We start from the raw sequence: 140,498 nt of genomic DNA, 5'->3' as shown, positions 1-140,498 counted from the left end.
TAAGAATACAGGTGGTCCCCAACATTTTAAATTACATAAATTGCACGGATTATCTCTTTTGAAATTTCACAAATGTCAACAAATTCGTGTGAGAATTTGGTTTAGAGGTAGAAAATATAATAATAATATCATTAGTTATTTTATATAATATTATTGCTCTTAAGGTCTATAAAAGGTGTTAAACTATTGCGAGTGAGTGAGTCCGCAGTGTCTCACCGGTGTCGGTGTCGCTCGGTTCGGTTCTCTGCGCGCACAGACACCGCAGCATGTGCGCTCCTTTCTGCCGGAGCAGCCGCGCAATCCTCATTGCAAAATCCCGTCACACACAGTACTGCTCACAGAGTCTCCTTCATCATCATCTCACGCGCTCCGGTCCCGAATCCGCGCGCCGCAGACAAAAGACTCGAGCACTAGATGGGCACATTATCACGATCTGCACGGGGATAACCGTAAATCCAGCCAGTTGATCATCGCAATGAGCTAACGGCAGTTAATTCAACTCTTATTTCGCGTGGGGCGTGAGGGAAGACGTTGAGCCTCGCGGTTATGCGTGGGTGGTGACGTAGCGGGGGTTCGCTGACGTCAGGCACAGGGACTTGTTTAAAACGAATTAAGAGCACACTGAACCCTCTTTTTATTTTTTCATATTATATGTACATATTATATTATATTAAATTGTTATAGCATATTTTTACATGTAGGCCTAACTGATTATTGTTTTGTTTATTGATTATAATGAGCATCAGATTAAACATACACTGATGTATTTATATTAATTGGAAATTTGTCTGCAGAGGTGATGAAGGTTTTTAGACACTTGGGGGCACCACAAAACCACTCGAAACTTCTGGCACCCCGTCGGTGACGTCATAGCACCGGGGCTCCCGTGACGCGCGTGGGTGACTCTGGACGTGCCCGGAATTCGTTTATTTCATTCTGCTGCAATCATGTTTCATGAATATCCATTATAATGTAGTTAACTTCAATACACGTTCAACATGTGTGTCAGGTTATTGATACTTATATTTATGATTTATTTTTTTCTTTATATTGTTCCTAAATTTAGCATTTACGTTTATTTAAATACGTTTATTTAGTTTTAACATTAACATTTAATAGACTGTATTAACTAAAATTATATTTAAATATTATTTTAATATTTAATAATACAACAAAATGTTACCATAATATATATTATTTGATAATATAACTACTAATATAATATATGAACATATTAATACAATAATTGTAATATTAATAACATTTAGATGATTGATTAATCAATATGTAATCAACAGCATCAATTGCAATGTAATAGGATTTTTGTCCAACATCAGGTTACATCCTACAGCAGACTCCCTATTATGTTGCTCTATTTACATGCTTCTGTCAAAATGTTGGTTGAAACATGGAGCCTGAGTTACTTTGTAAAAGAAGTTTTCTCTCTAACAGAGCAATTACGAGGTGATAACTGCTAAAATGAGAAAACACAGCTGTACACACAGACACACACATAATCAGTTAATAACACGTTGAGTGATAATAACATGAATGAAAACATGTCCTGCCAGCACACATAGAACGGCTTCACCACCACCACAACAACAATAACAAATACTGACGTAACACATCAGAGCATAAGAGCTCAGTGTCCTTCAGCATTATGACGTCATTAAGACCACACAAACGAACACAGAGTAAATTAAGGGCCGACGTCAAAAGGTCAAACACGGGGGGTCATGACATTTCAGAGGAAAGAATGGTGTGAGAAACAGGAGAGTGGAATTGATACGCTTATCTGTGTATTTATATACGGGTTGAGCGTTCAGAACACACACACACACACACACACACACACACACACACACACACACACACACACACACACAGTAATCTCCTCTTCATCATCATCATGAACTCTAATCTGTTGTGTTCATGTTAAAGGGATACTTCCCCCAAAAATCAAATTATACAGATTTTCACAGAAATCTGTATAAATTTCTTTGTTTTGATGAACACACAGAAATATATTTGGAAGAATGCTTATAACCAGACAGATTTTGACCCCCATTGACTACCATAGTAGAAAAAAATTACTTTTTGTTAATTACTTTTTTTTGTTCTGCTGAAAGAATACAGCAAACTGTCCTGGGGCACTTTTGACTGCCATTGTATTTTTTCCTACTATGGGAGTCGATGAGGGGCAAAATCTGAATGGTTAAGCATCCTTCCAAATGTATTTCTCTGTGTTTATCAGAACAAAGAAATTCATACAGATTTGAAACAACTCGAAGGTGAGTAAATGATGACAGAATTTTCATTTTTGGGTGAACTATTCCTTTAAATGGCATCACGATACAAACGCACAGCTAGATCTAAAATCAATCAATTCAGTCTGTCTCAGTAAGCGACCTGCTGCACATGAGGAGCATGTCTGCTGAATTTCTCTAAAGTTAAAAACAAAGCTCATATTCGACCCCAAATTTAAAAACCAAAAACGATTGAGTTCATGGATTCACCCAGACTACAATCAAAACCTCTAATGATTCAACTTACTTACAGCTCCATACAACACAAAGATGTCATGCAACAGTATTTTTAAATAAGTGCTTAAATAACCATTTAAGCACAGCTGGAAATCTGAAATAAGCAACATTCACAAAACACCATCTTGAATTCATTCACATCTGATTTCGTCCTTAATGTGACATGATTCTGATAGAAAAACAATATTCAGACAGAAATAACATGTGGTCGGACTTGATCTTAAAATAACACTCAATAATAAACATTTATTGCATTTAAAAGTGTGATCGGGTTGTTTTTTTAACTTCATATTGACTTTAAGACTGCCGCTGAAACTCACTGTGACCCGACACCATCATTGCTAATCAAACATAAGTATATTTGATCTCAGTGAAACTGACCGGGTTCAGTTTTGATGATCTTTGCCGGTCCTTCAGCCTCCTCTTCATCTTCACCTTTACTGTTAGACAGCAGACGACGGAACAGACTACAGTAACGTGTCATCACCGCGCGCGCACACACACGCTACACGTCTGACTGGCCCTTTAGAGTGTGTGTGTTTATCTGATCTGTATTATGAGTGTATTAGTCGGAAGTCTCTAGACTCCATATGTAAAACATCTAAATGTCCAACGAATGAGTGCGTCTGTGTGCCTCTGATATTTGCCTGTGCAAATGTGTGTGTGTTAGTGGGGGTGTGTCTGTAACAGAGACGTGTGTGTTGGCCACAGTTAATGTATGGGTATATGTGTGTGTGGGGGGGGGGGGGGGGCAGGGGGTGCACACTTTGCTGTATATTCTACTACCTATGAAAGTTTTAATATTAGTCTGAGTCTGTTTATGCTTAAAACAAAAAAATTTTTTTTACTAGTTTATTAAATTAAGTTTTTTACTAGTTTATTAAATTAAGTTGAAATTTGAATAAATTTTATTTTTCTTACCCAAATGGCATGAACATTTGTTCTTGTTTTAAGCATGAAAAAAGACTTCATACTTAGGACTAGGTCATTTGGCTTCTCATGTAAATTAATTTTAGATTTTTTTATTTAATTAAAAATATCTAGAGTAATTGAAAGAAATTGATTTTGTGCAGTGTGGTGCATTTAACTGCTTCCAACACACATGCACATATGAACACACAGACTGTTTAACCATAATCCATTAAGTTTGTCTGTAATTGACACAGCCGTGAGAAATTGTTTCTGTGGTTCCAGGGTGTGTAATAGAGATGAAGAGCGTCTATTCTGAGAGTGTAAATTAGTGTTACTGAGAGCAATGGCTATTTATAATGCTGTTTACAGACAGAAAGTGCTGTGCTTAAACATTCTTCTATAACACACACACACGTACATGCACGCAGCTTTAGTTTAGAGGGTGAATGTTAGAAGAATGCATCGGTAAACATGAATGTCGATATGTGTTTGTGGGAGAAGGTGTGTCGTCATGGAGAGCGTGTGAATGTATTTATGTGTGTGTGTGTATGTAAGGCTGCTGATGGATGTTGTTCTACAATCGGGCAGCAGAGGTCTCTGCAGTCTCACTGCACCAGGATCATTTCAGGCCACTGTGACTGTTTTACCAGTCTCAGCCTCAGACGTCACGCCCACGATCCGTTGGCTGAACGTCTGCACACTTTTCTGGAAACACTTCAGCATGTTCGAAGTCGTCATCTGATTGGTTGAATTCATAGGATTTCCGGGAGATATGCGTGTCGCGTTCTTTAACGGTCCGCCTGGAAACAACAAAGCCTTCTGATCTAAGAAGTAAGCTGTCGTGTTTACAACGGTTGCTATAAGAATTCATCACGATCGACTAAACGCTCAATTCTTAAGAGTATGCTAAGTTCATGGCATAAACTTATAATCATTGTTGTTCTGTTAACATTTGACAGGTTCGTGAATGTACATCGGTCTGTCACAAGGCCTCACGCCTGACCTGAAAAAAATAATTTGTGTTTTTTTTTCGTTTCACACCTAGCAAAATACAATTTTCTGATGTGTCTTCCTCTATCTATAATTTCATAACACATGAAAAAAATGATAACATTGTACTATTAATTTCGATATGTCCATATGTACGTGCTGCGTGCTCGTTCCATGGCGTGCTGCTCGTTCTTCGTACGTAGCTGCTCACTTTGAGGAAGAATAGGCTCGTTCGAGATGGCCAAATTCTGCGCAGAATCAATCACCGGTGATCAGCGCGAGATGATGTGAGAAATGTGTCCGAGTTTTCGGTACACGATCCGGGATGCCTGCACGATCCGTCCGCGCATGCGCATAATGCCGTAGTAGAAAACGCACATGCGCATAATGCCGTAGTAGAAAACGCACATGCGCAAATGATAATTCTGTTTTGCGACGATTTACGACACTGCACGATGTGTTCCACGCTTGCGCTCCTTTGTACCACGACTTTCACTACTGTCCCCCTCTGGTCTTATGTCACTTGTGTGTGCAAACTATGCGTTCTTTCAAGTCATTTCCATTGTCAGTTTGAAATAGTCTGTAACGTTTCCCCAGACTTGTTTGTAGTTCTTTCTTCATGTGCAGATAGTCTAGGCAGAAATGCATATTATGTTCCTTATTGTCTTCTGTAAACACCATTGAAGGGATTATTTTCCTCATTTGGATTATATAGATAGATATATTAGCCTATATAGACCCATACTAATACAAAATTACTAAAGTTAACTAATATTAGCAGCTTTTAATAAAAAAATGGCACAAACCGGCTTTGACAATACTACGGACCTCAGAACGAAACACAGCAAGTTAAGTAGGCCTAATGCCATACAGCAATGAATCGCAAAGGGGAGTATATGGAGGAAACTGAAGGTTTGCAGTGACAGAAAGACTCAGACTTTATTCCACATGTAACCAAAATCGTGTATGTTCATGTAACAGCTCCTTTATTATTTTGGATTAGCAACCACGTAAACACATCGTAATGCATATAGCGTAAACTACATTTAAAAACATCAAAATAGACCCGCTGTGAACTGTTAAATGAAAAACACAATGTAGCCTACAAAAATATGCCGCCAGTTGTGCCGCCTGGCCGTCAAGTGTTTCATCGCATGCATGCGTGATCCCAAACATTGTAGGGAAACCGTGTACGTGATCTACTACGTAATTACGCGCATGCGCAGAACGGATCGTGCAGGCATCCCGGATCGTGTACCGACACGAGTTACGTCCGCCTTGCTCTGATGTCATGCTGACGTGGGTCAAAAAACTCTCGCGACGGCCAGGCGGCTGTATCGGATTCTTCAGTCTGGCGCAGTTGCTCTCCAACCACTGCGCTGATGAAAAGCACGATGGGAAACAACTTGCTGACGACACAGTTTAAATGCTCATTGGGCGAGAATGTCAGCTGATATCTTTTTTCTTAAGTGTTACATTAATAAGTCCATTAACTGAAGTAGGTTTTGAGATTTATATGTGGAAAAAACACACCTGTGTGAAATATATAGTGCGACTCCTCATAACCACCTGTAAAAGCAGTGGCAATTCAATTGCATAGATTTCATCTGAGATAAGAACGCGCTTTTTTATTAAAGTATAACAAAAACATTACAAAATAAGATGGTATACAGTTTACATTCAAAAACAGACGATAAAAAATAATAAAAGATAATACAAACCAAACAACAAACAAAAAAGAGAAAAAAATCTAAATGTTCAATCCATCCATATTAATAAATTCAAAACAAGAAATATAATTTATATTATCGAATAAGTCTAACAAAATTCCAGCTTTTTATTATTTGCTTTTCACAGCATTTTTAAATATTGTCCCAAATAATTCTTAAATATTTAAAAAAATACATTTGGGAATTAAATTCTTAGCTAACAAAAGTAAGTTATTAATATAAAAAAAAGTTTGACCTCCTTTTTCACAGTTTCCATATTACATCTTTTATAAAGGACATGTTAAATTCACAACATTTTACTCATCACTTTGTCCAGGAAAAATATGCTATGAAAAAATTTAGTTTTCTGGAAATGAGTTACAGAATTTACACAATATAGGAACCCCCCAGAAGGATAAATATCACATACAATTTTGAAATGTATTTTTTCTGGGTATAAACTGGAAACTTGCAATAGGAGGTTCTAAGTTTAAGCATTCGTTTGTCAAAGAACATATCTAAATTCTTTCGTACAGCCTTGACATGGTTGAGAGTTTGTCTAATATAAGATTTAGAACATTTCTCACTTTTAAACTCACTTGGCCCAAGAAAAATGCGATAAAAAACGTGAACGCGATCTATTCCATTGCTGACGTTTCCAGTGGACTCGATAGCGCGATTTGGTAAGAGTCCGTCTTGCCTGCACTGTTTTCACTCCTCCCCTTACTGCAGCCGCCTACTCTCGTCTTCTTTTCAGGCGAGGCAAGGTGCATCTCAAACAAGCCTAATAAAAGATGTCGGCTGCAGCACGAGAGCGTGATCGATTTCGTCGACACGAGTCAGGGGACGAAAAAAGAAAAAGAAAGAAGAGTTTCAGAAAAAACTAAGAGGATCATTCGATAAATTTGTGAAAGCTAACGTTAGCCACCATGAAGATGCTACGAACAACACTTTTACTGTTGCTACCCTTGAGCCGCGAGAAGACATTTAAGTGTGAGTAATAAGTGTTCGTTGAATACATTTATAAAAAGGTCTGAAATTTTTCGTTAAGTTGAACCACGCAATTTTTTTCTTAAAACTTATTAGGAACTGCCGCGTTACAAAGTTTGTTGTCTAAAAAGGTTTTAAAGTAAAAAAAAAAACGTCAACAAATGTCATTTTGTCACTGTCAAATGTTTGAACACTGAATAATATATGAATATAGCCTAAATATCGAATTGTTCAGTGAGTTGTAAGGAATTGAATCTCACTTCAACATGTCAAAATAAAGTGACAGCTGACTTGAGCCAGGAGACAATGATTTACTGTTACTGTGTTAATCCATCTGATTGTACATTTCAGTGTACAGTTCATTTGAATGATTGAATGATAAAGTTTCCATTTTTAATAGTGCTGTTAAACTGAGTGAACGAAGAGACGCGAAGGAATTACTGATCAAATAAGAGCCCGTGGTTATCTGCACATGATTATCTCTCCCCCATTTGGATACATCAAATGGATGTGTACAGTAAAGGTTTACCCTCTTTAATCTAATGCTGTTAAATTGATGCAAACTTTATGCTGAAATATCCACAGCATTAACAACAAAGAGCGCAGATTATCTGTCCATCAGATGCGTGTGAAAGTTGCGATCGTAGCAATAAACTCACTGCAAGTTTTTTTTTAGAAAATCATCATAAAACTTCTGCAAAAAACATGTCCAGAGGGCCTCGCACCCCCCTTGCGACGGCCCTGTCTCAGTGTCCCAAACATCGAATGGATCTATATTGCATCCAGAATAGGTCATCGTCTCAACATGCTCATTAACAGCGATACATTACATTAACGGCGCAACATACCGGCCGCCATGCGCAATGAGCCCCAGTTTCTGGGATTAAAATTAAAACCAAATGGAAAACTGGACATTAAAGCAACAGGATTTGGCGTACGCTCTGATTGGCTGGATTTAAATGTTCTCTGCCAACGTACAGGACTGCAGCTCTCTTGGCAGGGACCTGATGTGGCCCTGATGTGGCCCTCTAGTGGTATTCAACACTGAAAGTGAACCTTGTCAACTACTGACCAACAATGTAAGAGCTTCACTTCTTCACCTCAAAAGAACCCAAAATGTCCAGCACTGGATGGGCTTGAAATGAGCATTTCTCCAATCAGCTGACTATTCAGTATCTCATTCTGCCCTGACAAATTCTTCAATTTCAGAGGATATTCATGATCCAAGCTGCAATGTCTTCCAACTATGTAAAATCCCTATTGCCTGTTACATCAAAATCAACAGGAAATATGTTTGGAATGTATTTGGAGACCTGTTATCTTTCCAAACTACTGAAATATCAGCCATTGGTGGAAGCTATTCATCAACTTGACTATCATTGTAAGTTAATCACCTTACGCTGGATTCACACAGAGCGTCAACGCTTCTCATTTACTTTGAATGGGTAACGTCATGCAGTGCCGAACTGAATTGTGGGTCTGTCAGCATCGCTTCACTGGCGTTGCTTGCGGCAAGAAGTTGAACATTTCTCAACTTTTCAAGCGCCAACGCAGGCGTCAGCCAATCAGATCACCTTATGCAAATAACCTAGTGCAGGCACTAGCCAATTGCGTTCATGCAAGACCGGAGAACAATATAACTGGCTGTTGTCACTATGACGATCGCGTCGGCCATGCTTCAGACATGCCCTCCTTCAAGCATTAAAGCTGACGCCCCGTGTGATCGGAGCGTTAGTGTTTGGAAGTTTAGGTCATGTGCATAAGAATGTGATCAAAGGACTGCAGTTGAGTGGATTGCAAAAAGGAAAGCAAAAAACGGAACTTTTGTTCAGTCTCAGCCACTATAGGGAGTATGCAAATATGGAAACGAAGATGTTTTGTCTATCCTTGATTGTAAAATGTTACGAAACTAAGCAATTGTGAAAGTGTTGTGTTAGCCATGAGTACCTGTCATCTTGCAAACTGACTTCCCAAGGTATATGGATTTTGTTTTTGTAGCTTGTCTTGTAGATCCAAATAAAAGAAAATAGTGTGTGTGTGTGTGTGTGTGTGTGTGTGTGTGTGTGTGTGTGTGTGTGTGTGTGTGTGTGTGTGTGTGTGTGTGTGCGTGTGTGCGTGTGTGCGTGTGTGTGCGTATATGTGTGTGTCAAAGATGACAACTGTCTAAATAGCACATTTTGCCATCTAGCCAAGGCCAAGAGGCCTCCATACACACACGCACAAACATCAATAGTTTTATTGATTGTCAATCATAGAGAGAGAGAGAGGGAGAGTCGGGATGTGAAGAGAGATTCTAAGACTCATTCTGTCTGTGAAACGACTTCATTTTATGTGTGTGTTAATAATTCATAGAGCTGATGTGTTTTGCATGCACACGCACACACACATTAGTCTGTTGAAAAATTAAATGACCATTTCACACAGAACATGTGAGCAAGACTGCTGAAAAAATATTGTTTTAGCTGTGACTGTATACAAACAATAGAAGTCTATGGAACATCCTCTTTTAGATGGATGAGCAAACATCAGAACATTGCGTGCGTGCGTGTGTGTGTGCGTGCATGTGTGTGTTCTTCACATCAATCTAAGAGTCAAGATATAAATTCAAGGATTTGAGAGGTTAGCAAAAAGTAGTTCACACCAATAAAACACAACAAAGTAATTTTCTCTTCTGCTCCACCCTATAAATCGGTTTCACATAAATGATGCTCTTTAATACACGTTTCATTTTTATGATGTCATTTTATCATCACCATATCCATCTCTTTCTCAACTGTAAATAATTCTGCTGCAGGTTTGTGTTGCTCTATTGTGCCACCTGCTGTTCAAGTCTCACAAAGAACCGCTTCCGCCCAAACATCTTTGTAATAACACTAAAAACACTACTACCTCAGAAATGAAACATCCTTAAAAAATGATTTGCATTGATTCACCCACCATGCAGATACACTGATACAGAAGAAGGTGTGTGTGAGACAGTGTTTAGCTTTGTTGTCTGGTCGTTTGATAGTCAGAGCCAAAATCAATTGCAACGTCAACCGCCGAGATCTCAGTTTACCCACACACACACTGCCTGCCGTCCAACATAACCGCCTCTATAATACAACTGCACTCGCCATTGAAGCTCTCCATGAACAGAAAACAGAGCAGAAGACCAACATTACACCAATGTGTTTTTTAGTGACAAAAAAGTAATGCTCTACACTCTTATTTAAACCACAATACTGTCACGCACACACTTTTGACAGCTACATACATTTAGAACTGATGTCAGCACTCGCATAATTTCGTCACTAATAAAATTGTGAATGTTTGTTGTCTAGCTGCAAATGATTCCCAGTGGCTCAAAGCATCAAGAATACAGCTGCGTGTTAGACATAAACCTCAGTAAACACAGTCACTACATTCAGAAAATACAGACATATTCGCATATTGGTCTTATAAAACAGACAAACAAATCAAAGACATTTAAACACTATAAAGCTATTGATTTAGATTTTTTCTGACAAATTGTCTTTTTTTGTGCTTTACTGCTTTTCTATCAAATCTTTTATCATCATGTAAAGAACATTCTGCGAAAATATAACCGTGATATGTCTAATATTCACTAGTAAGGATTGATATCAGTGTTTTTGTGCAAAATAATAAAATGTGGTGCCTATAAGATTATTATTTCAGTACTATAATGACAATTTGAATACAGGATCTAAAAATGTTCAAAGTCTAATCTCTATTGGCTAAATACACTCATCAATCGTTTTTACTCAAAAACGTATAAGACATTTATTTCCCTCCGAAGTCGTATGGATTAGTATTCTGACAGACAGATGCACTTTTTGGAGCTTGAAAAACGGGGCATTATCCAATGCCATCACCAAGCTGGGAACAGCCAAAACATCTTACGAAATGACTTGAATTGTGTCTAGCTGAAGAAGAAAGTCATGAGGATGGCATGAGGGTGAGTAAATTAGAAATGAAAATTAATTTTGGGTGATCTATTCCTTTAGACATGTGGAGAGTTAGGCAACCAAACTTGCTACGAAAAAGAACCGCAAAAGAAAAGTTTATACAAGTTAATGTGATATTATCCACAATTGCATATGAATTGTATTCTGATACATTTGAAAATATTCAATAAATCTTGTTTGCATAGATAGAGGTATTCAAGTGTTTGTGTCGGGTAAGGTTTGGACCTTACCAATTTCACATATCCACAGATCGCTTAATTGACACCAGTTGATTAAAAAACACTAAGAAAAACTCTAGCTTAGTTTAAATTGTTGTTATGTAAAGCAATGACATTTAAAGACTTTTCAGTGTCACCCAAGTATCCACTTGGGCCACTGTATTCACAGCACACACAAACAGCGACATATATAGGTTTAAGAACGTCTCGGATGACCCAAATCCATTTATTAGTGCTGAATACTGGGCCATATGACAGACCAACATCACCCACACACACAAACACAACCTCGGGTGCAGTGACTACACAAAATGCGTTTGATGCTACTAGGTCTTATCACATCTTAAACAATCTTACAAACATACTCGGTTTCTCTTCCAACATTTGACTGCAGTTGAGTTAGAAAGTGCTACACACCCTGAATACTGATGACTGAAACGCAGAAACATTTGACATCCAACACACACAGACACAATATACGATCCACCTTACCCTCAAATCAATAAGCATTGATAGCTAAGGGACACATGAACAAAAACAAACAGGCGCAAACACACAAAAGGATGCGGACAGGTTGTGTTAAGGGGTTTTAACAGCTGCCGCGTGTGAGAAGCCCCATCACACACACATCCTGAAGGCAATACATGGAGGATGACCACCCCTTCCCCTGCCCCAGAGGCTTTTCTGCTGCATCAGGACGTTTTAAAGCCACTGAAGACCTCCGCAAAGATGAGAGCACTTCATCTGAGGAGGATGACACATGTGCATATGGACATACATCAGCACCCCACCCCAGACTCCCAACAGGACAGCAGCCCTGAGTACCGCAGTACGCGCACACACACAATCATATACACACACACTCGATACTCACACGAATGCATACATATATATTCACGTATATACACACATGTACACTTGCATACACACACTCTGACACGAGATGATGAAAGAGAACACACATGCATACGCGCGCGCACGAGCATGATGTAAATGTTAAATGAGGTAAAGTCGCTCAAGCTCACCTGCGCTCTTGTCTTTGCTCTCCATCTTCCGTTGCGCTGGTGTCGGTCACGGAGCAGAAGGATGACGGTGACGCGGTGTTCGCTGCTGCGCACGGGCGTGAGAGCAGCAATCAATTCACGCGCTAACCGGTGATGAACCCGCGGCTCGCACGCGCTGGGGAACTGTCACGGGTGTGGCGTGTGGGTGGTGGTGTTGTTGTAGCTTTTTTCTCCCGTCGGGCGAGGCGGAGGCTGGAGCGAGCGTCGGACCGGGCTCGTGCATCACCTGCGTCGTTCCGCGCGCCGTTAACGGGAGCTGCCGCAGCTCCGCCGCTATCAGACACTCGGCCGTGACGTCACCCCCCCCCCCCCGTGTCATTGAGACCTCCTAAAAACTTCTCCGGCGGAGAGATCCTACTTGATGGATTGGACAACAGCCAGAGGTCAACGTGACCCTTTATTGCTGTAATAAATGATGCCGTGGTATCAGGTGGAAATACAATGATATTTTGATAAAGGCCTTTGACTGAATACCATATAAAACACCACGGTATTTACTATTTTAATGTGTTTAATAAACATTGTAGTACAGGGAATTAGAGAATCTCTGAAAATGAATAAAAAATTGTAAAAATGTTCAGTGGACCCTTGCAAAAGTTAACCATGGTTTTACTACAGTAACCACAGTTTAACAATGATATTTGTAATTAAAACGTGCAGGTTACTATACTTTCATTATAATAAAACAATGGTACATTATACGGGGAAGGATATTTTATTTCATTAAACTATAGAGTTTTCTACTGTTGTAGAATCATGATTTTTGATCCAAAGTTACCATGGCAAACATAGTTACTAAAATACCAGTTTCTCTTATGGAAATTAACCATGGATTAACTGAAGCAATCATAGTATTTTGTTTTTAATTGTAGTAAAATCATTGCAACCAAATGTTCAAATTCTTACAAAAATAACCATCATTTATCTGTGGTACTTGCAGTAAAAATATGGTAATGAAAATGGTAATCTGGCGAAAAAAAAGAAAAAAATACGCTTTTGCTATAATAAAACCATGGTTTATTTTCCAAAGGGTTTTACCGTTTAAGAGAAGGTTGGAGTCATTTATAACAAGTAAATAAAAAATAAAAAGTATAGCCTATTATTACGTATATCATATGCTCTCTCTAAAAAACAAAGTGGTATTAAAAAAGATGGACCCTTGTTATTTTAAATCGAATACTAACGTTTTGACTGTTTTTGTCTTTCTTCCTGCAAAGCTGCTTTGAAACAATGCAACATAAATGAAATAAAATCGAATTGAATTGAATATTAATGTTATAAAGCTCTACATTTTCTAGATTAAGTCAAAGGCGTGATGGTCAGCAGAACGTTTCCTGTCTATAATGACCTTCTGCTCATTAAAACAATGCCGTTACTGCTGACGTTCATCTGAGGTTGACATGTTCAAACCACTACCAAACAACCTTTCTCTTTCTTATGCACACACAAACACAATGGTGGACCAGTCGCAGGTGTGCAGAAAGGCGCTTAGATGACAGGAAGCAAAAATAACCTGGCACGGACTACAAAAGCTCACACACACACATATAAACTCATGCTGGATTATTTTGGTATTCGGCTGTTTAAGCAAAATTCACTCACAATGGTGAGCAAGATGAAGAAAAGAGACTACACCCTTACCTCAGGTCAGCATTTAACAACATGCAGGCCTCAGCATTTACACATAGAAAGCATTCTTTTGTATTGTTACACACATCTCAGCATTTACCTTAAACACACACGCACACCTGCAGACTCTTTCTGCACATTTGCTGATTAGAGCAGCTGTCCTGAAACTAATATTAGAAGCAGCGCAAAGCTCCTGACCATAAAACATCATCCATCTCACTGTCTTACAGCTTCTGTTTTCATACAGCAGGGAAAGTGACGTTTAGCACGTTTAGCTGACAGGATTATAAGACCTGATGATGCTCGGTAACTGCAAAAGTTCCTTTAGAAACAAAAGGAAAATAAGTTTATGAAGTAAACTTGAATTAAAGGGACAGTTCACCCCAAAATTGCAAATTCTGTCATCATTTACTGACCCTCAGATTGTTCCAAACCTGTATCAATTTCTTTGTTCTGCTGAACACAAGATATTTGGAAGAAGGTGGTCTGGCAGTGAAAGATAATTTATTAGAGCTGAGTAATAACGAAATAACGAAAGGTTTAATGTGAACCTTATCCGAACATCTCCAGATCTATATCACCTCTGACATCACACCATCCGAAATTCAATAGCAGGAGAACTTAGTCACGACAGAAATCTCTAGAGCTCACTGTCATGAGAACCGGACACTTGCAGTTTGCTTATAAATCAGCCATTGAAATCTCTCTTTTTCAGCCAATCACAGCTCACCAAGTTGCATGTTTAATGTGTTTGTCCCACACCTGCAGTGGCATCCAACTAAATCATTGCAAAACCAATAAATGTGTTCCAAGTACCCTTTTCCATTACTTATACTACTTTACCTGAACCAAAACCAGACCATGGATTAAACCAGCATTGTTGTCTGGCCTGGCTGGGTCATTAAAAAAAACACAAAATTTCAAGTTTCACACTTCACCTTTAATGCAGCGGTGTCCACGTATTATCTCAAGTTATTTTTCATGCTTAATTTAATTTTGTGTAACAAAATGTCTTTCAGGCCATTAAAGGTGATTGGGTTCACCCAAAAAAGAAAATTACTTTATCAATTATTCTCATGTCATTTCAAACCTGTATGACTGCACAACACAAAAGAAGATATTTTGAAGAATGTCGGTAACCAAACAACACTGAACCCCATTGACTTCTATGAACACAAAACCACTAAGACATTCCTCAAAATATCTTCTTCCACAGAAGAAAGAGTCACATACAGGTTTTGAATAACATGATGGTAAATAAATGACCACAATAATTAGATTTTTGGGTGAACCGTGCCTTTAAGAAAGAGAAGAAACTCTCAGATTAGCACATTGTTGAGCTTTAGGAGAGCGAGAAAATCTTACAAAAATCTGTAATTTTGTACATTCTTTATTTATCAAACACATGTTTAAAATGCAATGCAACACTGATCTGTAGCACATACGTTATCTTGCTGACATGTTTATCAAGCATACGCGTAAACAGAGAACACATTTCATACCGCTAACATGTACATACAATTCTGATATGAACAGATATACACAGCATCAGCCTGGAAACGCCTAAAATAACTTCAGTTTCTGACACGCCCTGATTCAAATATAAAGAGAAAAAAGTCCTTTCTTAAATCGGAATAAAAACACCCCATTGGTTGATTTCAGTGATAAGGCATTACCATTGGTCCCTGTAGAGCTTAAAAGATTCTTGTTTGGTCAGTTCGATTTGTCACTCCTGCCAAGATTTGCACGTGTTAATGAATATAGCAGAACACATCACGCGATTGGTCGATGCTGATAATCGGTGGACAGGATTGGTCAAAAATAGTAGTCAGGGTTACTTACAGCAGTATGTACACGTCACATGCACGTCTAAATAATCAAAGTACTCTTTAAAATAATTAGCAAAAGTAAAATTAATAAATGCAACAATCATTTTTAGCAGCAAATACATAAAATCACAAGAAATAAAGTTTTTTGATTTACTCACACTTGAGTTGGAGAAACGGAGTGAATGCCACAAATACGGTTTAAAGACTTCAACCATTACACTACGCTTTTTTTGCATTTGAACATGATCATGATAGTTAGGCACACATTTACGTTCCCGATTCTCATAACTGGAACGCAACCAAATCTCATCCTCAAAAACAAAAGCTTTTAAACACAATGGTCAAATTTTTTGTTCACAAATATTTTTGCTCCCTTAAATTTAAAAGTACGTTCTAAGTGGCATAACAAGTCATTTCAACTTACTATTTTTAATATTTATTTTATTTTTTACATTACATAAACTCATCAAAATAAGTCATAATAAGCAATTTAACCTTATTTTTATATATTTAGTTAAAATGATTAAGACTCAAAGGCAATTTTATAGTACTTAATATTTAAGACATTGTTATTGTACAATGTACTGACGTTAATGCACGATAATAAAAAAAATGATCTGAGCACATTAATGATCATTTGTGGAAGAAATGTCACAGTGAACACAAATAGTGTCACAATGTAAAAAAAAGGCTTCAAATCAAACCGTCAATTTTTGTCTTTGAGGGTGACATGTTTTCTGGACATGGACATGACTTGTATCTCATCTAATGTCACATAGATGAGATATGTTTACAGTATCTGAAAAAAGCGAGTGGCATTTAGTGTTTGTGAAAGCGATGGCGTTTAAAATGCGTGTGTTTACAGTATGTTACATCATGATTACACAAGTAAAGCGACAGTGTATAAACACATTTTGTCTAATTGCACTTCTGAGCAGATATACGTGTTTCCTGTTTTCCACATGAGCCACAAATATTCCTTTCCGCACATCCCTCCGTAAATCTCTCTCTCTCTATCAGTCTCTCTGCGTCCAGACAGGAGAGGAACAGATATGCAAACATAACTTCACCTTGCAGCCATGAAGCAGGATCACGTCTGTTTCTAACATCATATACACACACTAGCATCAACCTCGTGTCTCCTGCTGTGTGCTTGCTTGTGTCCGAAATCCATCCGGGACCAGAAAGATCACATTTTTCCAATCAAAGGTCAAGGAAAGCGTGGCTTCAGAAGAACTTGTCATCGATGCGAAAGTGAGGTCGCGTGACGTCGTCCGGGTTGATAAAAACCGAGATGGACTTCCCAGGATTCTCCGTGACCAGCTGCTGTAGTTTCTTGGCTAGCCGGTCGTCCGGTTGCTGGTCGGCGCCGGGGTCGGACAGCGGAGAGGGCAGGTTGGAACTTCCGCCGCGCCACTGCAGCTGGAGAGTGAGGCGGGACGCGGCCTTGGCGTGATCGATGGCGCTCCGCAAGTGTTCGGCGGGGTCGGTGCGCACGGACGACAGCTTGCGCGCATGCAGCACCGCCGTGTCGTCGCTCAGATGCTCGAACATGTTGCATTGTGGGATGAAGTAATTGGGGCAGGCTTTATTCACCAGGCAGTGCTGCAAGTCGTCAATCAAACCCAGCAGGAAGTGAGCGGCGTAGTCTTCCTGGGCCAGGTATGTGTGCGGAAGGCGGTCGCAGGCCCACAGCATCAGCGAGCGCAGGTGGTACGGGCTGATGGCTTTGGGACGAGACAGAAGCTTAATAATCAGAGATTTGCAGGCCTGGTATGCCTGCATCAGACTGGCAGAGATGCATTTCTTAAGCTGCACCTCGCTGCGAGCGAACGACAGGCGCCACTCCTTTTCCTTCTGGCCCGTAGAGGAACACGCGGGAAGCAAATAAAACCCGCTGATCACCTCCTCCTCTGTGATCTTCCCGTCCCAGAAATGATTCTCCATCAGCCAGCTCTGAGCCACTGCGGGCCAACCTTTGAACGACACCACTGGCACCACATCATACAACATCCGACTGCCTCCTACGCCCAAAATAATAGAAATGACCGTTCCGTTGCGCTCCACCTTTTCGACCCGCGGGACCCCCCGCTGCGGTTTCTTTTGGATCTCAGCGAGGACCATGCTGATGGACTCGTGGAACCAGCTGGCCACCAGGGTGGGCGAGAAGAAGTAGTTGGTGGCGCCGTTGAGGTGGTCCACTACGGTGCAACAGTCCTTCCATTTGCTGATGGTTCCCTCGTCGAACAAGCGCAAGCTGAGCCAGGAGTGACAGAGTGCAGAGTGACGCATGTCAAGCGTCACCGGTTGGTTGCGGTCGTGAAGTTTCAGCGCGGGCACCAGCAGAGTGAAGTCCATGTCGTAATCCGCCCCCCGCGCGTACACGGTCAACTCGTCCAGGTCCATGTCCACCACTCCCTCTCGTACCCCGCCCGACAACAGCAGGTACTCGTTGGCAACCGGAAGTTTCTGGTCCAGCTTCTGCACCATGCCTGAAACAGGAAATGACATCACGTCATCACTCAGGGGCAGCTGGGTTGATCGGTGACTTATTTCTAATGTGCTCAAAAGGTTTTCAAGTTGTGCTATAAAATATTACAAATGTGACCCTGGATCACAAAACCAGTCTTAAGTAGCACGAGAACATTTGTAGTAATAGCCAAAAACACATTATATGGGTCAAAATTATCGATTTTTCTTTTATGCCAAAAATCATTAGGATATTAAGTAAAGATCATGTTCCATGAAGTTATTCTGTAAATTTCCTATCGTAAATATATCAAAACTTTATTTGTGTGAGCGAATACAGCACAATCGCGAACAAAAATGTCAGGAAACACGCCATTTGGTATCTGTGTAAAGTATATATCAATAGAAAGCTTATTTATTCAGCTTTCAGATGATGTATAAATCTCATTTTCGAAAAATTGACCCTTAAGACTGTTTTTGTTGTCCAGGGTCATGAATAGCTACAGATAACAATGTTATCAGAAGCCAGATTTATCAAGGAATATTTGGAAGTGAATCTAGAAATAAACAACCCTGCCTCAATCTCGGAGTGAGCCGTTGGTTGCAATTCGTAACCTCATCACTAGATGCCGCTAAATTCCACACACTGGACCTTTAAGCGGTGCCTTAACGTGATAGTTCACCCCAAAATAACATTTCTGTTATCATTTACTCACCCTCTTGTCATTTCGAACCTGTATGACTTTCTTCCGCAGAACACAAAAGAAGATATTTTGAAGAATGTTGAAAACCAAACAGCGGTGGCACCCATTGACTTCTATTGTATGAACACAAAACCAATGCATGAATGGCTGCCATCGCTGTTCGGTCAACAACATTTTTCAAAATATCTTCTTTTGTGTTCTGTGGAAGAAAGAAAGTCATACAGGTTTGAAATGACAAGAGGGCGAGTAAATGATGACAGAATTTTTATTTTGGGTGAACTATCACTTTAAGAAACAACTTCATTGGACGAAAACAGGTTAGTGTAAAATCTTCACAAGTCTAAATGTTAGACCATAAGAGCGAACGGCTCTCGGCACGACCAAAATAATACAGTGGTGTCCACACAAACACAGTGAACATTCTAGGTCAGAGGCTTGTAGAAACAGACACATGAAGAAAATAATCCCTATTCTCAGATGACATCACAGCAGAAATAAGCCCGTACATGTACCAGCGAGAGACTGGGGGGTTATTAAAACTGCACTCGGCCCCAGAAGACAAAACTCTAGAGACAGAAGCACAAAAACAACTCAACCTGCTCTAATGAAGCCACGCTTTTAACATTCAACAATAAACCAGAATCTGCCTATACACAAAACTAAAATTTGTCATTGTAATCTTTTTGGTTGAGCAGCAAGACATTGGTTTAATTTGGGACATAAAGCACAAAAATCTGGTGATTCCATCCGCACCTGACTAAGGTTGACAAACGCACATTTTTGGGCACGTACGTGGCTACACGGTTGACTAAACACACACTGTATGAGAGTACGCCAGCTCTTTCTGAACTCATGCGTTTAGATGTCTCTCCTCTGCACAACTCCACCTGTTCACTCCAACTCACAATGTGATGGATCTGTTTACTGTCTCTACCAGCTCTTCTCTAAACTCTGTGTGTTGTGTATTATGCTGTCTGTTCTCTTCTCCCTATAGTCCCTATAGCTTTAATACTATTCCAACCATGCTTATTGTTAGGAAAATGTTAAAAGACAATTTGTAAAAGTATAACATTTGTAGTCTGCTAAAAAAACAAGTGTAAAATATAAGAATGTAGAAAAAATGAAAGGGATAGTTCACCCAAAAACAAAAATTCTGTCATCATTGACTCACCCTTATGCAAGTTCTTTCTTTCTTTCACACAACACAAAAGGAGATATTTTCAAGAATGTTGGTAAACAAACAACGACCCATTGACTTCTATTGTATATAGGTCTGTTTCTCACAAATAGCCATTGAAGAGATCGTTCTACCAAAAATAAAAATGATGTCCCCATCACCTTCAAGTCTTTCAAAGCTGAGTGAGGGCGAGTACATTTTTGGGTGAACTATGTATTTAGATGGTTTTAAAAGACTTAGAATTAAGTCAAAATAGACCAGTTTTGATACACCTCTACTCTCACTGGGATTTCATTATGGCAAAAAGCCGTTTTAAAAACAGAAAACCTGAACGAACATAAAGGTTTAAAGAGTGACAAACGTGACTAAATAATGACAGAACTTATCTTTTTAAGCAATCCTAACAGTCTATATAAATAAACAAATAACAACGTGAGTTTAGGGCGTTGAAGCTGCATACACAACATGACCTACAATGCTCAACACAGATTGTAAAGCGCTTCATAAAGAGAAAAAAGGTGCAACCAAACCTGCAAGACTTTTCAGATGCATAAAATGCACTGGTCTTTACATTGTATCAGTGCGTGCATGTTTGTTTTCTCACCAAGCATTGAGAAGATGAAATCTTTGGCCGTGTGGATCTCCAGCGCGCGCTGGTCGTCATATTCCCGCTGCTCGTGCTTCGTGAACTCTGCGATTAGTCGGTTCAGATCCTCGGTTCTGGTACCGGACCTGAAGTCCAGCTCGGGGTGGTGCGGGACGTGTTTGGTGCTGGTCGGTGTGGCGGTGGGGCTGCTGCCAGCTGAACCCGCCCGGCTGGAGAGCGCAGGCGCCGCCATGTTCGCGAGGAGACGGTGAGACCGGAGCACCGGAGCGCACGCGCTGTATGGGGCTGGGCGGAGGGAGTTGGGACTCAAACTCAGCTGCTGCACTCGCACAGGGATTTCCTGACAAAGTGCCTAATGTGCCTTAAAAGTGCATGAAAATGCCAAAACAATAAACGAATAAATGTGTAAAATAATCTACCAACAAATACAAATTAAATACAAATACAGGGACTTGACTAAAAAGTACACACAAGATATGAGCAAAGCATTGTGACAAAGCCCAGAAAAAAATATGAAAGGATCAACAACATATTAATAAATACCGTATGGTTTGTTGATTGCGAGAGTTTTTGTTTTTCTCTGCATTTTGCATATTCAAATAAAGCACTGGTGTCCTGTAGTTTTCCTTGTTTGCCTAATAAAACCTTAACAATGGAGTGTTTTGTCTATTTTGTAACATACACCTCACATTTTGGTGGTTTAATCGAACCCGTGGGGTCATTGAAAGCGAATATTATAAAAATGTACCCCCCGGACGTCACTTTTTTGTCCAACACTGTGCTTTGTCAGTCCTCCTCCAGCAGGGGTCGCTGTGGGCGGAGTATGTTGCGGAAGTGGAAGTAGCGGACGCATGTGATCGTCACTGGGGTCGCAGTGATGATGGCGCTGAGGGGCGCAGTGTTCAGATTGGTATCTGAAGACGTTTTAAAAACACAAAACCTGACGAACAGGTAAATAAACATTGTGCGTTTTCTGGACATCTCTTATCTATTTGTCCGGTCCGCTGACATGAAGATACACGAGTTTAATCTGCTCGTGAATTAATGTTTTGACCTAGAAGCTTCATTTTAAGTAATGCCGCGATATTTAAAGCTACTGTGTTTTATAGTAAACATATTTATTACAGCAGCTAACAATATTGCAGTTTTTATTGTTATGGATAATTTTTGTGTTTGAAATACAGATCGCATATTTTTTACTCTTTTTCTATGACATGACAAGACTATGCGGGTGGAAGGATAGTATTAGTAATATCATGACAGTCACGAATAAATAATATTTCTCCGTCTAATTTATTCAGCTATTAAAATGAAATGCCTTGGTGTTGTTTTGTCTTTACATTTAAAGTAATTGTTTTATTATAGAGGTCAGAAATTGAGAGAAAGGAAGTTTAAAGCTGTCCATATAACCTGGTTGCAAAGCACTACTATGTCATTCTTGGTGTCCATGTAGATTCACCCACCAAACCCAGCAGAGGTGTGGCTTTCGCAAGGTAGCAAAGAAGGGTGTGGCAGAAGAAGCCGAGCAAAATGAAATCATACTCAAGAAGACTGTGGATCCCCTGCCGGACCCACCAGCTCCACAACGCTCCAGCAGATCATTTGGCAGGCTGGTCAAACCGTTTGTCTTCACCGTAGGGGTAGGTATACTTTCAAACACGAAATTGTTTGACATTAACTAATTATAAAGAGGAGGTTTAGTGAATGTTTGCTTATTCTACAAGCACCGGTGTAAGAAGTTAATAACGCCATCTCAGTTTACAGGTTGTTCTTTCGGAGGTGCTGCGATATGGCAGTACGAAAGTTTGAAATCTCGTGTACAGAGTTACATCGACGAGGTCAAAGCGGACTGGCTGGAGAAGATACGGCCCCAGAAACAGGGAGATTTACGCAAACAGGTGTGTGTTGATCATGTATAAAGGTTTGAATTAGATTTATTGCCAAGTATGCTCACACACAGAGAATTTCTCTTGGTTGCCAGTGCAGATGCTTTTTTCAAAATCTCTTCTTTTGTGCGCTACTGACCCGCTCTAATGCACTATGTGTTGTTCTTTGGTGGTCTTAAGGTAAACCAGTGGTGGAACAATTTAAGTGAAGGACAGAAAACCGTCACAGGTCAGTATGAACTACACAAACATCTTGAAATTCACACATGTAGCTGGTGTACTCAGACCGCCTCTCTCCATCTCACAGGCATTATTGCAGCTAATGCGTTGGTGTTTTGTTGTTGGAGGATTCCATCCCTGCAGCGTTTCATGGTCAAGTACTTCACATCTAACCCCTCTTCCAGTGAGTGTTTATCTTTCATAATATGTTAATTTTGGTTAAGAGTTTTTAGTAGTACCAGTCCTCTCTATATGGCATCCAAATAAGGTTTGGATTTCAGTTTCATTTTAGGAGGGTTAAACTTTAGGTAATGGTTCATGTTTTGTTGTATAGTCTGGATTGAGATCTGCTCTAATCTTCAATTTGATCTTGTTTCAGAGGCGCTGTGTTGGCCCATGCTGCTGTCCACATTCAGTCATTATTCTCTTTTTCACATGGCCACAAACATGTACGTGTTGTGGAGTTTCTCTTCCAGCATTATCAACATGATGGGCAAAGAACAGTTCATGGCTCTTTACCTGTCTGCAGGTGTGTTTGTGTGAGGAAGTTAGTATCTGGTATCCTGATAACAGAAAATCAATTCCTTTTTCAATTTCCTACTTTCTATAAATGTAATGCATGTGTGTGTCATTGTTTTGTGTTCAGGTGTGATTTCCACATTTGTCAGTTATGTGTGTAAAACAGCGACGGGCCGGTTGGGTCCATCTCTGGGGGCAGTGAGTGTGTTTCTAAAGAGTGTGTTTTTTCAAGCATTATTTGCTTGAATGTGGTAAATAAATGTGTGTGTGTGTGTGTGTCAGTCAGGGGCCATCATGACCGTTCTAGCAGCTGTGTGCACCAAAATGCCCGAAGCCAAATTGGCCATCATCTTCCTCCCCATGTACACCTTTACTGCTGGAAACGTAAGTGTGTGCGTAAGAGTGTCTGTGGTTGTGAGATGATTTTTTTCAACATGATCTTCTCTTGCCAACAGGCTCTTAAGGCCATTGTTGCCTTGGATACGGCAGGCTTGATTCTTGGATGGCGTTTCTTTGATCATGCAGCTCATTTAGGAGGGGCGTTGTTTGGCATGTGAGTCTACCACTGAAGCAATATCAAAACACTACTGTTACTGTGATGTAAAATGTACATTAAACCTGTGTTTTAATCTCTCTCTCTCTCTCTCTCTCTCTCTCTCTCTCTCTAGTTGGTATATAATGTACGGCCATGAGCTTATTTGGAAGAACAGAGAGCCTCTGGTAAAGATGTGGCATGACTTCCGAACAAGAGGTCCTGGTGCTGGTGGTAACGGCTCAATTTAGAGCATTGCATTATGGGTAGAGAATAGACCCATGAAGGAGGAAGAGAGGATTTTTGAGAAATGGACACACACACACACACACAAATGTTCATAGACCACATGTTGTCTTGTCATATTCAGTTGAGTGTGTGTGTGTGTGTGTGTGTGTGAGGAGTTGTTTGTCAGAGCAAAGTCCTCTTTCGGTTGTCACACTGGGTAATAGTAGTGTAACTGTGATGTCACTATGCCATGCCCCTGAATTTAGATTTGAATCCAAGTACTTGGAAGAAGGCAAATGTAATGAGGGGCGGAGCTTCATCACAACATTCACTATACAGCCACAAACAAAGCGTCTCTTGACACCGTGTACAGAAAATGAAATGTTGAAAATAGTCTGTAACTGTCATTTGAACAATAAATGCTTATTTAAAATTCTGTTTTTACAGCATTGTCAGAAGTCAGTGTGTTTGTATTAGTGTGTGATCAGTTCTCCATCATTAGAAGAGTTTTGTTTATTTTCTGGTGTTTCATCGGTTTACATGAGACTTTGACCTTAAAAAAGTTAGATGTGAATGATTTACCAGGATTTTCTATAACACGCATATGCGCTATACATCACCTCATTAAATAGACACAGGGGAGAACGTGTTTCAGTGTTGTTTTCTGGGAAAGGTCAAAGTTCAGTAGCAGTTGTGGTGTCATAATTGAACAATGTGTTTTAACTTCCTCGTGTTTATATGAAGTAATGTCTTCTTGTTTCCCCACCTCTCTCTGTGAATACTGTGAATATTCTGGCCTCTCATCCACCCCTGAATCACATGTTTTTTGTGGTCCTGTGTTGTCCAGGTTATATCTCAACCCAAAAGGATAAAGGCATTTGTTAATGTTTTGCAAAAATATATATTTACACTGCCAGTCAAAAGTTTAAGATCACTCTATTCATATTTTTCCACAGTTTAGAATAATATTAAACCCATTAAAACCATGAAATAACACAAATGTAGCTGTGGGAATTATGTTGTGACAAAGCATAAACAATAAAGGAACTCTGTGTTATATTTTAGCATATTAGCCACCGTTTGACTTGAATTGTACACTTCGCATTTTATCATCCAGCTTCTTGAGGTCCTGGAAGCTTTTAGAAGGATTTCCATCTATGCTGAACTCTTATTGACTGCTTTTTATTTATTATTTGGTCCAAATAATAATACAAATATTTTTTTATAAAAAATAGGTTTACTATGTTTATATGTTGGCAGAAATTAAATTTTTGTCTACAAAAGTGATTTCACACATTGAAGCACACACCTTCAGATATTTAGGATCATGAGAAACATTTTTTTAAGTGATCCTAACTATTTCACCGGTAGTGTATATTTTTAAGATAAGTTTTGACATTATTCATTTTCATGAAACATTAAGCACAATCTATATCTGGAATTGTCTTTGTTTTATTGTTGTTTATAGTAATTTTAACCAGCTTTAGAAACAGTGCAGGATGGGTTACATTGAAGGTTTAGAGTCAGAACATTCACTAAATCGCATCGTAATCCGTTGTGTGAAGGATATTTGATATATTTAATGAGTTCATGTTGTGATGTGTGAAACTGACGAATGACCCTGAATCCAAAGAACCAATGGAGATCCCCCCTCCCCAAGCCCTTTTTTAAGGGTTATTGACCTAAAGCCAATATTAACACAGTGAATCCTGTGCCCCATCATTGCGTCCTCTATATATAGACAAAAAGCCATTTTCACATTACATTAAATTACAGATTTGTATTATCGGCTCACATTTTCCGTCAGGAGCCAAAGAGGTATGTGAAAAACTTTATTATTGTTTTCATGGTCAATATTAATGTCTGGTTTAATTTCTTTCAGATTGCATTAAACATTTATTAGATTCTTCTTTTGACAAGTAATATAAAACTGAATAACTTTAGGAACAGTTGAACTTTGGCATCTTCATTTTAATAAAATAAGATTCTTATTTTTTATTTATCAAAGTGGTTCTGTTAAACAGCAGTCACGTTCTGATGTCCAAAGTACGTTTTTTTTCAGACAAATCTTTGCTCATTTTTTGTTTTATCCCAAAAAATGTATTTGATCGTTAGGATTCTGATTTTAATGTAATTCGAATCTTTTATAGTACACAGCAAAATCGCAGTGTATATCCGTGGATTATACACTGTGAGTGTTAATTTGACCTTTTTTTAACACTGGCGATTTTGCTCTGTACACATGTTTTAAAGTCTTTTTGTCAATTTTGAATTATTGGATATTTCACTACAAAGTGTGGTGAGAAAGGAATATGTTTGCCAAACATGTGAAATGGGAATCCCAAGATTATGTCACATTTGAGTCATTATCAACACTTTTGAGTTTAGAATATTATTATAATATTATTAACACGGTTGTGGACGATTAAGTCATTTTTTTAGTAATGTTTTCTTCAAATATCTCTACACGCTTAAAAAAAAGGTTTTAGTCTGACGTTACTGGAGAACTTTTGTTTGGTTCTTGGGAAAACCAGTTGTGTCCCACAAACGAATACATTAATACACTTAAAGGGATAGTTCACCCAAAAATGAAAATTCTGTCATATTCACTCTCTAGTTATTCCAAACCTGTAGAAATTTCTTTGTTTGGAACAACTCGAAGGTGAGTAAATGATGACAGAATTTTCATTTTTGGGTGAAGTATCCTATAAGTGTATTAATGTATTAGTTCACAAATGGTTTTCCAAAGAACCATAGAATCAAAAGTTCTCCAATAACGTCAGGCTAATTTTGTTTACTAAAACACTTTTTTTTAAAACGTGTAGAGATATTGAAGAAAACATTACTTAAACCTTAATCGTCCACAACCGTGGTCCCTTTAAGAACCAACAATGTACAGAAACATTATTGAATCTTCAACTCTAGAACTCTATACAACTAATGCTTTTTTTTAAAGTAGAAGGTTCTTTGAAGGATTTAGGAAACACTGAAGAGCTTTTAATTTAAGCAGTGTGTACTTTTATTGAATTGGATGTATTATTTAGCTGTTGGTTTGTTTCTGTGAATGATTCAGTCTAAGGTTCTTCCTCACGGGTGGTATCGTGTGTGTGGTAATGGCGTCCATGGTGGCTCAGGTGATGGGTTTGTTTCTGGGTGTCATCGGCTGGTGTTTAGAGTCCAGCAGCACAAACTCGGCTGTGTGGAGGACGCGCAGTAACGCAGATGCTGTGATGACCAGCAGTTCCAGTTATGAAGGACTTTGGCTCTCGTGTGCCACCAACTCAATGGGAGCCATTCAGTGCCAGAGATACAAGACTGTGCTGGGCCTTCCAGGTGAGACAAAAACACTGCTCGTTTCCTCATCTCTGATTGTGGATGAGAGGTCTTTAGGTCTTTTTTGTGCATATGTTTCATAAATATCACACCGGTGAAGACTTCACAACTGACTGAAAAGAAAGACAGTAGGTTTGACAAGGCCACATTCTTCATAATGTACGTTGGTTCATCAATTAAACCCGAGTTGCTCGATACTTAGACAAAATGAGGTTATAGTGGCCATAAAAACTCATAAAGTTCCAGAGAGATCAAACACACACACACAGAAAAAAAACATTAGATGTCCTGCAGATAGACTTGAATTTTAGTTAAATGGAGTTATTTTGGCTAAAATGGAATAAATGCAAAACGCTTTTGCAACGTTTTAAGAAAGTTTAACAAGTCATATACAGTGATAATGATAAAATGCCCTTTTAATGTTACTGCAAGAACATTTTTAATAACTTTGAAGAGACCTTTTAGCCTAAGTTACCTGTTTCACACTTTATTCAGAAGATGTTTGTGTTTGATTATCTCCTGCTTGCTCTTAAAGGCACAGTGTCCCCTATGAACGGCAGAGGGGTCTTTTAGTTTTTAGGGTCAATGACGAACTGATCTGTTATAAATCACATGATGCTTCCTTTATTTGTTTCCTCTGTCAAGACATTGCATTGTGATGCTGTAGGAAGGAGGAGGGTTTATGGTTTTACAACTCTCCGTCTAAAGTTCACAGCATAAAATGAGCTCACGGAACACACACCCTGGTCATTTTGTGTCTTCTGAACACCCGTGGACCTGTTTTTGTGACTGTGTGTGTTGTGGGTTTAGTTGTCGATCATGTCGAGTGGGGTTGAGCTGGTGGGGTTTTTGATGTGTGTGGGAGGCTGGCTGCTCACAGCCGTGTCGCTGGCGAACGATTATTGGCGTTTGTCGTCTGTCTCGGGCAGCGTGATCATATCTGTGCGGCAGTATCAGAACCTGTGGCAGTCATGTGCCGAGGGCAGCACTGGGGTCTCCAACTGCAGGACGTTTCAGTCTTTACTGGCACTGGATGGTAACACACACACCATACACACAAAAAGAAATCAAAAGAAAATAGTGAAATCTGTTTTGCTTAAGAAAATGCAGTATGGGGAAGTATGTCAAAATGCATTCCTTTTCTTTAAGAAAAATATTCAGAGTTTTGGGGGGATCATTTGACCTTGACATGTTTTTCGTATTACCATCAAAAGCATCAAATAACACCATGGTATTTGCGTCATATAGGGATGTCACAATATACCGGTATTGACAATAATCGGGATGTTAAAAACCACAATTATCAAACTTGTGTCAATTCTACACTTATCATAATATCATAAACTATTCAGCACCCATGAAATATTTTGCCATAACTACAATGGTTACAAACTCTCTCTCTCTGCCTTCATACACTTTTATTTGAAGTGTGATTCATTGACCAAATAGCAGACGAAACAAAATAAATAATACATTTCACTGATGGCATCATTTATTTCTTTTTATAAACATTTGTATAAATATCAAGATAATATCGTTATTGAGTTTTTTTTTGATAGTTGAATATCATTGTTAACGTGTGTTTTGTTGCCGTGTGTGTTTTGTAGGATACATTCAGGCGTGTCGGGCTCTGATGATAGTCGCTCTCATTCTGGGTTTGTTGTCCATCGTTCTCGCTTTACTGGGACTGAAGTGCACTAAACTTGGCAGCACGTCTGAGAGCACTAAAGGCAAAATGGCTCTTACAGCAGGAGTGCTGTTTATCCTCTCCGGTCAGTGTGATGTCACAAACACACGACACATGCCTTCGGTTCCTCTGTCTCAACCTGAGCCCTAGGTTTCACTCAATAAAGTGTTTGTCTAAGGGCTTTGTGTGATGTTATATATTATACAAATAGAGTATAGCTCATTGATGTGTGTGTGTTCTCTGTCGGTCAGGTGTGTGTGTTCTCGTGGCAGTATCGTGGTACGCAGCTCGTGTCGTTCAGGAATTTAATGATCCTTTTTATGGAGGCACAAAGTGAGTCAGAGGCTATATGAAGGATTTCACATTCACACAATTATATACAGTACACACAAGTTTGGGGCACAGTGGTATGTCCAAGTCATACAAAATATAAAATATAGACGCACCATACTATGATACGGCATATTAATTCTCTCTCTCTCTCTCTCTCTCTCTCTCTCTCTCTCTCTCCCTCTCTCTCTTTATGTGTGTTTGTAGGTTTGAGCTGGGCACTGGGCTGTATCTGGGCTGGGCGGCAGCAGCGCTGGTGATGTTGGGTGGTGGATTTCTCTGTACCTCCTGTAAGTCGAATCCAGCACCTGCACAAACACGGTGAGTCTCATTTTGCTAGAAACAGACACACATCTGTAAGAATCTATAAGCATAATAATTCAAACAATAATTCTCTGTCTCAGGGGTTATAGTTATAACTACACATCACAGCCTCAGAAGATCTACAGAACCGAAGCGCCATCAGATTACAGCAGTTCCAAAGCTTACGTCTAACTGTGTCTTTTATTCTTTTTTCATATTTTTGTGTTATTACAGGCCAAGCATTGAAGGGTTTTATCTGTTTGTTTATTATTTTGCATTATCATGGGGCTTTTACATGGGGATGTGATATAGTTAAGATGTGCATGAGATGATCAAACGGATCATCTTGAATCCAATCTTAACAAAAATCACCGTTCAGATTTTTGTGTTCTCCAAAGGTCTAGATCAGGTTGTATCTCAGAAACACTTATGACACTTCATGAATACGAACACCTATAGTCAAAAATAAATTGTTGAAGTTAATAGTAAATAGTTTTTCTCCCACTTGTTTCTGTAACCAAACAAATCTGCTCAGCTTGTAATATGTGTGCCATTGGAGTGTATTTTGGGCATGTTGTTTAATACTTGCATCTAAACCAGAGCATGTCAAATTTGTATGAATTGTCTTAGTATGTTATATAAATGTTACATTGACACTTGTTTTTGAATCTTGAGTTTTAAGAGTCTTGTCCATTTGTAGAAATTAAATGAAGTCATTTATATGTGCTGTTTAATAGTGCCATTTATATGAATAAAACATTAATGTTTTGAAGTTTTTAACTGACAGTCAAATCTCAGAGGTGTCTGACAAATTATACTTTAACAGAACATGGGAAAAAGGTGTGCCAACATGCCCCACTATACATAAGGCGCACAAAATGTCAAATGAACTGTATCTTTTTTCCTTTTTAATAATTGTTTACTCTGTCTTAAACTAGTAAAGTAAAAAGTGTCACAAAAGTGTAAATAGTGTAAATCTTTAAAATTACTTTTACCTGATTACATAGATATGCATAGACTTTTTTATAACTAAAACAACTCAACTTGCAAACACATAACCTCTAAAGCCACTCTATCACTCTATTTTTCCTTCTTTTACCTAAGAAAAATAAAATAATGTTTTTTTTTATATAATTTGAAGCTTACAATATTATAACAAACAATAAACACATTAAACAAAGAGAGAAAAATAAAAGAGAAATACATTCCTCCTTCTTCCTATGGACAAAATTCAAAATACACATACACACAAATAATAATAATAATAATAATAATAATAATACAACCAATAAAAACAAAAAACATTATGTATAATAAAAAAATTGTATGGTAAGAGGCGGGATATTCATTTGAAAAAAAAAATATGTCCATAAATTTGAACAGTTTATCATTCTTTTGTTGTTTATAAGCAACAGATATTTTTTTAGTCTCAATTTCTAACAAAAACAAATTGCAATTAAGTACAGAATTTGTAAACTTTTTTCTATGAATATAATAGTTACTATGTAAAATATAAAAGTTCACCACATAATCATACATCAAATCTTACATTCATTAGTATATAAACATATAATATCTTTAATCTTTAATAAGAGATAACATATAAAAAAATGGGGGGGCAAATAAAAAGGAGCTATCAGACCAAAATGTTAGAGTTACATCACGTTTATAAAATAAATTATCCAAATATTCCTCCTGCATATTACAAAAAGTGCATTTATTATTAATGTCCATAAATTTTGATAAAAATATTTGGGTAAATTTTGTGCAAAATTTTAAAGTGCACTTCTTTGATTTTGTTATAGATACAGAATTTATATGGAGCTAACCATGCCAATATCTGAGATCTGAGCATTCCAAAAAGGTTTTCCTCTAGGACAGATTTTACGCTTTGGATTGAAAAATTAATCTAATTTTTGTATTATTACTTGAAAGGGAAAATAGTTTAAAACCATCTACTGACAGCTCAGGAAATATCAGTTCATTGCTTCCAAACGTAAGGTGACTTTTCATTAGCTGTATTAATCCATTTGGAATAGCTTTCACAACTTTTTGAAATTGTTTCAAATGAACATGTTTATTTTAAATACAAAGAAAGTCTTCATGGGATAAGATTTCTCCATTTTCATCAAATAAATCCATAACAAAACAACGTTTCATTTTGATACGGAGAGAAACATGTGACGTCATATACCCGCGCCGAAACAGCAGGAAGGAAACAGACGTCGGTTGAGCCAAAATGGCGCTCGTGGTTTTTCAGTCAGAAGTGGGTTAGCATGAAACCAGGCCGATTAAAGCTCATTATACCCGTTTTGGTGTTTTTTTAGAAGGATTAATTACAATTATCTGTCAGAAGAGTCGCCGTGAAGTCCGTGGAGACGCGTTTAGATGCGCTGAGGTAAAGTAATCGTGGCGTTTAATGAAAGTGAAAGACAAGTGCAGCGATTAGCCGGTGCACTTGTAGTCAAAAATATCACATGAACAAATCACAACAGAACATCACATTTATTTATAATGTCATAATTTTTACACATTTTACACATTCACTGGTTTATCTGATGTGTTTTTATCAATGCTGCCTGTGGCATTAGTTTATTGTCACTGTGGCAGCCCATCTGTCCGAATGTTGTCAATATACGTTTATTTATACCTGAATTATTGTATACATCTAACATGTCTGTTTAAACGTAATTTAATGTTTTACCTTTCATGTACATTTTCAGCACGTGTGATTGAGGGTCAGGCTTTTCATGGGTAGAATGACATTGCAGATCTGATGCTGGATGTTATTTATTTCTCTCCCAAGTATCAGATTATGTTTCATCCATTTTTCATTGATCATTTGAAACAAGGGTTAATAGAATTTGTAAATATTTGAATAACTTTGCAAACCATGCCTCGTATGTAATGTTTGTCGGCGTCAAATCGAAATTGATCGTATTTACTTTAAAAATGACTATTATAATAAAGGTTTGATTGCACTATATGCATCAGTGCATGCTATTCTAAAAACAAACATTTGCCTGTGTAGTTGTTGGTAATCTTTCTTTTGTTTCAATTGAATTGTCATACAGCAATTATTTCATGCTTGTCAATATAATGTCACATATAAATGAACTGTTTTTGCTTGCATTATATGTTAGAATATATATCAGTAGAATATGAAAAAGGTAAATGATGTGCTAGCAGTGGAAGCTGTGAAGATGCTCTGGAGGATGAAATTGATATTCAGCTGCCACAGCCAGATTCAGTGTGAGGGCAAAAAATCCCCCACAATCCACTGCACCTCCCATTCAGCTCTGACAGGGGTTTTTGTACTGTGATGACTGATGAGTGTGTCTATTGGAGGGATTTCCGTGTCTAGAGTATGACGACACATTCTTATGACATATCCTGACACAGAGAAGATCCTCAGTCAGCCCGGTGGTTTAACAGATGTGCTCTCACTGAATTGTGTTTTCTTTAAGAAACTGGTTCACTAGATATGTAAATGAAGCTTCGGTGCCTCTGATTCAGCATTAACTGAAGTGACCGTGTGTGTGTAGGAGATGGCGGGACGCAGAGTCGAGTGCTTGTGGAAGCGGCATGTCGTAGAGCAGCTGAAGCAGAGAGATAGAGTTCAGCGACAGGCCTTCGAGGAGATCATACACCAGTGTAAGAAACGCATACACGTCACTACATTCACCAAAACACACATACAGGTATTTCATTGACAGAGTACAGAGTAAATGTTTCTGGTTTTATTTTGCTTGGTCATATTGTTTTCTGCTAAATATATGAGACATCAGTGAAGTAATATGCATATCCGTGATGCTGTTGACTGTCTCTAGATAACCGACTTTTGGAGAGGTCTGATCTTCAGGCTGTTTTCTCTGAACGTCTCCAGACGGACAAATATGAACAGCAGAACAGACATGACCTCAGGTGCTCATGGTAACACATACAGAGTTCATTATACACATCTTTTGGAACCCAGTGTAACACTGAGACTAAAGAAACAACAGATAGACACAGAAGAACGGCACAGAAAGATTCTGTGATTTATGAAGACACAAATGATCACTAGGTGGCTATAGAAACATAGATGTCACTGAGAAAAGAGACAAGTGTGTGTTTGCACAGCATTGATGTTGTTTGATTGTGTTTGTGTAGTCCGGGCGTTGACGGCGGTCGCTGTGATTCTCTGCAGCAGGAGATGGCTCAGATGAGAATCAAACATCAGGAGGAACTGACGGAGCTACACAAGAAACGAGGAGAGGTTAGAAGGATCGTACGCTGTTTATTGAGCAATTGATGTTTTTTATTATTGTGTCACGTTGTTATCGCCCAGTAAAAAAACCTGGTATTACCTCTTAGCAAATATCAATCATGGTGAAACGCTTCAATGCAACTTCTTGTGTCTTTTGTGTAGCTCTTTTGCTTGAATAAAGTCTGTTTGAGAAGTAAAACTAAAATCAGCTGTGTGTGTGTGTGTGTGTGTGTGTGTGTGTGTGTGTGTGTGTGTGTGTGTGTGTGTGTGTGTGTGTGTGTGTGTGTGTGTGTGTGTGTGTGTGTGTGTGTGTGTGTGTGTGTGCGTGTGTGTGTGTGTTTCTTTGCAGTTGGCCCAGAGTGTCATTGAACTAAATAACCAGATTCAGCACAAAGACAAAGAGATTCAGAGTAATGAAGCCAAGTAAGTGCCTTTGTTTGACGTGTGTGTGTCCGGTTTAAATCAGGTCTAAATGAATGTTTCATGTGTTGGTTATCAGGATGCTGGAATACCAGCAGCAAATCTCGCATTTGGAAGGAGAGTGTCGTGAGTTGCGAAACTCTCTCGCCGACCTGGAACGAGCCAACCAGACGCTGAAAGACGAATACGACGCCCTGCAGATCACGTTCAACGCGCTGGAGGAGAAATTACGGAAAACAACAGATGACAATCAGGAGCTGGTGACGCGCTGGATGGCGGAGAAAGCTCAGGAGGCCAACAAACTCAACGCTGAGAACGAGAAGGACTCCAGGTGACAAACACACACACGTTAACTGATATAAATATGCAGTCAATTGACACAACGTCATTTTTACTTCCGTTAGAAATCCTTTTTTACATTTTCATCCAAATAAAGCGCGTAGCACAAAAGATGTCTAGATGTTTGTTTTTACAGCCATGAACTGTTTTAATAAAGAAAATTGATTTGACATGTTTACATATATGTGAATACAAATCTTTACAATTTCTAAATGTACTTTCAGAAAATTCAAGTCACATTACTAATAAGTTTAACATAAAGCTCCTGCGTTTATCATAAATAGTTTTTTTTACATTTACATTTATGCATTTGACAGACGCATTTATCCAAAGCGACTTACATTGCATTATTAAGTATGTGCAATCCGTGGGATCGAACCCATAACATTGGTGTTGCTAACGCCATGCTCTAACCACTGAGCCACAGGAAAGCTGTGCACAAATGGTTGAGTTTATCTTTATTGGTTGAGTTTATCTTTATTTTTTCATAAAATTCTTGACAGAAACGGATAAGAGCACCTTCAGATTAAAATGAAACTGAACTAATGGCTGCAACTAAAACACTTTCTGTGATCCAGGTTTTCAAATCGTATTCGTCTGCTCTTCAGATGGATTTGTGAATGGCTCATTTATAAAAGACTGTTCTCAGACCTGCTGATTAATTGTTCGGCCGTTAAGGGTCGTTTCGAGACAGTAGGATTGGTCTGAGGGGGCAACGCCCGTCAGTTTCTGAATTTGTATGCAAAAGAATGGGGCTCATTTCCTGACCCTCCATGCAGAATTAAAGGAAAAGTTCACCTCAAAAATGAAAATTGTGTTATTTTTTACTCACCCACATGATGTTCAACATGTTTTAAGACCTCCCGGCGTCTTCGGAGCACAAATAAAGATATTTTATGTGACATCCGAGAGATTTCCAGGCCTCCTCATAGACATCATGGTTATAGTTGCTGTCAAGGTCCAGAAAAGTACTGAAGATAGCGTTAAATTGGCCCATCCGCTCATAGTGGCTCAATTAAATTTTTCTTGAAGTGACGAGAATACTTTATGTGTGAAAAACAAATCAAAATAATGAGTTTAATCGATATATTCTCCTCTGTCTTGTCAGTGTATGGTGCGCGTTCACGAGAGCACTTCGAAGCATGCGCATTCGGTTTGTGCGCCGACACAGCATGACAGAGGAGAATATATCGATTAAACTTAAAATTATTTTGGCCAAAAAATTTGAGCCACTATGAGCGGATGGACCAATTTAACGATATCTTTAGTACTTTTCTAGACCTTGACAGCAACTATAACCATGATGTCTATGAGGAGGCCTGGAAATCTCTCGGATGTGACCTAAAATATCTTTATTTGTGCTCCGAAGACGGGAGATCTTAAAACATGTTGAAAGTCATGTGGGTGAGTAAAAAATCACACAAATTTGATTTTGGGATGAACTTAACCTTTAAGCTCATTTAAAGTCCTCACCTGATTGGCTGTTTGTTTCAGGCGGGGTGTGTCTTTAGAGTTTAAATGTGTGTGAACTCAAGGTGTGTGTAGCGTGTTTCACCGCTGATGTTATTACAGACGCAGACAGGCCAAACTTCAGAAGGAATTAGCAGATGCTGCCAAGGAGCCTCTTCCTATAGAGCCGTAAGTAGAAGTGTGTCTCATTCAGTGTTGGGTAAGTTACTCTGAAAAGTAATTAATTACTAGTTACTAATTACACATTCGATAATGTAATTAGATTACTGTACAAGTTACTCTCTTCAAAAAGTATTTAATTACTTATTACTAATTACTTTCTATATCCTACATCAACCTTGATGAGTTAAGTGATTCAAGGATAGACATGAAACGGCTCTTTTAATTCATTCAAATAAATAATATAAAACTACATAAAGTATTATTATTAATTACAAATGTGAGAATTATACATTAAAGCACGGATTTTAAAGTTAGACTTTGAATTTTCATGTAAATTCCTCTTCTACACACACACACATATTACACAAAGTATTTAGTTTAATTACATCAGAAGTAACTAATTAAATGACAGAAAACTAAGAGTAATCCCTTACTTTACTTTTTCAAGGGAAAAGTAATTAAATTACAGTAACTAATTACTTAGTAACTAGTTACACCCAACACTGGTCTCATTACACTGAGATCATAAAGCTGTGTGAGATTTTACAGATCAGGGTGTCATGAAAAGCCTGGAAATGTCAGAAAACATACACTCCTGGGAAAGCCACAGGAATGTTTATAGTGAAATGAAATATTCTAGCTTTGCTGAGCTCTTAACAAGCGACTCTGTTTTTGAGCATTGAATTGATTACAAAAATAAGTTCAGGACGTGAAGTTGAGTGTTTTTGCTTTTACATGATGAATCGTTTTTGATAGTTGATTGAATATTTATGTGAAACAAAGGTAAAAAAAATGCACCCACGCTAAAAAACACCCGTCACTTGGGCCCTGTGTATGTTAATTGTTCTTTGTGGATTTATCGTCCATGATCTTATTTACGAAATCCTTTTTTATTCATCACAATCATTCACAGTCATTCAAATTCTTTGTTCTCCACAAGGGTCCATTTTTGTTGTGGGCATTTTCTTGCTGATCACATAGAAATATCATCCAAATCAAATGTCAAATACTTAATTTAATTCTTTTAATTGTTCAATAAATATTTATTTCTCTTATTTTGTGATATATAGCTAGACCTAGTTTTTTAAGTATCATTTTGAGTTTCTGTGGCATCTGTGAATTCTTGATTCTCGAAGGATCCCTGCTTATTCATTTATCATATCTCATTGAATGTTGTAATCTGATTGGTGTAGAGATGATGACATCGAGGTTCTCTCAGAGGATGCTGGGAAGGGAACAGGCGAAACATCACCGAGTAGACAGCCCAGTCGCACACCCAGGTAAACACACACACACACACACACACACATCAAAATCTAAAGCGTTTCATGTTCCATAGTTTTATATACAAATCATTAGGAATTCTACAGACTAACCCTATTTCACAACCGGATAATGTTAATAATATTATGTAATTTTGTAACGTCTGATATTGTGTCTGTCTGTCTGTCAGTAAACGGACGTCTCAGCCGCTTCCTCCTGCAGGGCTGCTGGACTCCATCACTAATATCTTTGGGTATGTTATGGTCTTTGTGTGTGTGTTCATGTGTGTTTTCTCTCTTTCTCTTCCTCATTCTTTACACTGTGTGTGTGTGTGTGTGTGTGTGTGTGTGTGTGTGTGTGTGTGTGTGTGTGTGTGTGTGTGTGTATGTGTGCGAGTGTGTGTGTGTCTCATTTTGCGCTCTCTCTGTGTCTGCAGCCTGTCTGATTCTGTCCACTCTGGTTTCATCCCATCTGAGTCCAGGTGATGCACGCTGTAATGTGTGTGATGGCTGCTGATATCATGTTTGGCTGGACTATAGACTGAATATTCACAGGTTTTGCTGGTGATAATTATTAAGCAAAGTTGTGAATATGGCAGTGATTTGAGTAGTTTCACTAACACACAGAATATAAATTAGTTTAATGTTAACATTTTAGTTGCAATGTGTGTGTTTGTACACTGTCCGACTTCGCAGTCTCAGCAGTGATATAATCGAATTTCAATGTAATTCGGCTTTGTTTTAAAAAGATCCACACAGTCACATTTTATTTGAAAAAATATGGCGCTTCACATTGATTTGATGAGTGCGATTACAAATGCTTCACTTCATGAATGCTTCTCTTTATAATCACACACATGTGCTAAAGTCACACAGTAGAAGTACATAAAAACTTGTTTTGTTGTTGCTACAGAAGACGACGTTCTGTGAATTCGTTTGGGACATCTCCTGAGACCGCCGAAGCGCCGTCGATGTGCACAGAGGTCCGCGTGCCCTCCACTGCGCTGCACATCTTTGTGAGTGTCGCATTTGCTCTTCACCTTTCATTCTGCCGAGCTCCTTTGCATGTATGTCAAAGGTCAGTGATGCGATGTAAAAGGTCTGATGTCTGGGTCTCCCATCAGTCTCTCTGCCCCTCCCAGCACCCCCTGCTCATTTCCCAGCATGCTCTAGTCGTGCGTTGCTGGTTGTAGGTGGCAGCTGATATTCTGGATGTTTCTGCTGTATTTAAGAGTCTCTTAGAGATCTCACTTAGAATAAAGTGAGATCTCAACAGCAGCGTCCGACATCATCACAACACACAAGAGGGCGAGACTGATGGAGAATATAAAACCAGCATGTGATCTCAAGTTTTCAAGCTGAGACCTTTATATAGACCTCCTTTAGATCTGTACAGAAACCCGAAAAGTTCAATTGTCTGAAAGCACCAGAGAGTTAAACATGACGATTTTGGGGATTGATGAAGTATTTAATTATCTAAAAATGACACACTTTACGTTTTAAATGAAGTATCAGTTTGTAATTCTAGTTTCTTTATGTTTTTGTGTAGGACGCTCATGATGGTGAAGTGAACGCTGTGAGGTTTAGTCCCGGATCTCGACTGCTCGCCACAGGAGGAATGGACCGCCGAGTCAAACTCTGGGAGGTCATATCAGGTGTGTGTCTTATCATTCACAGCTTTCATCAGAGGTCAAAGGTCAATGATGAGATGTAAAAGGTCTGAAGCCGTCATGTCCCATCAGTCTCTCCACCCCTCCCAGCAGCCACTGTTCATTTCCCAGCATGCTCAAGTCGTGTTTTGCTGGTTTAAGGCGGCAGCTGATATTCTGGACATTTCTGCTGTATTTAAGAGTCTCTTAGAGAATAACGTGAGATCTTGACTGCAGTGTCCGACATCGTCACAACACACAGGAGGGTGAGACTGATGTCGAACTTTAAACCGGCACGTGATCTCTAGTTTTCAAGCTGAGACCTTCAGTCATTTCAAAGAGGAGATTTTGTGCTGAACGTTGTGAAACTGACGTGGCGTAATGTTGCCACCACAGAATTTCTGTGTTTCCTCCTGAAACAAAGAAGCTTGTGTGTTGGGTTTTTAAGGGTTTTGTTTGTCCAGGGCACTGTGAACCCAAAGGAGCTCTGACCGGAAGCAACGCGGGGATCACCAGTATAGAGTTTGACAGCGCGGTGAGTTATTCTGTCTGTCTTGTTCAACACTGTCTTCACAAAAAAAACACTCGCTGATAAAGTAAAAACAATATCTAGCTCTATAGAAAGGGATTATTTCCCTAAACAACAAATGGTAAATCTAACATTGTTTTAGGTGTTTAGACTAGAGGCACATTTTTTATCATTTAGTGGGAGGACCTTGTTTGTCAAATTCTCCTTATGTACATGGTGAATTAACAGTATTTTTTTAGACAATTGTCAGGAGCACAATAGCCAGTTTAAAGTCCCAGTGAAATTAAAAATGACAATTTTTATTTTTTTCATGAAATATTGCAGCGTTTATAGTAAATAGCTTATCAACATGGGTCATTCTCTTTTTAAATTCATAATTTTCAATTAAAATCTGAAAATGCGCTTCCGCCCACAAATGACTATCCATCTCAAATGACGTAAACTAGACGGCTTGGGCGGAGCATCCGTTAACTCCTCCCCTTCAACTGTCTGCTGCCCGTTTCATTTCAAAATCAATGCAACTGCTGTTTTTAAACATCCAATCATCTCGCAGTAAAAAAACGCAAACCACGCCCACTAATTTTCTCCTTTGAAATTCCTTTTAACTCGGAAATGTGTCGGAATACGGAAATACAAACGATCGCAACATCCGGTTCACGGGGACTTTAATAAATTTCAGATAGTATTGCATTGAAGGGCTCATATGATGGACTACATGTAATTCACATCCTTCAGTGAATGAAGAATCAACGATGGTGTTAGTTAAATAAAGTGCTGCAACACTGAATGTGTGTTTGTTCTCCGCAGGGTTCGTATCTTCTGGCCGCATCTAACGATTTTGCTAGTAGAATCTGGACTGTAGATGACTTCAGACTGCGGGTAAGAACACTCAAACACATGCTTTACACACAAGAAACTTGTGTTATATAGAAATATAACTGTATAGAAAAGGAATCTCTTTTTTATCCTGAAAACTTTTAATTACATGTATGCAGTCACGTTTCTGAGGAGTGATCAAAATAAAAATAAATGCATATAAATAAATGAAGAAAACCCCTCTAAAAAAAAATTCAAATTCAATTGAATATGTTGAATCAATGCTCTCCTCCACACATAGTATACATTACTCAAATAATTTTGCTTCAAAACCCGTTAAATATCACACTGACTGGTCTGAAAAATCTGGATTTGCTGAAAGTAAATGCCTGATGAAAAATGCTTGTTTAAACAAAAAGTCATCTGACTGATTTAGAGGGTTTTGCATCTGAACTCTTCAAATAATAAATAATAGAAATAAATGGTAACAAAGTGAAGAGTTGGTTCCAAAATGAGATAACATTTCTTTTTTTTTTAAATCATGTTTTTTATTATGTTATCCTGTTTTTATTATTTTAGTTAGCTGTATTTTTTTAGTTATTATGTCTTAAATCAAAACAAACCAACTGTAGTTTGATTGATATTAATTGGAATGCACAACAATCTCATTTTGGAACCAAACTCTTCAAATATTGTCTGCTGAAATATCAGGGCATCTCTAATTAGGATATTAACTAAGGATATAAAAACAAAAGTAACTTCTTTGAAGGTTCAAAGGTCAGTGATGTGATGTAAAAGGTCTGATGTCCAGCTCTCCGTCAGTCTCATTGCTCCTCCCAGCCGCCCCTGCTCATTTCCCAGCATGCTCTAGTCGTGTTTTGTTGGTTTGAGGCGGCAGCTGATACTCTGGACATTTTTGCTAAATTAACAGTCTCTTAGAGAATAAAGTGAGATCTGAACAGCAGTGTCCGACATCAACACGACACACAGGAGGGCGAGACTGATGGAGACGGGTCAACTGATCTCAAAACTCAAACTGAGACCTGAATCTGTGTGGATAATAATTCTGAGTGTGTTAATCCAGTAGAGCTGTTTGCACGAGTGTGCGCGTGTTTGTAATGAGTTGTGTTTGACTCTTTCAAAAGCACACGCTCACAGGACACAGCGGGAAGGTTCTGTCTGCTCGTTTTCTTCTCGACAACGCTCGGATCGTCTCTGGCAGTTACGACCGGACGCTGAAGCTTTGGGACTTACGCAGTAAAGTCTGTAAGTAATGACTCGGTTCTCAACTGTGCCCCAGAGTAAAGTGTAAAATAGACATAATTTTCATAAATTGACATACCGGAGTGTCTCTCAGGTATGAAGACGGTGTTTGCAGGATCCAGCTGCAATGACATCGTCTGCACAGAGCAGTGTGTGATGAGCGGACATTTCGATAAGAAAGTTCGTTTCTGGGACATAAGGTGGGTGGTGATGTCATCAGAGGCGTGTGCGTATTTGGGCGGTCTGTGCCGTCTAACATTTAGAGCTCAGTGTTTCTGTCGATCGCATGCAGGTCAGAGAGTATCGTGCGTGAGCTGGAGCTGCTGGGCCGCGTGACGTCTTTAGACCTGAATCAAGACCGCTCGGAGCTTCTCGCCTGTTCCCGTGATGACCTGGTGAAAATAATCGACCTGCGCAGTAACGCAGTGCGACAGACGTTTAGGTGAGATGCTTAGAAACATGTTTTTTTTTCTTTCTAATGCACTTACTACAACACATAAAAGATTTGAAAAATAATTTCTAAACCTTTTGCCCCTCGATCCATTTGGACTTTTAATCAAAATGTTATTTCTTTATTTAGGATGTTGGTAGTGGTCAGTAGCTATTTGTAATTTGACTGTTACAGAATAGCTAAGCTGATTTCTCTTCGTTCTGTCTCTGCAGTGCTCAAGGTTTTAAGTGTGGATCTGACTTTACCAGAGTAACCTTCAGGTAAGAGCTGTGATGGTTCCCATCTCACATCTCATGTCTGAACTCTTTTCTAAACTCTCTCTGTGTTTGTGCCTTCAGTCCTGATGGCAGTTATGTGGCAGCCGGTTCTGCAGATGGAGTTCTGTACATTTGGAACGTTCTAACAGGAAAACTAGACAAAACTCTCGATAAAGGTCACAGGTGAGCAGTTGTGAATGGTGTAATGCTTACTGGGGTTAGATAATAGGGCTATAATATTATTATTTAATATAATATGATTTTATATCATGCAAGTTCTATATTGTAATTCGGTTTTGTAGTTTTCTAATGTTGGGAGATATTTTGATTGTGTTCAGACAAAGCATTGCGACCAAACATCAGAATAAAATGCCAAAGAAAAAATGTAGTCAAAATGTATCATTACTGTTTACTATGCAGCCTATAGTTTATACTGCATACTAAAGTAATCCTTACATTATTCTCAATATCTTGTCTTATTATACTGCCTGCAAAGTAATGAATATTGCAAAATGTTAAACCATGGTTGATGCAAAATCTAGCATGAGTAGAACGTTTTTTCATACTTGAAACAATGTAACCTACGGTGACTCATTGCATTTGAGCTATAATTGAAATTCTTGTCTTTATCTAATATTCACAGTTCTGCCATCAATTCAGTGTCCTGGTCTCCGTCGGGCGCGTACGTGGCCAGCGTTGAGAAAGGCAGCAAGGCTGTGCTTTGGTCTGATATGTGATTGGCTGGTCTCTTTCCTGCCTTTGCTGTGATCTGTTGAACACTGCTTGAGAACTTTGTAAAGACTGAGACAAAGTGATGCCCCCCCCACCTCCCATCGGCTTCTTAAACTACAATTCCCATACAAATGGACAGCAATGTACACAATGTTTAACAATATTTATATCGGTTGGTGATCACACATACTCTGTGTGAGGCACAGAATGTTTTTTGTTTATTATTTTAACACTGCTTTAAATGGGTATGTGTGTGTGTTTCTGTGTGCATGTTTTCTGTATGTGTCAATGCTTTGCCTTACAGATACAGGCCACTGAGCTGCTCCTGCGTGCGTGCGTGCGTGTGTGTTCGTGTGCATGTGTGTGTGTTTGACTCTAATGGACCTTTACTAGTGGATGCTGTTCATTCTGCAGTTCCAGAGGTATTTCATAGTGGGCGCTGTTTACCAAACATTCTCTAAAGCTCATTGGCTGAATGTGCCATACATCGTGTTTTTCCCTAATTAAGTCTGGAATTAAACGCATGTAAATCAAGAGCAGGCCTAGCCATGGATATATTTAACAAATTTTCTTATGAGGAAGTGCCTGCCTCATATTTGACCATATATTGAAAATAACAGAAATTGCATATTGCATGAAGAAAATAAAGCCTTTTTTAGTACTAATAGGAAAAAAACGATAATTAATATGATGAAGACTATGGTCATTTGAATGTGAAAAGTTTTGTGTTTACTGTAATACAGTAAAACATTGTTCTGTTGAAAATAATTCAAGTTCAAAAACATCACTTTAATAAGAATTTGGTGCTTGATTTAAAAAAAATCACAATGCATGAAATGTTAATGATCTTAAAATTGGCTTTGTTTACTTTTATTTAAATGTTTAAGGGAAATATAAATACCTGATGGCTTGACATTCACCCAAACCCTGATTGGCTAGTGAATGATCAGCTTGAGTATTTTGTCCAATGAGCGTGCGAGTGTGATGAACGGGCGATGTGTGTCTTTTAAGGAAGATAATGATGCTCTGTTTTTATTTTATGATCTCTGCCTCATCTAACACACAAGCTCATATCCGTCAGAGTATATATTCTTTAAGCATGACCTGTGTATCAAACATTCTGCCAAATGTTTTCCGGTGGGAAGAGAGTGCACTTGTTATTTCTCTTGACGTTTTTCAAACTAGCGAAATTTGCACTTGGTTAAAACGGCAAAAACTGTACTGCACCTCCATGCGGCCGTCGAGAGCAGCGATCTCCTCTTAACACTATACTTGATGTTCCTGTGGCTGTCGTTTTCAGATGCTTGTCAAGTCACCAAACAAGTGCACTTGATTTCAGACTGTGGGCGGGGGGGCAGCACGCTTTATGGATAACTGTAATGCTTCACGTGGACGTGGCTTGAGTTTTAGCCCCGCCCTCTTTGACCTCTTGGGTGGGGGCGAGAGCGGGCACTGTATTCTATTGGCTGAACGGAATGTGGCTAATGTAAATTAAGGTCTCTGTATATGTTTGCTTCAATGTTTGCACATCATAAAACGCGTGAAACACGCTACTTGGCTTTGTGTTCTTAATCGTAGTTAAGAATTTGCTTTTTACTTAACTAGGATTTAAGCAAATAGTTATATTGGTGGAGGTTCGGAAGTTGCGGTTGTAATGGAGCACACATAAAGATAAGAAAACAGATAAACATCTCTGCTTAGTGAATAAATGTAAATGTAGATCAATGTTATGTTGACTAAAACTATTAAAACATTTCAGTTAATTGAAATGAAATAAAATACAAGCCTATATGTTATTTGAAAAGCTTAAAAAATCTTGCCTTACCTGTGTATTGAAACAAGTTTAAATTGAGTCACGGCCCGGTTTCACAGACACGGTTTGGTTTCAAACAGGATTGAGTCTTAAATCTGGCTCAGATTACAGGAGTTTTAATATCCTGACCGATTATAAAATCTGGTTGCAGCACACACATAAGGAGACTCTTGATAGATTCTCTTATTTAAAATCTTAACCATGCTGAAACAAAATATTTGACATTTCTGTCACATCACACGGTACAAAATCATTTTAAGATTATCATACCAGAGAACACGCGTATCACGTGATTTCACCAGAAAGCAGATGTAAATAATGTGATGACATGGGGACATCTAGTGGTAGTATATGGCGTTATGTCAACTGGTGGTCATGCAGGGATGTTTTGTTTCTGGTAGCTTCAGCTCGTGTTCACTCACTATGTAAAATACAGAACGCAATGGACATTGCGAAGCGACAACTTTATGGACACGTTATAGAGGTACTTGTTATGTTGCCACATTTCAACAAACTGTTGAAATCTGTACATCTCCGCTAACCAACGCACTCCGTTTACATTCACTCAGTCACTCCGTCATCTTGCAGTTCATTGGTTGTTGTAAAAGTACCAACGTCATCACCCCGATTTGAAATCTTAAATATCAAACATGTTTAATATGATCGGGCGGCCCCGATTGTTCTCGGAGCAGATCGGCATGTGTAAAATTTGATCTGTGAATGCCTCACATTCATGAACCCGATTTTTTAAAAGATTTTCGGGAGGTGAAAATCAGGTAGTTGAATTAAGATATTTATGTCACTTTTATAAAAATGCCTGAGAATAATACATTACTGGTGTGCATCTTGAGACAAAACAATGCCACTGATATATTTTAAGATATTTCTGGGCAAGTTATATAAGACAGGTCACACACTCATTTTAGTCTGGGACTAGTTTTAAACCTTGTCTGTGAAACCGGGCATAAGATTAATAACTGCCAATATTAAAATACTCAAATGACATAAGCACAACAAAATTACTCAAAATAAATGTAAAAAATAGAAGATAATTTAAGATATGAATAAAACTGTAACACTTTCAATAAGGTGATATTAACAATTAGTTTATGCATGCATTAGCTAACATACACTAACTATGAACAATACTTCTACAGCATCTATTAATGTTAGTTCATGATAATTTCTGCATTTATTAATACATTATTAAAATCAAACGTTGTCACTGTTAACATTAATTAATGCACCATGAACTAACATGAATAATGTATTAACTAATATTATCAAGGATTAGTAAATGCTGAAAATCTAAATTATATTGTTAGCTAATGCATTTACTAATGTTAACTAATAGCAGCTTATTGTAAAGTGTTACCAATACGACTTCAATAAAGCTAAATTTGCACATAAAAACCGTGATGTAAATTAAATGAAATGGTCAGAACATGTTTTGTGAGGATGATTGGTTAGGACTTACAATGTCTCATATGTTTGTCTCGAGCATTTCTGGCCTACACACTCGAGTTTATGATGTAGACGTCTGTTAGCTAATGAGAATTTCAGTCTAGTTGAGCTTTGGATTATTACTGCACGTCCTTAAAATGATTGTGTGTGTGTGTGTGTGTGTGTGTGTGTGTGTGTGTGCGTGTGTGTGTGTGTGTGTGTGTGTGTGTGTGCGTAATCCCCTGTGCTGACATCAGCGATGAGACTGCTGACTTTGACACACAGGTTTAAATGGTTTAAGAAGCTCACATGATTACAGATGACTGATCTCTCCTCCACCTGTTGAGCCAAATACAGTCCTCTCTCTCTTTCATGTTATATAATAGATTTCCTCCCTACTGATTGGTCGAGACAGTGTCTCATTAATGCTAAAATATTCAATGTAATAGCAGTTATGACGTGAAATGCCTGTTCACCAGCTACAGTATCAATTCCATAGACATCAGTTCACATGTCAGGCCCGAGATCTGTTGGATGGAGAACACTGAATTTGTTTAAAGGTGTATCGTTCATCAATTCTGTCATCATTTATTCACCTTCGTGTCATTCAAAACCTGTATATGACTCTTTCAACTGTGGAACACAAAAGAAGATATTTTGAGAAATGTCTCGGTGGTTTTGTGTTCATACAGTGGAAGTCAATGGGGATCAATGTTGTTTGGTTATCAACATTCTTTAAAATATCTTCTTTTGTGTTCAGTAGAAGAAAAGTTTGACACGACATGAGGGTGATTAAGTAGGCCTAATGGAAGAAGTTTAAGTTTATGAGCGAACTGTCGCTTTAATAATATGTCTGTCGTAATGGTGTGATGGGTTTTCTCTGGTTGAGGTAAGTTACGGTCGGCCACATGTGTGATCAGTGAATGTTTCTCAGAGAGGATTAGATCATCTTCATTACTATATCAGGCCTGCATCAGTAATCTCGCTGACGGAAAACAATGGATCCACTGAGCAGTGTTTGTGCGGTGGGCGGAGTCACAGGTTACAAATACTGCCCCTGAAAACCATCATCCACTTCATCTGGACCCCCATCATACCTGCATCTCAACACGTACAGGTGAGTGTTACAGCTGAACATCCACTCCGCAAATATTCATCAAATAAAAAAATGAGATCATGTAAAGAAGTAAAAAAGAGAGATGAAGTTATAGCAATAGCACTCGTTCTCTTCATGTTGAAAGCGGTTTGTATTGATCCAGTATTTTCATGTATTGTTTGTTGTACTTTCCCAGATCTGAGCAACTTGTTTATATATTAATAGGATTCAAATGAACGTGGTAATGGCAGACAGCTTTTGCAAAATGTGTCTGTGTCTGCTAGCGTACATTAAAAAAGAGCAAATTGCACATGAAATATTGAACTCCTTTCCCCTATAAGATCAGAATATATTTCAACCAGAAGTCTCAAAAATCATTGACCCATCCCTTTCTTTATCAAATGTAAATGGATTTGATAAAAGTATTAAATATTAAATTCAGAAATGAAATTAGAGAATTCATGATGATCTGTGTTTGTGTTTGTGCTGCAGGAGACACGATGAGTCCAAAACACATTATTTACAAGAAACTCTCTCGGGACAAATCCGTGAGTATTACACATCCATCAAATCCACCATCTGTCAATCACTGCTGTCAAGAACTTGCATCTTCTCCTAAGCCTTTATTTCGGTCAACATTGTGTGTCTGCGTTATGTCATTTGTGTTCGTGCTGTCATTGAATTGTTAATCTGTGTGTGATGTCACAGGTCGGTGTGTACATGGGCAAGCGGGATTTTGTGGACCACTGCGACTTTGTTGATCCTGTTGGTGAGTTTAGCAAACGATCGCTTCTTAACCCATCACGGTTCTCCAACGATGACTATTATTACCCATAATCCTTTGCTTCATAGAGTAGACAGTTTGTCTTGATGCTCTTTTGGCTGAATATCAGATTAGAAAGATTTGACGTCTCTCTCATGTTCATCAGATGGAGTGGTGTTGATCGACCCAGAGCAGGTGAAAGGAAAGAAAGGTACGATGATTCACAGACAGATGACAGAACTGAGCTGCATGACACATCACAGTGTGTGTGTGTAGTTTCATTAAAGCCACTCACGCGTTCACGATGTGTGTAATACATTCACCCTCGCACATGAAGACATGTGTGTTTTCTAGTGTACGTCATGTTGTCCTGTACGTTCCGCTATGGACGTGATGATATGGACGTGTTGGGAATGGCCTTCCGGAGGGACATCTTCCTGTGCACGCGACAGGTTTATCCTCCTCTCCAGGATAAAGAACGCTGCATCCACACCAAACTCCAAGAGAAGATCCTGCGCAAGCTCGGAGACGACGCGTACCCCTTCTTCTTCGAGGTCAGGAGGCGTCTGCGCAGACGCTCATCACGCTCTGAGTGAATATCTGTGTGTGTTTTGAGCGTGATAGATGATTGTGTGTTTTATTTTAGTTTCCGGATAATCTTCCGTGTTCTGTGGCTCTGCAGCCAGCTCCGTCAGACGTGGGGAAGGTAAACACAACAATGAAAACATACAGCCATCGGTGTCTTGTTTGCACATTCATGTTTGGGAAATATGCGTGCGTGTGTGTGTGTGTGTGTGTGTGTGTGTGTGTGTGTGTGTGTGTGTGTGCAGCATTGTGCCGTGGAGTTCGAAGTCAAAGCGTTCTGTGCAGAAAATCAAGATGAAAAAGCCCAGAAGAGGTGAGAAGTTACCATAAAAACTAGACACTCCACACCAATACAACACCCTGTCTAATCTAAGGCCCTTTAAAGGTGTGATTTTCTTCGAAAACGAAAGATATTTTGAAGAATGTTGATAACTAAACAACACTGAACCCCATTGACTTCCATTGTATGAACACAAAACCACATTTCTCCAAATAACTGCTTTTGTGTTCCACAGAAAAAGAGTCACATATAGGTTTACAACCACGTGAGGGGGAATAAATGATGACATCATTTTTATTTTCGGGCAAACTATCCCTTTAAGACCCAGACCAAAGACTAGATCTTTAGAGATTGTGTTGGAGAAATGACTACATTTAGAACAACCTGACGAAGATTGTTTTTCTCTCTCTTTTGCAGGAGTTCAGTGCATTTGGCAATCAGAAAGATTCAGTACGCTCCAGATACAGGTGGGCCGGCTCCATCAGGCGAGACCACCTGTGAATTTGTGATGTCTGATAAGCCGCTGCACATGCGTGTCAGTCTGGAGAAAGAGGTGAAGTTCTTGTGTGCTTATGTCAGAAGTTACTCCTCTGTCTGGTTTGTTAGTAGTTTTATGAGGCAAGCATTACTGGTTTTAGTATCACTTAAACTTATGGCCAGCATTCTGAACAGATGCCAAACCCTCAATTTTGAACTATTGAACATATTGAGGTCCCACGCCGCTTGCTCTACAGATGTGAATGGTCATCTGTGCTTATACTTTTCTGAGCGGTTGGATTTTTTGCTGATTGGATTATTGTAGGCAAACAATCCCATTACTGAACACAGACAGAGGGAGTGAGATGTACTGAACCTCTGAGCTCTCTGAGACTTAAAAAATGTGACTAATTGTTGTTCATTTCTACACACAACAGCTTTATTATCACGGAGAACCCATCAACATCAGCGTGGACATTGATAACAGTTCCAACAGGAATGTGAAGGATGTCTCAGTCGCAGGTACACACACACACACATGCACACGCACACGCACACACACACACACACACACAGTCATGTCTCAAACAAACAAGAAGTATCATGTTTTTTCTTGTAACATTTGTTGATTATGCATTCTCTCTCTTTAGTGGAGCAGATCACTAATGTGGTGCTTTACTCAAATGACAAATACATAAAAACTGTGGCTTATGAAGAAACCACGTAAGTATCACTGTGAGAATGTTTATGATGTCACTGAGAGCATTAATGATGTCACTGTGAGAATGTTTAAAATGTCACTGAAGGAATGTTCATGTTGTCATGCAAAGAAGGTTTATGATGTCACAGAGAGAAAGTTTATGGTATAACTGTAAAAATGTTTATGATGACACTGTGAGAATGTTTATGATGCCAAAGTGAGAATCTTGTGTATGATGTCACTGTGAGAATCTTAATTGTGATGTCACTGCAAGAATGTTTATGATGTCACTGTGAGAATCTAAATTGTGATGTCACTGCAAGAATGTTTATGATGTCACTGTGAGAATCTAAATTGTGATGTCACTGCAAGAATGTTTATGATGTCACTGTGAGAATCTAAATTGTGATGTCACTGCAAGAATGTTTATGATGTCACTGTGAGAATCTAAATTGTGATGTCACTGCAAGAATGTTTATGATGTCACTGTGAGAATCTAAATTGTGATGTCACTGCAAGAATGTTTATGATGTCACTGTGAGAATCTAAATTGTGATGTCACTGCAAGAATGTTTATGATGTCACTGTGAGAATCTAAATTGTGATGTCACTGCAAGAATGTTTATGATGTCACTGTGAGAATCTAAATTGTGATGTCACTGCAAGAATGTTTATGATGTCACTGTGAGAATCTAAATTGTGATGTCACTGCAAGAATGTTTATGATGTCACTGTGAGAATCTAAATTGTGATGTCACTGTAAGAATGTTTATGATGTCACTGTGAGAATCTAAATTGTGATGTCACTGCAAGAATGTTTATGATGTCACTGTGAGAATCTTAATTGTGATGTCACTGCAAGAATGTTTATGATGTCATTGTGAAAATCTAAATTGTGATGTCACTGCAAGAATGTTTATGATGTCACTGTGAGAATCTAAATTGTGATGTCACTGTAAGAATGTTTATGATGTCACTGTGAGAATCTTAATTGTGATGTCACTGTAAGAATGTTTATGATGTCAATGTAAGAATCTTGATTATGATGTCAATGTGAGTACTGTATGTCTCTGTGATGTCACCCTCTTTCCTCGTATTTTTCTCTAATTTTCCTCTTGTGTCAACGCAGAGACTCTGTGCCGTCTGGGACCAGTCTGAAGAAAGTTTACACTCTCTCTCCTCTGTTGCATGATACCCGTGAGAGACGCGGTTTGGCTCTAGATGGGAAACTGAAGCACGAGGACACTAATCTGGCTTCCTCCAGCATGTGAGAGCCCTACATTCACCTGCCATGCTATAACACACAACACTGAACCAAATAACTCATGTGTGTTTGATTTTTATCTTCTGCAGTGTAAAAGATGAAGTTCTGAAGGAAATTTTGGGCATGCTGGTATCTTACCGAGTCGTTGTGAAGTGTAACACATCAGGGTGAGACGTCTCAATGTACTAAACAGATTCTGTTTTCAGTTTGGACTCTGTGTTGGTTCATCAATTGATCATCATGCTAATGTCTGTCTTTCTGCTTTCCTCAGCATGGTGGGGTCCAGGTAAGTTTTTGACTTTGTGAAATAGTCTAAACGTTGAGGTCAAAGGCAGTTCTCAAAACTCAGTACTTGAGGCGATGAAAGCTTCATTCAAATGTTGTCATAAAAGAGTGTTAATCAGGTAGAAGGCTATAAATTAGTTGACTGTAAGCTGCCTGTTGTGCCTTGACAGTAGTTGACCTGAAAGAATAAACACTGAAGTTTATGATAATGACCCACTATAGTGTCCTAACGTTGTGTATGAAGTATGTACTGTATGTTCGAGTACAACATGTTTGTGTGTGCATTTCAGTGAAGTTGCCGTGGAGGTTCCATTCAAACTCATGCATTCCAAACCTGATCCAGGTGAGCTTCAGTTTCAGATCTGTGATTTATATAGAAGCACACGAGACTCGCCTCAATTGATTACAGTTGTTTGTGTGTGCTTGTTTTACAATATATGTCTCTAAATAGTACGTGACACACACATATTGGGTAAAACTTTTGCCAAGTTTCATCCGTCTCAGATATTTCTCTTGAGGAAAAAGAGTCCGAAATCTGACAGATATGTCTGTCATTAGAGTATCAGAAGAGATCTCAACAATGGCTCAAATTTAACACAAAATACAATATTATTGAAGATCTCAATATGAACTCAAACATTTCTCATCAAATTTACCCAAATCCAGATTATTTTACCTCAACAATTTATTTTACACCTTCAACAATTACATTCTCATTTGAGTCCAGACTGAAAATCTGGGCAAAATCTGAGCAAAAGTCTTGTAGTGTATTTTAGCCTTAAATTGATTTTTAAATGAACACAACCGAGAACTCCATTAAATCTCCTGAACAATGAAAGAGGAAACTCTGAGCAATAACATTCTCCAGTGAGCGTTTATGATCAACATTTCTTTCAACCCATCCATCAAATGGGCATGGACTTGTCGCAGTGCATTCTGGGATTGCTTTCTCTGTGGAATTTGGCCAAACATGAGTATCTTAGAAGACGCGTGCCTTTAAATAACACGTCAGAAATGTGCTTTCATGATGCTGTCTCTACGCAGCTCTACACGATTTAGAACAGAGATAATGAAGTCTTTGACAATAATGAAACGTCTCTTTCTTTTCTTTTTTCTCTCTCTCTTACTCTTCCATGTAAAGAGAGGTAAGCTGCTTGTTTTGCGGTATATCTTCCCCATCAGGGTGTATACGGTTATAAATTCTGTAGAGATTTGATCTTGTGCTATATGTGCTGTTATGCAATACCCCGTCTATAGATATAGATGTGTCATGTGTATCTCGGTTCACTTGTGTGTCTTTAGACCGCGAACACGCACACACACTCGAGAGATGACAAACGATCCGCGTTCGGCTCTGGGAAGTAAGATTCGAGAGATGAGGAACGAGGATATCGGTGTCCCATCTAAATCCGATCCCGTCTCTTGTGTCGAGCCCCAGTTTAGCATTGTCCTCTCAGTGAATGTGTTGTTGGCTTTCAATAGAAACGCTATTGACATCAGAGCAGGCGTGTGTGTGTGTTTCTGTCACACAACACCTTTGTTCCTGTGTTTTAACTGACTGACCTCTGTGATGTTATCACCGCTCGTGTTGATTGAGTTTCTGTTTCGTGTCTTTGTATGGTTCTTATGCGTGTTTGTGTGTGTTTAGTGAAGACACAACTGACCTTGTGTTTGAGGAGTTTAAACGCTCCTATCTGAAAGGGATCATCGGGGAAGATGACGACTCTTCAGCCGAGCCTTGAAAACCTTCGCCATCGCTCGTGGACGACTCGCGTAGGCAGACTCTTGCTTATAAAGAAGCATAAACGTATATGGATATATATTGAGGTTTTGTTATTTGTTTTAATGTAAAAGGACAGGCAGCTGAGAAATATGACTGCACGGACAGTATTCACAGTGTGTGATGGATGAATGAAGGTTTTTGTTGAAACGCTTCTAGAATGTAAACATTTTAAATCATGTGTGCAGTTAGCTGTATTAACAAATGTGTTGTATTGTCGCAAATGCACGAAGTGTATAGTTTGCAGTGTATATTTTTTAAAGAGGCTATTTCTGTTTATTCTGTAAATGTTTAAACTTATAAATAAAACATGAGTGACTGCAAGCAGTTTGATTTACATCATCTCTTGGTCAAAAGAAAAGACTCAAATATGTCCTCCGGTATTTTCAATATGTGTGCATTATTATTTGGAGCCTATTTTTTTCTCTCTCAAAGATCACATGATCCGATGATGACTGTGGACATTTAAAGTCTGTTCAAATCATGATCGTGCTGCTTTATAAGATATCAAATCTTTGGTCAAAATCTGAGGCCAAATTGCATGTTTATTTACTAACTGAGAGAATTCAGTAAGAAAATAAAATGTGCATTTAAATAATTATTTTAAACACATTGAAATGAACAATATTATTTAATATTTCTGTGTCTTATTTGTATTCATAGTGTATAGAACGCCCAACATGCTGACCTCACGTTCTTTAGAAAAGGATTGTTTTGAATATTGTGTTCTTCCATGGAAATGCGCTCATGTGTGTTTTAAAACCTGTATCTGACTCTTTCTTTAGTGGAACACAAAAGAAGATATTTTGAGAAATGTCTTGGTGGTTTTGTGTTCATACAATGGAAGTCAATGGGGTTCAATGTTGTTTGGTTATCAACATTCTTCAAAATATCTTCTTTCGTGTTCTGCAGAAGAATGAAAGTCATACTGAAATGACGTGAGGATGGATAAATGATGAAAGAAATTTCATTTCATTTCAACCTGGGATGATAAACTGATGTCAGAATCAAAACCAAGGAGTCAGTGTAATAGTTTACAAATTTATTGGAATTATCTTTGAAAGCATAATCAATACACAGAACATGATCAGGATTGTGTTGTGTCACGTTATTGTGTTGTGCTATCACTTAACATTTAGACATGCTGTTATTTTCTGCAATTAGATCGTCTTGGGTTGTTTTACGACATTGTAGCGTGCAAGACAAAAGCCCCCCCCCCTCTCTCTCTCTCTCACTCTCTCTCGCTCTCTCTCGCTCTCTCTCCCCCTCACACTATCACAACCAGTTCATCCTGAATCTCCATTGAATAATTTAGATGGTGATGGAACGTCTGGTGCTTTGCTACTTGTTTTTAGTTTTTCACGAGTGTGGGACTGTAAGCTGGTCTTCTCGACCACAAAAAAAAAAATCACATTAAATGACAAAGTGTTAATAGATGCCAAACGCATTCAGTTGGAAAACATTTTCATTTAAAACATGAGAGAAAGGTCTTCCTTTACATCTACAACCTACTATTATAGCGACAGGATTAAAGATCTTTTACAGGTTTTGGGTGTAGATAAAGGTGTGGAAAAGAGTGATTCTTAATTCTGGATCTGGCAATCCAAAGCCATTTAGATTTTCTATGTCTCTTAACGGATCGGTTCAGTTCATGAATGTCTACCAACAGCTGGTCATTAAATAAAAAATGGGACACAGAACATTCATTCCAATTGAAAAATGTTTCATATAAGGGTCAATTAAAAATGCTTGTGAAAAATAGATTAGAAAAGTATAGAGGTGGATGAATATAGATTCTAGAGGTGAAATAATCTGGATTTGAGTACATTTGATGATAAATTCTTCAATCATATTGACTTTTGATTGCAGATTTGCCATATCTGAGCTCAGTTTGACACATTGTTGGCATCTCTTCTGAAACTCTAATGGGAGATTTCTGCCTCTTTTTTCAGGAGAAATATCTGAGACGCAGGAGACCTAAGCATCCATCTGCTCTCCATTTAATCATCTGTAATTTTTCTTTCTTAAGGGTTGCTGTGGATTCCCAGAAGCAGGATTAAGAACTGCAGATGGAGAATGTGGGTTTAGGGTGCAGTTTTAGGATGTATGGTGGTGTAGGGGTTTGGTTCATCTGTGTTGCCCCAGTTGAAGTCTCCGGTGATTTGTTGATCGAAAATGAAATCTCTCGACGCCATGTCATCGCAGTTGTCTGGATGCAGCAGAAAGCCGCTGAACGTGCTGCTTGACTCCGTCCCGGTGAACATGCCGTTAGTGTTGGTGTCTCGCACCTGCACCCACACCCAGTCGCCCTGGATCAGACCCATCACCACCTGATGCGATGCCGTGTTCATCTCAATAGGCGTGGTCGTCTTTATCACAGGCTCGAAGTTGTGGAAGAGTCCCACCTTCAGCGGGCGGACGGACACCTGCAGGTGGTAGCTAAACACGTAGGTTCCGTTCACAGGGGCCATGTAGACACCGTTTTCAGGGTTGTAGTTTTGGTTCTGATTGTAGATGACGCGTCTGAACGGCACCGGGCGATTGGGCGCTGGGTAGGAGATGGTCAGGGTGGCTGAGAAAGCCGACTGCACGGCGGGCGAGCACGGGCCGGGCATACCCGGCATTCCCATCTCGCCTTGGTTACCTTGGGGTCCAGTGGTTCCACTCGAACCCTGCGGCCCTGTCACACCCGTGACTCCCTTTTCACCCTTTTCCCCCTGAGGACCCTGGGTTCCTGGAGCTCCATCATTGCAGTTGCACATGCCCTCTGGACCCTGGTCACCCTTTTTACCCGGTACACCTTCGTCGCCAGGAGCACCAATCACGCCCGGATCTCCCTTTTGCCCCTTTGGACCAGACTCTCCGTTTAGCCCGGGTAACCCCCGCGCTCCCGCTGGGCCAGGGAGACCCGCTTCACCTGGCGCTCCGGGAACGGGCTCGCAGGTTTCATGGCACTGACCGTCCTCTCCTTTTGGACCCTGTTGACCCACAGGCCCGTCCAGACCAGATTCACCCTTATCGCCTGAGAAATACGGATGCAAACCAGTGTCACCAGATCTCATGAAAGTTACTGTAAATGTGTTAGTGAACTCTCACTCACCTTTGAAGCCTCTGTCTCCCTTCAGCCCAAGGCGTCCAATGGGACCAATTTCACCCTTGTCCCCTATTTCACCTTTCTCACCTGTGAGTACAGTGTGTTACTATCACAAACACTTGGAGTGAAAAAAAACCCTATCACATCTGTGTATTAATAGAAATCTGCACTTTGAATATAACATATACCATAAAATATAACAGTTTGGATTTTTTTTACATATATCACCATTTTACATTTGTTTTATTGCATAGTTTTGTATTTACTTAGTATATACGTTTACTATTATTCTAATACGTGGAAAAAAATTATAGGTGAGTAAGTGACCCTAAACTTTAAAATGATACTATATGTTATTCATTACACTTTCGAAGTCTGTATTATGACAAATTCTTTATTTAAAAAATGATCACCAAAATAATGAGTGAAAATGAATTTATTGAACGATAATAATAACCGAATGCGTTATTTTTAACACATTGTTTGTGGTATGCTGTTATCCCATTATGTGTTATTTTAACACATTTTGTGTTGATTTTGTGTGAAAGGGACAACACAAGTTGTGTTAAAACATTATTGTGTTGTCCTAAACTGAATACAAAATGTGTGGTTTTTAACACAGCTGTTTTTAAAGTTGTATCATTGATTCTCACCTTTAATGCCAGGACGTCCCGTTGGTCCTGGGCGACCGGTAAACCCAGTGAGTCCTCTTGGACCAGGACTACCAGGACTCCCTGTCATAAACATTACGTATAAACACAACAATTAACAAACACATTGTGTGTGTGGGGACATTACTGTGTGTGTACGTGCAGAAAGAACATCTGTACCTGGTAGCCCACGGCCGCCTTTCTCTCCCTTCTGGGATTTTTGTGCAGAGCAGGCGGAGCAGATGCAGTACCACGGTACCTGATCGGCTGTGGGCGGAACCGGAGCTTCCAGAATCATCTGACAGTAAGACATATCGGGCTCCACCACGGGCCCCAATGGTGCCACCAAGAGGGAATCGGTGTCATTGGACAGCAGCCCTGACGGCGAGGTGTGAAACTCGGCCGTGTGAGTGCACTTGCCGAGGGACAGACAGGCAAACACTGCCACGATACCCCTCAGATCCTGTGAGATAAAAATAAGAAGATGAATAAACACGATTCAGTTGCCTCATTTTAAATAAATAACAACAATAATGATGTTTAACAGAAACATTTACAGAACAATTCCATCCGTTTCCTTTGTTTGAAATCAAATGCTTTAAAAGTAAAGCTTTAGTATGAAACAGATAGACAGACAGACAGACCATGTTCCAGTGATGAAGCATATTCCTCATCCTCAGGCTGATGTGAGTGTGTGAAAAATCTCTGAGAACCAGATGATTCACACTTTTATACCTGCGGCTGCACCTGTGCGCAAGTGTTTATCTCTGTGTATGTGTGTGTGTGTTTGCACTGCTGGGAATTGGAGGTTTTCCTCCATTCTCCGCGACCTCATTAGGCCCAGAATATCACAACTATAAATGCAGTAAAGAGAGAAAAGAAGAATGTGTTTCTCTTTGTGTGTGTGACCGTGCAGCAGGAGCCGATCCTATAACACTGTAACAGGAGAGACTCTCTGGAGATGATTTATAATACAGGGAGGCCTGGGAACCGTAGTCGTCCACCGACCTCATTCAGGTCACACACACACACACTGAGGATACGCTTACTGTCATAACTAAAAAAACAAGAACGTATTGAGGAATATCTCCAATATCACTGCTTAGCGTCACATAATGCTCCACATGGATCTTTTATTAATCTTGTGTGACGGTTACATATTGATGCAGCACGTTTTCAAGCATCAGCCGTGTCTGGAGCACAATCGTGTGGGATGAGTTATGCGCTGAAGTTAAACGCTCGGGAAACACTAACCTTCACATTCAGACAGACAGACGTGTCTTTCAACACTGGCATACAAATTATCAGCTGTGGTTGCTAGAAAACCTTCATATCTGGAAACATGTAAAGAAAATGTAGCTAAATTGTATGCATTATGGCAAGGTTTTGTATTTAGATCAAATATCAACCACATATTTTCATGGCAAAGTTCTATATATTTTGTCATTTATTAACATCACATATAACTACACTGTAAAACTTTGCTGTAGTTTTGCAGCAGGTTTGCCAGTAACTTACTGTAGAATTATTGCGCGGCTCGTTGGAATGCTTGATTCTGATTGGCCAGCAGCGACATTTGCAGGTTCGTTATTCCCAGATAACAACCTCTCAAAACTAGTAACACACAGTAACCGGGATTGACAAATTAAATATAAATATGTCTTTTAATACCATATATGACATTATATTTACAAATTGCCTGTTTTTTGCCTGTTCGTGATGTTTGAACATCGTTTCTTAATACTACTTTCCTATTAGTACTGTTTTCAATTTGATTAAACCTAACTACAATAATCAAAATTAAAACATTTTGGCCCGGTTTCACAGGCACGGCTTAGTTTATGGACTATGCCTTAGTTGAATTAAGATATTTATAAAAATGCCTTAGAAGAATACATTACTGGTGTGCATCTTGAGACAAAACAATGGCACTGATATATTTTAAGATATTTCTGGGCAAGTTATATTTAGTTAAAACAGGTCACAAATTAATTTTAGTCTAGGACTAGCCTTTAGCCTTGTCTGTGAAACCGGGCTTTTGAGATTCAAAACGAGCAAGAGACTGGTCTCATTACTGGCATTAGCACGGCAACACGGCAAAAATAACACTCTTCCTATGCATTTTCTAGTAAAAATATTTAAAACTTCTTAAATTATGATACATTTACATAACAAGAAAAGTGACCTAAGACATTTCGTCTTGTTTTATGAAAGAAAATATAAGAAATAGGCAAGTTTATGTTTAAAACTAATTTGTAAATTAAATCTACAGTAAGTTACTGGCAAACCTGCTGCAAAACTACAGCAACGTTTTACAGTGTAGTTATATAAATCTACCTTACAGAACTTACAGAGGTCAAATAGATGGTCACAAAACTGGGAACAAATATTTAGAATAAATATGATTATTTAAATGAAATATAATCGAAATATAATGTGAAGTGTCACATGGAACATCCTTTTTATGAAATTATGGATATTTTTAGAGTCTACAATTGTACAAAAAGGACTTAAGTTTAAAAATAACTCTTGGTGTAATTTTGGAATCAGAACCAACCATCAGTCAGATCAATGCTTAATTAATAAAATTAACTTAATGAGTCAAAAAATATATGTTGACTTCTCAAATATCAATGCGCATGCTTTTGTTTTGATCCCCAACAGGGTAGAAAACTGCAAATACAGCAGACTAAAGATGGACAAATACTCAAATACTTCATTAAGCAATTGTGAAGAAATGTTGTTTCAAAATTCAACAAAGAATCTTTGTTTTATAAATAGCCAGTGCTTAAGAAGAAGAATCACGTCTTGTGAAGTTTGTGTGGGAAAGATCATTCCAATACCGATGTGTATTGTTTGAAGAAAAACATGCTTTCCAATGAGACACGGTGTGTGTTTCTGAGGAAGTGTGTGTTGGCAAGATGTGAAACACAGATGTGAAACTGGACACACACTCTCACACAAAGCAATGGATGCTTCCAAACACCTCCACCCAGCTCGTGACCCTGTTTCTACTTCACCTCTGTTCTTCAGTCTCGTATGTTTACTGTATGTACAGGCACTCCATTACTGCATGTGCTGTGAAGTGATGGATTTATTACATTAGGATATATATTTACAGGAAACACTCTCACACACTGTGTTCTCAACATAACCTCTAAAGTCTGATATTTACCTTTAGGCTGTTGTAATGAAGTGCTGTTGTCCTTTTATGTCTAAAGCTCATTTATGTAAACATCAATCATTTATTTTAACAATGAAACACATCTGTCATCACTGTAAAAAATGATTTTTTGAGTTTGTAAATAAAGCTAGCATTACTCGAGTATGTTTTACAAGCAAGTTGTATTTTGTCTTTCTACTTTAAAATGTCGAGTTTAATTCAATGTGTTACTTGAGGTTCCTTTGTAATTATTTGTGGTCTAATACATAAGTAAATTTAAATGAAAATGCCAAGTAATATTTACTTGGTGTTTTGTCATTAAATTAAGCGATGTATAAAACTGTAATATTCTATAAAATAATACTCCACACGGCCATATAATAGATGCGCATGCGCACTTCGAACATTACAACTGGCGCGAAGAGCCTGAGGAAAGCTTGCGCATCGAAACATTTTTTCAGCGCCTGAGAGGATTAAACTATGGTAAGTCACTAAATGTTTTCTGTTTAATTCATGTAGTAACGTTTGCAGCATAGTGCAGCGTTAATAAACTTTATTTTCGCTGGTTTGTTTGAGTTCGAGTTCTTGTTATTGAGTCTCGGTATTGCTAATATTTCTGGACAACGTTTGCAAACGCGGTTGTTTTTTATTATGCACATGGATAATAGAATTAACGTGATGCTAAATTAAGCTATTAATATGTTGACAGTGTTCAATTTGCTAAACGTAGTGCCAAGTCTCGTATGTCTAACATTACGTATGTAAATAACTTAACCATGTAATGCATATTCATCAAATTAAATCAAGTTTATGCTCCGTATATAACCAATATGATATTGATAAACTTGCAGTAGCCTGCTGTATGTGAGTGTTAACTTACCCTTAGCTAACTCTGCCTTAGCTAGCTCTGAATTGGCGTTGTTGTTGTTACAGATAGAATGGTGGATCTTGAACTAATTTGTTCTAACATTTAAAAATTGGTTTAACGTTAGCCTATGTTCAATGCATTAAGGTCAATAAGTTCATTTGAATTATTAATGACAAATAATGTAATTGTGGCATTAACATCCATGTTTATCTGTTCCACAGGTATTGGACTCACCATTCTCACCAATAAAACATTTTTAACTGATGCCAGAGGAAATGTGAAGGTGGTTTAATGGATCTGAATTGATTTATTTGATTACCTTTTTTAATTTGTTTCTCTGTTTGTTTTTTAAATAAGCTGTTAAATATTTGAATTCAAACATTGAATAAAAGTATTTTTGTGAAATACCTGTCAGCGTTTTTGGTCTTCAGATTCATATTACTTAACACATATTAATACCTCATATGATTTCAAGTAATATTTACAAAAAACAAACAAGTAAAGACTACTGAGGAAAAGATAACTAGGACTCTTGTTAAGAAATATTAAGTATATTTAGAAGCATTACTTAAATAAAATTTACAAACAAAGGATTAGTAAAATGTACTTGACCCCGTACTTGGGAATTTCTAGTAAAAACTACTTATACATGGGTTTAGCCTTTACTTGGACAGTTCTGATCAATTTACTAACATTTCCTGAGTGAAAAACGTTTCCTAGTAAACTTTTTTCAAGTAAACTTCACTCCAAATTTTTTTCAGTGTAAACACCCACGCTTGTCATTCTAATGCCTCACTGGTTAACCCCACTGGTTAACATCATCCACTGCCAATGTCACATCGATTCAAGTAAGATTTTGTAATTGATGGACCAATAAATTAATTTACAATAGGCAATTAGGCATATTGTGAAAAAATACAGATATGTCTGTATTACAACTGTAGTAAAATTCCTAGATACTAGTGTTTTGAACCTTACGATAGTAAGTAAATGTCTGCAACAGATTATCAATTCACAATACTATAGTATGCAATAACAATTATATACTATTTTACAATATACTACAATTTACCACTGTGTATTATAGTAAATACTGAAGTAAAATAGACTAAACCACATTTTGTTTATTTGAAAACTGATCAAAGAGATGCTCATCCGGGTACTCCGAGTCTCTTATTTAAAAAAAGTTTATAATGTATCACTCAGCTGTATATTTTCTCCTAGGTTTGAATTTGCTTCAAATGAGCTAATAAAATACTGTATTTCGTGTCCTGTAATTTACTTGTGTGAGTCCTGATTTAGTTCACGTGGCCGGTAGGCGGCGCTGTCAGCGGCTGCTGTGTTCGGTCCTGACCAGGCGGGGGCGCTGTGGGAACCCGTATCCCGCTGTAACACGTCTCTGTATGTGAGTCCCGGGGGCTGGAGTGCAGGATGGCGGCGGTGGTCGTCGGTACAGCGGCTGCGGAGGTCGAGTCCTCGGACAGCGAGCCGGAGCAGGAGCACGGTTCGCCGCAAAAACTCATCCGGAAGGTCTCCACGTCCGGGCAGATCCGCAGCAAGGTAACGGACCGCGCAGACGCGTGCGCTTTTGATGCGCAACGGGAACGCGCATCTGACCGAGCGGCCCGTCCGAGATCCGCGACGTTTCCTGCGCGCTGATTTGGTTCCGACCGATACCGACACCGTTCGCGGTGCCGCGTGCGTGTTGGAAGATAACGGGACCGCGCGGATCAGCGATGACTGGAGAGTGCGCGCGCGGGTGTGCGTCGGCAGCGCATCATTGTAACTGTTTGTTTAGGGTCCGCGCAGGGAGGTAATGCAACAGTGTAGCGGTTTTATCTTGTGCTGGATGTTCATGTTACGTTGTAACGATTCGTTGGTAAGAGCGAGGAATGAGAATGCAACAATGTAGCGCGTTTCCGCTCAATGAAAGTGCAACAGTACAACATTCGCGCACGAACAGTGCTACAGGTATCATTAATGTAGGAAAACAGTGCTAAATTTGTATTAGCCTTCACTATCAAATAATATGATTCTAAACGACAAAGATCTTAAAGTTTTTCATACAGTTTGAAAGGAGATCTGTATTTTGTCTGTCTGGTTTGCTGGCTGGCTATCTGTCTCCGTTTGTCTGTCTTTATATTTCTGTCTGCCTGTCCATCTGTCTTTTCTCTGCCTGTATGTCTAGCTTTCTGTCTATTTGTTTATCTGTTTATCCACCCATTCATTGATTCAGGAGGCATGCATAAGAGGGGTTTAAAGGTTTAGACACATCGTAATTTGTGTTCCTTTGCTGTAGATTAATGTAAAAAGGCGATTTACTTTCGCCTCGTAGAAAACATGATAAAACATTCAAAATGTAGTAAAATATGTAGGTCTACTGCACTGACCACTCACTACTTTTCATGAAATAAACACATATACATGTTGCTTGAGGGGATGAAAAGAGAATGGTTGTGATTTGTTGCCATCTTGCAAATGATGTATATGTCCCCATATTCAGTCTTTTCGAGCACTGTTCATCATTCACTCTTGTGTCTCTTTTCACATCTTTTTGATAATGATGTGTTACGTTTCGCCCTACTCGAGGTGTAAAGGGAAATGCCCATTGGTGTCGTCTTACTTTTTAACAATATTTCCTATTCATCATATTCTGTAATTGTATATGTTCTATTTAAGTTGTGTAATATTTATATTAGCACAGTTGTATATGTCCCAGACTGTTACTATAACTGCAATGAGAGTACAGTATCTCTTACTGTAACTGTAAGGTGGGTACTGTATTTGTTATTGTAACTGGTCATGATTGATTAGACTAATAGTTCCCTTTCGAGAGAGGTCTCTCTACATAGAATAGAATAGAATGAGCTTTATTGGCCAAGTATGTTTCCACATACGAGGAATTTGTTATAGTGACAGAAGCTCCAGAGTGCAACAGAAAGACAGCAACAGGACAGAACACAGATGATAAAAATAATAATAATATACAATAATATAGAAATAGGGAATGTACAAAACAGCAAAAACACAATATACAATATAGACAATTATGTATGTACAGGTCTGATATGTGCAAATTTGGTGAATAAATAATGTAAAATAGAGTTGTGTGTTCCGCGTTTAATGTCAAGTGTTTGTAAGATGGATTGCCTGAGGGAAGAAACTGTTCCTGTGTCTGGTCGTTCTGGTGCTCAGTGCTCTGTAGCGTCGACCAGACGGTAACAGTTCAAAAAGGGAGTGTGCTGGGTGTGAGGGGTCCAGAGCCCTTTTGCTCATTCTGGATGAGTACAGTTCTTGGAGAGTGGGGATGGTTGTACCAATGATATGCTCAGCAGTCCGGACTACCCTCCGTAGTCTTCTGAGATCAGATTTGGTAGCTGAGCTGAACCAGACAGTTATAGAAGTGCAGAGGATGGATTCGATGATGGCTGAGTAGAACTGTTTCAGCAACTCCTGTGGCAGGTTGAACTTCCTCAGCTGGCGAAGGAAGTACAGCCTCTGCTGGGCCTTTTTTTCTCAGATCCTGAGAAATTGTGGTGCCCAGGAATCTGAATGACTCCACTGCAGTCACAGTGCTGTTCATGATGGTGAGTTTGGGGAGAACAGGGGGCTTTCTCCTGAAGTCCACGATCATCTCCACAGTTTTAAGCGTGTTAAGCTCCAGGTTGTTAAGACTGCACCAGACAGCCAGCTTCTTGACCACCTGTCTGTAAGCAGACTCGTCACCGTCCTGAATGAGGCCGATCCTGAAGGTCTGCAAACTTCAGGAGCTTGACAGAGGGGTCTTTAGATGTGCAATCATTCGTGTAAAGGGAGAAGAGCAGTGGGGAGAGAACACAGCCCTGAGGAGCTCCAGTGCTGATGGTGCAGGTGTTGGATTTGAATTTACCAAGCTTTACTAACTGCTGCCTGTCTGTCAAGAAGCTGTTGATCCACTGACAGACAGAGGTGGGGACGGAGAGCTGTGCCGGTTTTTTCAAACCGGCAATAAAACTTGTTCAAGTCGTCAGCTAGTTGTTGGTTCTCCAAAGTGCTGGGGGATGGTGTCTTGTAACTGGTGATATCTTTCAGACCTTTCCACACTGAAGCAGGATCACTGGAAGAGAATTTGTTCCTTAAGTTGTCAGAATAATTCCTCTTTGCCCCTCTGATCTCCTTTTCCAGTGTGAATTTGGCCTGTTTATACAAGACTTCGTCCCCTTTCCTGTAAGCATCTTCTTTGGCCTGACGGAGCTGTCTGAGTTTTGCCGTTGTTGGAGGCAATGGAGGTTGAACCCTCAGTCAGTAAGCTTGATCTGGGATCGGTTCGGAAAAGTGGATGTCGATCTTTTCGAGACAGAGAAGAATACGCATTGCCCTCTGTTCTTCTCCCTGTCGAGTTCCCCGCTGCGGGGGGACGCGCTCACGAGCCCGTGGCCGAGAGCCAGCCTCTATGCGTTTCCACCAGTGAAGATTTTACCGTTGGAGCTACGCAAAATCAGAACAGAGAAAGCTGCCGTGACGCTGATCGCCCCAAGATGGACGAATCAGCCGTGGTTTCCCCACCTAATGGAGCTGCTGGCAGCGCCTCCGTGGCCGATTCCGCTGAGGAGGGATCTGCTGACCCAAGCGAGCGGCACAATCTGGCACCCCAACCCCGAGTTGTGGCGTCTGCACGTGTGGCGGGTTCACGGGGGCAGGGAGCCCTGGGGAGTTTAGCGAGTTGTGCCATGGATACTATCACAGAGTCGCGAGCTCCCTCTATGAGGCGCCTTTATGCTTTTAAATGGGCGGTTTTTGTAAAATGGTGCGGGGAAAACGGGCTCGATCCGGAGCTATGCCCCGTATCTGACATTCTAGCCTTTCTGCAGCAGCACTTGGATGCCGGCAGCTCGCCGTCTACGCTGAAAGTTTATGTCACTGCCATTGCCGCTTTTCACCCTCCGATTGACGGTCGCTCGGTAGGCAAGCATACTTGGGTGGTGAGATTTTTACGGGGCGCGAGACGACTAAACCCCCCTCGCCCTCCTACCGCCCTGGGACCTAGCCTTGGTTTTAAAGGCGCTTTCACTTCCTCCGTTCGAGCCCTTGCAATCATCGGGACTGCAGGAGCTCTCCCTAAAAACCGTCCTACTGCTTGCGCTTGTGTCTGCTAAGCATGTAGGGGACATACACGCGCTGTCTATCGATGATGCCTGCATGCGGTTCAGACCTAACGACTGCAGCGTCACGCTCAAACCTAAAGTGGGTTATGTGCCTAAGTCGCTCTCAACACCATTTAGAGCGCAAGTTATTCAGCACGCGCTGTGCCCGGTGCGAGGTTTGAGGATTTACGTTGAGCGGTCTGCCGCGTTCAGACAGTCTGACCAGCTGTTCGTTTGCTATGATGGACCAGCTAAGGGACGTCCCGTTTCAAAGCAGCGGTTGTCTCATTGGATAACAGACGCAATAGCGCTGGCATACGCCAGTCAGGGCTTGGACTGCCTGATCGATCTAAGGGCCCACTCTACTAGAGCTGTGGCCTCTTCATGGGCTTGGTCGAGAGGGGTGTCTGTTCAGGACATTTGTGCAGCAGCGGTCTGGTCTTTGCAGAATACCTTCGCCAGATTTTACAGGCTGGATGTGTCCTCTCTAGCGGCACAAGTGCTGTCTGTTTCGGCACCACCCACAGCTGCCTGTAGCAACTAACGGCTTAGCTATGCTGCGCTCAGCTATGTCGTATACCACGGGAGGTGTAGCGTCTACGCCTATGAACCGGTAGACGAAGTTTTCTGCATAGCTTGGATCAGTATGTATTGTGACTTGAGACGGTTATGCGGAATGACAGTATTTGTTTTCGCCCCGTTCAATTCCATTCGTCGAGCTACTAGGTGTCCTTTTTCGCCGGCGGGGGCAACCTGCCTCCGGCAGTTCTTATTAGCAGGCACCCAGCTATTCCGTGCGCTGCTATCTATCGCCCTTAACATCATTTCTTTGCTGTATGTCCTGCCGCTCTAAACCTATCGCGGCATCACAGCTCAGTTCACGCTAAAAAGTTAGTGGTATGCAAATTTTTGCCAAAACTTGGGACCGATCGGATTGGCTCCCGCTTGCGCGGGATCCAATGGGCTTGATACTCTTGCTCGAAGCTACGCCCTGTGGCTGAAGGGGGAGGTTTTCTCCTCTTTTATCCTGATTTATCCTGGTGTGATTTTATTCGGTTCCCCTAGCATTTCACGCAATGTAGAGAGACCTCTCTCGAAAGGGAACGTCACCGGTTACTGTCGTAACCTCGGTTCCCTGAGAGGAGGGAACGAGACATTGTGTAAGCCGCCGTGCTCACGTGCTCAGATCGTCGCACAGTAATGTTTCAGTCGTAAGATTCTGAGGAATGCGGTCCAGACGGCGAGTTATACACCACCTTCATCTGTGCACAACATGTAGCATCATTTATTTTGTTAATGTCACTGTTCACTGTCCTAAATTCCTCCTCTTTAAACCACAGCCATCAAAACATTCACCACCTTCATTTATACATTCTGTCAGCAACATTCCCATTATCAGACAGTCAGAAGTCTCTGATATTTGAGAGGACGGTGATCCTATGTTTTACATGATAAAAAATGATGTGCTTTTAATGTTGATATGTGTACACATGCAGCAGGTCATCTCTTAAAGGTCCTGCGTGTCGTTTTTTGGAGGATCTATTGACAAAAATGCAATATAATATACATAACTGTGACGACGACATCTTTGACCTGAGTCAGCAGCAGTATAGTCTCAGCCTCAGACGTCACGCCCACGATCCGTTGGCTGAACGTCTGATGCATATGGCACACTTTTCTGGAAACACTTTTTTTCACGTTTGAAGTCGTCATCTGATTGGTTGAATTTTACAGGATTTCCGGGAGACATGCGTGTCGCGTTCTTTAACGGTCCGCCTGGTAACAACAAAGCCTTCTGATCTAAGAAGTAAGCTGTCATGTTCACAACGGTTGCTATAAGAATTCATCACGGTCGACTAAATGCTCAGTTCTTAAAAGTATGCGAAGTTCATGGCATAAACTTATAATCATTGTTGTTTCTGTTAACATTTGACACGTTCTTGAATGTACATCGGTCTGTTACTGCGGGGAAGTTCTCCTGACTAAATTATGTTTTTATCAATGCTCACGTGTAGGTTGTTGTTAATACATCATAGGTCAAAGAGCATACGGGTCACATGACCATAAAACATGGTGGACGCTGTATGTCCGAAATGTATTCATACATTCATACAGAGAGATGTCTGGTGTACCCACTCATACTATATAGAACGTAATGTTTTAACGGCCGATAGGTAGGTACTTATTCAAATTCAGTACCTACTGTCACAGTATGTGATTTCGGACGCAGGCCTAGTCTATTTTTGACGGACGCCGCGTCCAAGCCCCACAGTTTTATGTCAAAATAAAAGTTCCTATGCAGTACTTCCGTTCGTATTTCACATTACATATCCATCCACATAAGACCATAAATGGACGATGAGAGGTTCATCCTCGAACAAAACCATGGTTATTTTGTGGTAAAATATTGTTTAACTATAATAATCATGTTTTTTTGTTTTAAGTGTTGTAAAACCATGGTTAATTTTCGTAAGGGAGCAGTAACGTGCCGCAGATACGTGCGGTGTTAACAAGGGGTTAAGTGTCAAAAATCGCTCTGGCCGCCCTGCAGAGCATGTGAGTGGAGCGAGAAGTGAGCGGAGAGCACGAAATATAGTCGACGCACTGAGCGGGTTTTTATCCAAAGGCCGGAGTGATCGCTCCGGTTCCGCTCCGATCCGCTCACACCACGAGTCTAGGGCATGCACAAATCCACCCAGAATTCACCTGTGCCTTCAACAATTAACAAAACTGTCAGCCTACACTTCAAAAATCTTTCGTTGTGAAGGAGAGATGTCTGGTGTAAACACAAGCATAGCAGTGGCGATCTGTGACTCCTCTTTAGGGGAAGCAGGAAGCAGTAATGCGAAGCTCAGCAAAACATGTATTTAGCCCGTCATGTGTGTGTCGCGTCATGTCAAAAAATACGTGCCTGCTGCAGACGCGTCGAACGGGTTTATAATAAAAGAGACGCTCGCGTTTGCTAGATACTCACTTAGTCTCATGTGTAATCAGAGTTAAGTGTTAACGCAGTGTCTTCTGAACGTGAGCGTCTCTTTTATCATAAACCCTTTCGACGCGTCTGCAGCAGGCACGTATTTGGACATGATGCGTGATGCACATAGGTTCACGTGAAGTGCTTGAACACGTATTTTGAATTCCAGCTTCCTCTGAAGAGGAGGCACCGATCGCAGCTGAAGCATAGACTAGAATGACTGCGATCAGTTCCGGTAGCCGTGTCGGAGCCGTAACGTGCCGCAGATGCGTGTGTTGTAAACGAGGGGTAAGGCTTCGGTTGAATACGGCAGGTGTTAGGCATGCAGAGGAATTTTTAATTTGAGCGAGCGTGGAGTGATTTCACCGGAGCGGGATGAAATTGTAGGTGAGTGGGCAGCGGAATTGAGCGGAGCGGTCTGGTGCGACTTTGAGTGGTGGAGCTGGGGGAGCGAACACCCACGTGAGCGGGGAGCAGAAATGCTCACCGCTCAGCTTCGCTCACATGCTCTGCCGCCCTGCCAACAACGCTGTAGTTCCGATTGGTTGCCGCCGAACCGCATCATAGCTCATTACCCTAAAGTTGACCTGATTTCAACTCTCCTCGACACCCTCAACGGCCAAGACGCGGCGCGCCGCTGCTCGCAACCGGCTCACATTGAAAATGAATGACTTCCAGCCACTTTGACATGCTCGACAGTGGCAGAGTATACGCACAGTAAAGGGAGGAATGAGGGGTGGAGTGAACCATTGGTTGAAATTCACAACCTCACCACTAGACGCCGCTAAATTTCATACATTCGACTTTTAATGTTTGTTGTGGATTTAAGAAACATTTGAAAGCAACAGCATTTTGTCAGCCGGACTAGTAGTCCATAATGAAAACTACACTTTCACATCTCTGATTTGTAATGTTATATAGTTGAAGGGTGTATTTTTGGTGGGTCTTGAGCCAGTCAGGATGTGTTTGATACCACGCCAGTGCTGCATCTTTTTAGTAGAATCCTTCAGTTTGCTCACATTGACTCAGCATGTTATGATGTAGGAAGAAACGTATTTGAAGATCATAATAAAAGCATGGGGGCATCTGTAGTTCATTCTGCGGCGTGTCTGGCCCGTAAGAAGTGATGCGGCTTGAGGGTGAGTTCTGAGAAGCGGAAGGTCCTTATCGAGTGATGGTCGGGGGGAAAAAGGTTACGGTTCAGAACGAATCGCTTTGAGTGCGATCAGACGGAGGTGAGATGAAAGGGGTCGATCTGACCACAGGCGTCTGTCTGTTAAATAAAAGGTCACGGTTGACCACTGACCAGCAGGAGCTTCATTTTATTCTGAGTGAAGATCTTTCTGACAGTAAACGTGAATATAAAGTAAAATATTCTCATGTGTGACAGAGACGCTCTATACATTAAACCATCTCACAGCCCTTTATTAAAATGGCATTCAGTTGCTTTCATTTAAGGGGATAGTTTACCCTGTATTAGATGCTTTAATCTTGGAAACACAAAAGATATTTTGAGAAATGTCTCGGTGGTTTTGTGTTCATACAGTCGGAAGTCAATGGGGTTGAGTGTTTTTTTGGTTATCAGCATTCTTCAAAATATCTTCTTTTTTGTTCTGCTAAAGAAAAAAAGTCATATAGGTTCGGAATGACATGAGGGTGAATGAACGATAAGAGATTTCTGAGTGAACTATCTCTTTAAATTCTACTTGACGTGCAGCCAATGGTTGTGATTTAATGAGATAGAAAGTTTATATTGTGACATCAAAGGTGCGTCTCTGTCATAAAGTGTCTGCATTCACCCCACCCTCTCTTGAAACTCTTAACTTTATTTATATTATTTATAAACGATTTGAAATGTGAGTTTGAGTTACGTTAAACATGAGGACACATCATGCGTTCATGTCATTCATTACAGACCACAGCGTTTTACTTGTTAGCGTGTGGTTAGGAAAGGCTTCAGATGAGTTATTTTGGTAACGTTTCTCAAAAGACTCGCTGCACAAACAGGTCAAGCTTCCTGTGAAAGGATCTGTGTCGTCTGCCAGTACAGTGTGTGTGTGTGTGTGAGAGACAGGGTTTTTGTGTGACAGTGTGTGAAGCCACACGCAAACTGAGTTTTTGTCATGAAATATTAGTTGGTGAGTAGTGACACAGCTTTAAATACTGACAGCGGAAACCAGCACATGTGTGTGAGGGGGGTGTAAAGCTCACATCAGTCAGAATCTGCAGATCAGATCTGCGTCTGATGGATTCCAGTAGGAAGCAGGTTAGTGTGTGAAATTGTCTGTGTGTGTGTGTGTGTGTGTGTGTGTGTGTGTGTGTGTGTGTGTGTGTGTGTGTGTGTGTGTGTGTATGTGCTCATTTAAATTTTTTGTCTTAAGTTTGAAACTTGTCTACAGTGATGATCCGTGCATTTGATGCTGTTGCATTTGTGCATTTGTCTGTGTAGATTGTAGCGCAGATGTTTTTGTAAAAAATGCATTGAAAGTTTTCTTTGCATGAGCTTACGTTTACTTTTAATGGAATAATTCAAGTAATAATAATAATTATTATTTTTTAGTAGTAGTAGTAGTATTGTTTATACAGTCCTATTGTTTATTGTTTAGACACTGGTGCAGTGAAATTCAGTTCATTCATTGTCTTTTAACATTGTCGCTGCTGTCCTTCTGTAACCTCATATCTCCATATTTTGTGATTTTTATTTTTTGCATAAATCATTATTATTAATCACTCTTTATGTTTGTCACTGAGTTTTTCAAATTTCTAATCAATGAAAAGAATAAAAAAAGTGCTTGTCAACTTTGAAAAACAGTATTCATTTAAAAAGTACAGTGTTTCTGAATTTCCTGAAGAACAGTAAATTTGGACATACAAGGTTTCAGAAGGACAGCGACGATATCCTAAAATTTCAGTTGGACTAACAGATTTCATTAACCTTCTTTGCTGTCGTGTGTTGCCAGTAAAATATTACATTAGTATTTGAAATAACAGTTTTATATTTGAGTTAAATATGCGTAATATTTATTTTACAATCTGATTTGCGTGTGCAAAATTTGTTGTTTATGGTTGCTCGTGTGTTCTGGGGATGTCGAATTAGTTGCTTTCTCATCCTTGCCCGAGTCCTCAGATCTCGGTGATACTCCGCTCTACTATAGACAAGGTCCCGGGTCTCTCCTTAGTGTTAATGGTGCAGGGTGATTTCTCATAGTTTTTTTTGTTTCACGAACACGAACTTGGTTTTGTTACCAAGATGTTTGACCTGGCTAACACCAGTAATAAAAATGGTCATCCCCTGTAGATATGGCCAAAAAACGTGCCTCTTGTTTAGATTCTGCTGCCCCCTTCAGGCACAACAAGAGAACTACAGGCAGTGTTTGCACAGATGTGTGAAAAATCACAGATGTGTGATTTTTTTCAGTTCTTATAAACTTGACCACACACAGAATTTTATATGTGTTTGAACCGCGTTTATTATAGGGGGTGAGTTCATTTTGTTGACGTTGTATGAGAATAATGAGAACATTTGTTACGTATGTGAATGATGATGACTGGAGAGAGGAAGGAATCCTCACCGTTTGTTCTCCTTTGCTTTCCAGACGATTTTAAAAGAGGGAAAATTAATGAAACAGACCAATTTCCAGCGCTGGAAGAGACGCTATTTTAAACTACGCGGAAGAACGCTGTACTACGCTCAGACGGCTAAGGTCTGTCCAAACACACATACATCATACACAGAACACGACACATATATTTCATATATTGTCAGTTTTAAGCTTTGAGTAAACTTGAAGTTTTGTCAGATAAGGACCGTTTTCAACTATTTTGTTTCCAAAATGAACACGCACATATTTACCTAAATTGGGACGTTCAGTAGATGTATGTTGTTTTCAGTTATAATGATTAAAATGAAGTGGATGTAATTGTAACTTAAAGTTTAAGTTTCATGTCAGTGTTTTTATAGTTAACAGTTTTGGGAAGATTTTTTATGTTCCTATTTCTATATAATTATGAGTATACGACTGAATGTTGGTTGTTGATTGGTATTAATTTGTTTCCAGTCAATCATATTTGATGAAGTGGATTTGACAGACGCCAGTGTTGCCGAATCCAGTACCAAGAATTTTAACAACAGCTTTACTGTGAGTACACACACACACACGCAGACAACACTGCAAAAAATTACTTTCTTACTAAGTCTTGTTTTTAGTAAAAAAAAAAGAAATTTCAGTGAATTTGTGCTTAAAACAAGCAACAAAAAAAATCTGCCAATGGGGTAAGACAAAAAAATCTTGAATTAAGGTTTACATTTTTCTTAGTCACTCAATTCAAGATTATTTTTCTTACCCCATTGGCAGATTTTTTTGCATGTTTTAAGCACAAATTCACTGAAATTTCATAATTTTTTACTAAAAACAAGACTTATTTTCTTAGGTCATTTTGCTCATCAAGAAAATGCATCTTGATTCAAGAATTTGTAGACATTTTTACTTGAAAACACGTGAATCAATTGTTTTAGATCTCACCTAATGTTTCAGAAATACTCCACGTTATGTTCATACTTGCTTTCTTTTAAATGTTTTTCCTTTAATTGAAATCTGAATCCTGCATCCTGTTTGCTCCCTCCGTTACGGTTCAGGAATTGAGTTTGAAAGGAATTCTCAGTTCAGGTCTGAATGACGCACACACGCGCTCATGTTCGCTGTGAGGAAATGAAGGCTCTGAGAAAAAGTGGCGTGTGTTTATTCTGGACCTGGTAAACAGAACATCCTGAAATAGTCTGGATCACATTTGTTTGTGTGTGCGCTAAAGTGTATTTATAGTTGACATTTGGGCTGATTTAGTTTTAATTACAGGGAGGAGCTTTCGAGTTTATCCGCTCCGAGCTGCGTGTGCGCTGCGTTTTTATGCATTTTCCTCTGTGGTGATGTGTTGGTTTGTGGGAGGGGTCTCTGACGGGACGCGGGTCTCTCTGACTCACTCGAATGGAAAGAGGGTGGAGACTGAGAGAGAGAAAGGAAGAGAATTAGGAATTAGCTGCTGCTGAGCCGGTCTCTAGACGTTCTAAGATCTACTCAGACGGGAGGCAACAGAGAGAGAGAGAGAGAGAGAGAGAAGAAGCGTCTGGGGTTTGCCGGCAGTAAGTAGCGGTAACAGGAAAGAATGTAAAGAATGAGAGAGAGTGAGAATGAGTCTGTTTACTTGCATCTGCGTTCAGTGCTCAGAAGTGAGTTAATCCGGCGAAACCTTTGGGAATGTCCAACTTCCAAATCTAGGGAAGTGATTCATAGAGTAAATATAGAACAGTGTCCTTTATCGTTGAATGCGTCTGTAGATATTATCATTAGCTTTTCAAGTTTACGACACGTTCTTGTTTAGAGCGTTCAGTAAATGCGTGTGTGTTGTGAACATTGTGTTCAGTGTCTGTGTTTTGGCCTTGGGCTCAGCATGATTTGTGTGTGTTTTAAATAACGGTCTAGATTAGATCTGAAGCTGTGTGTTCACAACCTTTGACATGTTTTATATCTGTAATAAAGAGTGTTTTATAATACTCATTAAACAGATCTTTTGTTAGTATAAAGTAAGTTTGTGTGTATGGTATGACTCTGCTCTTCTGTATAATGTATTATAGAGATTTATCAGTTGTCCAGTTTGTTTTGTAGAAAAAGTAAAATATGCTGTTTTTGTTTACTTTTGCAAGCTGATCGGACACATAACAATGAAATTCGTTGGTGTAAACTGAAGTAGTTATACTTATTCTGTTATATGAAATTATATTTTTGACATCATTAACTTCATAAAATAATTTACCACGTAATCTTACAAAATATTTTTACAATTTGTCCTAGAGATGTTTCAACGATTGGTTTTACTTTATATTAAGTGTCTTTCTAATTAAAATGTACATCTGCAGAGAAAGTACGAGACCATTCCGAATGTTCATTTAATCATCATTTCTACAGGTATTGTGGTCATTCCAGTCCAGTGTGTGTTGAATTTGAACAAAATCAAACCTCAGGAGTGACATAAAATCATCCAACAGCAATGTGAAACACTGACAGCATGACAAGACGCATGAAAACTGTGATAAAAATCAAGGTTATCACTTAAGAAAATAGTTTTTGAACTTTTCCTAAATATATGTGCAAATATTGCTGTTGTATTGCTTAAAAGTGAATATGAACTTGTTCTCTTTGCAGTGTTTGAGGTCTGAAAAAATACACAGCATCTTTTCTGATATTTTCACCTGTTTCTCCAGTTTTCATTTTCTGCTGTGTAGTGTTATGGAAGCCATATACTGCTGGAAGAAAAGCAGACAGCTTTGTTGTAGACATCACATGATTAGTTGACTTTGTATCACGTAACCAACTTGAGATCAATATTGTTTGGACAGTTAGACGTCATGGTTCGACCCGAGACTCTGCATGCTTTCAATAATGACATCAACCGGTGTTGTGTAATAGTATCGAATTGTGATGGATGCTTTGTGTTGCCTCTCGGCGCTGTGTTTATTTGACCGTTTTTTTTATTTGATTGGTTTACCAAACACTTTACTGATCTAAAGGTCCAGCATCATACTCACATACTTGAACCGCAAGTTGATGTCAGATCATTTAAACAAACAGATCAGTTTTCCTAAACCATCACAGCGTTTTAGCATTTGCACTCCTTAGAGAATTAAACCAAATTGACTTGAGGTCGAATCATACATTTTTTGGCTTTTCACCCTGTTACTTTTTTCAGTGAAACATTTTAACCATATTTGAAAATTACTAGACTGAAATATCACTTAAAGCGATAGTTCACCCAAAAATGAAAATTCTGTTATCATTTACTCATCCTCAGGTTGTTCCAAACGTGTATAAAATTCTTTGATCGGATGAACACAGAAAGATATTTGGAAGAATGTCAGTAACCAAACAGATCTCACCCCCCATTTACTGCCACAGTAGGGAAAATAAATACTATGAGGGTCAATGGGGGGATGAGATCTTTTTGGTTACTGACATTCTTCCAAATATATTCTTTTGTTTAGCAGAACAAAGAAATTTATTCAGGTTTGGAACAACCTGAAGGCAGAATTTTCATTTTTGGGTGAACTATCCCTTTAACCCAGGATTAATGGTGACCCTAACTCAGGGATTAAAAAAAGTCATTAATCTGATGTTTATATTTATTCATTTAACACAGTGGTTCCCAAATTTTGTACAATGGCGTACCCCTCAGGGACTTAACATCATTCTGCGTACCCCCTTTCTTACAGTAACAATTGTGGTCTCAAACATTTTTTTATTTGCATTTTAACTACATGTAATTTTCTTTTATCAAACAATAAATGATATATGACTCGTATATAAATAAATGACTGACTGCTTAATGAGATGGATGTGCTTGAAATGACTTGCATAACTCTGTGATGTTTGGTTGTATCGGAGAAAGTCTGAGTCTCAAATCATTCTCTATGCAGAGTCTGTGTCGATATTTGTTCTTTATGTGGGCAAGTGCTGAAATCCCACTCTCGCAAAGATATGTTGTGGAGAAGGGCAGTAATGTTTTCAAAGCGCGATCGGCTAAGGCAGGATACTCTGCATGCAAAGCTATCTAGAAGTCTGTCAGTAATTTTTGTGCGAAGTCACATGCGTTACGTAAAGACGTGCAAATTTGACCTTTTATGGCACTACGTGACTACTTTTTTGGTGTGTGTACACTAGAGGGAGCACGTCTTTATATTCAGCTTGTGAGAAAACATGCCTTGATTGTCAGGTGCGTTATAATTAAGTAAACAGTAGATTTCAGGATTTTGTTCATGTACCCCCTTCCGTCACCTGGCGTACTCCCAGGGGTACGCGTACCCCAGTTTGGGAACCACTGATTTAACAGATGCAGAGCATTAAACATCTTGTTCAAATGAACCCAACTTTAGGTTTTAACTTTAACCCAGGGTTAAAAGTGACCCTAACTCATGGAAGTTATTAACCCGGGGTTAAATAGTAACCCTTACTCAGGGTTTAAAAAAGTAGCCGACCCAGGATTAAAAAGTATCCTTAACTCAGTGTTTTAAAAAGTAATTAACCCATGGTTAAAAGGATCCTAACTTTTGGATTAAAAAGATTATTAACCCAGGGCTAATTTAGCCCCAATTGAGGGTTTAAATAAGTAACTCAGAATAATGCATAGTATGAAAGGTCAGGTGATTTGGCAGGTTAGTTTGAAATTATTTCATGTGTTTTTTTTTTATTAATGTACCATCTGAGTGTTACAGAATTAAAAACAGGATGCACAGAGTTTATGTAACTGAAGCAATAGTCGTCCAGTGGGGTGACACTTCACGCCACGCTACGATAGCAATGATAATGTGTTTATTTGTGTAAGTGATCAAAGTTTCAAGAGAAACATCAAAGAAGTTTAGCAGACATGCAAGTTTCTCTCTGTCTCTCTCTTCCACTGTGTGTCCGCTGAGATGAATGTGTGTGTATATTTCAGTTGCGTTTACGAGGCAGTCTGTGTACTCTTCTGTGAAATGAATAATACGATGAGTTTGCGAGCGTATGTGTGTTTTCATGAACGTGCTGGCGGGAAAAGTTATTTTTATCTGTGTGGGAACAGAGGATCTTTGTCAGCAGCTGTAGGAAACTGAATGGGAAGTTGACATACACACACACACACGCTTTATTTTAGGTCTTTGAATGCAGTTGTGTTTATTCTAAAGGTTTGCCTGGTTTGGCACTTAAGCCATGTAGTGTGAGAGCGCTGATAAAAATGCTTCTGTTTCGCTTTTTATAAACATAATACATTTTTCTGTTAACATTATCTCATCAACATAGTAATTTGACTGAATTGTAAAGTTCTGGCTAACTGAATCTTGTGTGCAAGAACGTCAGAGTTTTACATCATTATTGATGCACAAATACTTCAGAATCTTGTGAAGTGTTACCAAAATACTTCTTCATTGTAGAATACTTGTTTTCACATTTATATAAATGCTTATAATGTTTTTTCCGGTTCCGATCTGAGTTTACATTTTTAGAAGTTAAGCACTAAAACCCTTAAAATACTCTTATACACCAGACTCATGACACTGGAAATAGATCACTCAGAAATAAGAATTTTGTCTTTTTATTTTATTTTATTTATTTTATTTACTCATCCTCATCTCACTCTAAACCCGAATGACTTTCTTTCTTCTACAGAACACAAAATAAGATATTTTGAAGAATGTTGATAACCAAACAACATCGAACTCCATTGACTTCCATTGTATGAACACAAAACCACAGAGACATTTCTCAAAATATCTTTTGTGTTTCACCAATGAAAGTGTCATATACAGGTTTTGTGCGTGTATGTATGTGGACGGACAGTGTGTTCTCTGTTCTCCTGACCTCAGTTTGTGGTACAAGCACATGGTTTTTGGTGCCCTGAGCTCTTTCTCACACAAACACACGGACAGATTTAAAGTTATATGTGGCTAAAGCTGCTTACAAGAATCGACAAATCTGTTACCATTGTTCAGTTTCACATGACCGAGCCACAATTCTCTCTCTGTGTGTCTCTCTGTAGGTTATCACTCCGTGTCGTCGCTTGATTCTCTGCGCTGAGAACAGAAAGGATATGGAGGAATGGATTGCAGCGTTGAAGAGTGTTCAGAACAGAGCACACTTTGAGGTGAGTGTGTCTGTGTGTGTAGTCTTATAGATCCAGATATTTGAGGATTGTCGTAAAGTCTTGTCTACATCACAGCTTATTCTGCTCACATTGTGTGTACACCGAAAGTAATAGCCAAGTCAAGTTTATTTCCATAGCGCTCTTTACGATACAGTTTTTTTCTTACATTTTCTAATAAGCAGCAGCTTTGGAGAAGGTTTCTACCGACTGCGACGATGCAGATCTGCTCAGAGGCATCAGTTGACTTTCATTTTGTAAAAATTTGCTAAATAATGTGACATGACAAATATGCAATATGATCATACTTTAAGTTTTAAAATCTATTACAGGAGTATTCGACCAAATACACAACCAACATTAATGTTTGTTCTGGGTAAAGAAAGCATTGCTCTCTCTGTCTCGCCTGGAACTTGGTGTCAACTAACTTTATGAAGTATTCAAATGATTCAGTTATTGCAAACCTTTGCGATATTTCAAAAATGTTGCTATGTTTTGCAGTCTTGGAATCGTTCTAATATCTCTCTAAATAAGATTCTCTGGCACCAACCTTGCAAATGTCTGACTGCTTTTCCACAAAAGCCTTTATTGTGTCAGCTGGGTATGTTCAAAAACTGGCTTCATTTCCAGGCGGCCTCTGGTGACCTCTGACCTTTAATTGTGTATCTGTTTCTCTGATCTAGTCCACACAGCTCAGTATGGATCACTTCTCTGGGATGCATAACTGGTACGCCTGTTCACACGCTCGCCCCACATACTGTAACGTCTGCCGGGAGGCGCTGTCTGGGGTCACGTCTCACGGGCTGTCCTGTGAAGGTCTGATGCTCTTTATGACACACTTTCGTTTGGTATACATCATCTCACTGTGAATGTTGTTCTGAACTGCTGTATATGTGTGTGTGTGTTGTACAGTGTGTAAGTTTAAAGCTCACAAGCGCTGTGCAGTCCGTGCCACTAATAACTGTAAATGGACGACACTGGCATCTATTGGGAAAGACATACTGGAGGATGAGGATGGGGTGAGTGAATATTTTGATGGCATCATGTTTTTTTTTGTGATGTGTTGGTTGTTCTGAATTGTACGCAACATTGAGTTTCATTTCTGTTCAAACTACTTAGAAGACATTTTTTCGTAGAATGTTTTGTCATAATGTTGCTGTAGTCTTGTGGGCGGTGCTCCTCTGACATGTGGTGTGTTAAAAATTGTGACAGTGTCATAAATGTCAACAAAATGCAAATGACTCACAAAATGTAAGATATGATTGCAAATATGATGCATGTTGTTAATATTATAACATCCGATAACTAAACAATATTACAAAAGAGCTGTTTTCACAAATATGAGCACAAGTGCAGAAGTGATTTTATATAAACAAACAATATACAAGAATTTTTATAAATTGACTTCATTGTCATGTAGAAGCTTTTGCTTCATCCCACTCCGTTTCGGACTCGTGATTGTTGTAATTTATGGTAGATGTGTTTTTCTTTTATGTTTTAACATATTTACTGTGTTTGTATATTTTGTTTTATATATATAATTTTGTTTGAAATAAAAATAATAAATAATAAACACATTTTAGACTATACGATATGTTGATGTTTTGCATATAGGGACACAAAAATATGAAATATATCTCATGGCGATATGACATTTGTTATTGGTTAAACCAAAGTCTGTTTACGGAAGTCGTGCCACTCTGCGGTCATGTTTGCAACGCCTCTGGGCAGCTATTTATACGTCATAGCAAGTCCACAGTCCTATCTACTTGAATGGGGGAAGGCAGATATTTCTAAAATCGCTGGCAAAAAAACACAATTAAACAGCATATTTCCGATCAATAATTAAACATGACATGAACTGTATCATAACTTTGGTTTGCTAAACTTAAATTGCGCAAAAAAATCCAATTTTTTCGAGGTCGCCTCATCTACTGCGCCTGCGCACAGGCTGGCAAGCGCCTCACAAAGAGTCCCGCCTCAGAGAATCGTCAGTCTTTATTGATTGACGATTGGCTCGTTTTACTGGAAGGCGGAACTTCCTTCGCTAGAGCGGCAATATTGAGCGTTGCATTCCTCGCCATTGATTGTAACGGCAGTGGCGCATCTGGTTAATATTAATATCTTTGTGATTTTATAGCTTAGGTTAAGCATTCCTTATGCCTTTCTTACTTTTAGTTTGTCTTAAAATTCATTTTATTTTTTAGTGACAGAACTATTACATTTGTATTTTTTAAAATTACATATGGAAGGTTCAATGAAACTTTGAATGTTGTTCATTCGTTAACAAAATAACAAATATTATTGAAAATTATTAATGTTATTTTGATGTGAATTTCAGCTCTTTAATGTTTGTATTTGTTTGTTAATAAAACCAAATGATAACAACTCAATATAAAATACCTCTGCAATGGCTTTTCAAATGTAATGTCTTGTTAGGGTTACAAGGATTTTTCGGATGTTTTTAAGGAGTGTGATTGGTTTTTGGTCTTGACTTGCTTTTGGTTAATGCTTTAATACTTTTGTGTTTTTAATCTGTGTAGTTTAATCTCTGAATCCTGTTAGATCTCGATGCCTCATCAGTGGTTGGAGGGAAATCTGACGGTCAGCGCTAAATGTACGGTGTGTGATAAAACCTGCGGCAGTGTTCTGAGACTCCAGGACTGGCGTTGTCTGTGGTGTAAAGCCATGGTGAGCACGCTCATGACTTTTTTTTACCATCTTCTGTGTAATCTTCTGCTTAAGTCAATGACAGATCCAAACAGCATTTAACTCTGTGTTTGTGTTCTCCAGGTGCATGCTGGGTGTAAAGAGCAGCTGTCTCTCAAGTGCCCGCTGGGTCAGTGTAAAGTGTCCGTGATCCCGCCCACAGCCCTCAACAGCATCGACTCTGACGGTGAGCGGCCAATCAGAGCGCTCGTACATTGAACACAGCAGACATGACTTGATATTTTAACATGAGTGTTATTCTGCCTGCAGGATTCTGGAAGGCGTCGTGTCCTCCGACTTGCACGAGCCCGTTGTTGGTTTTCGTGAACAGTAAAAGTGGAGATAATCAGGGTGTGAAGTTTCTGCGACGATTCAAACAGCTGTTGAACCCCGCTCAGGTGTTTGACATCATGAACGGAGGACCACACCTGGGGTAAGACACAAACACATGGGTTTTGACACACAGGATGTGCTTTCATGATGGAATAATTGTGTGTGTGTGTGTGTGTGTGTTCATGTTTTTATATCCCGGTGGGGACCTAAACATGAATGCACACCAACACATGGGGACTCGTGGACCTCAATTTTGGTCCCCACGGGCACAAAAGCTTATAAATTGTACAGAACAATATTAAAAAAAATCTAAAAATGCAAAAAGTATTCTATGATCTTTAGGTTTAGGGGTAGGGTTAGGGATAGAATATACAGTTTGTACAGTATAAAAAACATTACGCCCATGGACTGTCCCCACGGAGATAATAAACCAGACATGTGTGTGTGTGTTGTAGTTTGCGTTTGTTTCAGAAGTTCGATACGTTTCGCATTCTGGTGTGTGGAGGGGACGGTAGCGTCGGCTGGGTTTTATCAGAGATCGACGCTCTGACTCTGCACAAACAGGTACACGCACCTACTAACAGAAACACGACAAACCAGATACACACATTTACACACTGGAGACGTCTACACAGAAATACTTTCTAACACAAACTTTTAAACTCATAATATAAACTCAGCAGGATTCAAAGCAACCGAAGACTAACAGTTTGTGTGCTTATACTGCCCTCTGCTGATGAAATCATGCATCTACACATTATCTTCATCTGTCTTATCAGAGCTTTTGGAAATGTGTGTTGTCGTGTGATGTCTGCAGTGTCAGCTGGGCGTGCTTCCTTTGGGAACAGGAAATGACCTGGCCAGAGTTTTGGGGTGGGGCTCGGCGTGTGACGATGACACCCAGTTACCCCAGATATTGGAGAAACTAGAGAGAGCCAGTACAAAGATGCTGGACAGGTGCGTGTGTGTGAGTGTGTGTTTGTGAGAGAGATGGGGGAGAGATGCGTTTTGTATGAGTACATGCAGATGATTCATATTTCACAAGCATTTTACCTCTTTTATACAGATGGAGTATTATGGTATATGAAACTAAGTTTCCACGGCAACACTCCAGCTCTACAGTGACAGAGGACTGTAGTGAAGACTCTGAGGTAGCATGAAGTTTTACACCATTTGCACTTGAAAGAGTATTGTTGTATTTACTGTAGTAAACTGTACTCAAATTCCTAATTACTAAATACTATAGTGTTATAGTAAACCTTACTGTAGTAAATATTAAAGTATACTAAAATATTTACTACAGTTTATCAATTTAGTACCTGTTAGAGTGTAGTATCTACTATAATATACTACAGTTTGCTGGGATTAGTTTGCGTTTTTTAAACATAATATTATTGTTTTTTCTTTGGCTCTGAAATATTTACTTTGGTGTTTGTTTGTTTTAAAGAGACCATATTTAATATAAATAATTATATTGTCTAATCATTAATATCTTGCACATTTTGTGGCATCTTATTCTTTATTCATTAAATCCACTTCCCGGCTGTTTTTGTTCCAGGTGCAGCACATTCTTACCTACGAGGATTCGGTCGCTGCCCACCTCTCCAAAATACTGACGTCTGACCAGCACTCTGTGGTCATCTCCTCTGCTAAGTGTGTACTGCGTTTGCGTATCTGAGCATGTCTGTTTGTGTGCATCCTTGTATTGTGCATCTCACAGTGTAACGTGTGTGTTTTCCAGAGTCTTGTGTGAGACCGTGAAGGATTTTGTCGCGAGAGTGGGCCGCGCGTATGAGAAAAGCTCAGAAAGCACGGAGGAATCGGAGGTTATGGCTAAAAAGGTCAGCTCTGATTGGCTGTGCGAGTAAACCATTCTGGGTGTTTGTGATTGGCTGTGGAATGACTCTGGGTGTTTTTGATTGGCTGCAGTGTGGCGTTTTGAAAGAGAAGCTGGACTCTTTACTGAAGACACTCAATGAGGAATCCCAGGCCACGAGTGTGATGGGCACGCCTCCGCCAACCATTGCCGAGGAGCAGGATGATGGGGAGTGTGTGGTGCTGGCTCCGCCCACGGCCCCGCCCACAGTCATGGTACCCTGCTCGCCACGCCCAACCGCTGCCATTTTTAAGCCTCGAGAGCAGCTGATGTTACGCGCCAACAGTCTGAAGAAAGCCATCAGACAAATCATAGAGCACACGGAGAAAGGTACATGCACACACAGCTTTAACATTTTGAAGGATGATGTTTTTAAGAAGCGTTTGTTTTTCAACTCTCTCTCTCTTTCTCAGCTGTGGATGAACAGAACGCTCAGACGGAGGAGGTGTTTGCCTCTCTGCCTACTGCGGAGGAAGAGGAGGATGATGAAGTGGATAAATTATCTCTACAATCCTCATACAGCAACAGAGCTCGACCCATTAGAAGAGGTGAGACGCCATTACATCAAAAGTGACCCTGTTTCATTTCTCGGTACAAATTGGTCTTTTAGTGCATGTGTTATCAGTAGATGCAGTGTTGCTAATTTATTTAAAAAATAATCATAAAATCTCATTCTATGTATATTTTGTTTGTGAGTATTATGTTCTGAATTACGTCACATCACTTCTCTCTCTCTCTCTCTCTCAGCCTCCAAGACTCCGTGTGAGAAGCTCATCAGGAAAGGAAGTCTGTCAATAGGCAGCTCCGCATCACTTCCTGTGCAGACAGGAAGTAGGGACAGTATGCCCATGCTGAACACCAAGATCCTCTACCCAAGTAATAGAAGTAGTTGTCATGGAAACAGGAGAATGTGTGGTGCATTCAGAAGCTCATTCTGTGTGTGTGTGTGTAGGTCTCAGGGCAGGTGTGTCAGGCTCTTTCAGCGGTTCAGTCATCAGCAGACTGTTGGTCAACGCTGACCCGTTCAGTTGTGACCCAGAGAACCTGTAAGTCTGTCTGTGTGTGAAATGTGCTGCTACATCTGTTTATCATTACAATTGAAAATGATAAAAGGGTTGAGGAGTAAAATAAAAGGAACTGAAAATAGTAAAATATTAAAAATAAATATTGTAAATGTGCAATTTGATATTGTTTTAAATGTGTACCGTTGGTCTCTCTCTCGCTGCTGTAACCGTGTGTCTCTCTCTGTTCTGCTCCAGGGATCTCTACACAGAGAAATGTGTGATGAATAATTATTTTGGAATCGGCCTGGATGCCAAAATCTCTCTGGACTTCAACAACAAACGTGATGAGCATCCAGAGAAATGCAGGTGAATAATCACAGCCGTACTATTTACATCTAAACAAAACCACATAAAAAAAGAATCACATCCCAACATAATAACAGACAAGTATGATCACACCCAAAAAAATAAAAATAATCTGAGCATAATCAAATCTTAACCTAATCGCACCTAAATACAATCACATCGTATTTCAACACAGTCCCCTCCAAAAAGAATCATTATCACATTCTAAAATAATCACAGTTTTTGTGACAATTGCAATCAGAGTTTGACAGTGACAGAAATACATTTTGGTTTTATAAAGTAGTTATTAATAATAGTTTCATGTATCCCTTAAAGGGTAAGTTCAACCCAAAATCAAATTTGTGTAACGTTTAACATGTTTTGAGACCTCCCGGCTTCTTCGGAGCACAAATAAAGATATTTAGGTGACATAAATATGGTTATAGTTGTTGTTAAGGTCCAGAAAAGTACTGAAGACAGCGTTAAATTGGTCCATCCGCTCATAGTGGCTCAATTGAATTTTTTTGAAGCGACGAGAATACTTTGTGTGAGAAACAAACCAAAATAACGACTTTAATCGATATATTCTCCTCTGTCTTGTCAGTCTATGGTACGAGTTCACGAGAGCACTTCGACGCATGCGCATTCGGTGGGGGCAGACGCCGGCGTTCTGACTGACAACCCGAAAGCGTAATTCTGTGTTTACAAGAAGACGCCCGCTGTGTATAAGCTGATCTTCGCAAAATGTCGGATGATTTCGATATTGAGGAAGACTTGCGCTTTTTTGCCCAACCGAATGCGCATGTCGAAGTGCTCTAGTGAACGCGCACCATACACAGAGGAGAATATATCGATTTATGTCGTTATTTTGGTTTGTTTTTCGCACATAAAGTATTGTTGTCGCTTCAAAAAAATCCAATTGAGCCACGGATGGACCAATTTAACGATGTCTTTAGTACTTTTCTGGACCTTAACAGCAACTATAACCATGATGTCTATAAGGAGGCCTGGAAATCTCTCGGATGTCACCTAAATATAGTTACTTGTGCTCCAAAGATGCCAGGAGGTCTCAAAACATCATGGGGTGAGTAAAAAATCACACAAATTTGATTTTGGGATGAACTTACCCTTTAACGTGTTTAGATACTAACTTGTGTTTATTAAGACATTTTGTTAGAACCGGTGAAAAGCTGTAGTGATGTGATGTCATCACCATCACCTGAATTGACAAGTGCTGCATGTTTGTGTTTATTCAGGAGTCGCACTAAGAACATGATGTGGTATGGAGTTCTGGGGACTAAAGAACTTCTGCACAGAACTTATAAGAACCTGGAGCAGAGAGTTCTGCTGGAGGTGAGAGAGAGAGAGAGTGTGTGTGTTGATTTTTGTGTGTTTGAAAACAGCTGGTGTGTTTGTGAGTTTAATCTGTGTGTGTTTGTGTGTAGTGTGACGGCAGGCCCATTCCTCTGCCCAGTCTTCAGGGAATCGCCGTGTTAAACATTCCCAGTTACGCAGGAGGAACAAACTTTTGGGGCGGAACCAAAGAAGATGACGTAGGTTTTTGTTTTTGCTGGTTTATATACGTATGTTTGTGTGTGAAATATGAAAGTGTGGATGAGACGAGCTGTGATCCAACACGTGTTTTTGTTCCACAGACGTTTACAGCGCCGTCGTTCGATGATAAGATTTTGGAGGTGGTGGCTGTATTCGGCAGTATGCAGATGGCTGTTTCTAGAGTCATTAATCTACAACATCATCGTATCGCACAGGTACTCAACACACACGCTCACACAAACGCACACACACGGCTCTGGGACTGTTTTACTGACGTGTGTGCATCTCTCGCAGTGCCGGACGGTGAAGATCACTATTCTGGGTGATGAAGGTGTACCTGTACAGGTGGATGGGGAGGCCTGGATTCAACCACCTGGGTACATCCGGATCCTTCACAAGAACCGCACGCAGACCCTCACCAGAGACCGGGTGTGTGCACATACATAACACAATCATACATAAGACACACATCTCTGTACAGGCTCTGGATCAGAGAGTGTAACATTTAGTAGATGTTGTGTTGTAAATAATGTATACATGGTGCCCAGTTTTATATTGTCAATGTAAACAAATCTTAAACTACACAAGTACTCATTGTAAGTGATTTCTCTCTCTGTGTGTGTGTGCGTGCGTGCGTGTGTTTCAGGCATTTGAGAATACTCTGAAGTCATGGGAGGACAAACAGAGAGGTGAGATACCACGGCTAGTATCCCAGCATGCATCACAGCCAGAGATCGTTTCTGAAGAGGAAACCGCTCATATCAGCCTGTTTGGACAGGCGGCCGGAGGTCTGATACACAGGTATACACATCACACACAACACAACATTAGATCAAATCAGGGCTCTGCAAATTCCTTTAACATTGTTTTTATTAGGATGATTCTTTCTGTTTGTACTCTTTACACTTAATGTTCCTCAGTTTTTTTTTCTTGATCATGTAAAGCTGCTTTAGAACAATGCACTATAGTAAAAAACGCTATATTAATAAAATTGAATTGAACACATGATCACTTCTAGGGCTGCTTGATTATGACAAAAATCATAAAATATATGATTTATAAATTAGATGATAAAATAATTTTGTCCAATATCGAGATCACAATTAATTTATTATTATTTATTTATTTATTTACCAGATGTATTTATTAACTTAGGAAACAAAATAAAATTAAAAAATAAAATTAAACGTGCCTTTTATATACATTTAAACATATAATGTAAAAAATAATAAAAATATTGCATCAAAATAAATAAAAAAATCGAATATATTGTGCACTGCCACAACCTACTGAAACATATATTCAACATTTTGGTAAACATTAGGGCTGTGTATTGGCAAGTGCCTCCCGATACGATACATATTACGATAGATGGGTCACGATACAATATATTGCTATGTATTCCGATATGATACACATTTGCGATATATTGCAATACTTTAAATAGAAAATGTAAAAAGTAGAGCTAGAAATACAACATGCTGTGCACCACCTGGGGTTTTCTGTAAGGATAAGTGTAAAAACATCTCTTACCACTGCAAAGTGGCCATGATGTTTACTGTGAAAAATCTAGTAAACATATGACTAAACATGACGCAGTCTTGTGGGGAGCTAGTTTGGTCTTTTTGAAAGGGGTAAAAGTGTACCACTCCTTATGAAACGAATGTGCCACAATAATTGAATGGAATGGATAATCAGTTACGATTAATTGCACAGCGCTAGTTGAGCTCACCCGAGTGTGTGTGTGTGTGTGTGTGTGTGTGTGCGTGTGTGTGTGTGTGCGTGTGTGTGCGTGTGTGTGTGTAGTATCAGGGAAGTGGCTCAGGCTCATCCCACAATCGAGCAGGAATTGGCACATGCGGTCAACGCCAGCTCTAAAGCCATGGACCTGGTGTACGCAAACTCAAAAACCAGTGGGGTGAGTCAATAAATTCATTATAAACACCGCTCTTGTGTGACAGGTACAGATTTAGACTAATATTGTTTGTGTGTGTGGTAGGGTTTGACATGCAATGTAGTGATGCAGATGGTCAGTGATGTGAAAGCGTTACACAGTGAGACAGAGCTGTTGCTCACGGGGAAGATGTGCCTGGTGAGTAAATACTGAAAAATCTTTGTTTGTGTTTGGGCGAAAAGTTTATCATTGTCTGTCTGGACATGAGACATTTGTATAGTAAAAGTGTAACTCACACTGTCGGTCTCTCTCGCTCTCTCTCTGCAGCAGTTGGATCCTCCTCAGCGAGAGCAGCTGATTGGTGCGTTGGCGTCTGTCACTCAACAGTTCCGCAGACTGACAGACATCAGCTGGCTCAGTCAGATCATTGACCCGGCCGATGATGAGGTCAGCAACTGCAAATATTATCAGTGAATACATGAACATCATGTTTTAGATCCTCTGGTGTCTTTATACTAATCTAACTGTGAGTGTGTGTGTGCAGGTACAGCTATCTGATTTCTCCAAGAGGAGTCGCTCTGCTAAATTTCGCCTCAAATTTAAGAAAGATAAAAACAACAAGAATAAAGAGACGTGTGCCGCCTTCAACATGCCTGGTATGTCAAAACAGCTGACCTTTCACCTCTGTTTAGGAATAAAGTCATGTGTGTGTTTGTGGGGAATTAATGAAGAAATGTGTACATGTATTCTGTGTGCGCGTGCGTGTTTGTAATATGTCTAAGTGTAGTAATATGTGTGAGGGTAGTGCGTGTATGTGTGCGTGTGTGTGTGTGCGTGTTTGTGTGTGCGTGTTTGTGTGCGCGTGTGCGCGTGTGTGTGTGTGTGTGTGTGTGTGTGTGTTCATGTTTGTATATCCCGGTGGGGACCTAAACCTGAATACACACCAACACATGAGGACTCGTGTCACCGTGGGGACCAAAATTGAGGTCCCCAGGGGCAAAAAAGCTAATAAATTGTACAGAACAATATTTTTTACAAATCTAAAAATGCAAAAAGTGTTCTATGATCTTTAGGTTTAGGGATAGGGATAGGGGATAGAATATACAGTTTGTACAGTATAAAAACATTACGCCTATGGACTGTCCCCACGGGGATAGTCAACCAAAGCCGTGCGCGTGTGCGTGTGTGTGTAAATTTTTTTTAAGTTCAATGTGTTTGTGTGTAGTATTATGAATGTTGCATGCTTTTGAGTGTCTGTGTGTCCGTGTGTGTTTGTGTGTGCGTGCATGTAATGTGTAAAAGTAATGTGTGTATACAGTATGTAATACATATGAGCTTTATGTGTGTGTTTATCATTTGTATACTTTGTGTGTTCATGTAATGTGTTACATGAGTTATATGTGTGTATGCGTAATCCAAATGAGCGGTGTGTCACATTAGTGTACTTTGTGTGTGCATGTAATATGTGAAGTGTGTTTGTGTGTTAGTGTGTGCATGTGTAATATGTGTGTGTATGTTCTCTGTGCAGTGTATCAGTGGGGTGTGGATGAGGTGGGCGTCTGGTTGGAGATGCTCTGTCTATCAGAGTATAAGGAGATCTTCAACAGACACGACATCAGAGGACCAGAGTTACTTCAGCTGGAGAGGAGAGACCTCAAGGTATTACCTGTGTGTTTGTCATAAAACATGATTTTTTGCTCCAGACGAGGCAGAGCTATGGCGTATGTGATGTTTCGAAACAAATTAGGGAGTATTTAAAGCTGACTTTGAGAAAAATACATTTTTAATCTTGCGTTTGTGTTTGTTTGTGTCAGGACTTGGGTGTGACTAAAGTGGGTCACATGAAGCGGATCTTGCAGGGTATCATGGATTTGAGTCCAAACTGCACCGCCAGCGAAGCGTAGATGCTCTGCAGGCAATCAGATGCCTCGTTTAGACGTGATGCAGCCTCACCCAGCCAATCAAACGCTAAGTCACGACTGAAGCCAGCCATAAGCAGCACGCCACCTCATAGGGACCAACGCTGACTCGACTCGGAGCTCAACCAATCATAGTGCCTTCTCTCCACTGCCTTTGTGACATCAAGAGCCATCAGCACCAATATCAGAAACCTGGAGAGACATCGTCTGAAGAAACGGCCAAACAGAAATCAGAATTTAATATGACCTTAACTTTAGAAACGACATGAAATCCCAACTGGCCGTATTTACTGGATGCCGCCTCATGTTTGTTTTCGTAATCTTTCATCAGAATGTTCAATTTTTTTCTAAAATGATGATGTACTGTAAACAAGACCGTGTGACCGCTGAACATAACAGAAGCTTGTGACATGATTTTAACAGCATTTCATGTTGTTTTGAAAATGTTTGCAGAGGAGAGCAGAAGTACATCGACACACACTCTTGTGAACTGTCTCTGCTTTTTGACTTCTTGACAATCAATGGATCGCCTCGATCCATCACGCTCTTTTCCTCCATGTGTGTGTGAACAGCAGGTTTTGTCATGGAGGAGTTTTAGAAAGCCTTAAACAACATTCCAACAGCGTTCTGAACCGTCACATATCAACCTGAACCGTGCTGAACCCCAACATCCCTGAGAGCACACATACATCTGGAAGACATCTGACATTTGATATCTACATTTACATCTGCAATACGTCTCCGAGACGTCTGCTGTCAGATGTCATATAGACGTCTAGAAGATGTCTGTAAGATGTTTATGATTTAGAATGGATGTAAAACTGCTCTTTCTAAGATGTTTAGCAGATGTTTTTACACAGCAGATGTTTTCCAAATCTCCAGATCTTTAGCAGACATCTTACAGACGTACCTGTGCTATCTGGGATTTTAATTTTGAAGTGTTATACATGCTTTCTCTTATCCCACCAAATGGGCCTGTCAGCAGTGATAGACAGTCTGACCCTCAACATTGTAAACCAAATAGACACCTACAATAACTTGTCTGTGGCTGTGGTTCACACATTTTTCAACAACTTTTACCTCTGTATAAAAAAACATGACGTGTTTTTTTTTACATGAATACATGCATAAATAGTGTTTTACAAGAACAACAGGAACATGTTTGGAATAAAAAGTACAAAATAGTTTCATGGCCAGTAAATTTTGTAAATGTAAATTAAAAGGATTCTGCATACAAACCCAACATTACACTTGACTTGCCTTAACAATGCTGGATCTAAACAATGACTGGTGTTTATGACAAACACCATATTTACCCTTTAAACGTCTTATACACTCCACATGTATGTGAGAGAACGCTTATAAGACATAATGTGTAATGTGGACAGATCAGACTTGTCATGTTGTCATATTGGACGCTAGATTGTCCGATCTCTCTGACTGTTAAATATTTATTTTATTGATAAGTTATAACTGAATGCATTCATGTGATGTCCATCTCTCATTTCTGTTTTTATTTTTTATGTACATAGACCCTCATTAAGAATGTAAATACCTTCTTTGTGTACAGTGAAGCATTCTGAATTAAAATCAGGCCTGTGTTTGAAACTCTGGGTTTGCTTTATTTACAACTGATACAGAAAACAATAATATCATTGATTTTCTTAATAACGTGTCTGTAATATATCAGACTCCTGAAGCAAAAATAGCAGTAAAATATGTTTTATTATCAAGATTCCATTAAAACATCACACATAGTTAGATTCAGAAAGTTTAATAATTCTAGTTGAAATTATTAGGTGATTACTAATGTTCGCTATTTTTTGAGTGTAAATCGTATAAAATAACATTAGATATTTATTAGATACATAAAACATTAAACTTATAGTAGTGAGTATTAAAATAGAATAGATAAATGTGGGAACATTTAAATGTGGAAATAAACACCTCTGGGTGAAAATACATAGAAAATAAGTTTAAAATAACTACAGAAAACATTTTGTAAAGAATTTAATTTCTATTTTCCCATTATTACATTTATTTATTTTAGTTCTTGCAGATTCCATTGTGGGTTTGATTCTCCGTACACGTGTAAGGCAAAAAATGACCAATCATTTAATTTAACACCATAAAAAGTGCCTGCGTTGGCCGGGAATCGAACCCGGGTCAACTGCTTGGAAGGCAGCTATGCTAACCACTATACCACCAACGCCCGATATGTATAAGGTGCCACAATCTACCACTTGTACCAAAATTAGAAGCAATAACTCAATTTTGACTTATTATAGTGCATTATCGTGCAAAATAAAGCATCAAATACGTTATTAAACAAATATTATGGGCATGCTTATTGTATGAAATTCATCAATTTTCTTCTCAGAACTCAATCAGTATCATTAGCTTGCTAGCAGCTAACGTTAAACACAACAACAGACTCGTCGCTTCGGTCGCCTGCTCATTCATCAGATTTACTCTCATACGTCTGACACGTCTGATCTAATTCTCTTACTGTACGTGTATGAATGCAGTGTGTATCTGACGCAGTTAGTCAGACATTCATTGTGAATTGTGTAAAGTGAATGTTAACGTTACTTGATCTGTAGCTAAAGCGAACAACCTCAAATGGATTTATTTGATGATCTTCCAGAACCTACAAACGACCCAGGTGAGTTTATTTATTCATCATTATCATAAAATAAATAGAACAATATTCATCTTGTACTGTATGTCTTAGAAAATGATGTAGTTTTGAGGTTTGTGTTGTGTATTTCAGGTCCAGTTAAAACCAAAGCTGCAGAGGAGAGCGAGGAGCAAGATGAAGATCGAGGAGAGAAGAGGAAGCGAGATCAAGGGAGCTCTGAGGAGGAGACGCAGGTGGAAGACAAAACTCAGGAGGCAAAGAAAGTTTGTAAAGGTTTTCAGCTCTCCGCACCCATAGTGTTACTGCCTGAGGATGTGAGTGTGCTGTAAAGGTGGGATGTGATGTTCATGGTCTCTTTGTGTCGCTGCAGATCAAGTCAGGCTGACGGGGTTTGTTGCAGCGAGACGTGGAGAGAGAGAAGAGATGCAGGACGCACACGTAATGCTTCCAGACATGACCGCGAGTGTCACGAATCTCCCCTCACAAGTGTGAGTGTCCCAAACACTATGGAGTTCCATTTGTATGGGGTTCCATTTGTGCCAAAAATGTGTCGACTTCTTTATGCCTTGTACTATACATTTGTCTTTGTCTACGGTCATTGCCTACTTGTTCGGGTAAATCAGTATATGTTGACGTGTATGTTGTCTGTTGAAGTCGTCTTAATATGTCGTCCTGCCGTCTTTTTCACTGTTGTCCTTATTGTCGTTTGGTTCTGTCAACTTTACTGTCGTTCTGTTCTGTCATCTTTGCTGTCGTCCTGTCTGTCGTCTGTGCTATCGTCCTGTCTGTCGTGTGTGCTGTCGTCCTTGCTCTGTTAGCTTTAAAATCGTTTAAACTGTGTCAAATATGTGCAGAGGCACAGATGCAAAGATGTCCAAACAAACGTCTTATCATCCTCACAAAAAAAGTTTACAAACTTGTGTGTCAGCTATAATGCACACCATTTTTGTGTATGAGTCCATACAGTAGTGAGACACATAGGAATATTTGCATTTGATTTGACAGTTTATTATAGTAAATATAAAAAATCTAAATGATGTGCATTATAGCTGTTCAAACAAACGTCTTATCATCCTCACAATTAAAAAAGTTTACAAACTGTTTCCATACCTCCAGGTCTTAAACCTTTTTACTGAACGCGCAATGCGGAAGTCGCGTCTGACTCGTAACTGGAAGGATTATTCAAGCCGAGTTTCACAAATTTTTTTCAGCAGACTACCCAGATAGCAAACGGACATAGTTTCAGAGTTGTGCTTGCTAACAAGTTCGTGCCGTGCGCGCTTCAACTTTGCACTACTGCCATAAAGTTGGTTTGACCTTGGACGTTCGTGAATTTAGGGACCATCTCTAAAGTTACATACACATCAAAATATTTGTTTAAAAGCTCAATAGCATTTGAAGGGAATGACTTACAGCCACAAAACTAACTGTACAATGTTCATGTGTGTATCAGCTATAATGCACATCATTTAGATTTTTTATATTTACTATAATAAACTGTCAAATCAAATGCAAATATTCCTATGTGTCTCACTACTGTATGGACTCATACACAAAAATGGTGTGCATTATAGCTGACACACAAGTTTGTAAACTTTTTTTGTGAGGATGATAAGACGTTTGTTTGGACATCTTTGCATCTGTGCCTGTGCACATATTTGACACAATTTAAACGATTTGAAAGCTAACAGAGCAAGGACGACAGCACGGATGACACACAGGACAACAGCACGGACGACAGACAGGACGACAGCACGGATGACACACAGGACGACAGCACGGACGACAGACAGGACGACAGCACACACGACAGACAGGACGATAGCACAGACGACAGACAGGACGACAGCAAAGATGACAGAACAGAACGACAGTAAAGTTGACAGAACCAAACGACAATAAGGACAACAGTGAAAAAGACGGCAGGACGACATATTAAGACGACTTCAACAGACAACATACACGTCAACATATACTGATTTACCCGAACAAGTAGGCAATGACCGTAGAAAAAGACAAATGTATAGTACAAGGCATAAAGAAGTCGACAAATTTTTGGCACAAATGGAACCCCATAACCTCCGTCTGCATTCTCACCAGATTTCAGTAATGTGTTTTGTGTCATGTTATGGTGTGTGTGTTTTGCAGGTCACAGCTTGCATACTTCGCTGTGTTTGACGGTCATGGTGGAGCTCGGGCATCTCGGTTCGCTGCAGAGAATCTTCATCACGCGCTGGCCAGCAAATTTCCTAAAGGTACAAGAGGAGCCACGTCACACTTCAGATGTGTTAGTGAGCCAGATCCCATAATGCATTATGATTTGCAGGTGACGTCGAGAATTTGGAGAAGCTGGTGAGGAAGTGTTTGCTGGACACCTTTCGTCAAACGGATGAAGAATTTTTGAAGAAAGCCTCCAGCCAGTGAGTTCTGCTTTGATTTTGTTCTGGAAGCGTCTATGAGCAGGCTCATATTGCTTGTGTGTGTTTGCAGGAAGCCTGCATGGAAGGACGGCTCCACAGCTACATGTATGTTGGTGGTTGATGATGTTCTTTATGTAGCAAACCTGGGAGACAGTAGAGTATGTATGAATGTCTGCTCCGTAACCTTTGACCTTTCGATATTAAAGTCACCATGAAATCAAATAAGAACATTTTAAGTGTTTTACACAGTGATGATTATAAATGATTTTTTTAAAATTAATTTTCACTTGTAATCTTTAATCGAAAACATTAAGCTCCTCTCTCCCTTTCAACAACAACTCTTCAACACATGACGCAAGCAACAATGAAGAGGTAGGACTATACTGACTCTCCAATGGCCAGGCATTTTTAGCCCTCCCCTCCAGGCCCAACTCACAACAAACCAATCAAAAAGGGAAGGGCAAAATTAAGCCCCGCCCTACATTTTTTCTAATTTCAGAAGCCGTTTCACTCGGATTTACATCACGATACGGAAAAGAAGTCAATCGCAACTTCCGTTTCATGGCGACTTTAACATCAACATAAAACCAAAATCAACCCTGTTATTAAAATGTGAATGAGATCTTTGCAAATGTAAAAAAATAATTTGCATTCATTGTTTTTAATTCTTTAACTCCTAATGCTAATTGTAAATTGAAGCATAAATACAACTTGTGTGTGTGTGTTAGGCGGTGATGTGTCGTTTGGAGAAGGCTGGGGATTCTGGGAAGAGAAAGTTTGTGACTCTGGCTCTCAGTAAAGAACACAACCCCACTATTTATGAGGAGCGCATGAGGATTCAGAAAGCGGGTGGCACGGTCAGGTGTGTGTCCGTGTACACATCAGAATTGTTTGTGATCATGGGTCATGATTGACCAGACCGTTGTGTGTGTGTTTCAGGGACGGGCGAGTGCTCGGTGTGCTGGAGGTCTCTCGATCTATAGGTGACGGCCAGTATAAAAGGTGCGGGGTGATTTCCACTCCAGACATACGCCGCTGTCAGCTTAGTCAAAACGACAAGTGAGTTTTTCACAGACAAACACAGCAGGATGATCTCTGTCGTATTGTATCCATGTCCTGAACTCTCTGACGGTGTTTATCATTGTTCAGTGTTAATGGGTGTAATGTTGTTTAATGTTAAAGGCTGTTTAAGAATTGTTTTGGGGTTTTCATTCAGATTTGTTCTTCTGGCATGTGATGGGCTTTTTACGGTCTTCTCTCCAGAAGAGGCAGTTCAGTTCGTGCTCAACGTTCTAGAGGTACTTATGTTTACATGCTTTTACTCTGAATTGACAACTTACTACATAAAAAAGTCAGTGCTGTCCCAGGACTGTGAATATGACAGAAAAAAAATCAGTTTTTGTCTTTTAGAATGAGACCGTAGAGGTTAAAGAGGGGCAAACTGAAGAGGCGGTGCGATATGAGGCTGCATGTCAGCGATTGGCCAGTGAGGCAGTGAGGCGGGGCTCTGCAGACAATGTCACTGTTATTCTCGTCTCCATTGAGTTTTGAAGTTGTTGTATACACATGCAAGCACATACAGACCCTCTTCTGTTACACAAACACACACACTGATAAATGCATGGATTCTGGGACGGTAATGAAAAAGAAAAATTATTATTGACTCTCAACTCGACTTCTGAAAATGCTGTGTCTGATATAAGTTTTTGTGTTTTTTGGCATAAAAACGAAATAAACTTTTTATACTGGCTCACATTATCTGTCTTTACTTACTTTATTTGAATGTGCTGGTTTTATAAATACAATATTTTGTGCTAAACTTCATTAGCATTAAAGCCGTTTTTATTTTTGTTTACATTTATCTTACCAGGACGTACTGTTGAGATCAATGCTCTCTTTTAAAAGAGAGACTAGGATAGCACCAGAATGTCCACATCACAACCAGAAAAGTGAACAGTAGCCAATACTTAATCAGGAAGACATGATTGATAAAGGCCAGGGGACAAATTTGGCCAGGACAACAGGGTTACACCCATTCTCAGAAAGATTTAAGATATTTTGAGAAATGTCTGGTTTTGTGTCCATACAATGGAAGTCAATGGGGTCCATTATTGTCTGGTTATCAACATTTTTTTAAATATCCTGTTTCATGTTCTGCAGAAGAAAGTTATTTAAGTTTGGAATGAAGTGAGTATGAATATATAAATATATATTTTTTCCATTTTGGGTGAACTATCCATTTATTTAACTGTGTGATTCTATATTTCATGTATTCAGTATGTGTAGGATTTGTACACCTTCTAATTTCCCCCTTTCCTTCGCTTCTGACTTTTATTTTGAAATTCGCTGACCGGACATACGCCACCATCGTGATAGCGCACCGGAAGCGCGACTCGCAGCAGCATGAACAAACACGTACGCAGCCAGCTGTCAACACAAATAGGGCGAGTTCACACCGATGCAGGTGCGGTATTTTAATACAATGACTGAATGACACGCATTGTTGTCGCTGCATGTTGCACGAGTGATGCATTTCTCCGCAGGTGACGTGTTTTATTAACGGACTGACAGTGATGCTGATGAGGGAATATGAGATAACGGTTCACACTGATGCCTCTCTGGCCGCACTCGTGCATTATTTATCTGCAGCTCTGACAGTGTTGTAGTTCATGACAACGAGTGTGTAAATACTGAGGACAGAGTCAAAGTCTGAGCATGGACACTTTGCTGGACTTTGAGGAGTGCATCAGAGACTCACCTGCCTTCAGGTATTAACATCTCTTCTTTACTCACTGTGTCTAATGTGCAGCAGTAAGTTACTGTAAAGTGACATGTCAAGCACTGTGGCAGCAGTGTTATGCTGTATTTGATCTAAATACGTATTTCAGATTATTTTAGATGAACCCCATTGTTGTAGACATTGTTTATAGAATACAACAAGTACACACTTAACAGAAATCTTTCGATCCTTAACATTCTTTGCTTTTTCAGCATCTTTTGCACATTTGACGCTTTTCTGTGAATTTGTGTTTTGGATTTGTTTTGCATTTGTGGAACCTATGCAGGTGTTAGTAACGTTAAAATTGTGTTCATGTGTGTGTGTGCACTGCAGGCAGTCTCTGGACCAGTGTGAGAATGACTTCACAGAACTGGAGAGTCGCGTGGAGAAAGTAAGACAGCACATAGTTTTGAAAATTTTGCAAAAGTGTTTTGCTTTTTGTAGCTTTATTTGAATAAACACAGTTTATAGACTGAATGTGTGATTTGTCATGATTTGAGGCCTTCTTCTCAATCTGAAGGTGATGAAGTTGTGCGGTCAGATGGTGGAGGCAGGACAGCGTTACACCACCTGTAATCAGCTCTTTCTGTCTGCGCTGTCCGAGTTTACGGTGTATCATAAGAGCGACGGCGTTGTTCTGGTGAGTACGTGTGTGTGGATTCATAGTACTCATTGACCAGACTTGATATATATATAGAAGAACAGAATTTTTCTCTCAGGGGCGCGGAGTAAGACAGGGATGCAACTTGAGTCCAACTCTGTTTAACTTCTATATCAATGAGTTAGCCGTGTTACTGGAACAATCTGCAACAGCTGGTCTCACGTTAAACAACTCCGAGGTGAAATGTCTTCTGTATGCTGATGATCTGGTGCTGCTGTCAGACACCGCCGAAGGTCTACAGCAACACCTACACCTGCTGGAGAAATACTGTCAAAACTGGGCCCTGACAGTAAATCTGAAAAAAACTAAAATTATGATTTTCCAGAAAAAAGACAGATTACAGGATAACAGATACACATTCACTCTGGGAAACACTACAATAAAACACACTTTACACGATTACGATTATCTCGGCCTAAAAATCAGCGCGTCATGTGGTTTTGGTCTGGCAGTGAATGCACTGAAACAGAAAGCTAGACGTGCGTTTTACGCCATCAAAGGCAGATTCACCCAAACAGACATTCCAGTTCCAGTCTGGTGTCAAATCTTTGATAGTGTGATTATGCCTATAGCTCTATATGGCTGCGAGGTTTGGGGTCCACAGTGTCTGACAGATTACTCCAAATGGGATAAACACCCCATAGAATCCCTGCATGCTGAATTCTGTAAAAACATTTTAAGAGTTCAGAGAAGAACACCAAATAATGCATGCAGGGCTGAATTAGGCAGATACCCACTGATAATACACATCCAAAAACGTTCTCTCAAATTCTGGACACACCTTAACTCAAGTCCTCCTAACTGTGCGTTCAGACCGCCGCCGTCGAGAGCGTCAAAAAGCGCTCTGGCCGCCCTGCCAACAACGCTGTAGAAAGATTCGTGGACGCTCTGGCGCTCTGACGTACACCAAAGTTTACAGGGCTGCGTTCTCTGAATCCTCTCAAGCGGTGGACTTCAACGTTCCGATTGGTTGGCGCCGAACCGCGTCATAGCTCATTACCATAAAGTTGACCTGATTTCAACTCTCCTTGACCTCAACGGCCAAGAGTTTCACAAAATGTCAAAGGTCATGCCAGAGTTTGATAGGTGTTCAGAAACAGAGCGAATGCAGATGTTACTGGGGGGAGAAGAGACGCACATCAGCTGCTGCTTCATTCAGCTATCAGCTGCACACCCTCAGAAACAAACTACTGCCTTCATCTGCTACAATCAATGCACATCTACACTCTTGACTGTTACATTCTCATGTTTCTGCCTGACATCTACTTTAGATATTGAGATTTTATTTCCATATTTAATTTGTTTACTTACATATACTCTATTTTATATTTCATTCTATATTTATGCCTTACTCAGCACCTTAGTTTAATTTTAATCTCATGTTTGTACTTAATGTATGTCTTTTGTTATATGTTCAATGCTTTGGCAATATTGTAAGAACACGCAATCATGCCAATAAAGTACTTGGGGAAAAAAATTATATATATATAAAGGTGCTGGTCAAATAATTAGAATATCATGAAAAAGTTGATTTATTTCACTAATTCCATTCAAAAAGTGAAACTTGTATATTATATTCATTCATTACACACAAACTGATATATTTCAAATGTTTATTTCTTTTAATTTGATGATTATAACTGACAACTAATGAAAATCCCAAATTCAGTATCTCAGAAAATTAGAATATTACTTAAGACCAATACAAAGAAAGGATTTTTAGAAATCTTGGCCAACTGAAAAGTATGAACATGAAAAGTATGAGCATGTACAGCACTCAATACTTAGTTGGGGCTCCTTTTGCCTGAATTACTGCAGCAATGCGGAGTGGCATGGAGTGGATCAGTCTGTGGCCAACTTTATGGAGATTCAGATTTCATTTTCCAACAGGACTTGGCACCTGCACACAGTGCCAAAGCTACTAGTACCTGGTTTAAGGACCATGGTATCCCTGTTCTTAATTGACCAGCAAACTCGCCTGACCTTAACCCCATAGAAAATCTATGGGGTATTGTGAAGAGGAAGATGCGATATGCCAGACCCAACAATGCAGAAGAGCTGAAGGCCACTTTCAGAGCAACCTGGTCTCTCATAACACCTGAGTAGTGCCACAGACTGATCGACTCCATGCCACGCCGCATTGCTGCAGTAATTCAGGCAAAAGGAGCCCCAACTAAGTATTGAGTGCTGTACATGCTCATACTTTTCATGTTCATACTTTTCAGTTGGCCAAGATTTCTAAAAATCCTTTCCTTGTATTGGTCTTAAGTAATATTCAAATTTTCTGAGATACTAAATTTGGGATTTTCATTAGTTTTCAGTTATAATCATCAAATTAAAAGAAATAAACATTTGAAATATATCAGTCTGTGTGTAATGAATGAATATAATATACAAGTTTCACTTTTTGAATGGAATTAGTGAAATAAATAAACTTTTTGATGATATTCTAATTATATGACCAGCACCTGTATATATATATATGTTGAGGGCACATTTGTCATGTTTGTTTATGTTTCTGTAGAACTGTCTACGTCAGTTTAACCAGGGCCTCCAGGAAATGATCCAGTTTCAGACCGTGAGTTTGTGTCTTATTCTGTTTTTATTTAATAGATTTTATTAATTGGCTGTCAAATCTGCATGTCTGAAAAAGGTTTGAAGACACTGTGAAATAATGTTTGTGTGTTTTTTATATAGATGCTGTTTGATCAAACCCAGAGAGCCATTACACAACAACTTACAAACCTGCTGTCACGGTATGTAACATCACACACACACTCTGACTTTCACACTCGTCAAAGTATTAAAATTGGTTTGTCTGTGGCAGATTTGTACCACAGATTCGAGACACTCGGCGTGAGTTCGTCCGGATCGGAGATGATCTTGAGGCCGCGGTTGTGAAAAATACTCAGGTCAGCAGACATAAACCCGCAGACGCTGAGAGAGCGACTCACCTGCTGCTCGCCACAAGAAAGTGCTACCAACACTTTGCCCTGGATTACTGCTTGCAGGTGACTACAGATCATCATCGGTTTATTAAAGAGATACTGAAAACATTCATTTACATCAACTAAGCATCCATGACCATTTTGCACCTTCTGTCAGACCCTTAGAATTCATCAATAAATGTCCAGTTTACATTATATAAGCTCTGGAACCTTTTAAAGAGCTTTTGCATTCAAATTCTGACATACAGTTGAGAACAGAGAGGTTTTGTACTAATATTACATTTTATTGACATGATGCCAGGGACGGCGGGACGGAAGCTGATTGGCTGATGTTTTGTTTGTTTTGACTCAGACCTGAAGGATCCTGTTTCTGTCGTGTCTTGTTTACTTTAGACTAACTTTGTAAACCCTGCACATGTTACAGAGTACTCATGCATAACCTGATATTATTGCCCAGGGGTTGTGTTAAAACTTGTCTTTGAAAAATTGTGGTTCTATTCTGACCGTAATGTAACACAAACTAAAAAACCTTCCAAACAAATACATCTGGATCATATTTCATCCCAAAATCAAGAAGAAAAAGAGAAAAAAGTATTTTAAACGAAGAATACAAAAGCCGGTTGGCAGTATTATTCATAGTTGATAATGATTCTTGATTCTTTTCTCGCAGATGAATAACTTCAAAGTCCAACAGAAGCTGGATGTTCTGAACTCGGTGAGATGTTCTTCATGTGCTTTGACGTCTCGAGCAGCTGAATGTGTTTTGCTAAATAAATTGTGGGTTTCTTTGCAGGTCTTCTCCTATTTTCACGCTCAGAACACGTTTTTCCACCAGGGATTTGACCTGCTGAAAGATCTCGAGCCCACTATGAAAACAATGGCCTCACAGGTCATACGAAACACATACATCCCATATTTACACGTAGACGCACACTGCATTTACACTTAAACGCATGACTCTACACACAGTGTGAGACATATACGGTCGATGAATATTGTAGTTGATAGCGAATGTTTTCTGTGAACAGCTTTCTCAGCTGTCGGCTGACTGCACTGCCAAGAGGAAAGATCTGGAAAACACACACCTGCTCGTTCAACAGAGGGTGAGATTTGAACACTAGCTCTAAAACCTTTAGAGACGATTCACAGAGGCTGATTTCAAAATTGTTTGTCTGTAATTCTGGATTTGTCAGGTGATAACAGGAAGTTGATGAATGGATTCTTTTTTTAGGATGCGTCTGGAGAGGCCGTTATTGTGTGTAATCCGTCCTATGGAGGAACGATTCAAGGCTACCTGTTTAAACGCTCACGCAAGAAGAACAAGACCTGGAAGAGGTGAGAGAGAGATGAGATGTCTACCTAAATAGCATTTCAAGTCATCACAGTCAGTCTGTTTCTTTCTTATGAGACCTCACGGTTCGGTCGTGGCAATAATTTCATCTCTTTCCATTCAGGTGTTGGTTTTCTACTGAAAATAATCAGTTAATCTACTCCAAATCACACAAGGTACACAAAAGTCTGCGTAGCATTGAGTAGTTGTGTTAATATTTCTCAGCAGGTTCACGTTGTTTGTTCGTGTGTACGTGTGTTTTAGGTGCAGGCAGTCGTCCTGTTTGATGATCTGCGTCTGTGTGCTGTGAAATCTCTGGATGCCATCGATCGGCGTTTCTGTTTTGAGCTACTGTCAGTGCAGAAGTAAGATGATGAAACACACACACACACACACGTAGTGAGATCACTGTCCTTCTGTTGTATTTACTTAACAAGGAATACAGAATCTGCACTTGTGTTTGTACTCTCTCTCCTCTAATTGTAATGGAAAATCTCAAGTATGGGTTTGTGTATTAAATCATGAATATAAATGACTGCAAACTCATACACAGTTGAATTTTATGGAATTACGAGTAAGTGCTGTGGACGGCTGCTGGAAACCTTAATACACAGGTGTTTGTGTTCGCAGGTGTTGTGTGCTGCAGGCAGATACTGAGGAGCTGAAGCTGGCGTGGATAAACGCTGTTCAGGGTTGTATAGACATGGCGTACCGTGATCAAGTAGCCAATCAAAACACTCAGGTACACAAACAAACACACACTTTAGGACCAAGCACTCTGATGTGATGATGGGTTTTTACCTAGCCTGCTGTTAAGACCTCTAGGGGTAAGCCGAAACAGACAAGTAAAGATACCACACTAGCAACCCAAAGTTTCAGTAAACCAAGTTTATTGGTACAAGGTGGGATTCTCTTCAGGGGCAGACAAGGCCAACATAATAAACAAAAGCGGTCTTATTTTAGAGTACTAAATAACCTAGGAAAATAAATAATAGAAAACAAAATACAAGGTATCTTATCTGTCTCCCTGAGGATAAACAAAGTAAAACTGTAAATCAAAATGGCGTCTAACCCCCTACCTCCAGAAACTTGGTGAAATATGTAAAAGGTATTTACAATGTATGAGAGTGTACTTAAAATAACATGAAGTCCAAATCTCCGTAATCACAATACCATGTTCAGACATACAACAGATACTGGAATTAAGTTACTAAATTCACAGCACACATACTCACATAATCAGATTTTAACTCTCTCGGCTACAAGTGTTTCATTTTAGGTAGCAGTGAATAAGCATAGGAAGAATAAGTATATCTCAACAATAGTCACAAGAATCAGGAAATCACAACAAATAGAATGAACCAAACAGAACCATCAGCAAAAGGCACAAGAGCTCAATGGCACACAAGGTACACAAGGAACCCAAGGCCTCGAATGAGTGTTTGGGGCGGTCCTTATATACAAAGGGCACAAAGCGTAGGACCAATGACCATCTCCAAGTGGTTAGTAGAGACCACACCCATCTGGACTAGTGACGTGTCTGCACACACGAACAAGAGAATGCAAAACACAAACAACACACTATAGCACAATGCACAAACTTTCTCCAGGTCATAACACCCCCACCCATAAACATAAAACATACAATGTTTTTACATATGTACACGTGACAGTGAATCAGCAATAACATTATCCACCCCTTTCTTGTAACATACCTTCAAATTGTAACCTTGACAAATCAGGGACCATCGCATCAAACGATGATTTGCATTTGACATTTGCTGAATAAAAGTCAGAGGGTTATGGTCAGTAAATACAGTAATGGGATGTTCACAAGAATCAAGGTACACTTCAAAATGTTGTAAACCGAAAATCAAAGCCAAAGCTTCTTTTTCTATAGTGCTATAATTCAACTGATGCTTCAGGAATTTCTTTGAGAAGAAACCGATCGGATGATTCAAATAGTCTTCCCCAGTCTGCAACAAAACAGCGCCAACACCTGTACCACTAGCATCAACTTCCAGCATGAATGGTTTCCCAAACTGAGGGGCAACCAGTACAGGGGCACTACAAAGTAAAGTTTTCAAAGCTTCGAATGCAGACTGACATTCTGGAGACCACTTAAATGATGCAACCTTTTGAAGTAATCCTGTGAGAGGACTAGCAACAATAGAGAAATTTCTACAGAAACACCTGTAATAACCAGTCATACCGAGGAATCGCCTCAGTTCCCTTCTGGTCTTAGGAACTGGAAAATCAAGGATGGCTTGAATTTTTGAATTCAGGGGACGAACTTGACCATTTCCAACTTCTTTACCAAGGTATGTAACAGTAGCACAACCGAATTCACACTTGGACAAATTCAAGGTGAGATTAGCATCAGATAAACATTTGAACACTTTATCTATGCTTCTAAGATGATCTTCAAATGAATCATCATAACAAACAACATCGTCCAAATACACTTCGCAATTTGAAACGTCGGATAACACACGAGACATCAGTCTTTGAAACGTAGCTCCCGCGTTTCTAAGTCCGAATGGCATTACCTGATATTGTAAAAATACATCAGGGGTAGCAAAAGCCGAAATCTCAGATGCACGCTCTGTGAGCGGCACCTGCCAATAACTCTTCAATAAATCGAGTTTTGTCACAAACTTAGCATTTCCTACTCTATCTACACAATCCTCCATGCGCGGCATGGGATAAGAATCAGCTTTAGTTAGTGCGTTAACTTTCCTATAATCCGTACAGAATCTAGAAGTTCCATCTTGTTTGGGAACGAGGAGACATGGGGAACACCATGGGCTAGAACTTGGGACCGCGAAACCATGTTCTAATAAGTATTTGGTCTCTTGTCTCATCAAGTCTCTCTTAACTGGATTAATACGATAAGACCGTTGCGTAACAGGTGAATGTGAACCAACATCAATGTCATGAGTTAATACATGAGTCGTAGTAGGTAAATCACTAAACAAGCTAGGATACTTCTCAATCACACTTCGGATATCAGACTGAGCAGATAGGGGTAAGTGAGACAACTTGGATGACAGATTAGACAAAGTCTCTGAATTTAATAAGCGAGCAGAGGTAAATGCGGCACTATTCATTTTTACTTCATCCAACTCCGGAGAATAATCAGAAGGAAATCCTACAATAGGAGTGACGGTCAAAACAGAGGACTTAATCTCAGAACTAGAGCGAGTCACGTATGCCTTAAGCATATTAACATGACAAAGGCGTGTTTTACGCCTACGATCAGGTGTGTTTACAACATAGTCAGTTTCACTAACTTTCTCTTTCACTTCATACGGACCTGCAAATTTTGCATGTAACACTGAACCAACAACCGGGAGTAATATGAGAACTAGGTCACCAGATCGAAAGGAACGCTGAATAGCCTTTCTATCATATCGATCCTTCATTTGGCTTTGCGCAGAACTAAGTGAACATTTGGCCAATTTCCACAACTGAAACAACCGTTCACGAAATTCACTAACATGATCTAAGACATTCTTAGTTGAAGAGGGATGGTCAGATGAAAGAATCTGTTCTTGTAAAATCTTTAGCGGACCACGTACATTGTGTCCAAAGATTAACTCTGAAGGACTAAAGCCGAGTGAAGCTTGAGTCGTGGTACGAATTGCAAACAACAATAAAGGAATTTCCTCATCCCATCCCTTTTCTTGCTCTACGCAAAAGGTTCGGAGCATCGATTTCAGAGTTTGATGGAAACGTTCGATGGCCCCTTGAGACTGAGGGTGATATGCACTAGACACTTGATGTTTGACATTCAATTTTCTGATTACTTTGGCAAACACCTTCGACATGAAATTTGTCGCACGATCCGATTGAATGAATCTTGGCACACCGAAAATAGTACAGAACTTAACAATTGCTTTGACGATAGCGTGAGCCTTAATTGAACGAAGAGGTATAGCTTCAGGATATCTAGTTGAAGCACACATCAGTGTAAGTAGATAAGCATTTCCAGATTTGGTTTTAGGTAACGGACCCACACAATCAATCAACACCCGTTCGAATGGTTCTCCTAAAACTGGGATAGGTTTTAAAGGAGCTACAGGAACAACTTGATTCGGTTTACCCGCTAGTTGACAAGCATGACATGACTTACAGAACTTTGAAACGTCAGATTTCATCGCGGGCCAGAAGAAATGTTTCAATAAGTTATCGTAAGTTTTCCGGACACCAATATGACCAGAAAGTTTGTGGTCATGAGCTACACTCAACACTTGTTCTCGAAAAATTTTAGGAATTACTACTTGGAAAACAGTTCGCAAATCATCAATGGTATAACGAGGCGACCACTTACGCATAAGCACTCCGTCGTCAACAAAATATGCAACTGAATGCTCTGACAAAACATTAGGTTCGACCGCAGCTGCAACACAGGAACTCAAAGTTTGATCAGCAGCTTGTGCATCAATCAACACAGATCTTTCAAAAGGTAAGTCATCTCTAGGAATTTCACCAATCTTAATTTCAACTAAATCAACTTTATCATCTGCCGCAGCAGAATAATCATCACTAAGAAAAGTTTTTGACAAATCAACTGTTACTCCCGTTTTTTGAGACTGAGCTCGAGTTACGACACAAGTTTTAAACACCTCAGGAAACTCCTCCTGTAACTCATCTTGATACTGTACATCTGGAACATCAATAACTTCCGGTAAACAAAAAACTTTGTTCCCCGCCAAGTCATTTCCAAGAATGAGCGTAATACCTTTAACAGGCAGCTCACCCCGAATGGCTAGTTTAACATTACCAGAAACAATCCCAGATCTCAAATAGACATTGTGCAACGGAACTTTCACTACAGAGAGATCAATGCCTTGCACCAACACACTAGAATTACAACTTGACTGTTCTGAAAATGGTAGCACACTACTCAAAATTATCGATTGAGAAGCGCCGGTATCTCGAAGAATACGTACGTTTTTTGTTTCAGCCTCTGCCTCACTGAAAGACACAACACCATCACACACGAATGGTTTGAACGTAGAGTCAATAGACATATCTTGGATTTCTGAATCAAGCGGATACATCGGACGATCAACTAAAACGACACTCTTATAAGTCTTCTTGCCATTTCTCTTCTTCAGAATGGGACAGTTAACAATGAGGTGTCCCACCTCGTGACAATAGAAACACTCACGGTTCTCAACCTTCGAAGTTTTCTCAGCGTTCTTGGACACTATCGAGGAATTTGTAGCACTACCGGCACAATCAGTAGCGCTACGCTTCTTGGATGACAGAAACATTACTTTATGAGTAAGCGCAAATTCATCCGCAAAAATAGCTGCTTCGGCCAGTGAAGACACCTTCTGTTCATTCAAATAAATAATGATTTTCTCAGGAAGACAACTCTTAAATTCCTCCAACAAAATCAGCTCTTTCAACTGCTCTAACGTGTTAGCTTTATTAGCCGTACACCATTTCTCAAATAAATTGCTTTTATCTCTCGCAAATTCCACAAATGTTTGACTGGTGATTTTCACATGATTTCGGAACTTCTGACGGTATGCCTCTGGAACCAATTCGTAAGCGCGCAACACTGCAGTTTTCACTTCCTCATAATTCATGCTCTGTTCAAGCGTTAACGCAGAACATACTTCTTGCGCTTTTCCAACAAGTTTACATTGTAAGAAAAGCGGCCAAATGTTTTTTGGCCATTTTAAAGTGGCGGCAATACGTTCGAATACTGCAAAATAGGTGTCAACTTCGCTTTCACGAAACGATGGAACTAAACCAATATATTTGCTTATATCAATTTCAGGTTCACTTACTTGAATAGTGCGTCGTGGTGCAGGTTTCGGGCTAGGAGTAGAAGCCATTTTGGGTGGCGAAGCAGGAAGAACACTAGGCACATCAGCAACTGGGGAATGAACAAATTGTTTAGCAGCTAGTTCCAGATCTAATTCCTTGATCCTGACTGCTCTTTGAGTCTCTAGCTCGACTGTGCGTACTTGTAACAGCTGACTCTGGTATTGCTGCTTGCTCAATTCCAACTCTAACTCTTTCAATCTGATTGCCAACAAAGGATTAACAGAAGGAAAGTTAGCGGGATCCATGCTAGGCAGCTCCGCAGATTTGGGAACCGCCCCCTCTTCTACGGAAACCGACATTTGAATTGCAACACCCGCTTCACCTTCACTTTCCATAAACAAAACGCCACGTTCAACCAGATGTTTTATAATCACCTCCTTAATCTCCGGTTTCCTTGCACCTCGATTTACCTGAATTTGATACAAGTCTGCAATCATAAGCAAATCATCTTTACAACAGATGTTTAACAAACGTAACGATGGTTCGATTGCGAACTTATCTAACTCAAATTTCGCCGACATACCTACTACCCTCCACCATAAAATGAAAATCACCAGGCAAAACAAGAACCACAAAATCAATCTCATAAGCTTACCAACCACAACGAATTTTCACAAATTTGGTTAATAAACAAACTACCAATAACTTCTACCCAAATCTGGGAAAGAAACGGACAAGTCCCCCAATTTCTTACGAATCTGGGGGGAAGGACGGACGAGCCCCCAATTCTGTTAAGACCTCTAGGGGTAAGCCGAAACAGACAAGTAAAGATACCACACTAGCAACCCAAAGTTTCAGTAAACCAAGTTTATTGGTACAAGGTGGGATTCTCTTCAGGGGCAGACAAGGCCAACATAATAAACAAAAGCGGTCTTATTTTAGAGTACTAAATAACCTAGGAAAATAAATAATAGAAAACAAAATACAAGGTATCTTATCTGTCTCCCTGAGGATAAACAAAGTAAAACTGTAAATCAAAATGGCGTCTAACCCCCTACCTCCAGAAACTTGGTGAAATATGTAAAAGGTATTTACAATGTATGAGAGTGTACTTAAAATAACATGAAGTCCAAATCTCCGTATTCACAATACCATGTTCAGACATACAACAGATACTGGAATTAAGTTACTAAATTCACAGCACACATACTCACATAATCAGATTTTAACTCTCTCGGCTACAAGTGTTTCATTTTAGGTAGCAGTGAATAAGCATAGGAAGAATAAGTATATCTCAACAATAGTCACAAGAATCAGGAAATCACAACAAATAGAATGAACCAAACAAAACCATCAGCAAAAGGCACAAGAGCTCAATGGCACACAAGGTACACAAGGAACCCAAGGCCTCGAATGAGTGTTTGGGGCGGTCCTTATATACAAAGGGCACAAAGCGTAGGACCAATGACCATCTCCAAGTGGTTAGTAGAGACCACACCCATCTGGACTAGTGACGTGTCTGCACACACGAACAAGAGAATGCAAAACACAAACAACACACTATAGCACAATGCACAAACTTTCTCCAGGTCATAACTGCAGGCAGATACTGAGGAGCTGAAGCTGGCGTGGATAAACGCTGTTCAGGGTTGTATAGACATGGCGTACCGTGATCAAGTAGCCAATCAAAACACTCAGGTACACAAACAAACACACACTTTAGGACCAAGCACTCTGATGTGATGATGGGTTTTTACCTAGCCTGCTTTGACTGAAATTTGCATGTTGGGTGTGTGTTCAGGTAAAGAAGAACTCCACCCCTGTCCCCGTTTTAGAACCCCCCTCTCACGCCCCTGCTCTGGGCGTGGCTCTCCGGGGCAACGGTAACCGGCGCTGCTGTGACTGCGGGGAGGCGGAGCCTCGGTGGGCCAGCGTTAATCTGGGCATCACCATGTGTATCGAGTGCTCGGGCATCCACAGGTAATGCCTGATTTACACAATCATGTGTTTGAGTGTCACAGTGAGTTCTTATTGTGACGTTTGAATAATGAATGATGAAAAAACCTGATTGACATCATCATCGTGCTTACACAAAGACTCAACCGTAACATACTTCATTGATAATATCATTCTATAACATTTGATGGAAAATATAATTTATGGAGGAATTGTTTTTATTTAAGCTTGTTCGTTTGTTTTTGTAGGAGTCTCGGGGTTCATCTGTCCAAAGTTCGCTCTCTTACTCTTGATTCGTGGGAGCCCGAACAGGTCAAGGTCAGACATCGATTCTGAACTGCATCTTTTTATAACCTTAAACGATGATTTTATACCAAATTCACTTCTATAGCTTCTGTATTTCTTGAGATCTGTCATCTACATCTTTAACTCTACCCCCACAGCTGCAGTGCATTCTGGGTAATGATGTTGTTAATAGCATTTATGAGTCTAACCCAGTGGATGGACTACAGAAGCCCAGTCCAGACAGTCCACGGTACTTATCTCTCGCACAGCAACTACCATAGACCAATTTCACAGCGTGACGTTTAAAAACAGGAAGTAGGGTAAACGCTTTTCCGGTCAATTCTCTAGCTTGGTTCACTTCACAGAACAGTTGCTGAGGCTAGAAGCAGTTAGGCAGGCATGTAGCGCTCCCTTTATGGTGGTTTGTCTAATGCACTGTATATCAGACCTTGATTATAAATAAGTCGCTCAAAAAACAATGTTTTTGTAATGTTTTTTCCCCTATTTTTACATCATCTGCTACTGTCACTTTTTGTCAAAAAAAATGAATGCCTGTGAGAAAACAAGCTGAATGAATGAATGGCTATGGCAGCAGTGCGACTGGAAAAAGTTTCTCTGTTGCCATAAATTGTGAAAGAGGCGAATTAATGTCACTTCTTGCTTTTAGTTTATAAATGGTCGTTTCTTCTCTTAGGCATGATAAAGAGCAATGGATCAGATTAAAGTACGTGGAGAAGAGATTTGTCAAACGTCAGTCTGATTCTTCTGATGCTGGTAAGGTTTTATTAATATTGCATCAATTGTTTCTGCATCGATTTTTCATTCTGATGAATGTTGTGTTTGATTATACATATATTTGGTTGGTGTACTGTTGCCATAGAGACAGCAAAGCTACGAGCCGGGGAGAAGCTGTACCAGGCGTCGCTAAGCGGAGATCTTGTTGCCATGGTGACAGCGCTGGCCAAGGGTGCGGAAGTGAACTGGAGTAATCCGGAACAAGAAGGACGAACGGCTCTGATTGGTTCAGCCATCGGGGTGAGTGACATTTTGTTTTAAAGGGGTCATATGGCGGAAGTACGTGTGTAGCGGGTTCGCTATATTGAGGAAGGAAGAGGACGAGGTTGGTGGGGCTGACACGAGCTTTATTGCTTTGCCACACGAGAAAACAAAAGTCCATTCATACAACACATAAATCCACAGCTTTTCCTTCAGCCTGGCTTGAGACGATAATAATCCAGCAAAGTCCTTCGTTCTTTCCTGCGAGGTTCCGTGACCGTGGCAGCCCATGTGCAGTCCTTCTCTCTCTTTCCGTTGAGCGTCTCCTGTGTCTTTATATATTGTCTCCCCGCGCCCTTACTGGAACGAGACACAGGTAATGGTTGTTTGTATTTACTCCACTCACTTACCGCTCGTCTCCCGGCTCTCTCTCCTGCCGCAGACCTCGCTAAACCATGCCCCCCTCGCCACAATGTGTTTTTCTGTGTTTTTGGTGTGTTATAAGTTGCCCATGCATGTATTAGACACGTAAAATTGCACAAATGAAAGTGTGGGAACAAAAGATGCATCCTATCTAAAAGCAAATGCTCAACCAGACTTGCCTGAAATGCCTCGTATAACCACACCCTGGCGAATCTACGTAACTTCGTAACATGATTTGACTAAGACCGCACAAATCTACATGTAGTTAAGGTGGGCGTAATTGTAAATCTCATTGTATCGTCTGTCAGTACAATTGCTTTGGAACCTGATGTTCTGAATATGGTAAGAGGCGTTACATTTCCGTGAAATGCTTGCAGTATTTGACCAATCACTACGCACTGGTGAACTGGCCAATCATAGCACACCTCGCTTTTCAGAGCGATGAGCTTTGTAAAAAATCAGCGCGTTTCAGAGAGGCGGGGCAAAGAGGAGATACAAACATGCACGGTATGTGGAAAATACAACGTTTTTTTAACTTTAAATGGTGTATAAACATTTAAAACAAACAATAATATTTGTTTTAGCCGTGCAATATGACCCCTTTAAGTGTCATATATTGTGTATGTATGACTGATGTGTAACTGTTATGTGTGCATTTTGTATCACAGGGCTCACTGTTGGCATGTGAGTTCTTGTTGCAAAACGGCGCTAACGTGAATCTCAGAGATCAGCACGGACAGGGCGCTTTACACGCCGCTGCCACCTACGGACACACGGGGTACAAAACATCCCTGACATTAACATCACATTGAACTTCCACAATGTGAAGCAGAATATTTTCAAAGGGTTGTTCGATGTTGACTTTAATCGTGTTCTGTGATTGGTCGATTCAGACAGGTGTGTCTGCTGCTCAAGCGAGGAGCCAATCAGTACGCAGCTGATGAAAAGGGAAACGATCCGCTCAGTATCGCTGTAGAAACGGCTCAGGCTGACATTGTCACTTTGTAAGTAACAGTGAATGTGTTTTGTAGTGTTCTGTGTATGTTTTTATTAGAGGATAATTCATGTTGTGTGTTTCAGGTTAAGAATGGCACGAATGAACGAGGAAATGAGAGATTCAGAGGGATTCTTCGGTTCTGTGGGTAAGATTTATTTATCTAAGATGAGAAATACAACAGTTTGATACGCGTCTGAGGTCATGAGCATCAGTGTTTATAATCTGTTTTTTATGCAATATTATTTTAGAATTATTAGAGGCACCAGTAAATTATTCATAGACTTTTAGGTACAGTTAACACTTAAAATGTATGAATGTCATTTTATAAAAATATTAACCTTAATAAATATTAAAGCAAGTGTTTTAAGATTTTTTTATTTTTAGTAGCTGTATTTATTTTATTTGCAATATTTCAGTTATTTCAATATATTGTGCAGCTTTTGTGAGAACTTGTGTACAGACTGGTCTGTAAGATATTTTTAATGCTGTTCATTCAGGAGACGATGAAACATTCCAGGATATTTTCCGTGACTTCAGTAACATGGCGTCACATGACCCGGAGAAGCTGTCTCGTCGTCAGTTCACACGCAGCGCTGAGGACGGAGCGGTAAATGAGCAGAAAGATGAAGGAGAGGAGAACTAGACATCCACTGAGTTTCACCAGTCACATGTCTGCTGAGGTCAGAGGTCACGCTGCTGCACTGTGGACCAGGTGGGAGAAAACGCAGGAGTATAAAGGGAAACTTTATTTGTTACAATTATTTAAAACTAAAGTCTATTCAGAATCTCTTGCAGAGACGCTGGATTTAACCACTGAGTATGTTAACAGTACACGTGACATCACTAACGCTCAGTATTGAAAGTTAGTTTAATGGTCCACATCATTACATGCTTATTTTGGCCTGAATCGACTGTTTGTCCTGACTGTGTATTACTGAAACTGTACTAAAATATTTTTTACTGAATGGTTTCATATTGCACTGCAGTAAAATCTTGGTTCTTACTTATGCTACACTGAACATTTGCTGTTACGCTTAAATGAGAATTTACAATAACAATTACTGTAAACACAGTGAACATTTATCAACTTACACTACCAGCCAGAGGTTTGGACACCCTTGAGTGAGTTTGTTTCTTATGGTTTTAAGAACCTTTTGATCTACAGACTTGTGTGAAATTCATTTTGTAGACAATATTAGTGATCTACTTATCTTCACAATGCTGAAGATTTAGTATAAAATAAACAAGTCTAGTGGAGGTAAAACAGCCATATAGTGTCTAGTCTACATGGAAACAGTGTTGCCAGATTGGGTGGACAATTTTCAGCCAAAGGCTCACTAAAACCCGCCCACTCCAACAAAAACCAGCCCAAATTTTAACTGCCAAAGTATTGTGATAGAACTGTTTTGCAATGTCAATCAACGATGATAATGACAATTTTATCTCCTTAAAACCAGAGCCATTGAGAGAGAGAGTCGCGTCAACTCCGTTGACTCCAATGGAACAGTTTTTTCACAGCAATGGAGGCTCTCAATAGTTCCCGGAAGTAACTAGTAATGCATGGAGCTGCGACTAAACAGACCAACTGAGGTAAACTTCTAACCCATTTAAAGATGAAAGCCATTTAATGAATAAAAAAATGAAAGAAATAAAGCATTTAAGGAGAAAACATAACTTCCTGGAACTATCTGAAGGCTCCATGAATCACGTGACGCTCCAGCGTTTTGGACTTCCGTTGGCCGAACTCTCTCTCTCAATGGCTCTGCTTAAAACGAAGTATGACAAGATGACAAAATATAACTAGATAGTGAAGTTTGAGAACAAACTTGATGTTGGCTTGACAAAGCCTGGCCTGAAGAGTTTAAAATAGTTTGAAAGGTTTTAGGTGAAACATTTTCCGACATGATAGAATGAAATAAAATGACTCCAGTCTGTAAAAACCGGGCTAAAGTCTAAAGAAAACGGTGCTCTGAATTCAGTTCTAGTTATATTTACAAAGTCGAGTCTTCTGTCACCACATGTGTAATCCACGTTGTGAGATTTGAGTTACTCTCCCATCATTGTGCAACAAATATTTGGGCGACTTTGGCATTTCGTTTGCTTCAATATACAAAATCTGGTCCTTTATCGCTGCAAAACCCCGTTACTCACGAGTCATCACATCTGAAGGGTAGATTGATTGACAGGTCTCCCTATCCCAGACCCAGACCTGATTGGTTAAACTGAACCAGTAAGGGCTGTGTTAAGGAAATATGTGTTTTGACTGCACTACACATTATTTTCGAACGTTTTGAAATAACTTGACTAAATAAAAGCAAAGAAAAGACAAGCTGCTTGGGTGGGTTTTTAATTTCGTAAGCAGCCCAAATTTTGTCCACCCGCCCAGTGCATTTTTCTCCGGTCTAACCCATTCAAAAGAAGCCCAATCTGGCAACACTGCGTGGAAACTCCTTTAATACTGTTTAAAAGCATCCCAGGATTCAGGTCATGCAGTTGAATGATAGATGTTATCTAGACACAGGCGGCTACTTTTTTACAAGCTATTCATTTATTTAATGTATTTGGTCAAACCTTTATGTGTGTTATTTTCAATATTTTGATTTTACTATTATGTGGATAATTGTGATAATAAGGAATAATTAGGCGTCCAGACATTTCCCTGGTAGCATACATACTGAATAAAATGCACACGCTCACTATATCTAGATATCAGTCTTAATGTCTAAAAAGGTTGTGTTTTATGCTAATGAATAAAATATATGCTATTTAACTATCATGTGTCCTGTGTGTCCCAATGCTATAGTGTTTCTGAACCTTACCATAGTAAACATTGAATTATACTATGCATTAACAAAATGTAGTAATTACTACAATATAATACAGTACAGTACAATTTACTACAGTTTACTAAATACAGTATTTTTGCATGTGGCCATGGCCAATAAAAATACACATTAAAACAATATTTAAAAGAAAAAATACATATGACATATAAGACAAATAAAATAGTTTTGTTATAATTTTTATAGCTTCGAAAAATGTATTAATAAAAAACTTTTATTATAAAGAAATCTTATCGATGCCACGCGAGTGCGCATGTGAGGCCCCACCCATCCACCGTGACGCTCATTTGTGTTGCGTCATTTTAGCGCGCCCGGCGCACTGCACGCATGCGCTTGTGAAGCGACGCGGGGACACCATTTTAGAGAAAGAAAAACAGAAACAGTGATTAACAGTCAATAATTCAAGAATAATTTAAGCACATGTGTGACCTTACAGAACCGAGAGGACGGAAGAGTAGAGCTGAAGTCTGAACCCGCGCTATCGCACCTGATCTGAAATCAGACTGCGCTCTGTGTTTATAGCTGTTGTTATCTGTGTGTCCTGTTCGGTTCCGTCCAGAAAGCAGATGGATGGAGACGAGGACGTGCGCTCAGGTATCTCAAGCAAACGCTAATATGAACCCGTTTTCTTCAGACGTAACGTTAGTTTTACCATGGAATCACTCCACATATTGTTACATCATGCGATCGTGCGTCATAGCACTTCGTCACATTTCACTTTTTTCTTTCAACAAGCTAAAATAATAGAAAGCATTATCGAAAGGTATTTAATAAATGCATATTATGTGTGTTTGTGCAGATGATGGAAGTGTCACTCCAGTTCAGGATGAGCAGGAGGACGTGAGACCCGAATCAAGACCGTCAGATGTGAGTCAAGTCTCGTCTCCTCCTGCTGCTGTTATAATGTGTAGCTGTGTTTAATTCTGTACCTGTGTTTATTCACATTCATTCGGTAGCTAAAGAGCTTGTGGTGTTTACCAATTTGTGGCGATACAAATAATTACATTATGTATATAACATCTGCTTCATGATATTAGTTGAGCTGACACAACACATGGCCTGCTTCACTGTTTTAAATGTCCATTTATTTGTGATTCTACTGCTTTAAGAAGTTCGCTCTGAGGGTTTACCTTTCTCGATTCATTTCATAATTATAGTGTTAAAAATCAGTTTTATTTTGCAGTAACATACTTTTATTTTCTATGTAGAGGTTTCATTTACACCTTGAGTGTTGTCAGTCCTTTCAAATGTTATTGAAAATACTCAATTCTTTGGAAATACATCCGTTATTGTCACACATCAAATGCTGATTTCTGATTCGTCTGATTGCGCAGGATGACGTAACGGACAACGAGGACGACGCTCGCGATAGGAGGTCTGAGAACAGCGGGTCAGATCACGAGGCCCGTGAAGGAGGAGACGGTAGCGATTCGGAGCCCGAGCGGTCCCGACCCGCCGACAGCGATGATGAGGAGAGAAGCTCTCCCATAAAGCGAAGAGCCAGCACCTCCGACAACGAGGAGGAGAAACCTCAACCTGCCAGCGACTCTGATCATGATGATCAGGAGAAGAGAAGCAGCTCGAAATCAGACGCGGGCAGCGATTTGGATGAGGACAAACCCAAACAGAACACACAGAGATCCTCTGATGAGGAGGAAGAGGAGGATGGAGAGAGGAAGAAGGGAACATGGAAAGCTGTGATGAACTCGGACAGTGAGGAAGAGGAGGAGAGACCGAAGGAGGAAGCAGGGAGTGATCAGGATGAAGCGCCCAAACGAAATGCACTGGACAGTGAAGATGATGAAGAAGAGGACAAGCCTGGTCAGTTTATTTTATTTTACCTTTGGCAGCGGCTATTTACACTAAGTGTAAATAGTAGTAAGTTCTGTTTACACTAAGTGAAAATAGCAACATTTCTTAGCGATATGCTATTTACACTAACCAAAAATAGCTGTAGGGCCTATTTTCTTTGGATTAATTATTATTAAATCATTATATTTATAAAAAATATTAAAATGATGGCAATTTATTGAGATATTCAAAAAAAAGTTTATGAATAAAAATGAATTTAAAGTCTTCAATTTTATTGAAAACAAATGCCTTTATGATCTGTAAAGTAATAAAAAAAGGTTAAAGAAGGTTTTCAGCGGGATTAGAACCCCGGTCTCCCATGCCTTTCTCGATTAATTTCATAATTATAGTATGTTAAAAATCCAGTTTTATTTTGCAGTAATGGTATTTGTACTCCATGTAAATAGACAATACGTTTAACGTTTTTGGTCTTATTGTGAGTTATGGCCTGGAATTGACAAGCACCCTAAAATTAATTTCTTGTTTCTAACATCTAGAGGTGTAATGATGCTCAGATTTTTGATTCACGATATAACATTATTTTAAACCAATTCAATTAACACATTTATTTCCCAAAAGTGAACTTTTTTTTCTTAAAGACCTGACAACGTACAAGATTCAATCGAATAGGTCTGTCACTGAAAACTGAATTTAAAATCAAATTATAATTATGAAATTAATTAAGAAATCTTAGTCCTTAAAGCAGAAAGAAACCTCAACACATTAAATCTCAACTTAATTCGAAGAATAAAAGTGATGTGTTGAACCGGTGTTTTATGTCATAGATGTTATAGTTTTTTGCATTTTTAAAGTACTGGAAAGATAAGTTGATGCCATGTTTCTCAGCTAAGCGATTTCATCTGTATCCGTGTATCAATAAAGAATATAGTTCAAGAACTGTATCCAATAATTTTAAGTTTATCCATGCATCACAGCTTTATAAAACCCCTCTGGTGACAGACTGTAAATTCTCTTGTGATTTCAGTGAAGAGGAAGAAGGCCGTGCTGTCAGACAGCGATGAAGACGAAGAGAAAGGTAGAGCTTTCAGTCGGCTTTCAAAGAGATGCAAAAATAAAAAATCATTCATTTATTTGTTCAAAACCTGCATCTGACTTTCTTCTGTGGATCACAAAAGAAGATATTTTGGGAAATGTTTCCGTGGTTTTGTTGCTCATATAATGGAAGTCAATGTTGTTTGGCGACCAACATGCTTCAAAATATATTTTATGTTCTGCCAAAGAAAGAAAGTCAAACAGGTTTGGAATGACACGAGGATTAATAAATGATGACTAAATGTAAACTTTTATTTGGTGTAGAGGTGAAGAAGAGCAGGGTGGTGTCTGATGATGAAGACTCCGGCAGTGATGATGGCTCTGGTGCTCCTGATAAGAGTTTAGCAGCTAAACTGAAGGAGCTGGGCTCAGACAGCGAGGAAGAAGAGGACACGAGAAAGGATGACGAAGGGAGTAAAAACGAGAAGGCTCTGTTTGGCTCCGACAGCGAGTCCGGCGGCGACGATGAGGAAGAGTTAGTGCTCGTAACGCTCTTTTCTCTGCGTGTTTGTGTTTGAGTGTGTGTGTTTATTGTACTCTCTCTCTTCCGCACAGGAAAATGATAGCAGACATCTTTGGTGAGTCTGGGGATGAGGAAGAGTTCACGGTGAGCGCTCATTATCACAAATGATTCACTGATTCATGTGTATGTGATTCTTTTAACTGATTCACTTGATACACTGATTCAACTGTGTGTGTGTGTGTGTGTGTGTGTGTGTGTGTGTGTGTGTGTGTGTGTGTGTGTGTGTGTGTGTGTGTGTGTGTGTGTGTGTGTGTAGGGCTTTAATCAAGAGGAGCTGGAGGGCGAGCAGAAGCACTCTCAGGCAGCAGGACAGAAGCAAGTGGATGACTCTGATTCAGATGATGATATCGACAGAGGAGGAAAAGAGTGAGTGATTTATTCATTCTGTTCATATGGAACCACGGCAGCGGGAATAAAAAGTTTGAGAATTAATTACTTTTCTACTGCTTCGTTGTGTCTTTCTCATGTGATGTAATCATGTGTGTGTGTTTGTTTTTCAGCATGTCATTCATGTCAGATTTCGACATCATGTTGGCACGTAAGAAAGCTCAGGGCGGGAAACGCAGACGCAATCGAGACGGCGGCACCTTCATCAGCGACGCCGATGATGTCGTCAGCGCCATGATCACTAAAATGACAGAGGCTGCAGAGGTACGTAACGTTTCATATTCATACTTATTTAAACAGTTCAAAATCGCTTACTATATAGTACAGAAGCGAAAATGATTGTGAGTCATGAGTAGTAGGCGAGAAATTCCCGGATGGTCTACTGATTCTGCTGAGATTTGTGAGTGCGCATGGGATGGACACTTCTCTATCCCATGATGCAACGGGAGCTGAGCAATGGTCAAATTTTCAAATTTAATAATAAAAAAAAAAGGCGGAAACCTTCAACACTGGTGTCCGTTTTTTAAATGTAAGAACAGATTAAGGAATTTCTCGTGAATAAATTATGTTTGTACAGATTCCATAGATACAGGTTGATGTTCATACGTCAAAGAGCATACAGGTCACATGACAATAAAACATGGCGGATGCAGTATGTACCAAATCTATTCATACTACCCCCACACATACTATAAAGAACGTACTGTTTTAACGGTCGGTAGGAAGGTACTTCATTTAAATCAGTACATACTGTCATTGCATGCGATTTCGGGCGCAGCGACAGTCATGTTTACAGACACTTATGATGCATCTATAGGTGTACCGAATGGGTCAGAAAGCATTTTATAAATCATATTGTTGTCAGCAAGATCTTTTGTGTGTTCTGATCTGTGTGTGTGTGTGTGTGTGTTGCAGGAGGACAGAACTCTAAACAGTCAGAAGAAACCAGCGCTGAAGAAACTCATGCTTCTGCCAACAGTCGTCATGCATTTAAAGAAGTGAGGGTTTCATTTTGTGTTACCATGCAGCTCTTGTATGAGAGCAATATCCCGAACACGTGTGTTTTTGTGTGTGCGTGCGCAGGCAGGATCTGAAAGATACGTTCATAGACAGTGGCGTCATGATGGCCATTAAAGAATGGATCAGTCCACTGCCGGATAAAAGTCTCCCAGCGCTCAAGATCAGAGAGGAGCTCCTCAGAATCCTACAGGAAGTAAGTCGAGGCAGACACGCAGACCATATCCCGGCAAACAACAGTTTACGACACCTGACACGCTGTTTGTTTGTTTCCAGCTGCCCAGCGTAAGTCAGGAAACACTGAAGCTCAGCGGAATCGGCCGAGCCGTCATGTTTCTCTACAAACACCCAAAAGAGTCTCGAGCGAACAAAGATCTGGCGCTGAAACTCATCAGTATGTGCACACACTAAATATCACATTGTATGTTTTTCGTAAACAATACCTTGATGATTTGATGAAATAATGAAATAAAATGTGTGTGTGTGTGTATAGATGAGTGGTCACGGCCTATCTTCGGCCTAACGTCAAACTACAAGGGAATGACTAGAGAAGAGAGACAACAGAGAGACCTCGATCAACAGATCGCCCCCCGCAGGCGCCTCAGGTATAATGCACACCAATGCATTCAGTTTGCTAAAGCCTTCTCAATCTGTCAATCACCCATCATACACCTGTCATTCTGCTCTTCTCATGTGTAAGTGAGCCTCAGAAGTCTGATAGGGCAGAAGAACCAGATGTCTTTGCCCCTCCCCTCAGGTTCACTGTGTGTGAGCGCATGAGACGGACTGCACTATATCAAAACTTTTAAAACGTTTACACTATACTTTGTGTGTGTGTGTGTGCGTGTGTGTGTGTGTGTGTGTGTGTGTGTGCGTGTGTGTGTGTGTGTGTGTGTTTCTTCAGTCAAAATCATCAGATTTGATTTCTTTTAACTCTGTTCTACTCTTATTATTATGCACTTTCAGATTCTAGTCATTTCAACCAGTTTCTTTTTTGTTTGAAAGAAAAATGGTTTTATTCTCTTTCGTTCTCTAGTCAGCTTCTGTTCTACTTCACTCTGTCACGTTCCGTCTTTAAACCCCATCTCACCCTCCCTACCTCACCTCACCTGTGATCTGTATTTTTGTAGTATGGATTGTGGGTGTGTGCATCTTATGCATTATAACTTTGTTTTTGTATCCGTGCACTGTTGTTCTTCTGAACGTGGCTGTTTACATTCAGGCTTGTGTGATCAAACTTCATCTGTTAGACAGAATCGATCTGACAGGCGATCTGACTGTACCACTGTACCACCCTAACATGCAATTTAAACACTGGAAATGCTTGCTTGTTTACAGTCATCATGTGACGTATTTACACAATCTGAACCCTGTGTGTGTTTGTTTTATAGTTCTGGGGGACAGACACCTCGCCGAGACCTCGAAAAGGTTCTCACAGGAGAAGAAAAGTAAGAGTTTATGTCTCACATTCACAATAGAGTTATTATCCTTTTATATACTGTTTATTTGGGTTTTTAGGTTTTGATTCATTTCAGTGCATAATTAATAAATGAACAAATATTCTTTACATTATCTGTACAGTTATGAAAAATATATATTTACTCCAAATGTATTTAAATATTTCCCTGTCTCTCTCTCTTTCTTTCTGTCGCAATCGCAATTACAATTTCTGTCGCAATTACTGTATCCCTTTGCCTTCCTCTCTCTCGCTCTCTCTCTCAGGGCACTGCGGCCGGGTGACCCAGGCTTCTGCGCGAGGGCGCGTGTGCCCATGCCTTCCAATAAAGACTACGTTGTTCGACCTAGGTGGAATGTAGACATGGACTCAAACAGAGTAAGTGTGGTGTGTATGTGTGGGCAGGGTTAAATGAAGGGATGAATAGGACGGCCACAAGATGTGAGAAGTGGGAGGAGTCAGGAATTTTTATTGTTATGTGATTGCTAGAGGAGCTTTAGGAAAGGCATCAGCCTGCTGGAGAAGCACAAACGGCGTTTCGCCGAACAGAGGACGCAGCGCCGCCCGCAGGGAGCTGTGAAAATCAGCATTGAGGGAAACCGTATGCCCCTGTAGTTCACACTCCTGCCTGGGGGGGCAGTAAGTGGACGCATGGTGCATGCTGCACTGTATACGGTGTGCTGTTGAATAAAGAAGTGGCTGGAAACTCCAGAAATGTTTATTAGTGTAAAAATAAAACGACCCACCCCCTAATCAATTGTTGCTAGCTTGATGGCACGGTGTGTCATCTTGTGTTCTAACACAAACTTATTTTACAGTGTGTTCATTATGGATAACATCTTTCTGTGTTTCTACCTTTGATTTATGCCTCTGGCATCTTGCAAGAAATGCATGACTAGTTAATTTTTGCTATTTTTTTTCTTTAGGGTCCTTTAAAGAAAGGATTGTCACGAGTAGATAAACAAATGCGACGCTTTCAGGACATCAAGCGATTAACAAAGACGGGACATGCAGTAAAGATCAGCGTGGAAGGCAACCGCATGCCTCTCTGATGGCCCCCTTAGTCCGCCCCAAAATGTCCCCCATGCTTTGAATTTTTCTGTTTTGTATTTTTTCTGTATAATGTTGCCAGTCTTGGGTGTTCGATTCTACAGTAGTTCTACAGAATGATGACAAGTCAGTAAAGCTGCTCGTCTGTGATGAATTGGCGCTGTTTAAAATGTCTTCACAGAACTGAGCCAGAGCCCTGCAGCGTTTGCTTCTGATATATCTTTCATAATAAAGTTTCCATGTTCTGACTTTTACCCCTGGGCTTCTCGTCTGTTTATCTTCACTCACAGTACAATACAAAAATACTCTCTCTTGGTTTGTAAATTCCACATAGGTTATTTTTAGGATTTACAGTTGGGTAAACATCTCCCCTTTTTAAAGTAAATACATCATTAGTATATACTGTATGTGTAATAGGGTTAAATTTAAACAACACATGTTTGCTGGGTTTCAGACCACGGCTGGGTAAAATATGGACCAACCCAAGCGTTTAAACAAATTTAATTTGTACGTTTCAAACTATTGTGTCTAAATTAATCAAATCAGCGGCTGTATTTACCTAACCATGGTATGAAAAAACCCAACTTTGTTGTATAATGGATTTAAAAGCCGTTTGGACATGTCCCCCGCTCTAAAGTTAAATGCATTAGCATCTTTCTATAAAGAAAGTGTCACTGCTAGTGAAATGTTAGTGGATAATGTCTAAAATTGCAGGTATAATGTGTGTGATCTAAATTCATACATTTGCTCAAAAAAAGTTTAAAAGTCACTTCAGTTAAATAATATTTTACAATATTTTAATTCGGTTCCACCTGCTTTTTATTGATAAAAATTACATTTTTAAAGTGTGATATGTCTCCAAAAAGAGGTGTCACAAAATACTAGTATTGACAGTAACTGATATTGAAATCCATGATAATCGATATAATATAACAAATCGAAAAAGAGACCACAAAATTAAAAATGACCAAAAATGACAATTTGACCATCGACCAATAGCGTTGCTACTGTAAATATATTTGGCCATGATAATCTTGTAATAAAAATCTGATATTCTGTAACATGGTCACTTTCATCATTTCATAGCTTTATAATAATTTATGTGACGCTCTGATTGCGTTTTTGCTCTTTCATCATTTCTTCCTGTATCCAGGGCAGATAGTTACTGAGTCTTGTATAAACGCCGTATTTGCCCTCGGCAGCACAGCTCTCGCCCCAGCTAATAACTCCAGTCAGAAACCAGGTCCCTCTGTAGTTGACTATAAAGGGGCCGCCACTGTCCCCCGTACATGCGTCCATCTCTGCTGTCAGATACCCGGCGCAGAACATGTTATCTGTGATCACCTGCTCTGTGGACTGGATGCAGCTCATCTGATCCACCACCGGCAGCAGAACTTTCCTCAGGAACCTCGAGGAACGCCACATGTAGTGTGTGGCACCCCAGCCCGACACCATACCCTGTTCCCCGGGTTTGACCAGACGTGACGCCAGGTTGGCGTCGGGCAAGCAGGCGGGTATGACGTAAGGGCCCCGGGTCACCGGTTGAGACAAGTAAAGCAGAGCGATGTCACTGTCGAAGGTGTATTCATGGAAATGAGGGTGTACGACGATTTTCTCAACTTTGATCTTCTGCTCATCTTTGTCTGGACGCATTTTATCATAGTCGCCTGTACACAAAAGATTCGCCCTAAAAAACTACTCAGTATAACCCTTCAAACGAAAGGTTGAGGGTCATGTTGTGGACTCACCGATGGTCACGTGATCTGGTGTTTGCTGGAGACAGTGTGCTGCAGTTACGACCCATCGATCCTCGATCAAAGAACCTCCACAGAAGCCGTACTCATCCGCACGACGAAGCAAAACCTGCGGCGTACAAACACACACGCACACACATACACACACACGCACACAAGAACCAGTTTGTTCTATCAACAGATCGGCTGAATGAACACATTTAATGCTATTGAAAATATATTTACAATGGAAGTCTATATCTAAAGAAGAGATTCTGCACACCTGCCAGGGGCTTCCACCCTGGCCCTGCAGTTGACCTCCAACAACACGCCTGTCTTCATTTACATCTGTGATGTCACTTCCTGAAGGATCCAGTTCATCCCATGAACTGTTAAATATAGACAGTGTCGGTTTATCTGTCGGTCTGGTTTGGTTTGTTGACAGGTGAGAGGAGTTGTCCATCGAACTTGTGTTTTGATGTAATAAGTGGGATGAGTTTTTAAGGGTGTGGGTGTGGTTTGTATGGTCGCTGTGGGTCATGTGATTAGTGTGGGTGTGGCTTGTATGATCAGTGTATGGGTCGGTGGCGTTTCTATCATCCAAGAAGCGAGTCATGATTCCACTAGTAGTCCATTGTTTTCCACAGGGATACTGCACTAACACACACACAACAAGCACACATATGGGGAAAACCAGATATTGTTTCTCTAGCACTCGTGGTTGGCAAAAACATTTCTTTCCTTACAACTTAATTATTGATTTTATATAGATTTTGTAGTGTGTTTAGTGTTTTTTTACCTGATGGCTTACAGCTCCGCCCATCTTCCTCTAGCTGGTAACCATCTGCACAGCTGCACGTGACACCTGAAGTCTGATCAGAAATACTGCAATAGTGCAGACAACCTCCGTTCTTATATTTGCAGTCAAACACCTCTGAAAAACAAACACATCTATATTAATCTCTCTTTTCAGAAATTACATTTGAGCAGAAGTGCACACAACAAGAAAAAGAAATGATGCTGCAGATTTTGCAGATTTATGACCACGCTGACAACATCAAACTTAACAATAACAATGTTTTCATTAAAGTTTCTGAGAGAGTATTTAAAGTATGTTTGTGAACCTGTTTCGCAGTTCTTGCCGCCGTACTGCGGTGGACACAGACACTCATGCGTGCCGCGGCTCTCGGTGCAGATTCCTCCATTCAGGCATGGATTAAACCGGCACACTTTCAGATCTAAACATCATCCAAACACATTTAACGTCACCTATCTAAAAAACGTATCAACTAAAATGTTTGATAGTATAGGGACTGAAAAACATACCCCGATATCTGTACCAAAACTCCATCTGAAAGACAAGAACATCACAGTCAGAATGAAGAAAACTGCTCCATAATGAAGTGATGTCACACTTAATATTATAAAGATTCCTTAGCGTCGCAAAAGCATAAGGATACCAATGGACATCCTTTAGAAAATCCACATTGATTTGTTTATATTTTCCAGTCTAGCTCTTTAGAAAATGATCACGAACTAGTGCAGAATGCAAAAACCAACACACTGATCTCAAAGAACCTACAGTGAAGCATCAAGAATTGTGAAACAAATGTAGCATGAAACAAATAAATTTTTACAAAATTAAAGCTCTAAGCACAGATCCTGTCAGAAACAGGTTGTGTCATCTCAGACGTTTATGTGGGGGTGGCATGTCTCTCTGTGATATGAGTGTACCGTTTTCTCAGGGCTCTGGAAGATCTCAGCCGCCTCCTCCTGAGAGCAGAGCTCCTCGTAACATTCTCGCTCCAGATTTCCTGGTTTCATCTCCTCCAGAAAGACATTTGCCCTTCGATTCCTGAGCAGATGAGCAGCATCACGCCTGTCCACAAACACTGAACACAACAGACTGATCAATACACAGAAATACATACACAACATTGATGGATAAACAATTTGAAACGGATGAACAACAGACAAATAGATCACCTGTTAACTGCAGGCCTGAGGTCAGATGTATCATGAGAAGAATGACCCACATCTCATCAATGAACCGAAAATATAACAATTTCTAATAATACAGGAAAATAACACAATAATAGTAACAGTCATTTGTCTAATAAAGGATCTTGAGAAAGTTGCAGTATAGGAGGAGGAGGAAAGTTTACAATAAAACAAATACTTGAATATATTTGACATCTGTCCATGTTTTTTTCTCAGCAAACAGAAAATATAAGACATTTGCCTACCTTGTTTCTTTACTGTGTATTTCTCTTTTGATGCGGTTTTGCTGTGGCCTGAAGGAAGTTTTATTTTAACGTTTTAATAAAGATACTTTATATGAACTCTCATAACTCTGATGAGGACAGCAGCAGTAGCAATGTCTTCAAAATGATAAATCACAGTATTTGTATATTGCGTTACCAAAACGACCTTTAGACACACACTGTTTATATGCACACACAGACATACAATCACAGGTCGCTTGTTATCTGTTTTTTCCCCAAATATGGCTGGTTTGGGTTTTAAAATGTTCCAAATGTAGGCCTATTTTTAAAAGTCAAATAAAATTGTTTAATGACTCTTTAAAGAGAAGCTTTGGGTGTATACCCCCCATGTTTATTGACATTTAAAATAGGTTGTTATAATGCCATTGGCATTACTTAAATTTATTGCTGAAAAGCTTTTTTTATATTATAAATATTAACAAAGTAGTCCTTTGGCTTTAATCCTTTCTCTTGATAGGCTGGCTTTAGTTTTTAATGTGCTTAATTAAATCTTTTAATTTCACACTATTTTCAAAATATCCGTTTTGAAATGTTTCCCCAGGAAACATTTCTGGGTGAACTATTCTTTCGCCGTATTTTTTAACAATAATTAAAATTAAAACAGTGAGCTGAATGCATCACGTGACGATCGCCGTAGACTTTAAAGGACCGCGAGAGTACAGTACAGTTAGTACAGTCATGTGAAAAAGGACCTAAAATAATTCATTTTAACAATTTAACAACATTTAAACAAATATGTAATGAAACGTGTACATAATACATTAATATAATCTATCATATGACCAGTATTGGGCAAGTTTCTCTGAAAAAGTAATGAATTACTAGTTACTAATTACATATTCAATAGTGTAATTAGATTACTGTAAAATTACTCTCTACAAAAAGTATTTAATTACTTATTACTAATTACATTCTATATCCTATATCAACCTTGATTAGTTAAGTGATTCAAGGATAGACATGAAACGACTCTTTATTCATTCAAATTAATATTATAAAACTATATAAAGTACTCTTATTAACTGACCAAAATATTACAAATGTGATAATTATACATTAAAGCATGGATTTTAAAGTTAGACTTATAATTTTGATGTCAATTCCACTATTGCACACACATACACACAGAGGTGGACAGTAACGAAGTAAATTTGCCTGAGTACTGTACTTACACTTTTTGAGTATCTGTACTTTACTTGAGTATTATTTTTTCTGAGTACCTGTACTTTAACTTCACTACATTTGAAAGTCAAATATCATACTTTTTACTTCACTACACCGTAAAAAAAAAATTAGTTGTTTCAACTTAAAAAAGTAAGTGTTCATGCTGCCTTAAAAGTTTAAGTTCAGTAAACTTTAAGTGTTAATTTGTCTGAACTAAGAATAAAGTTGAATGGACTTTATAAAACAAGTGAAATGAACACTATTAAAGTAAGGTCGATTTAAAATGTTAAGTTGTCTTAACTGAGAGAAAGGTTGACTGAACTCTGTAAAACAAGTGAAACGAACACAATTTAAGTTTAGCCAATTTGAAATGTTAAGTTATTGTAAGTTAGAAAAAGGTTGACTGAACTCAACAAGTAGTGTAATTTCAAATATTTTTTTACTGCAAATCACTTTCAGAACGTGTTTTCTTTACAATTGTGTCATATTCAATTCAAATTACGTTATATTAATACATAAAACATACAGTGTCATACACACTGTAAAACCCGATAAGTTAACTTAACTCAGATGAACCCACACAAGTTAAGTTATTATTTTATTAAATAACCATAAAACATAAACAATACAACGGTTTCCCAGATATAGCTACAATGTGGCAAGGTGTCTGTAATCCTTGGCATACATCCATGTCCAATGTCCACATCATCATTCAATTTAACACTCAAACTTTACATAAAAAAACAAATATACTTTTGAAAGCATGCGTAAAATATTTTCAAACAAATAAAAACTTGACTTAAACCTTACACATTAACTTGTAATGGGCCTTAACTTCTCATTCTGCATACCCACAAAGTCTTTATGGACAGTCAAATTTGTTAGACAACTCGTTTGGGTAGCCTATATCCAGGGCCTAAATCACAGCAAAGAGCATCAGCCAGTCTGACAATTTCTCTGATGGGTTTTCTGTCAAAACAAAAATAAGAAACATAATTATTAATTTTATAGACTTCAACTCAACTCAACTTTATTTATATAGCGCTTTTTACAATTTTCATTGTTACAAAGCAGCTGTACATAAGACATATTGACTATAAGCAAACCAATTAAAGTTGTACCTGCAAAAACAAGGAAAACGTGAAAACAAAGAAGACAGACATACCCACATACAAAACACTCCACACACACAACTTCAGCAAAATAAACCTTTAATATTAATTGTAGGTCCTATTAAAGGGTTAGTTCACCCAAGAATTAAAATTCTGTCATGGATTACTTTTCATCCTCAAGTCGTTTCACAACCATAAGTCCTCCATTTATCTTCAGAACACAAATTAAGATCCAAAGTCCAAGAGCTTGGCGGAGAGTAAAGCTGAAGAGAGGAAATAATTGAATAAAGTCATTATTTTTTATTGTGCATAATTATACAAGAATTGTGAAAAATATCAACTGTTTTCCATGATTAACCGACATATAAATTCTCAACAGTAAGCTCACTTTCATACCATATCTTCTGAAGAGTGACCCTCAAACATATAGACAGGGAGACCACGAAGAACAGCGACCCGTCTGAATCGGACATCAACATGCACCTTTAAGAGAGAAGATATTTTTAATTCACCGTGGATAATAATCACACAGCCATATAACACTTTACATCACCCAAAAGTTCAACCAAAGATAGCCTAATCCAAAACTATCTAGTATGTTAATCAGGCATCAAGAAATGTAACCAACTAACCTGGAGGTCATAAATCCAGAACTTCTGTGTAGTGTGAGTATTTACAACCCACTTTCTTTATTTTACTTTTACTGTTTGGTCTTACAGTGCAGTATAACATGTATGACATACTGCATAAACAATTTTTTTAACATAATAAAATATAATGTATTTTATATTTGCACAGTCTCATTTGCACTATGTAAAAGCCAGATAATTTAAGCATAGTTATTTTAACTAATATGTTTGAGTTCAGTTGACTCATACTTTTAAGTCTGATAAGTGCAGCCATGATAAACTTTGATATTTGAGTTATCTCAACAAGTTAAATCTAGAGAAGTTAACCTAACTCAAAATGTTAAGTTGTGATAACTAATTGGCGCAATCATTTTTTACAGTGTACATTTATAAAAAGGTCCAAAAGAAAATGGTTTCTATGCAGTGGGGTTTCCTGTGTGCACAATTTATCTGGCTTGCGATCTGCCAGGACCTTTTACTGTTGCCAAGTATTTCAGTTTTTCTACGCTCGGCATTCTAAGCTCAGTTTTCCAGCAAGCTTTGAATGGCCATTTGGCAGATTTTTTTAACGCAACTCTGGGATCTTCCCCGCTAAACTAATGTAAACGTAGGCGCTGCTACACCATTGAAAGCGCTCTAAAAAGGCAAATAGAACATTAAAAGGCGAAAAAGGCACATGTTAAAGTGTGGTGTAATCATCTGTGGGTTACGATCAGTCAAATCGTAGAAACATTGTCATGAAAATGATCGGCATAACGGCTAAACGGCAAATAAGCATCACATACACCTTGAGCTACGCGTGCATGTTAACTTCTGATCTGCTGCTATATCATTTAAAGCGATTTGGAAAATGAATGATGTTTTTACTGAAGTAACTATAATTGAAGTATTCCTGTTGAAATACAAACAATAGAACCCTGCCCAAAATACAACATAAAATGTAATGGATTTAATGGTTATAATGGGAATTGTACTATGGATACTTGTTGTCTACTAAAAATCTCAGTCTAATTAAAAAATCCATTGTTTTTTTTCAGCAGGGATGGTATTTGCAGTAAAACCACAGTATACATACATTTACCATTTTCTATATATAGGAACCATACTCCAATTAATACTCTTTAGTAAAACCACAGCAACTAAAAATACCATAGTTTCATTATACTAGCTATAGTTTATGTTTGTAGTTAAATTATGGTAATACAAATGGTAATAAATCCAACAAACACATGGCTTCTACACTTGACTATTTACAAGAACCTTACTACTTACTGGTAAATTGCTGCTAAAACTGGTAAAGGGAATAGACAAAATAAAAGAACACTGCTCATAAATACATATAGGCCTAAACTAAACATAATGTATGTGTGCTAAACATATAAAGCTCTTAAAGGAGTTGCTCGCTGCCAAATTTGCCCCCATTGACTTTCCATAGTAGGAATAAAAATGACTATGGAAAGTCAATGGGGGCACATTTTGAAGTGAACTAATCCTTTAATACAACTGATACTGTGAGCTACTCTGTGTATTCAGTAGGTTGCTTCAGAGGCATAAGGTATACGACAATAAAACAATGCACATCTGATATAAAGGAAATTTACTTTTAATACTTGAGTACTTTTAAAAGCACGTACTTCTGTACTTTTACTCAAGTAAGAATCTGTCTTTACAACTTTTACTTGTAGTGGAGTAATATTTGACCAGTAGTATCTGTACTTTCACTCAAGTAAGGAAGTTGTGTACTTCGTCCACCTCTGATTACACACAGTATTTAGTTTAATTAAATCACAAGTAACTGTAATTAAATTACAGGGAAAATAAGAGTAATCCCTTACTTTTCAAGGGAAAAGTAATTAAATTACAGTAACGAATTACTTAGTAATTAGTTACACAGCATATGACACATGAAATTAACATTGTGTACTAATTTTCACAATTAAAGTCAATAGGAAAAGTGTGACCCCTACAGGTCATCAGGCTAAGATATAAAGACCCATGAATTCTTCATCATATATTGAAGTGTGCTTGTACTTTTTTCCACATGACTGTACATCATTTTTGACAATACAATAATGCTGTGTATGCATGTATATTTACAAAAGAGAATATCTGTTTATAGGTTGGAACAAACATCATTCAGTATCAGGAGGAGCAATGGAAAACCTTCGTGTTCTGCAGCTTGCTGATAAAACCAGTTCCTCTTAAGTCTTCGTTATTGTGGGAAGCATGATGCTGGAGGAAGACTTTTAAAAGTCTTCTACAAGCAGTTGATACATGTTGTTTATTTGCTGTTTGGTAGCTTTTGCTTATGTTGTTTATAATTGTATAAGCTAGACTAGCCTCTTTGTTCTGTTCTGTTCTGTTTATTTATTTATTTGATTATTTTAAATTGATACTTAATCGCTAGTTACTTTATGATAAAAGGAAGTACATTAATAAAACAACTGCAACCAAAACTTATTGTATTGGAAATAAAGAATTATCAAGGTATTTCTATTTTGTGCATTCTTTGTTTACACTACAATAAAATAATAATATTAAAATTCATGTATAAAATTCATACATACTTTCGGTATGTTTTCGCAGCAGGTTATACTAATTATCTTTAGATGTGAACCATCTTGTAAGTTGATTGTTAATTTAATTATTTGAATTGAAATGGTTTCTTTAAGATGATGTTATTCATTATTGGTGTAAACTATTTTGAAAATCAAAATGCATAGTCTGTATACTGTTTTAGATGTTGTCATATGGAGTTTGTTTTAATGTGTAACCCAACTGTGTGTCTGCTTCTGTATATTGACAAACTTATTGGCTTTCCTAGATAAATTCTAAATAAATTAACTTGGTATTTGTACAACTTCCCCGTTCAATTTTGTCAGTGCTGCACTTTGAGCCCCAAAATTCACAAATTCACTGGAGAAACTAAAAGCACAAATCGCTCAATCCTACATAACTAAAAGCCTGCGTTAGGCTGTGCTCGCTGACCATTTTGATTTACCAGTCTGAGCTTGAGGTAGGCCTATTATAAAGCCAAGGTATTGTCCCCTTGTTGAAGTGTGTGTTATTGTTCTCTGCAGGTTGTGTGATTGAAATATCACAGCTGAAGGTTGTGTTGCTCTGTCTTCAGCTCTGAGATCAAACCCTAGCTCACACCTGACACATCAGGAGCTTCAGAGTGAAACTGATCTCTGATCTGAAGGATTATCCACATTATAAACTAGAGACAATGCAGTGAGTAAAATAATTGTCCTTTATATACTGTATTTCATCCATCAAGCTAGGAGATCATTTAATAATAACCTCTAGTCTCTGTAGGTTTCTCTACCATAAACTGTATCTCATTTGGCTCATTTCTAACAGACTTTGTCAACTTTCTCTGTGTATGTGAAAAGAGAAATTTCCATTTTTAACAATTCAAAACAATGATTGAACATAAACCTGTTTAGTTCATTTTTAATCTATAGCCTCAAGAATCTTTGTTTGACATTTTGTTCTGAGATATGAGAACAGTTTGTGTGTTTAATGAGAAATAAGTGAAAAATAAATAGAACTGTGTAATGGTTTACAAAACTACATACAGTATATAGATTTTTGCATGTGTGTAATGTGAAATACTTCTGCCATTAAGTAAACCCCTGTCAACCTGTTAAGAGTGTTATTTTAAACTTTGTGTTTTTGTCAAGGTTTGACAAGGGAGAACCCAATTGCAAGCAGGTAGTGAGGGGTTAAATAATAATACTTTATTAATACACTGAACAAAGGAAAAACCCACGAGGGGGAGTAAAACAGGAACAGAACTAATAATAATACAAAACTCGAAACAAAAGACTGCCCATGAGGGGGCAAAAAACCAAAAGAACAGGATCAAACTAAAACTCACACGAAGTACAGGACTGCACACACAAGACCAAGGGACACGGCAACTTGACAAAGACTGGGTATAATCCGACAGGTAAGGAAATCCACGAAACACAATAATCTCCAATGGATCAGCAAGACAAACACACAGCACAGAACAAAACGAACTAGCACAGGACAATAGACAAGAGGATACTTTATAGGGTGACAAACAAAGGATAATAACGAGGGACAGGTGAGGGTAATGGGACACGGGTGGAAAGCTACACAAGGAACGAGAGGGGCGGGGCCAATGACAAGACACGAGAAAGCACATGAGAAGTAAAAACAAAACAACTCATGGCTTTCTCACATAAAACCTAAGGGCTCTGTCCCGATCCGTGACAATTTTAAATGTGTTTGACACGTATTTTTATTGCAATAGAGTTCTTTCAAGAGATTTGTATTCTTAGTTTAGTAGGCTAACTTTATTCTCAGACATTGTTCTTTTAGGCAAGACACTGTTATATCTGAAATAAAAATATAGCGATTTTATCGAATTTTATTGATTATATAAGATTACATACTGTTTGAAAATATTGATTCTTAAAAAAGAAAATAGCTTCTTAAAAAGTAAACACAGTTTATAATGATTATTTAGGGCGTTTTCACACATAAGGGTTTGTTTCGAAACCTGGTGGGTTTTCTCTCTTGGTTCGATTCGTTTAGGCATAATGTGAACACGGCAATCGCGCTAGGATCCGCCCTAAAACAATCGCTCCGAGACCGCCTGAACAAGGTGGTCTCGGCCCGATTGCAAACGAACTCTGGAGCGGTTCGGTAGACGTGTGAAAGCCATCCGATCCAACGGACCAAGGAACCAGACTGTATCACAATGTATGATGGGTAATTATGTAAAGTTGCGTTACGCAAAAGGGATTGTTTTGCTAATGGCTCCCTGTAACAATGTTCAAAGTCAGGAAGGAAGGAGGCGGAAACTGGCGAACGTTAAACCAAACTTTTAATCAAATAAACAAACAACAAAACAAAAGTAAAGTGCTGACAGCTCCCTCACAGTCGACTGCCGGCCACACAAACACAATAAAACATAACATAAAATCCAGGCCTGGTTCTCTCTCGTCCTTCTCCTCCTTTTATGCTTCCCGAGCTCCGCCGTGAGAGACGCGAGACCGATGCAACGCGCAGCTGACGCTCATTATCACTCGCGTTACTGGCCGGAAAATAAACAGATGCACTCTGACCAATCGAATGAGAGTTTACTCGCACGTGACTTTTATTAACAAAGTTTGGTCCTTTAGGAAATATTGCCTTGTGAATGCGAACCGAACTAAAATAAATTTAAACATTGTAGCGATTTAACCCCCGGTTTCGGAACAAAGCAATCGATGTGTGAAAACGCCGTTATATGATATTGTTGAGACCAGTTTCTTACCTGCCGGTCTGTCGCTGACGTCACACATAGAAATTCGTGTTTAGAAGCATATGGATATATTTTTGTGTATGTACTTGGTGATAAAAGCAGGAGGATTTTGAGAATGTGAATTTAATGAGATGACAGTGAGTGTTCAGGTGAGACAAGACGCTTTTCACTTCCTCATTTTAGTTTGTCTAAAGACGGATGAATTCTTTGGTACTTATTTGGTACTTTAAATCACATTGTTATTTAGTGCTGCGTGTGATATACTGTATTAATGTGAGTAGTATTGTGTAGCTTCAAGTTTATTTGTTGTTTACAGTGACGTGGTGACAATCTGACTTAAAAGTGAAAGTAAATGCTTTGTGTATCTTCCTCCATTTTTAACATACATAATCTATTATTAACAGAGTATCAAAGTTTTTATTATGGACTGCAATTAAAAGCGGGTTAATTTTTTGTATAACGTTTCTTTTTGAGTGCTTTGTGTGTTATTTTTTTAAAATAAACAATATTTATGCGAGTAATGTTGTGAAATTGAATTGAGCGTTTGAGTTTGTTCAAAACTCGTATTTATTCATCTGAATTATACAACGTTTATTCACCTTGAGTTTTATGTTTGTTTTGTGTCTGAATGTGATTTTCATTCAGTGTCAGTTCTGAAGATCAAATTGATCAGTTTCATCTCAGCAGCTTCATCATGTACGAAAAACAAACCTTCACAGATGAAGATTTCTCTCCAGGATGGAGGTAGCCTACTTTCTAAAAGCACTATACTATTACATTAAAACAGTGTCACATAAAAATAATAGTCTCCTTAAAGTGCTTTGTAAGATTTCACTGTCAAGATACAAGGTCTGTTGAACAGTACAATAGAGTTGGGTATCGTTTGTTTTTTTTCGATATAGGTGCCAAATCAATACTTTTAAAACGGTACCGGTGCCTAAACGGTCCCTAAATCGATTCTTTTAAAAAAGAGCCACAAAACACCGGTGGATGACATTAAAGTATAATATATTCAATTAAAATATTTATTCAATTAAAAAAATACACAACAAATTCACAATTAAAGTTTTAAGTGAATGTGAAATGAGCATGTACACTAACATTGCTAGAAAGATGTTATAGTGTTTACTGTTTACCTTTTACACCCTCCAGCTACAACTAAATGTTGTATTAAATATGGGCAGAAAATGCGTTGAATATATCAACAGATTAAGTCCATTCGCAGAGAGCCATCTAGGCTACATTATACGTGCATTATTTTTAAAACAGACAGTATCATGAATAAGTATAATTATATGCCTATACATGCAGTCAGCGTAAAAAGAGACTGAGATCAGACTGACAGATGCTATAAGGTTCCGTGCTGATCACAGATCATTCGTGATCCGTTTAACCATTATATAAAATGTGTTGGATTAGTATTACCTTTACTTGTTACCTATAGTTGGATTAGAGCTTTTCCGACTTTCGTTCACGTGAATGAGGGCAAATGTCTCAATCTACGCCTCGGTCAGCATTTAAATGGCACCGAAATCTGCGTTTTGATTCGGTCCGGTTACATACCGGATGTGCCATATTGGCAGGGACAGGTTATGACTTCAAAGGGCCCCGGGGCCAGTTACCTCCATAAGTTAAAGTAACATAAAAACATATGTTGGCATGATTTGTTGATCATTTCATTTTTATAAAGAGAATATGAGTTGCCAAAGACTCTCCAAGAATGATATTCTATTAAAAAAATAAAAAAATCTCAACACCAGGCTTCCTCTGCTAGAAATAGTGTAATGGGCCATGCGTAGAACCACGGCATTGCAAAAATCTAAACAAAATGGGACACAGAGTTGATCGGAAGAGGAGAAGCATCAACATTTGAAGAATTAACATTTATAATTCTGTATGGTCTCATGTATTCTTCAATCAAATTAGACATTATAAAAGAATCAGAACTGTTTTTCAAATGGAGGTTGCAAAAAAGTATTGAATAAAGGTGCCAATAATTGTGGCCAACGTGTATTGGAGAAATACCTTTTTATGTGGTATTTCAATTATTTTTACCTCAATACTGTAAAAATGTTGGATTTTTGTGATTAAAAAAAGAAACAATGCATATTTATTTTCGCGATCTTTGCTCATTTTTACAAAGGGCACCAATATTTTTATACACTGTGTTGATCGAGGTTCAAAGGAATTATGTCTCTCAATATTATAGGCCAGATTTACTATCAGATTACGACAGCGCGACGCCTCTTTTGGTGTTAAAATACTGTCAGGATTTACTAAACACAAGCAGTGGAAAACCGCACTGTAAAGGCATGAACACAGTTGTTTTTGTGGCTGTCCTTATTGCATATGAATTTGCAGGAGTTTCACTCTTAAGACACAAACATTTATAGAAAGAGAGTATTTGAATATATCACACAACATGAATCACTAATACAAGCATTTGTGGTTGTGAATTTACTGGTATTTGTGCCAATAATTAATGCTTAAAAAAGTATGTCTTAAACCCTACAGAATTGTGCGCTGCTCTTGGTAGATTGTGTTGGTGCACATGGTGCATATTGCAGCTGTGTTTTAAAGGGATAGTTCATCCCAAAAAAAATATATTCTATATTCTTTACACACTCTCTTGTCATTTTAAAATTGTATGACTTTCTTTCTTCTGCCGAACACAAAAGAAGATATATTGTCATGGGTTGTGTCCATACAATTGAAGTCAATGGGGATAGAATGTTGAAAAAAGAAAACCATATAGGTCCCCATTGATATGGGTTTTGTCCATACAATAGAAGTCAATGGTTCTCCAATGGTTTTCCTTTCCAACATTCTTCAAAATATCTTCTTTTGTGTTCTGCAGAAGTAAGAAAGTCATACAGGTTGAGTAAATGATGACAGAATTTTCATTTTGGGTAAACTATCACTTTAATGCTTTGTCAGTAAATCGCCCACAGAAATGTCCACTCCCCTCTGCGATTTTTTTAGATTGCTCTGTCACACAAAATTAGTAAATCTGGCCTTTTGTGCAGTGAAAGGATACATTTCACATGAAGAAATGTCATATGATCAGGAGAATAGGGTATCATTCATTGTTTTTAAGCAAGCTTTTGTCAATATGTTATATTTTCAACAGTGTAAAAACTGTAGTAAAGTTCCACCAATTGGAAAATGTCTCCAATTCTTGTTTCTTAATCGTGCTGTTCAGACCAGTCATAAGAGAACCCGTCTGTAAGATATTTACATTACATTTATGCATTTGGCGGACACTTTTATCCAGAGCGACTTACATTGCATTATCCTATACATTTTTGTTTTTGTAACGCAATGCTCTTACCACTGAGCTACAGGAAAGCTAAGAGGAGGTAGATTGAGCAAACTGAGAATCAACCACAAGACTTCAATAAAAACATTAGTGTCTTGGTTTTAGGTCATTTGTAGATTTTTATTTTGTTTTATTTTTGTTTGTCTTTATTTCATCAAGAGAGGGAAATCCATGTGTATTGTGTAGCTCAGGTGGCACAGCATTGCATTAAACAGCACAAAGGTTGTTGGTTTGATCCCATATTGAACATATTGATACTATACATTTTACTTTGAATTCACTTAGACATCACTTTGGGTAAAAGTGTCTGCCAGAATGCAAAAATGTAAATGGATGGATAAATGGTTTAAATGTGATTTTGTAGGTTTAAATGCAATCTGTTGTGTGTTATAGTTCAGTTCATCAGAAGAGATCAGATCCAGAGTTCAGCTGTGTGTCTATGAGGAGTGACGGATCTATGAAACCACCATTG

General features: G+C 39.2%; 11 protein-coding genes, 2 long non-coding RNA genes, 4 other non-coding genes and 1 pseudogene across 24 annotated transcripts; 13 read left to right on the top strand and 5 right to left on the bottom strand.

Annotated features, from left to right (window-relative positions):
* The first annotated feature begins 6,902 nt into the window (after window positions 1-6,902).
* Window positions 6,903-9,181, top strand: LOC130564595 (uncharacterized). Its single transcript, XR_008964286.1, has 2 exons — window positions 6,903-7,150; window positions 7,824-9,181. It is a non-coding gene; the product is annotated as an uncharacterized LOC130564595 (long non-coding RNA).
* Window positions 9,182-15,405: 6,224 nt separating this feature from the next.
* LOC130564588 (nucleotidyltransferase MB21D2) lies at window positions 15,406-21,096 on the bottom strand. Its single transcript, XM_057350771.1, has 2 exons — window positions 20,810-21,096; window positions 15,406-18,347 (listed from the first exon to the last, which is right to left on the bottom strand). Exons 1-2 carry the CDS (start codon window positions 21,042-21,044, stop codon window positions 17,083-17,085), a joined length of 1,500 nt encoding a protein of 499 aa, XP_057206754.1. The 5' UTR covers window positions 21,045-21,096; the 3' UTR covers window positions 15,406-17,082.
* Window positions 21,097-21,646: 550 nt separating this feature from the next.
* On the top strand, window positions 21,647-24,640 carry parlb (presenilin associated, rhomboid-like b). 2 transcript variants are annotated; one of them, XM_057350776.1, is made up of 10 exons: window positions 21,647-21,763; window positions 22,266-22,452; window positions 22,570-22,710; window positions 22,879-22,927; window positions 23,006-23,101; window positions 23,297-23,446; window positions 23,564-23,634; window positions 23,719-23,820; window positions 23,892-23,989; window positions 24,105-24,640. In XM_057350776.1, exons 1-10 carry the CDS (start codon window positions 21,690-21,692, stop codon window positions 24,217-24,219), a joined length of 1,083 nt encoding a protein of 360 aa, XP_057206759.1. In that variant the 5' UTR covers window positions 21,647-21,689; the 3' UTR covers window positions 24,220-24,640. The 2 variants fall into 2 exon arrangements, 1 of the variants encoding a protein (XP_057206759.1); XR_008964285.1 differs by lacking the exon at window positions 23,564-23,634 and having other exon boundaries at window positions 24,105-24,130.
* Window positions 24,641-27,309: 2,669 nt separating this feature from the next.
* Window positions 27,310-30,583, top strand: cldn15lb (claudin 15-like b). Of its 2 annotated transcripts, none has more exons than XM_057350779.1 (5): window positions 27,310-27,529; window positions 29,137-29,301; window positions 29,468-29,549; window positions 29,754-29,867; window positions 29,951-30,583. In XM_057350779.1, the coding sequence occupies exons 1-5, from the start codon at window positions 27,310-27,312 to the stop codon at window positions 30,039-30,041; spliced, it is 672 nt and encodes a 223-aa protein (XP_057206762.1). In that variant the 3' UTR covers window positions 30,042-30,583. The 2 variants fall into 2 exon arrangements, with proteins under 2 accessions (XP_057206762.1, XP_057206761.1); XM_057350778.1 differs by lacking the exon at window positions 27,310-27,529 and adding an exon at window positions 28,265-28,565.
* Window positions 30,584-32,068: 1,485 nt separating this feature from the next.
* On the top strand, window positions 32,069-45,199 carry atg16l1 (ATG16 autophagy related 16-like 1 (S. cerevisiae)). Of its 2 annotated transcripts, XM_057350769.1 has the most exons (20): window positions 32,069-32,247; window positions 33,395-33,503; window positions 33,680-33,773; window positions 34,002-34,107; window positions 34,448-34,521; window positions 34,598-34,849; window positions 36,430-36,495; window positions 37,683-37,769; window positions 37,943-38,005; window positions 38,189-38,233; window positions 38,665-38,767; window positions 39,301-39,406; window positions 39,865-39,935; window positions 40,737-40,808; window positions 41,891-42,011; window positions 42,103-42,208; window positions 42,301-42,450; window positions 42,672-42,719; window positions 42,798-42,899; window positions 43,360-45,199. In XM_057350769.1, the coding sequence occupies exons 2-20, from the start codon at window positions 33,398-33,400 to the stop codon at window positions 43,451-43,453; spliced, it is 1,866 nt and encodes a 621-aa protein (XP_057206752.1). In that variant the 5' UTR covers window positions 32,069-32,247; window positions 33,395-33,397; the 3' UTR covers window positions 43,454-45,199. The 2 variants fall into 2 exon arrangements, with proteins under 2 accessions (XP_057206752.1, XP_057206753.1); XM_057350770.1 differs by lacking the exon at window positions 38,189-38,233 and having other exon boundaries at window positions 43,360-45,197.
* On the top strand, window positions 38,829-39,117 carry LOC130565357 (small Cajal body-specific RNA 6). Its single transcript, XR_008964355.1, has one exon. It is a non-coding gene; the product is annotated as a small Cajal body-specific RNA 6 (non-coding RNA).
* Window positions 39,447-39,724, top strand: LOC130565360 (small Cajal body-specific RNA 6). The gene has a single exon (XR_008964358.1). It is a non-coding gene; the product is annotated as a small Cajal body-specific RNA 6 (non-coding RNA).
* LOC130565356 (small Cajal body-specific RNA 6) lies at window positions 41,522-41,789 on the top strand. The gene has a single exon (XR_008964354.1). It is a non-coding gene; the product is annotated as a small Cajal body-specific RNA 6 (non-coding RNA).
* A 2,016-nt stretch (window positions 45,200-47,215) lies between the features above and the next one.
* sagb (S-antigen; retina and pineal gland (arrestin) b) lies at window positions 47,216-54,258 on the top strand. 2 transcript variants are annotated; one of them, XM_057350775.1, is made up of 17 exons: window positions 47,221-47,593; window positions 47,671-47,821; window positions 48,293-48,348; window positions 48,509-48,569; window positions 48,730-48,774; window positions 48,918-49,117; window positions 49,210-49,269; window positions 49,394-49,461; window positions 49,846-49,981; window positions 50,343-50,427; window positions 50,556-50,628; window positions 51,735-51,872; window positions 51,959-52,036; window positions 52,141-52,155; window positions 52,445-52,497; window positions 53,296-53,299; window positions 53,803-54,258. In XM_057350775.1, exons 3-17 carry the CDS (start codon window positions 48,301-48,303, stop codon window positions 53,894-53,896), a joined length of 1,158 nt encoding a protein of 385 aa, XP_057206758.1. In that variant the 5' UTR covers window positions 47,221-47,593; window positions 47,671-47,821; window positions 48,293-48,300; the 3' UTR covers window positions 53,897-54,258. The 2 variants fall into 2 exon arrangements, with proteins under 2 accessions (XP_057206757.1, XP_057206758.1); XM_057350774.1 differs by having other exon boundaries at window positions 47,216-47,593; window positions 52,445-54,258.
* Window positions 54,259-54,961: 703 nt separating this feature from the next.
* Window positions 54,962-63,097, bottom strand: LOC130564589 (complement C1q and tumor necrosis factor-related protein 9). 2 transcript variants are annotated; one of them, XM_057350773.1, is made up of 5 exons: window positions 62,992-63,097; window positions 57,859-58,141; window positions 57,682-57,762; window positions 57,035-57,115; window positions 54,962-56,956 (listed from the first exon to the last, which is right to left on the bottom strand). In XM_057350773.1, exons 2-5 carry the CDS (start codon window positions 57,989-57,991, stop codon window positions 56,019-56,021), a joined length of 1,233 nt encoding a protein of 410 aa, XP_057206756.1. In that variant the 5' UTR covers window positions 57,992-58,141; window positions 62,992-63,097; the 3' UTR covers window positions 54,962-56,018. The 2 variants fall into 2 exon arrangements, with proteins under 2 accessions (XP_057206756.1, XP_057206755.1); XM_057350772.1 differs by lacking the exon at window positions 62,992-63,097 and adding an exon at window positions 58,323-58,429.
* Window positions 63,026-92,702, top strand: LOC130564585 (diacylglycerol kinase delta-like). Of its 2 annotated transcripts, XM_057350763.1 has the most exons (30): window positions 63,026-63,269; window positions 73,403-73,510; window positions 73,865-73,945; window positions 79,365-79,469; window positions 80,150-80,282; window positions 80,379-80,485; window positions 82,032-82,157; window positions 82,260-82,362; window positions 82,446-82,608; window positions 82,964-83,072; window positions 83,326-83,465; window positions 83,575-83,659; window positions 84,067-84,161; window positions 84,250-84,349; window positions 84,438-84,714; window positions 84,798-84,932; window positions 85,132-85,260; window positions 85,337-85,430; window positions 85,644-85,754; window positions 86,990-87,086; window positions 87,179-87,286; window positions 87,389-87,502; window positions 87,582-87,716; window positions 87,934-88,088; window positions 89,094-89,205; window positions 89,287-89,379; window positions 89,509-89,628; window positions 89,726-89,837; window positions 90,710-90,840; window positions 90,996-92,702. In XM_057350763.1, exons 1-30 carry the CDS (start codon window positions 63,141-63,143, stop codon window positions 91,083-91,085), a joined length of 3,597 nt encoding a protein of 1,198 aa, XP_057206746.1. In that variant the 5' UTR covers window positions 63,026-63,140; the 3' UTR covers window positions 91,086-92,702. The 2 variants fall into 2 exon arrangements, with proteins under 2 accessions (XP_057206746.1, XP_057206748.1); XM_057350765.1 differs by lacking the exons at window positions 63,026-63,269; window positions 73,403-73,510; window positions 73,865-73,945 and adding an exon at window positions 74,791-74,943.
* A 538-nt stretch (window positions 92,703-93,240) lies between these two features.
* Window positions 93,241-93,312, bottom strand: trnag-ucc (transfer RNA glycine (anticodon UCC)). The gene has a single exon. It is a non-coding gene; the product is annotated as a tRNA-Gly (tRNA).
* Window positions 93,313-93,342: 30 nt separating this feature from the next.
* Window positions 93,343-97,934, top strand: ilkap (integrin-linked kinase-associated serine/threonine phosphatase). Of its 2 annotated transcripts, none has more exons than XM_057351342.1 (10): window positions 93,343-93,765; window positions 93,874-94,014; window positions 94,112-94,229; window positions 95,890-95,996; window positions 96,068-96,161; window positions 96,232-96,319; window positions 96,890-97,023; window positions 97,101-97,220; window positions 97,378-97,459; window positions 97,558-97,694. In XM_057351342.1, exons 1-10 carry the CDS (start codon window positions 93,723-93,725, stop codon window positions 97,582-97,584), a joined length of 954 nt encoding a protein of 317 aa, XP_057207325.1. In that variant the 5' UTR covers window positions 93,343-93,722; the 3' UTR covers window positions 97,585-97,694. The 2 variants fall into 2 exon arrangements, with proteins under 2 accessions (XP_057207325.1, XP_057207324.1); XM_057351341.1 differs by having other exon boundaries at window positions 93,345-93,765; window positions 97,572-97,934.
* A 600-nt stretch (window positions 97,935-98,534) lies between these two features.
* Window positions 98,535-117,094, top strand: zgc:162872 (BAR_ACAPs and ArfGap_ACAP domain-containing protein). Its single transcript, XM_057350867.1, has 22 exons — window positions 98,535-98,929; window positions 99,274-99,331; window positions 99,461-99,580; window positions 102,126-102,179; window positions 102,299-102,357; window positions 102,429-102,612; window positions 103,220-103,264; window positions 103,343-103,438; window positions 103,578-103,652; window positions 103,781-103,884; window positions 104,004-104,055; window positions 104,144-104,244; window positions 104,510-104,621; window positions 111,468-111,646; window positions 111,871-111,940; window positions 112,066-112,157; window positions 112,602-112,681; window positions 112,788-112,942; window positions 113,995-114,104; window positions 114,220-114,330; window positions 114,407-114,468; window positions 114,821-117,094. The coding sequence occupies exons 1-22, from the start codon at window positions 98,877-98,879 to the stop codon at window positions 114,964-114,966; spliced, it is 2,118 nt and encodes a 705-aa protein (XP_057206850.1). The 5' UTR covers window positions 98,535-98,876; the 3' UTR covers window positions 114,967-117,094.
* Window positions 117,095-117,464: 370 nt separating this feature from the next.
* Window positions 117,465-124,757, top strand: LOC130565289 (protein IWS1 homolog). The gene is made up of 15 exons (XM_057351907.1): window positions 117,465-117,760; window positions 117,966-118,033; window positions 118,501-118,987; window positions 120,003-120,053; window positions 120,335-120,545; window positions 120,626-120,677; window positions 120,850-120,959; window positions 121,094-121,244; window positions 121,896-121,978; window positions 122,064-122,193; window positions 122,274-122,391; window positions 122,491-122,602; window positions 123,389-123,445; window positions 123,720-123,831; window positions 124,380-124,757. The coding sequence occupies exons 1-15, from the start codon at window positions 117,733-117,735 to the stop codon at window positions 124,503-124,505; spliced, it is 1,896 nt and encodes a 631-aa protein (XP_057207890.1). The 5' UTR covers window positions 117,465-117,732; the 3' UTR covers window positions 124,506-124,757.
* Window positions 124,758-125,516: 759 nt separating this feature from the next.
* On the bottom strand, window positions 125,517-128,256 carry LOC130565187 (vitamin K-dependent protein C). The gene is made up of 8 exons (XM_057351774.1): window positions 128,231-128,256; window positions 127,971-128,142; window positions 127,563-127,587; window positions 127,361-127,474; window positions 127,036-127,170; window positions 126,520-126,893; window positions 126,252-126,366; window positions 125,517-126,170 (listed from the first exon to the last, which is right to left on the bottom strand). The coding sequence occupies exons 1-8, from the start codon at window positions 128,254-128,256 to the stop codon at window positions 125,602-125,604; spliced, it is 1,530 nt and encodes a 509-aa protein (XP_057207757.1). The 3' UTR covers window positions 125,517-125,601.
* A 2,072-nt stretch (window positions 128,257-130,328) lies between these two features.
* LOC130565148 (uncharacterized) lies at window positions 130,329-131,435 on the bottom strand. Its single transcript, XR_008964342.1, has 3 exons — window positions 131,194-131,435; window positions 130,965-131,060; window positions 130,329-130,654 (listed from the first exon to the last, which is right to left on the bottom strand). It is a non-coding gene; the product is annotated as an uncharacterized LOC130565148 (long non-coding RNA).
* Window positions 131,436-136,840: 5,405 nt separating this feature from the next.
* The window catches only part of LOC130564539 (NACHT, LRR and PYD domains-containing protein 12-like), a 47,481-nt pseudogene continuing 43,823 nt past the window's right edge, over window positions 136,841-140,498 (top strand).

Source organism: Triplophysa rosa, linkage group LG14 (assembly GCF_024868665.1).
Source record: "Triplophysa rosa linkage group LG14, Trosa_1v2, whole genome shotgun sequence".
NCBI lineage: Eukaryota > Metazoa > Chordata > Actinopteri > Cypriniformes > Nemacheilidae > Triplophysa > Triplophysa rosa.
The sequence above is the reverse complement of the archived record's forward strand: the minus strand, read 5'-3'. Positions and strand labels throughout refer to the sequence as shown.

Excerpts from the sequence above, each read along its gene's own strand:
- LOC130565289 (XM_057351907.1), top strand. The coding sequence starts at position 117,733 with ATGGATGGAGACGAGGACGTGCGCTCAG. Across the intron at positions 118,034-118,500 it reads CCGAATCAAGACCGTCAGAT|GATGACGTAACGGACAACGA; the intron begins GTGAGTCAAGTC and ends CTGATTGCGCAG. Across the intron at positions 122,603-123,388 it reads GCCCCCCGCAGGCGCCTCAG|TTCTGGGGGACAGACACCTC; the intron begins GTATAATGCACA and ends TTTGTTTTATAG.
- parlb (XM_057350776.1), top strand. The coding sequence starts at position 21,690 with ATGATGGCGCTGAGGGGCGCAGTGTTCAGATTGGTATCTGAAGACGTT. Across the intron at positions 22,928-23,005 it reads AGGACAGAAAACCGTCACAG|GCATTATTGCAGCTAATGCG; the intron begins GTCAGTATGAAC and ends TCCATCTCACAG. Across the intron at positions 23,447-23,563 it reads GGCTCTTTACCTGTCTGCAG|GTGTGATTTCCACATTTGTC; the intron begins GTGTGTTTGTGT and ends TTTTGTGTTCAG.
- LOC130564585 (XM_057350763.1), top strand. The coding sequence starts at position 63,141 with ATGGCGGCGGTGGTCGTCGGTACAGCGGCTGCGGAGGTCGAGTCCTCG. Across the intron at positions 84,933-85,131 it reads AGCTCGACCCATTAGAAGAG|CCTCCAAGACTCCGTGTGAG; the intron begins GTGAGACGCCAT and ends TCTCTCTCTCAG. Across the intron at positions 85,755-86,989 it reads GAGCATCCAGAGAAATGCAG|GAGTCGCACTAAGAACATGA; the intron begins GTGAATAATCAC and ends GTGTTTATTCAG.
- sagb (XM_057350774.1), top strand. The coding sequence starts at position 48,301 with ATGAGTCCAAAACACATTATTTACAAGAAACTCTCTCGGGACAAATCC. Across the intron at positions 49,462-49,845 it reads GATGAAAAAGCCCAGAAGAG|GAGTTCAGTGCATTTGGCAA; the intron begins GTGAGAAGTTAC and ends TCTCTTTTGCAG. Across the intron at positions 50,629-51,734 it reads GTGGCTTATGAAGAAACCAC|AGACTCTGTGCCGTCTGGGA; the intron begins GTAAGTATCACT and ends GTGTCAACGCAG.
- LOC130565187 (XM_057351774.1), bottom strand. The coding sequence starts at position 128,256 with ATGATACATCTGACCTCAGGCCTGCA. Across the intron at positions 127,588-127,970 it reads TCCAGAGCCCTGAGAAAACG|ATGGAGTTTTGGTACAGATA; the intron begins GTACACTCATAT and ends CTTGTCTTTCAG. Across the intron at positions 126,367-126,519 it reads AGGGTGGAAGCCCCTGGCAG|GTTTTGCTTCGTCGTGCGGA; the intron begins GTGTGCAGAATC and ends TGTACGCCGCAG.
- atg16l1 (XM_057350769.1), top strand. The coding sequence starts at position 33,398 with ATGGCGGGACGCAGAGTCGAGTGCTTGTGGAAGCGGCATGTCGTAGAG. Across the intron at positions 37,770-37,942 it reads CAGCCCAGTCGCACACCCAG|TAAACGGACGTCTCAGCCGC; the intron begins GTAAACACACAC and ends TCTGTCTGTCAG. Across the intron at positions 38,234-38,664 it reads TTCATCCCATCTGAGTCCAG|AAGACGACGTTCTGTGAATT; the intron begins GTGATGCACGCT and ends TTGTTGCTACAG.
- LOC130564588 (XM_057350771.1), bottom strand. The coding sequence starts at position 21,044 with ATGGCGGCGCCTGCGCTCTCCAGCCGGGCGGGTTCAGCTGGCAGCAGC. Across the intron at positions 18,348-20,809 it reads TTTCATCTTCTCAATGCTTG|GCATGGTGCAGAAGCTGGAC; the intron begins GTGAGAAAACAA and ends TTCCTGTTTCAG.
- zgc:162872 (XM_057350867.1), top strand. The coding sequence starts at position 98,877 with ATGGACACTTTGCTGGACTTTGAGGAGTGCATCAGAGACTCACCTGCC. Across the intron at positions 112,158-112,601 it reads CCCAGTCCAGACAGTCCACG|GCATGATAAAGAGCAATGGA; the intron begins GTACTTATCTCT and ends TTCTTCTCTTAG. Across the intron at positions 114,105-114,219 it reads GCCACCTACGGACACACGGG|ACAGGTGTGTCTGCTGCTCA; the intron begins GTACAAAACATC and ends TGGTCGATTCAG.
- LOC130564589 (XM_057350772.1), bottom strand. The coding sequence starts at position 58,352 with ATGAGGAATATGCTTCATCACTGGAACATG. Across the intron at positions 58,142-58,322 it reads TGCTTCATCACTGGAACATG|GATCTGAGGGGTATCGTGGC; the intron begins GTCTGTCTGTCT and ends TTTATCTCACAG. Across the intron at positions 56,957-57,034 it reads GGGAGACAGAGGCTTCAAAG|GCGATAAGGGTGAATCTGGT; the intron begins GTGAGTGAGAGT and ends CGTATTTCTCAG.
- ilkap (XM_057351341.1), top strand. The coding sequence starts at position 93,723 with ATGGATTTATTTGATGATCTTCCAGAACCTACAAACGACCCAG. Across the intron at positions 94,230-95,889 it reads ACGAATCTCCCCTCACAAGT|GTCACAGCTTGCATACTTCG; the intron begins GTGAGTGTCCCA and ends TGTGTTTTGCAG. Across the intron at positions 97,221-97,377 it reads CAGCTTAGTCAAAACGACAA|ATTTGTTCTTCTGGCATGTG; the intron begins GTGAGTTTTTCA and ends GTTTTCATTCAG.
- cldn15lb (XM_057350779.1), top strand. The coding sequence starts at position 27,310 with ATGGCGTCCATGGTGGCTCAGGTGATGGGTTTGTTTCTGGGTGTCATC. Across the intron at positions 29,302-29,467 it reads AGTGCTGTTTATCCTCTCCG|GTGTGTGTGTTCTCGTGGCA; the intron begins GTCAGTGTGATG and ends TCTGTCGGTCAG. Across the intron at positions 29,550-29,753 it reads CCTTTTTATGGAGGCACAAA|GTTTGAGCTGGGCACTGGGC; the intron begins GTGAGTCAGAGG and ends GTGTGTTTGTAG.